Consider the following 140,615-nt stretch of genomic DNA (forward strand, 5'->3'; position numbering starts at 1 on the left):
GAACACAATTTTTTAGGTACGGACTAACTAGTTCAGCTTTATAAACTACCATGCATGGATTAGCTAGCCAAAACTTTGATATTAATTTATTTATCTATGTTAGATGTTTAAAAGAATGAGACAAGGGTAAAAAAAAAAATCGACACCAAGCGTGAATACTTCTCCTAATACTCATATTTCGTCAACTCCTACGGCATCTGCCTCTCTGGCGTGGACTTCTCCGACATTGAGTCCTTATTTGACTCCTCCAGCTTCAATACATTTACACCTATCAGTCCTATTGAGATGATGTATATCAGTAGATTTTGTAAATGTTAATGTTTAAATTATTTTATTTATTCATTATATTGAATGTAAATTTTTAAATATTGCAAGAGTCTCCTCCTTCAAAGAAGAAAGTACGTATGACAACACGTGGAGTAGCACCGAAAATATTGTCAAGTCTCTGGAAAAATTGGGATTGTGATGACTCCTAAAACTAGGAGACCCCAGTGAATATCTTCAAAGCGACTATCAAGTGAATGTGGGTTTTGGTAAGAACCGTGGCTCCACATCAGGCTAAAAGTGGATGAAGATTGACTTGATGATATAATATATATATATATATATATTGTAGTCAAAGTTTGATATTGATTTGAATGATCCTTTAGTCCTTGAGTACCTTAATAGTCTTATGGGTAGGGCTTATCGCGATAATCGTTATGATCTTGCCAAGTATTTTCGAGGTTTTGAGGATGCTGAAGAAGTGCGCGCACCTTATAGAGATGTCGACCGAAATTGGGATTGGTATGCACACATTTTGCTAGTGAAGCTTATCAGATAATATTTTTAATATTTATGATTTTTACTAGTAATGTTACATGGATGATTTATACTCAGTTCCTTAGTTTATTATTTATGCTATTTATAATATTCATTATGCATCATTATTCAATTTTCAGAAAACTTTCGAAAGTAAACAAGCCAATGGTGCTAAGTTGCCTTACAATCATTATGGTGGGTCAAAACCCTTTGTTTTTCACCGAACAAAAATTCAGAGGTTTGAAATATTTATTTTTGAGTAATTTTATATTTAAAATGTTATTGTAATTGTTATTATTTTTTTATTTTTTTAATATTAATTGTCTTTATTTGTTTATTTTTGAATATTAGGATCTTCCTAAAGGCCAGCTCCAAGGGGAGGTGCATTTATCTATGACACTCATTTTAGTAGAAAAAGAATACTGGATAAATGAGAGCCAAGGTTCGATATGTAAGTATTATGTAGTGTATTTTTTTTTTTTTTTTTTTGCATAAAAGTTTATTATATTTTTATTTTAAATTATATTGTTTTTTTATATATTGTGCGTATATACATATATATATTTTTTGTAGGAACAAATAGAGAACATTCTCAATAGGAGCCTAAAGAAGGTTTCAGCCACCTACTCAATTAGAGATCACTCAACAGGTTTTAGGAAAAAACCTGGTTATTATCGTGGATTAGGTTATGGTCCAAACCACCTACATCTTCGAGGACTACAGGCGAGCCAATCAAGAGTTTTAGAGGAACTCACCACTTGCGTGAGGAGGTGCAAGAACTACGAGGCATAGGGAAGAATTCACCAATATAGGGAAACGACAGAAAAGATGCAACAGTTCATCTCAATTAACATGGGTTCTCGATCTAATGGCCCACAAATATTTTTAGGCCAATTTCCATCGGATCCTCCACACCTGCAACAATTTGATTTTTTTATTTTCACTTTTTTTGAACATTAAAATTTAATCAAGTTTATATATTTTTAACTTTTTATTTAAAAACAAACATATATAGTTCTATAATATTTTGGTTCGATATATTTGTCTGATTTGAATTAATTACATTTACAAATTGATATTTACGTTTTAGAATTAAATTTTAAAATGTCTAAGATAAATTAAATGTTATATATATATATATATATAAGCGACCACAATTATATTTCGACGTTGTAGACTTTTAGCTATGAAATACATTCAACGTTGAAAAGTTTTGTCGATGACTTTTACGTTTCATCGCTAATAGTTTCAAATGACAAAATATAAAGTACCGTCGTGTTATACTTTAAATGACACATACAGAGAATACGTTGCTATTAACTTTAGGCAACAACAACACATTTTTATCGCACTACATGTTCGGCGACAAAATATCACATTTCGTCACTGTATACGTTAAGCTACGCATACAATTATAATGTTGCTATTAACTTTATGCAACAAAAATGCACATTTCGTCGCGGTATATTGTAGGCGAGCAAAATTCACATTTCGTCGTGGTATACGTTAAGTGACACAAACACACATCTCGTCGCGGGATATGTTAAGCTACAAAAACACACATCTCGTCGCGGTATATGTTAAGCTACAAAAACACACATCGCGTCGCTATATATGTTAAGCTACAAAAACACACATCTCGTCGCAGTATAGAGTAGGCGACACAATAGAGAGTACGCCGATATTAACTTTAGGCGACGACATTTAATATTTCACCGGTAATTAGTTTTAGCGACTAAACGTATACCGCAACAATTTCTACGTTTTTAGCAACAAAAAAATTTGTAGCTAAAAGCCCTTTTTGTTGTAGAAACTAATATACTAAACCAATATTTGATATTTGATGCTTCTCCTTCACCGTTCAATTTTTCGAGGCTGGCAATATTAGTTTGCTGATGCGAATAGCCCACTTTTTCTTCCAGGAGAACAATCAGTGATTTGATTTCGATCTCACTAAAAAGCCAGCCAAAAAATATACATTTTTTTAATTATATTATATTTAGATGTAGATGGTAGTGGGTTGATGAGATATGGTGTTAGTGGGGTAGATTCCTTCTCTCTTTATGAGGATAAGTTTAGCAGCCTTACATTCGACATTCTCTCCATTTCTATGGCTTTAGGAGTTTCACATACACCTTTTTTTTTTTCACCTTACGATAAATAAAAGCACTAATCTTGCCTTGTATAATATGGTCTTTGTTATCAGGATTTAAACTTGGCCAATACTCACCATCGTCAGCTTCGGTTTGGATTGGATTGGATCATGGTTGATCATGCATGTACACTCTGTTATCGTACATAAATCCCCTCCAAACAATAACAACGACGAGTTAATTTTTCTTCTCTTCTTGATAATCTTTTTGGAAAAATAAAACAGAAGAAGGCAGGGCAAAATAGTTTACACGCACTCCACTCAACAACTTGATCAACTTCTTTAACCATGAATGCACATATTAATTAATTATCAATATTTGGGTGAGACAGAGACAGAGTGAGTGTGGGTGGCAAATGAATTTGGAGTTTAGCCCGTGCACCGACCGTCACTATAGCTTTCCAAGGGCACGTAGTCTACATTCTATACAGTGTCGATTCTTCATAGACGTCCTTGTTTTTTATTATGATTATAATAGCCGCAACGCGTGCAGAAGAGATTGAAAGCCTTGTCCCTCCACCCCAATATTAAAGTTATTCCGCAATTCCATAATATATCTTCTTGAATTGACAAATTACTCTTCAGATCACTCAAATTATTTCTAATATTGTCGTCTTCTTCTTCTCATACTCTCATTTTGCACTCTCTTTACCTAAAATTAATGTCCTATACACAAACTAACATAACTCTAGAAAAGTCGGAATATTCTACTTTGTATATTAAAAGTATATATCTTGAATTGCTCATCATTTCGCCACGTCTATCACACTTATCATACTGTCATATACATGTAGTTTAATTTGTTAATGTAGCCAGAATGTCAGTGCATATATAATATAGGATTTCCCTCAATAATTAATAGATGATGATTAACCATCCAACAAATGTTATCAGTTCGTACGATAAACTATTTCTGTGTGGTAAGAAAAGCCAAGCTTTGACATGTCAGTATGATAAACAAGCTTCTGAAATTGCAACTTCGTGTCACCATTATTGTTAACTCGATGGATGCCTATGACTAATATCGAGAGTGATGATTGATTACTTGCTTGTACGTAACTGCAGGTTCAACAACTGAATTGATCATAACGAATTAAGGATGATGTCTAGCATTGATAAACATCCACTCTCATTATCTCACACAGAGATGGCAATGGAAACTGGACCATGTCATTGCTTTAGACCGCAGCAGGGTTTATAAATTATCAAGTATCAATTAAACTGGATACCTATGCTAGTACACATTCTTTAACTTTGTTGCATCAGAAATAGAAAGGAAGGACCAGAAAAATACCTCCAGACTAGCTAGCTAGCAAGGTGGCGTCAAAAAAGGGTTGCTCGCTTAAGAGTCAACTTTCAATCTAGTTGCAGAAAAATTAAACAAGTAGATAATATGGAGTAGAAAAGGCCAGGTGTCCCCTATGGAAAATAGCCACATATTTAGTTATCAATTTTACATTATTGCTTAGTCAAAAGTCGAAGCCTATATATATATATATATGACAAACATGCAAGCTTTATATAGGGAGAAGATAAAAATACACATCACTCCGCAATCATTATTTGCAAAGTAAGAAAACTTAAACTACCATCACAATTAATTGTTTACATTTATATTGGAACTATGGTTTTTACATTATATATATATATATATATATATATATGAATCAGCAATGTTCTATGTCACTGTCATAGAGAGATCGAGGGATTCCTTCCATCAAGCAGGAGACTGGAGGAATGGTTAATGTTTGTAAATTTCCATAAGCATTCCAACAAAACGGGTCTTTCATTAAATATCCTTGAGACGGAAGAAGCTCAACGACGGAGAGTGTCAAATTAGTGCATGGGACGGAGTCACTGCAAGCGAAATGCATTGGTGGGCTACGAATATCGTAGGTTCCCTTGATGTTTGAATATAGAATATCGGATACATGGACTGCCGAAGTTTGGTTGGTGCAACCCTTGTTGAGGCAGTAGAATTGGTCGATTATAATTGGGTTCCTAACATTGTTCATGTGAATATTACTGAATGTTATTCCTGATACAGCTCCAGATCCGCCTTGCCATGTCTTGATTCTAACACCATTAGCTGAAACTTTAATCACAGAGTCTCTAACTGTGATATTGGAAACACAGGCTCTGGAATTGTGGTTGCCTAGACTCCCAATACTGAGTGGATGCCAAAGTGAAAATTAAACTTTCAAGTTAAAAAGAACAACAATAAAAAATTTAGAAACGAACCAATAGGTTACCTGATTCCGTGACCAGGTCCACATGTGATGTTTTTTATATCTACGTCGTAGCAACCTGATCCTATGGATACACAGTCGTCACCTTAAAAAAAGACATGAACAAATAGCTTAATGAGATTGTGATCAAGGCTGTGGTAAATTAAGAAATACAGAAGATTTAAAAAGTTTGCGGTTAAACCATTAGAGATGACTGAATTATATATTTAAACGGCATTAGTGTTCTCTATGTGGATCCCATCAGTGTTGGGACTCAGGGCAGGAGCTGTTATGTGAATGGATTCTACATGGACATTCTTGCAGTTGTCGAATCTGAAGTTGAACTGAGGGCTATCCTTGATTCTTAGTCCTTGAACAGTCAAGTTAGAGCTCATGAAGAACCTTATGGCCTGCATCGTTAAATTTACGAGATCGAAACAATGCTTTCTAAGTTGACCGAAAACCAAAGATAACAAACAAATTACTCTGTACTACTTACAGTGGGGCTATCACATGATCCAGGCGTTGTCGTTCCATTTACTCCCTACGAAATTGATGTAGAATATTAGTAATAGTTTAATTAATTAATACTAGAACTGGAAGAGATTAATTTCATGATTACATTCAAAAATACCTTGTGGGGTTTGCAAGGCAGATCCCACCATTTCTGTCCTCTGCCATCAATAACACCACCTCCTTGTAGCGACATTGCATTGATTCTGTAGAAGACCAGCCACTGGCGCTTGCTGTTTTTTTGTAGCCAGGAATCTGGTCCATCAGGAGGCGAAAGAGTACCATCAACCTTCCCAGACACAATAACGTACTCGTTTCAGTCCTTTCGGTCCTTAAAAAGAGAAATTATATATATTTATTCAACAGGCAAGGCAAACATACCTGAAACACTAAGCGACCTTGACAAGGACCTGTGAAAATAGTAGATTGAATCATGAAGGTGAAACCATACGGAACAAGGATGACGGCGGAACCATTTTGGCAGGCAGTGTCCCATGCCATCTTGAATGCTACAGTGTCATCTGTTATGCCATCACCAATTGCACCAAATTTACGTACATCAAAAACACCAGTTTTGGAATCATCATTTGGTGAGCTAGCGGGTGCTGGTGAAGGAGATGGAGCTCGAGTAGGATTATAGGCACTCCCATAATTAGGTGGCCTAGAAATGTTAGGTAAAGGAGAAGGAGGAGGAGCAGCAGTAGAATTATGGGCATTCCCATAGTTAGGTGGGGTAGTAGTCTCAGGTGAAGGAGAAGGAGAATGAGGATCATTAGCATCTTCTTCTGGTGGGGGAGAAGGAGAAACAGTAAAATTATTGGCATTCCCGTCATTAGATGGATCATTAGGCTGAGGTTTAGAAGGAGAAGGAGAAGGAGAAGGAGAAGGTGGTTCCTGAATTTCATCGATTTTGTGGTGATGATGTTTATGCTTGTGCTTTACATGGTTATACCTTCTAGCTTGGACGGATAGGAAGAAGCAAATGCAGAATATAAGCACTGACACCCGGAAGTACGCCATGGTGAAAAACAGATGGAGCTAACAAGGTTAACTTGGTAATGCAATTTGTCACTATCGGGAACTAATAAAATTAAAGACTGAGAATGGATTCGCCTGAAAATGGAAGTACCCTAAATTTTTGTAAGTTGACAGAAGTTAGTGAACACTTGGATTCCTTTGTACGAATGAGCTCGATGAGCACTTGAGCACTTGTGGAATACTATGACCAGGTTTGGCTTTGGAATGCATGCAGAATCTGAAAGGCTGAATTCCTATATATATTATAAGAAGAAGTATAGTGGATTTGNTGCCAAAGTGAAAATTAAACTTTCAAGTTAAAAAGAACAACAATAAAAAATTTAGAAACGAACCAATAGGTTACCTGATTCCGTGACCAGGTCCACATGTGATGTTTTTTATATCTACGTCGTAGCAACCTGATCCTATGGATACACAGTCGTCACCTTAAAAAAAGACATGAACAAATAGCTTAATGAGATTGTGATCAAGGCTGTGGTAAATTAAGAAATACAGAAGATTTAAAAAGTTTGCGGTTAAACCATTAGAGATGACTGAATTATATATTTAAACGGCATTAGTGTTCTCTATGTGGATCCCATCAGTGTTGGGACTCAGGGCAGGAGCTGTTATGTGAATGGATTCTACATGGACATTCTTGCAGTTGTCGAATCTGAAGTTGAACTGAGGGCTATCCTTGATTCTTAGTCCTTGAACAGTCAAGTTAGAGCTCATGAAGAACCTTATGGCCTGCATCGTTAAATTTACGAGATCGAAACAATGCTTTCTAAGTTGACAGAAAACCAAAGATAACAAACAAATTACTCTGTACTACTTACAGTGGGGCTATCACATGATCCAGGCGTTGTCGTTCCATTTACTCCCTACGAAATTGATGTAGAATATTAGTAATAGTTTAATTAATTAATACTAGAACTGGAAGAGATTAATTTCATGATTACATTCAAAAATACCTTGTGGGGTTTGCAAGGCAGATCCCACCATTTCTGTCCTCTGCCATCAATAACACCACCTCCTTGTAGTGACATTGCATTGATTCTGTAGAAGACCAGCCACTGGCGCTTGCTGTTTTTTTGTAGCCAGGAGTCTGGTCCATCAGGAGGCGAAAGAGTACCATCAACCTTCCCAGACACAATAACGTACTCGTTTCAGTCCTTTCGGTCCTTAAAAAGAGAAATTATATATATTTATTCAACAGGCAAGGCAAACATACCTGAAACACTAAGCGACCTTGACAAGGACCTGTGAAAATGGTAGATTGAATCATGAAGGTGAAACCATACGGAACAAGGATGACGGCGGAACCATTTTGGCAGGCAGTGTCCCATGCCATCTTGAATGCTACAGTGTCATCTGTTATGCCATCACCAATCGCACCAAATTGACGTACATCAAAAACGCCAGTTTTGGAATCATCATTTGGTGAGCTAGCGGGTGCTGGTGAAGGAGATGGAGCTCGAGTAGGATTATAGGCACTCCCATAATTAGGTGGCCTAGAAATGTTAGGTAAAGGAGAAGGAGGAGGAGCAGCAGTAGAATTATGGGCATTCCCATAGTAAGGTGGGGTAGTAGTCTCAGGTGAAGGAGAAGGAGAATGAGGATCATTAGCATCTTCTTCTGGTGGGGGAGAAGGAGAAACAGTAAAATTATAGGCATTCCCGTCATTAGATGGATCATTAGGCTGAGGTTTAGAAGGAGAAGGAGAAGGAGAAGGAGAAGGTGGTTCCTGAATTTCATCGATTTTGTGGTGATGATGTTTATGCTTGTGCTTTACATGGTTATACCTTCTAGCTTGGACGGATAGGAAGAAGCAAATGCAGAATATAAGCACTGACACCCGGAAGTACGCCATGGTGAAAAACAGATGGAGCTAACAAGGTTAACTTGGTAATGCAATTTGTCACTATCGGGAACTAATAAAATTAAAGACTGAGAATGGATTCGCCTGAAAATGGAAGTACCCTAAATTTTTGTAAGTTGACAGAAGTTAGTGAACACTTGGATTCCTTTGTACGAATGAGCTCGATGAGCACTTGGGCAACTTGTGGAATACTATGACCAGGTTTGGCTTTGGAATGCATGCAGAATCTGAAAGGCTGAATTCCTATATATATAATAAGTAGTAGTATAGTGGATTTGGAAGGAGCCACTCAGAAACTTATTCACCTTAAATTTATTAATATAATAATGGTTTTGGTGGCGGGAACTATTCAATTCCATATAGGTATTGGCTCTTTTGAGAATGTGGAGTCTGCATATGACCGTTCTGGAAAAAGGTAAACGGAATAACTAGAAACCAAATGCGTGGACTGTTGATAACCCTCCCATGTTCTTCCCATAACTTTCACTTTGATCGGTCCCCTATCTATTTTTTTTTCAACATTCTATTCATTTTTATTATAATAACCATACTTCAACACCATACCCATTTCAAAAGATATATATATATATATATATACATTTTGATAATTAATCCTGAAATTAATAAAACGCATTTGCAGATTTCAGCAGTGTTTTAAATCAAGCATCGTTTCTGCAACAACATCCATGTGCGTGCATCTCATAATTTCTTATTGGTTTCCAATCACCATGCACAGAAAACAAGTTTATTGGAGATCAGTCGCAAACGATTTATGCATAATTTGCACCACATAGCTATTATACGTACTCTTTTGGAATATTATATCTAGAAGTGCCAACAATATCAACATCCTATATGATCTTAATATAATTGCTGAAACTTATTGGTTGTTTTTTTTTTTTAATATTCTCAATCCATCTTAATAATGAATGGCAGAAGTGGCTTCCTTTTCAGGATAGAAAACCACATAACAAAGTGGGGAAAAAGGAACTTTTCATATTGCACTAAGTAAATGGTGAAGGAAAGACTGCAATTTCATGATTATTCATTGTTTTGGAATTCACCAAACTCCTACCTGAATTGCTTAATGCGTTAAATTCAGCAACGCAATTTAGCGCATTGGTCAATGTAGATGAATATGATATCAGTAATCTGACTAAATTATGGTAGTGCAAAAAATATAAGAGAAAATAAAACATTATCTTAAACCAGCCAACCACTTCCTGTTTAGCTTTCAAATTATGATATATTATGAGACAAGTTATGGCGTGGCCTAAAAGGTCTCTGTTCACTTTCGGTTTACCGTTTACGTGGGCAGTCCACTTAGAGATAGAGCTCTTCCATATACTGCACAAGTTTTTCTTTATTTATTTTTTTCACCGACCAATAACTTAATGGTTTGTATATGTTGATAGCTTCTTCCAATGGTGACTGTGAGCGTGGTACTGATTGGTTCCACTAGGAACTGAAATTGCTTTTGAGCCACATACATGAATATTAATTCTTCACAGTAAGTGTTATAAGTGTCCTGGTAGAAATGAAACATGATTGGAGGGAAGGGGAACGAGGAGAAATGGCATATTCTCATTTGATTAGATAATTCTTTCCAGCATAGTGAAATGAAAGGGTTAAAATAGAGAGATGGTTTCAAATTTCAATATCCATGGACCATGAAGAGGGCAAGTCAACTATACAAGTGTTTGAGTGGGGGAGTGACGATATTCATGCAAGGCATGCTCCAGCTCCAGTTTTCAACCCTCCAAATTCCCGTCCTTTACGCAGTGGATGGGACTGTGGAGTTGAAGTCGGCTGCATCATACGCGTGACTAAAACGCATTTGCCTACCAAAAAGACAAGCCTAGGTGTAGCCCATACGCAACTTCTTAACATTCTAATGTCGTGCTTTTAACACTTGGTCAATGTAATAATATTCCTCAATCAATGAAAAGTACAAAAAAGAGAATTTAATTATATAAATTTAGAGTTTACTACAATCTTGCCGCCCACACCCTGGCTTTCCTTGACGAGCAGCCGCAGGACATCTAGAATCATGAAATAGGCTAAGATAGTGGATGTCATCATTGATTTCTTCTAAGTTCTAATTTCAATTATTACAATGAAATAACATCTTTAAATGCAATTACCTTGCAAGATTTTACAATGTCAACCTGGCATGAAACATGCGACTGAGGGAAATGCAAGACTTGTAATACCATCTAATAATTGTTCAACTCAAGGAAAAATAACTCTGCTTCCAACAAGTCATTACAATCCGTCTGTCAACTGAAAATATGGGTCAGCTTACCCGTTGTCTTATCTCAAATCTTAAGCAGAACCTTCTCTATCTGCTTTCTACAAACAAAGATACCAATAAATGCTAAAAAGAAAAAATCAATAAAGGGAACAAATGAACATAGGAGATACAAAACAAATAACACAGCTTCCATGTATCATTTCATTTAAAACAGGCCACTAGCTACATCTCTACACCGGACCATATTTTCTTTCTGCAAGGAGCAGGCATAAACTACAGACAACCTTTTCACAATCCAAGGAAGGCACACTGCTTTCTTGCATGCTCAGGGATTAGCTTCAACAGCATCTCTGCGGGCACCGACTTCAGTTCTACTCAACAGAAGGGCACCAACAATCATCATCCGGTAAGCAATAAACATGACAGAAACAGGTTAATAAAATAATATCATTTCAATAATAGTTTATTACCATGAGGCTTAAAGTTAAATAATGGAGGAAGAAAGCGTCCATTAGGAAGGCGGGCGTTAGGATCACGTAGCTCATCAAAGAAGGGATGAATCAGAGCTTCCAGCTGCATTTTTAACCAAAAAAAATCATCATTTATCACCAAGTTTAAAGAAAAGGGGAAACCTAAATATGAACCACAAATGGGAATGATATTTAAGATTGAACAGAGGCGAATATAGTACAAAATTTTGCTACACATGACAGACAAGGCATGTGTCCTCATTGAATCAGAACTGCAATTATAATTTTAAAACTTCTGTAACACAAAATCCAGGACCACAAACAGTGCCAGGTAAATGAAAACTTGTGTCTGAATCTCTTCGCATGATAAATAAATGATGCTACTGACAAAGCAGGTATTATATTGACCCCAAAAACTCCACACAGACTAAATCAAAATGAGCCTTTCATAGGATGACAAGCACATTGCATTTACCATAAATTGACTGAACAGAAAGACAGCCTCCAAAGGAAAATTAATTATTAAGCACTTCATAAAATGAAAATTTGTACTCACCGCTGTGCTTCGGAGGTTGGGAGAATATTGCAGTAGTCTAGAGACAAGATCCACAGCTTCTGGGGGCATGCGCTTGTGGAATATCTGAAAAACAATATACAGATTAATCTACTCTTATATGGTAAATTTTTAAAAATTAGCGAAACACAAAGTGGCATCCAGGATACCTTGTGCCATGGGTGAGCTTTGATTTGGGGAAATTTAAACTCTGTGTAGTTAGGATTCATGCACTTTATCTCTTCCCTAGTTGGGGTCCCTAATACCTGCAAGAAAATAACGAAATTATCAAAGAGGAACATATAAAACAATAAGAGGGAGAAGAAACATGACATGTATCCAGCTAGATCAAACCAAAATTCTCTTGGAGTCACTAACAAGTAAAGAAAATCTTAGCTGAATAACAGCCTAATTGGATGAATATAACCATGCAAAACATTTTATTGACAATCATTCCAGTGACACTTTCATTGAGAAGCCCTAGGGTTAAAGAATAATCCAAATGTCCAAATTCCAACCCACTATAAAATTGAGATATTAGATCAATTAGTTGAGATCAATGTGTAGCTTTTAATGAGCAAGTAATTTCAATTTACAAGTACCTTGATAATTTCAACAAGCTGGTCTACGCCACTCTCACCAGGGAAAAGGGGCTGGCACCAAAAGAACCATATTGTAAGTTACATACAAAAAAGGATGTCTGATATATGAACCAATCATATAGAAAGAAGCTATCTACCTGTCCAAGGAGTAGTTCGGCCAAAACACAGCCAGCAGACCATATATCAATTGCTGTGGTGTACTCGGTTGCACCAAATATAAGTTCAGGTGCTCGATAGTATCGAGAACATATGTAAGAAATGTTTGGTTCCCCTTTAACCTGTTAAAATTAGAGAACAATCAATACATTCAGATATCCACTGAAAAAGCATATTGATAAGTTATGATGCTTAAAGTACAAACCAAGACTTTTGCACTTCCAAAGTCACATAATTTCAGCTGGTGGGTATGTGGATTGACCTGTTACAAAGAGAGCAAATTTGTATCAAGTGTTAACAAAATAAAACACCAACTTAACTAAGGGGCCTCGCTAATATACCAGCAAATTTTGTGGCTTTATGTCCCTGTGGCACACTCCAATTGTGTTATGAATGTAAGCTAGTGCTCTACAGATCTGCAGACACATCAGAAAGAATACTTCATGTCAGAACCAAAAGTTAAAAGTAATAAGCATACTATAAAGCAGAATCAAACAGTTTATAACCATACAGGCAAAACATTATAACACATAATTAAAAATAAATAAACTAACAAAAGACAAGGTAGTACAAACTTTACCCTATATTCTGAATGTGATATAAATGAATAAAAAACTTTATAGCATATATTGAATTGAGAGTTCTCACTTGGTAAAAGTAAAGTTTCACATATATCAGGGGCATCCTTTGATTCATCTTATAATGGTGTTTGATCACCCGATGTACAGTCTCTGGCACATACTCAAGAACTAGGTTTAGATATAGTTCATCCTTTTCAGTTGTCGAAAAGAAACAGTGCTTCAGGCAAACAACATTTGGGTGGTCCAGAAGACGCATTGTTTGTAGCTCCCGGTTCTTGTACCTCTTGTCTTGAAGAACCTTCTTTATAGCAACAGTTTCACCAGTCTCTAAGCACTTGGCCTACATAACCACAACAAGGCAGCAAAATAAGCACTGAACTAGCATAAGAACATGAAATCAGATAAAACCAATCAATTTTTCTTTAAGTATTCAACTACAAGCATGCAATCAATTTCTAGCTTACCTGGAAAACTACTCCAAAAGATCCATGCCCAACAACACGCTCAGCCATGTAGCTTATAGTCTACAATGGGGCAAAATATAAACAGTATAAGACAAACGAAATACATAACTTAATCATCCAGAGAGCACCACAGCAGTTCAGTCAAAAAAAAATAAACCTGCTTTGGCTGGCCATTTTTACCCCCGATAGTGGTGACAATTATATGACCTGTTTCTGTCCCATTACCGTCAACAATAGTTGCTTCCATTTCCTGTATACATTCAACAGCTTTCTCGTAACCTCACCCAGCAAATGGTCAAGAAAAGAAGATCGTAAAGAGGTAAGAAGCTAGAAACAAAAAGTGTCATTTACCTTGTCATCCCTAATTTTCATGTCATTCATCTCCTCCGGCAGCCTATCAACACCAACTGTATGTCCACTAGGGTCTCTTAATCCAGAAGCAGGTACTACGCTTACAGACGCCATCAGCTAAAAACGGAAATGAAAAAAATCCCTTTTGAACTCACCTTCTCCACTTGATGGAAGAAATTAATAGCTCATCTGCAAAACACAATGCAGCATTAGAACTCTGATGCAAAAAGCAAATAAAAAAACACACATAAACAATAAATGTGTAAACAAATAAATCCATCCACACATCTAGCATCCGTTCATAAGAAAAATAAAGATCTCAATGCTCATTCTAGTTTAAAAATTACAAAGAAAATTAATAACAGTGAACAAAATCACTATAACAATGTATCCTTTAAAAAAATAAAAAAATAAAATCTCGATTTGATCATCCCACGAATAGAAATGCAATAGACTCAGTAAATCACATCAACGAAATAACAAATATGTGTTATTCAATGTATTTCTAACTGTACCAGAATAGTGCATACTCAGAGATAGTAAAAAATGTTATTCTTTAACTAGGCAGTATATTAAAGAGCTTCACAAAAAATTAACGAACAAAAGAAAAAATTATGCTCTAGATCAGAAAACACGCCATTTTTCTTGTTTGTGTCACTAACTATTCAAAATCCAAGAAAAGATTAGTGTTAGGTTTCCTCATTCACTTGTTCTTGGCTATTTAAATTAAATATGCGCTTAAAAACATAAAATCAGAAAAAAAAGAGCAAATTTCCATTAAAAACCTCAAAAAGAGAAAGAAAGATCTAGATGCACAGATCAGCCAAAGAAAAAACATAACAAGAAAAAAAACCTGATCCAGAGACAAACAATCAAAAATAAAATCACAAAAACAATTTATAAAAAAACAAAAGGAAAAGAAGGAAAGAAGAAATACCGATCGGGTAAAGAAATTGTAGAAATGAAAGAGTAGTTGTGGGGGATCCATGAGCGAAGTTGAAATGGATCTGTAGCAATAGTAGTATATGAGGTTGGAGAAATGGTTGTTATGTGAATTTGATTTGTTGAGAGAGAGATTTGAGTTGTTTGTTTGATGGTGGTGGTGGTGGTGGTGATGGTGGTGACAGTCAACACAGAGCCCAAACATTTATGTCTTTCTTTAATCTCTTTTTCTCACTTTTCATAGTTCCTTCTTTTTGACCGTTCAAACCCCCTGACCCACTCCTCCGCTTTCTTTCTTTCTTTTACTTTGTTTTTTTTGGCCAATAAAGATTATAAAACTAAGTTACAAATATAATTATGTGGCCTATTCAGTTTTGTCGTAACTCATAATTGAGAATAAGTTACATATTATCTGTATGTCTTTCTTTCAAAATCAAATGTTTTTAATGTTAGATTCATACAGACTCAATTTTATATTTGAATATCAATCATATAATATATATATATATATATATATATATATATATATATATATATAATTAAAAGAAACAGTTTGTGGAATTGGAAGTATAAACATGCCTCCTACCTCGTCAGAAACTAATATTTATATGGAAAATCGAGGTTTTATTGTTGTTGAACCTCGATTCAAAATAAGAATTGAAATTTGACTCAACTACCGTCCTTGATTGGTTTTTAGCTGCTCCAAACTGTCACCTGACTTTTCAAGCTTCGATGGCGATGATTAATTGGACTTACCCGTTGCCGCTCTGGACACTCAACTTTCTGATGTTTGTTTAACCCTTGTCACAAGTAAATACTATATACATATCAAGGATCAAGATACGATGAATGTATTAGCATGTTATTTTATAAATCAAATTTATAATTGTAATTAAAATATTCTAATAGATTGAGTAAAAAGATTAAAATGAGTCCCGGGTCACATGTCCCCAGTTCAAAGACAACTAATAAAGTAGAGATTAGATTCCCATACCCCGGCCACGTCGATATGGATAAACATATCAAGTTTAGTATTTATCTCTTCAACCCTTACATTAACATGCACACTGATCTAAATCTATTACTGTTGATCTAAATCTATTACTGTGAATCTTGATGCCATGATGATGAGTGAGAGACCCCAATCTCAAATGTATCATTTTCAATGTAATTTGGGCAATAACTATGGTTGCGCGGCCATAATCGGGTAGGAATAAGTATGGTAGATAGCACACTTCGTTGAATTGAATTTTGATTACTATTATTATCATCTTATCGCATCAAAATCAACGATATCACTATCAATACCACTCCAATAATGCTTCTACAGTAAGCCCTCATTGAATTTCGGACCCAAACCTTTAATTGGACCCACGTAATTTAATTCGCTTGTTCTCATGCAATGACTGGCCTGGGTTGGGACCAAAAATCCACCCCGACGCTCCAAATTATGCCGTGCCTTTGCTGAAATTAACCGTCCATTTGTCAGAAATCAAAATTACGACTATAAACCTTGACTTGTTCAGTTTTGTTCCCTTCAAAGTTCAAACAAGCTTTCTTCTCAATTTATAAAACTAGATCCACCAAACTGCGGGCTTAGTCAAATTTGTATTTTAGCATGGCTCCGATAAATTATATTTTTTATTTGCAAAAATACATAATATAAATAATAAAAAATGTTATTAGATTCATTATTTACAAATAATTTTATTTGTTATTTAAAACCAAGATTCTTATAATAGTACAATATATGAATGTCAGATTCGTCTTTGAATTCTAAATAGAGTGTTAATGATATGCACGACAGGCCTTCAGCCGGCATGCACACATTTATAAAATCTGGAAAGTTGGGCGTAGATAGAAAACAATATTGCTGAAGAAAAATCCCACAGAAGTAGCCACCATGCATGTCCAAACTAAGGTAATTAAGATAGAAAATTAAATTAACAAGCGATTGTTAGATCATTTCACAGCACCATCTTATAGAGCTTTAAGAATATATCTATGAGGGGCTATCCTTAACATTTAGAAATCCATGATTGTGTGTTTCATTGTTGTCACTAATAGAATTGTCGGTGTCTTCTATTGCAAAACTTACGGGTTTTTGTTGATCAATTTCCGCAGGTTAGAGGGAAAGGTTGCTATCATCACAAGAGCGGCCAGTGGGATTGGAGAGGCCGCTGCTAAGCTTTTTGCTGAACACGGGGCTTTTGTTATCATCGCAGACATCCAACATGAACTGGCAAACCAAGTTGTTGATTCAATAGGTGGTGATAAAGCTTTTTATCGTCGTTGTGACGTGAAAGACGAGAAGCAGATTGAAGAAACAGTGGCATACGCAATAGAGAAATTAATATGGCACCCCTTATATCATGTATAGCAATGCCAGGATCATTGGTTCTATGCATTGTTTTAAAAACCGGACCAGAGAGCAACCCGCTCTACTGGTCAGGTCACGGTTCAACCGGTCCAATCGGTTGGGCCGATGACATCATCACACTTAACTGAATTGTCATTTGAAGAGTACATGTATTTTCTTTTGTGTCAATTAATTCACAAGGATTTCAATTTTAAGCCAAGCCCTTAGAGTTCGAATCATATTGGCTGTAAATACAGAATATTAATCAAAAATAAAATTAGACAATTTTGAACTTAACTGAATTGTCATTCAGGCAAAAATATTTGTCAACTCATCAATTTCCAAGAAGTTGATTTTCTTTTCATTTATAATAGCAATTAGATATAATATTTCAACAAAACTTAACTGGACAGTGGACATATAAGTTACTAATCAAAATCAGATAAGAGAATTCAACTTTTATTGTAATTTCATTTGAATAAAACATTAAAACTATCTGTCAACCCATCAATTTAGAGTAGGAAATTGATTCTCTTTTGGTTTATAGAGCTGAACTATGTGTCAACCCATCAATTTAGAGAATAGCAACTCAGTAACAATTTCTTGAATCATCGGAATCAAGTCAAGTTGTATTCTTGCTATGTCATCATGCAACATACTGTCCTCATAACTCATAAGTCCTTATTCGGTTATTCCATCCACAAACATACAATAGAAGTAAAACATAAACATTCAGATTCAAGTAAGACGTGTTTATAACCTGGAAATACAAATACATAATCTGAAAGTACATGCACATACGATAAGTAATTAGCAACAAACATACTATAAAATTAGTTGATAGTTGTACATAAAATAACTCAGTAAAGTTTGCAACGAAATCATTATTGAAGCTGGATCGAGGAATGGCGTGTTTATAACCTGGATCAAGGAAAGGAGTTGTCGTCAATGAATGGAGCTGTCGCCGTCGATTTCCAGTGAGGAATTGAGCTTTCGTCGTCAATTTCTGGCGAGGGAGGAAGACGTCATCAATTTCCGGTGAGGGAGGAAGACGTCGTCGTCGATTTCATACTTTGGTGAGTGGAGTTGATTGATATTTGAGTGGGATTTCAGTTCAGAGAGAAATTTTCATAGAGAACAGAGAAGAAACTGAGAAATTTTCGCAGAGAAGAGAAGAAGCTCAGAAATTTTTTGAGAGAATTAGAGAAACCAAGACTGAGAAGAAGATGAGAAACAGAGAGGGCTGCGATGCGATTGCGTATTAGGGATTTTAAAATTTCAACCGGTTTTTCCGCCGGTCCGGTTGGACCGACGGTTTGCTCTGGACCGGCGGTTTGCTGATTTTATCCGGTTTTCAAGCGATTTAATGCATTATAGCGGTTTTGGGGTTGACTCGAACCGGACACGTGGCCGGTTCCCTGGTTGGACCGGCCAATCCGGTCCGACTTTTAAAACAATGGTTCTATAGGGAGTATCCTAGACATGGAAATTGATGAATTCGACAATACCATAGCTGTTAATCTGCAGGGTTCGACATTAGCTGTGAAACATGCAACCCGAGCCATGGTGGCTAATAAGATACAGGGTTCAATAATTTCCACAAGAAGTGTTGCATCAAGTCTATTAGAGTTGTCGACTATTTCAGCATTAATGAGTTACGTAGATGCATTCGGGGGCCTTGTTGTCCGGTCAGCAGGGGAAGATCGTAGGGGCAGCGCCCTTGGGCCAGTAGGCATTTTCGGTCTTTTCCATGTATAACCGTTGTAGGATTTCTTTAAGTCATTAATTCCTTATTAGGTTTGAGCTTAGAAATAAGAATCCTTATAAAATTAGATTTTGTCACTTTAAACCTCGTATATATACATATTTTTCTCTTGTTATGAGTGTCATAGTAATCATAGGGCAATTTAATTCATTATAATAATATTGACTCAGTTAGACGTAACTCATATTAAGTGAATCAAGGTAAATCGCGCGTGTTATTTTCTCTTTATTTACTGTCTATGATTTGTTTTATTATTATATTGATTTCGTTGTTGTCTCTATTTCGTTCAAAGTCTACGTGAAAGTAGACCTCATGCGTATACTATGTCCAGGGGCGGACCCAGCCCCTTGGAGGCCTACCCTCACATTTTAAAAAAAAATTATTTATATAGGCTTATAAAAAATTCTATTAATATATATATACATATAGGCTTTATCTTCAGATTTAAAAAAAATAAGAAATATTATACATATATCGAGACTCATAAAAAACTTATTATTAATATACATATTTCACGCCTATAGATTATATCATGTTAAAAGTTTAAAACTATTTTCACTCTTTTTTACGTGCATCTGTTTTTTATGATTTTATTCCTAAAATTCTTTATTCTCTCATCACGGTGCCACAATTAGCTTTGTTTTCTGTTTTCTCAATTTTAGGTATGTGTATTGCTCATTTCATTTTAGTTTATTTTAGGGTTGAATCATGTTTATTTTTTGGAGGATTTTTATTCTTTTGATGGAAAAAGGCATGAATCTTGTGAGTCTGTTTTGTGTTTTATGTTTAAAAATGTTCCCGCATTCTCAAATTAAAGCTTAACTATATTTTACTAAATGTTATTTTTTACCCTTCACCTACCACTTTCCTACATTTCAAACGTTACCATTTAGCTGTTCAAAATTATTAAAGAAGTTTGAGTTATTATCTATATTTATACTAAAAAAATTTCCCTTTTTTTTATTAATTCATGTTAAAAGTCAAGATAATATTGATTTAATTTAAGTTTTGGTTGACTTTAGCTTAGGCTAGGCCTGATTAAAGTCATGAAAATTTATATTATAATTTTTGAAAGAAAGAAAAGAAAAAAAAGAAATAAGAAATTTGTGTAGAACATTTTCGGTGGATTGTGATTGTTGTAAACTCTTTTAATTATATTAGATTTAAATGGATCGTTAGATTCTCATGGTCTTTTGCTCTCTTTAATTGAAGAGGTTTTTCCATGTAAAAATTTTCCTATATTTTCTCGTAAATTGAATGTTATTTTCAACATAATTTGCTCAAGGTTTTACTTCTCATAGATTTATTCAAATGGTAAAGTATTGTATTGTTACATTATTTTCTTTCAGATTATTGATATTATATGATTTCTTTTGCTTAAGGTTTTGTATTTTTTAAAATTTTTCAGTAACTGTTTGATAAACAATGGTAGAGCCATGGAGGCCTCCCCTGGGTAAAAATCCTGGGTCCACCACTGACTATGTCTAAGCATGGTCTAATAGGTCTTGTTCGAACAGCTTCAGGTGAACTTGGGAAGTATGGGATTAGGGTGAACTGTATTTCTCCTTTTGGAGTTTCCACACCTATGGCGTCTAAGATGAGCAATTTGGATATAAGCACCCTTGAGGCTAAGGGTAATCCACTATCCAACTTAAAAGGAATTGTGTTGAAGGCTAAACATGTTTCTGCACTTTTTCTTGCTTCCAATGAATCGTATTACATAAGTAGGCACAACCTAGCTGTTGATGGGGGGTTCTCTGTTGTTAGCAACGTCATGTCGATGGTCAAATCTTGATCTATTCACGTTTATCGTGGCACCCAACCCCGTCTAAATTATCAAATTTTCCACCATGCCTTTGTTAAGCACCAAAGTGCATGTTCTTAAAATTCTTCATCTTATACATTGTCTGGTATTAAACACATATAGTAAATATAGCAGTGCTATTAGAATATTTGATGAGGAGAAAGCTATAAATTTAATTGTCTGGTATTAAACAAATATAGTAAATCATCTTATACATGATTTTTTAGAGTACATCAAAATCAACTACGCTACTAAACACTTGATGAATTCACTATTCAGGACCTGATTTAGACCCACTAAATTTAATTCGCTTCATACCATGGATTGACTGGCCTAGGTTGGACTGAAAATCCAGTCCCTGCGGCCTGCACATTGGTCAGAAATCAAAGTTACGACTACAAACCTTGACTAATTCAAGGTCGGCCTATTTCAGCCCAGGTTCGGACAGTCAATTTGTATTTTAGCGTAGCTGGAATAATTTTTTTCATCTTCATCTACCATTCTTAGAATACTTAAATGTCATGGTTCAAAAATCCTGATTTGAAAAGCATAATTCATGATATAAAATTTTACTTTAAACTCGTAATCAGATTTAAATAGTTGAAACAATCTAGACTTATACGAAATCAAATAACTAAACACACAAATATCAAACTAGTAAAGAGAAAAAATAATATGTACTATTTATCCTGATTCTCCCAATCTACAGACTACATCTAACAGAGTTAATATTATTGAAATACTGTTTTATCTTTCTCATTATCATAAATGTATTTGTCATATGATTTGTTATCACACTCATACAAGAGAAAAAATAAGTTTATATAGTAGGTTTAAAGAGGAAAACATAATATTACAAGGATCATTTTTTTCTAAACCCAAACTCAATTAGAAATTAATTGCTTAAAGAAATCCTACATCGGAATCCCCGAATCCGTCTACATAGCCCTTATTGTTGAAGAGATTGACAACTCCAGCAATAGTTTTATGGATTATTTAGAAAAAAAATTAGAAAATGTTTAATTTGTAATTGGGTGAAAATATAAATGCTATAAACATTTTTATCATTGATATTTCATATAAATTTTTTTTTTTTTAATATGACGATTACCTTGCTGTTCCAAAGAATCTGACCTAATTGGATTGTTGTAATTTAACAGCTTCAAACTGTCACCCGAGTTCAAGCATTTTTATCTTTGCATCACAACTCTTCACCGACGTATGGGTCCAGACTTGGTATGTGTTAAGAGTTAGGAGCTGTGCTATTTTTTTCTTTTTTGTTTTGGTAATGGAGTTGTCAAACTAGTTTACACACATTTTAACTAATCTTTAAAATATATTGAATACCCTACGAGTTCAAAGGATTAGATAAATCACAATATTATTGTCATAAGTAATCCCAGATTTAAATCTAATAACTTAAGGAAGAGAACAAACTTCTTTCACAATTAGGCGAACTTTAAGGGAGGGAGCAAACTTCCTTAAGAATTAGGCCGACCTTTGGGGGAAACACGGTGTGCTATTCTGCTTTACAGTGTATATTATGGGATTTGCGTATATCATATTTAGAAATGGATCGGCCCAAGTGGATTCGAGAGAAAAAGAAAATCTAAATTTGTTTATTTATTTATTAATATATAAAAATAGTTTACTTATATCATCGTCCTTATTTTTTATAATTCAAAGCTGTATGAAAATTTTGTTTTTATAGGCAACTTAAATAATTGGCATAAGGGTTCTTAATGTAATTAAATAGAGTGTTTCCCAAATTTGGCCTTCAGCCGGCCATGCACACAGTTTATATAATGGAGGCAGAGCGTTTAAGCAAGAGGACATACACACAAAAGTTGAAGTTAGTTTTTGTTTAAGAAAACTATCTCCCAGGAGGCGTCCATGTCTAAATTAAGGTTACACTGAAATCAATTAAGCTAATAAGCTATCATTTCATCGGTCATTCATGGAAGCTAAGGGTTGTGTACAACATCTTAGTATAGGGCAAATTAGGAATACATATGTATGGAGCCATCATCAAGCATGTAGTGGAAGATCATTTTAATTTGAAGTTTCCCTAATTGTGTGTTTCACAGTTGCCGCTAATAGTTCTTCATTCTGGTGTCTTTCATTCCGATGTTTATCTTAAACTAAAAAGGACTTTTTTTGATCAATTGCCGCAGGTTAGAGGGAAAGGTTGCTATCATCACAGGAGCGGCCAGTGGGATTGGAGAGGCCGCTGCAAAGCTATTTGCTGAACACGGGGCTTTTGTTATCATCGCAGACGTCCAAGATGTATTGGCAAACGAAGTTGTTGCTTCAATAGGCCCTGATAAAGCTTGTTATCGTCATTGTGATGTGACAGACGAGAAGCAGATTGAAGAAACAGTGGCTTACGCAATAGAGAAATATGGCACCCTTGATATCATGTATAGCAATGCTGGAATCCTCGGCCCTTTGGGGAGTATCCTAGACTTGGAAATGGATCAATTCGACAATACCATAGCTGTAAATCTGCGGGGTTCAGTATTAGCCGTGAAGCATGCAGCCCGAGCCATGGTGGCTAATAAAATACGAGGTTCGATAATTTGCACAGGAAGTCTTGCTTCAAGTTTAGGTGGAAGTGGGCCTCATGCGTATACCATGTCGAAGCATGGTCTATTAGGTCTCGTTCGAGCAGCTTCAGGTGAGCTTGGGAGGCATGGGATTAGAGTGAATTGTGTTTCTCCTAACGGAGTTTCCACACCTATGGCATGTAAGGTGGCCAATTCGGATCCGAGCACGGTAGATGCCAGGAGTGCTCAATTAGCCAACTTGAAAGGAATTGTGTTGAAGGCTGAACATGTTGCGCAGTCTGCACTTTTTCTTGCTTCCGATGAATCGGTTTACATAAGTGGACACAACCTCGCTGTTGATGGGGGATTCTCTGCTATCAGCAGTATTATGTCGTTGACCAAACATTAATTCATTAACGTTTATTGTGTCGCGTTATGTTTATGTACCCAAATCTATCTAAATTACCAACTATCCATCATGTTATTTTTCTTTGACATTAATGCAATCTTCAAACAAGCAGTGCTCTTAAAATTTGTACCTTATACATTTTCGGGTATTGACAAAGATGAAATATTATCTTGGCATATTCAATACAGAATTACACATGACTAGTGTTTATTTAGAATATTTTACGAAGAGCAAGATTGAGATGAGAAAAAACATTATTGATTTTAGAATTAACACTATTGGTTTTAAGCGTGAATTTTTTTAGTGTTCCAATTTCACTGAGTATGCATACTGGTCTTGCAGTGCGTGAGAAGTGAGAACACCAAATTAATCCATCATTAATACCGAGGTCAGTGAAACAATTGATTCCTTCAACCGGATCCGGATTTAATAATCTGGGATTGATATCAGTATAAAAGGAATTATACTGATTGAATTTAATTAGTAATTAACTAAGCAAGAAGCAAACTTACATGCATGAGACTGGCTAAGCTTGGTCCAGGATCAGTTTAAAATTTCTGGTAATTAAGTTCATCTAATTCAGTTTATACCAATTCAAACAAAACTTACGCTTTGAAATTAGTATATAAAAAGCCACATGTCAATATCAAGTGAGTCGACCAAGCAAATTGTAATTTACGATGAGTTAATCACTTGGAAGAGAATTGGAGAGAAGGATATATATATTTCAGCCGGCATGATGAATTTGTCTGCTAGGAGGTAGACTTATGAAAAAATGGAAATTAATAGGTTAATTCCAATGACATACTATGATTTCCTCCGTCAGCCGTTCGGCTTATTCTCTCCAAGGTATGCCGTCACAATATTGCTTAGATGCAGACAATGCCAATATCACGTTCAATTGTTTTCACCAAGAAAAGAGATCAAGCCAGGTTGCGTGGAGTGGAGATCAAAGGTTACTTGTCCAATCCAATTAAAATTTAAAGCGGTCCTCTTCAAGAAACACTTGTTAAAGAGTTGCATAGCTGATTGCATGTCTACGAAAAGGTGAGATGAGGCCTTTTAAACGGCTTTCTTTCAGTAAAAGTGTTTGGCCATTCAAGAAACCAAAAGAAAAATTCACACATCATCGTATTTCTTCTTAACAAATTAATTAATACCACCGTGCGTTGAATGTTTTCCTCCTCTAGCTGGTTCTCTGGTCACTATAATTAATTTCTGTGATGACCTTTAAAATGACAAGGCATATGCATTTGTTTCAAACATGTAGAGTTGCAGTCAAATGAATTTCTTAACAGTATCTTAGTTTCCAGATAGTGTTTCCATTTTTATAAATTTATCTTAAACTATTTCGGGTTAGAGGAGAAGGTTGCTATAAGCACAGGGGTAGCAAGTGGCATTGTAGAAGCCAGTACAAAGCTTTTTGCAGAACATGGTGCGTTCATTGTTATCGCAGACACTCTTGATGACTTGGGCAACCAAGTTGTCGCCACAATTGGCCCTAATAAAGCTAGTTATCGGCATTGTGATGTTAGAGATGAAAAGCAAGTTGAGGAAACAATGGCCTATGCGATTGAGAAATATGGCAGCCTTGACATCATTTACAACAATGCTGGAGTCCTTGGACGTCCTATGGATAGCATCCTGGACATGAACATTGAAGACTTGGACAACACAATGGCTGTAAATTTGCGCGCTTCAGCACAAATCATCAAGCACGGTGCTCGAGCAATGATGGCTAGAAATATAGCTGGTTCAATCATATGCAGTGGCAGTGTTGCATCATCTAAAGGAGGTAGTGGACCTCCTGCATACACCATATCTAAACATGGTTTGTTAGGTCTTGTTCGATCAGCCTCGAGTGAGCTTGGGAGATAAGGGATCAGATTCAATTGCATTTCTCCATTTGGAGTTGCCAAATCCTTGGCATTAAACGTGCACAATTTGGACCCTAACCGACTGCAATCCGTGAGTTCCTCTGTGTCCAGCTTAAAAGGAATAAAATTGCAGCCTAAACATGTTGCAGAGGCACTTTTTCTTGCTTCCGATGAATCAGCTTACATAAGTGGACATAATTTAGTCGTTGATGGAGGAACAAGTGTTGTTAGTAATATCATGTCAATCACCACAAATTGATATTAGTAATTTTTATAAGTATGCTAATTTCTTGTTATTTCGGCCACAAGTCGTATATATTTCACAATCACGAGCGAGGCTCTTCTTAATTAGATGGTACAGCAATTTATTATTCACTAATTTCAGGATATTTAAGGACTAATTCCTTGGGTTAACATCAACTTGAGGCACACTAAAATTGGCCCAAATCTCAAACGAAATAGGTCTAAACTATTCCCTAATCAATAAAGATTTGCTTAAAACCTAGTCTTATTAATTTTCTCTCACAATCCTGACGTGGTAGTTCGTAGTTAGACAAGCGAGTCTCATTGCGAGTTGCCACATCGAGGTTCTGAGAAAAACTTTGTTAGATTGAGTTATAAGTGTAATATTGTCCTTCCCTAATAGTTATAAGAGTGCTGAATGATGATGTGGAAGCTTAGCATGCCAGGTCGAAATGTTAGTCCCCATATTGATAGACTCTGAATTTAGGAATTTAGAGGTGGTGCATGAATCTTGAATCATAATGCATTTTATCCAAACCAAACAGAGAAAGAAACATTTAAAAAAAGGTCTACATCAATTTTTTAGTTCATTATTTGTAGAATGTAAAGAAGACATATCCACTCATTTCAATTAAAAGCATGGTTTTTGAGCCTTGGTTTTGCCATCTGTTTGTTTCAAGTTCACACGGCTTCACCTATCTTTCTACTTTGCGTAGAAAAATCATCCACTGCTTCCACGTTGCAATCAACGTCGGTTGGCCACAATGCATACTGCATATATGTTAGTAGAACGATTAAGAGGGAATTATAGTTTGATGAAAAGGTCGAAATCAATGTGCTTACATGTGTCAAACTCCACACCATAAAACTTTGACCTAAACTCTCCACACCAACACGTTTTTCTCCGTTTTCATCAGTATAGTGTGGTAGGCACAAGGCTCAATAGAATAGTTTCTATTATTAAATTAAAAGAATCTCACTGAAAATAGTTAATTCCCCAAACGCATTACACAATCAGCGGCTTTAAAGAAAGCCGGCTACGATGACCTGTGTTGTTTTTGTCAATCAAAGGGGAAACTGGAAAAAAATAAAAACAAAAACATATAATTCCTTACTGTATCACAATATGATTGAGGTGTTAGCTAAACCAAAATATAATATAATTAAAAGCAAAAAATTATAGTCCGCAAGACCTTCCAGCGAGGCTCCTTGGGAACTGAAAACCAATTAGATGGACCAATCATGAGTGGGTTGGCTAGTTGGACCACCAAACCCACTGTTGATAACTTATTCTATAATTTCCATTGCTACTTGTTATGATTAAAGCTGCGTAGAGGCTGTTTCCTAAATAGACTCACCCTACTCTACTTTAAACGCATTTATAATATTATTTTAATAGAGCCTGAAAATTATTGGATAGCGAACCAAAGGATAAGAATACCTCTGGAGTTTCAGGCCACGCCAATCACGGATTTCCAAGACATTTATTGCCATGATATATCAAGCTCTAACTCTAGCCCCACTTATATAATGTACAGGGTCAATGACGAGGGATTAGCTAACTCTAAGCAACTCTTTCATAATTGCCTACATGCTGACATCAATTAAAAGATTTAGATTTATTTTTATCTTGTTTCTCCTCCGGTATTCTTTAGTCCAAGTCCAACCATAAAATACAATTGTATTATGGTTTTGGATTACCCAGTAAAACATTCGTCAAATCCAGATTAAAAAATGAAAACGTCTTAGTCGCGAGTGGGTTTGTATTGTGTAACGCGCAATTTCCCAAGTTTCAACGGTGGCTATATGTTACATGTGGGCAAGTGGAATTGCTGTTTATGGAGATACTTTTGTCATTCCAACTCCAACGGTGGGTCGATTGATTCAAGTTAGATTTATTTGGTCCTGATATTGTTTATTCATTCTTTCTCAATTCAATAAAATCTTGTTTATTTTTTTAATCAAAATTAAAGAAATAAATAATGTTTTAGTTTTTATTTTATAAAATTGATGTTGGGTAAAACAATCTCATTTTGCACATGCTACACGGTTCAATAATAACACGCTTTCAACGTGGCTCCCCTACAAAACTACGGCTGAATTAAGCCAACAATTCTTGATTAAAACCATGACCATCTTCTAACAAACACCAGAGTAGTCTAGATTTAACAGGACCGTCCAAATTGGTGGGGTTCGATACCTTCAGTTATCTGCGGTCCTGATGCTACTGTCACCGCATCCACACTATAATACCACTAACATGTCATTTTTGGAGAATTTAGGGGTACTTTTGTCCATGTAATAAAACGTTTCTGCGTGTCCATCACCAACGTAACAAACAAGTAAACGCAAGTGTGAACACTTCAAAAAAATCAGTTAAAACACCAGTCGTTGGCGAAAATATATTACACCCATAATTGCCCCCGAGCGACTCTGGAATCTCATCTATATCCCCCATTTTGTTCCTAAAAGTCAACGTGACAACTCATCTGTGGAAGGTACAAGAAGGGACGATCACGTCATTTTCCATGAAACAACCCTCGCAAAAGTTCAAAGGTCACGCGTCAACCCAAAAATGTTCACGTGTCCATCAATATAAGCTCTCGTTTTATTCTCGGTTGTGTGATCAACACGCTCTGAAAATCAGATGGATCAAGAACTTACACGTGTCCTATTCCAGAACTACTCTCACCTGTAGCCACCGGTTACCGGTGTCCCATACCACACCCAATATAAACAAGTTCAAGCCCACCCGCCTCAAAGTTTGATCATTTGCGCTAAAATTAGTAACACTTTGACACGAGAAAACAGAAAATAAAAGTTTGAAATTTCATTTAGTTTGGCAGGTTTAGATCTTGAGAGATTTGAAGAAAATTTGGTTGTTGGTAAATGCTTGTTGAAGATGGTAGCTGAGTCAGAGGTTGTGTGCTTGCAACAGAGCGTGGCTGTGTTGGATGTTAATAATTATTTTGGTAAAGGAAGCAAAATTGAAGAGATTGAAGATATTGTTACAATTAAATCGCCGGTTTCTCCGCGAGCTGTGAATCAAGTTCGTATATCGGAGTCTGTTTCAACCGACTTGTCCATCTCTCAAGTGGTTAGTTTTCTAGTTAGATCAGATTTTATGATTTTATTGTCAAATTGATTATTTACTATGTATAGACTGATTTAAGATATAAATTACTCAAAGATTAGTTAGCCTCTAAGGAAGTTCAAGTATGTTGTGAGTTGCAGTTAATTGCTTGATTATGTTTCTGTGCTGTTAGTTCAATTTTTTTGCAGTTAACCTACTTAGGTTAGATTTAGCCAAGTCTTAACATTGGGTTTGGGAAGATTTCATAATAAGATCTTATATTCGTAATACCGTTTGACTTGATTGAACTTTTTTGTCGTGCTTTGATGAACTATAAACAGAATTCCATTTCGTGTAATTTTTTTTTAGTATAGTTGCTATGTGAAACATTAGTTGCACAAGATCTCGATTCTAATCCATAGTAGTTTGTAAGCTTGAATTGTTGGTTTGTTATAGTTAAGTTATTTGCAAAATTGAGAACTGTTTCCTTGTTCCAGCAACAAGCCTCTTAATTTCCTCAGTGATCTTTTTAGTCAGAGATCATAAATTTGTTTCTTTGTAACTCTCAAATGGTATACTTATGTCAGACCACTTTTTTATATTTTAGGACATAAAATCTGCTGAAAAGATTCCAGATGCCAGTCTTGAATCTGCTGCCCTGCAATTTGTTCCCAGCATTCGTTCTGGTAGTTTTGCGGACATTGGTCCACGTAGATACATGGAAGATGAGCATATAAGAATTGATGATCTGTCATCTCACTTGGGATCCCTGTTTAAATTTCCGAAGCCAAGTGCATTTTATGGGGTAATTAACCTTTCATTCTTTTATTGTTACCGTATTTTAATGATATTGTTTGAATGTTAGATTAAAGTTGTTCTGACTATCAGGTGTTTGATGGTCATGGAGGACCTGAAGCAGCGGCGTATATCAGGAAAAATGTAATTAGATTTTTTTTTGAAGATGTGAACTTCCCCCAGTCATCTGAAGATGATGATGTTTTCTTGGAAGCGGTTGAGAACTCCCTTCGGAAAACATATCTGCTTGCAGACCTGGCTTTGGCCGATGACTCCAGTGTGAGCAGCTCCTCTGGGACAACAGCACTTACTGCTTTGATATTTGGAAGGTAAATTTATTTCTGCACCTTGAATCACTTTGTGCACTTCACTTTAATTCCCCTGCTCTTTTTGTTTTTTGTTTTTTCTTCTCTCCTTGTTGATTGATCTTGTTCTTTTCCTTTCCAGGCTTCTGATGGTGGCCAATGCTGGTGATTGCCGTGCAGTTCTCTGCCGGAAGGGAGAGGCTATTGACATGTCTCAAGACCACAGACCAATATATCCATCTGAAAGGAGGCGAGTTGAAGAGTTGGGTGGTTATGTTGATGATGGCTATCTAAATGGTGTTTTATCAGTTTCCCGAGCATTGGGTGATTGGGATATGAAGTTCCCTCGAGGTTCTCCTTCACCTCTCATAGCAGAGCCTGAATTCCGGCAGATGGTTTTAACAGAAGATGATGAGTTTCTCATCATTGGATGTGATGGAATCTGGGATGTGATGTCAAGTCAGCATGCAGTAAGCCTTGTACATCGAGGACTGCGACGTCATGATGACCCTGAGCAGTGTGCCAGGGACCTTGTCATGGAGGCTTTGCGCCTCAACACATTTGACAATCTCACTGTAATAATAATATGCTTCACTTCCCTTGATCACCGAGAGCCATCAACACCTCGTCAACGGAGAATGAGGTGTTGCAGCCTTTCTGCAGAGGCCTTGTGCAGCTTGAAGAGTTTATTGGATGGCAGTGCCGGCCGATGAATGTAAATATTATTTCTAAATAAAATCTCTTGATTAGGAGGGAATTCTTACTGTTTCTGGCTGCTTCAGTCAGATGCTAGAAAAAGCAGCTGCCAGTTTTGTAGGTGTCGATTTTCCAGTTGTAATGGGTGAGTTCCTGGTTGATGTACATAGGGTGACGGATGGCGGTGGTGTAGAAATGAGTCCTAATATATTATTCTTGTGTAAAGTCATTTGGATTATTTTTAGTAAATAATCCAATTTCCGGGTGGCTGCCCGTTTGATGTAGTCCATTTTTATTTGTGACGTGGTATGTATCATAGATGCATCATCTAAATTTAATTGAAAGTTCTTTATATTTGTATTCTTTCTTCTTTTTCTCCCTTCAAAAGCTTACACTGCTCGTTGCACCTGCTGGTATTTAGATTATTTAGTTTCATATTTTAGCATATTGGGCATCGAGTTAATTGATTTTTGTCACATGTAATTGGATTTATAGCTTTTCAAAGACATCTTATTATATACTTTATTTTAAAGGTTTTAGACATATTTAGTATTGACCAATTGGGCGCCGACATATGATTACTAACTTGACTGTTGAATGTTTAAGACTTTGGTAAAGCTTAGGAAGGCCCCAGGGAGGTTTAAACAATTTCCATAACCTCCGTGTCTCATGGCTTCTGGTCTGCAAACCCCGTGTAGATTGATTTCGTAAGATTGCTCGAGTTCGGTTAGAGTTAGCCGAATAAGGACTCTTGTACAAGAACAAGCTCCTTTTTTTTTCCCCTTTTCAATTCTTAATTTGATCAAGTAGAAGATGGGAGACAAGACACAATAATATTACCCAAAAATTTAACATTTTGATTTCTCTGGTTCAATGGGGAACTGATTCGAGAGTGGACGAACGCCCTCTCACAAAAAAACACTTCACCTGGAAAACATCTGTCAAAAGTGGCGAGGTCTTATATGGTGAGATCGAAAAAGTTGCAGCACAAACCTTGGACCAGACGAATCCAAAATCGTTACGTCGTAGGTCTTTACATACACTTGTTGTTTCAACAGGAACTGAAAAAGTACTACTATCAGAACCATCTTTGTAGTTATACCAGAAATTATCGACTGTAGCTTTCATTTTGGGCTCACTAGCTTCCTTAAATAACAGGTCAATGTTATTTCTATAAATGATCTTAATGTAGAATTTACTAAGAGATTTGTATTGTTATTCAAGAACAAATCTTTTCCATCATGCTGCTGATGGACGCAGACTAACTTCTGCCCTGTGATATAAATATCCAATGTTTTATTTTCAGAACTCTGCATCTGTTTTAATAGCACGTAGAACCAACTAGGTATATGTATGATAGAGATCGGAGACCAAGAATAATTGGAGAGTAATCATGCTATTTAATTTATTAAAGGGCTTATCTAAAATTCTGTTGATTATCGCAAAAGCCCAGTAGAAAAGGTAAACAAGAAGAAAATGTCAATCTAAAAAGCTACCATTGGTCCAAAAATCTGACGGTAACTCCAAAGCTGAAAGATAAAACAGATTATATGAAGCCTTTGTAACTATACATTTATAGTCGTTACAAATGTAAGTAAGAGAATCATAATTAACCGTGGGAAAAGTATCCACATCAAAAGAATTGGATACAATATCAAACCTGAAAGTTTATAATTACCGAATTGAGACCATCATAAATTGAGTTTGCCTAATAGCTTCTTACAAATGTTGCAAAACGATCCAAACCCCTTCTGAGTAAGCTTTCTAAAAAAGGTTGAAGGGCCTGAAAATGTTTAAAAGAGAGACACATGATGCATGCCACATCAAACTGTGTAGGAACATTCTTAACTGGAGAATCATGAACTACTCATCTGCTTTGCAACCAAATACAAATACAAAGCCAAAAAGAAAAAGAATTGAAATTTTTTCCAAGATAATAAATTCGGTGTGTTCCTCTATCAACAACAACAATAGGTTCTAAATCAAAGGTGAGAAAACTTACAGATGCAACTGGAGCTAGAAGTTGAGGAACCTCATATGAAACAGTTAGCTGTAAAACAAAAAGATGATTTGTAATTGCCCAGCTTAATGTAGAAAAGAGATAAAGAATTTCTTGGCTTTCCTATAAGTCTCAGCACTCTGCCCTTTTTTTTTTTTTTTTTTTCCCCTTTTCTTTTCTCTCCTAGGCATAGCACAAAGCCAAGGGAAAATGTCCATCACACTAAATTGAATGACTTTAAGCTCCCAAATGTAGCATCGGCTTAATATAGCGCACATGTCCATAAGTGCAGTTAACTGTGGAAAGCGGTCATTGATGTGTAAAAGGAAATTCAAGCTCCTATGAGAACAACATGGCGTACAAACTGAATACTTTTACAAACAGGCCTCACCTCTACTATGCATGATGAAGGACCTTTTGGAAAAAACCGAACAGCACCTCTGCCATGAGACAAATCAATTTATAAAGATTCTGATTTTAATTTATGCCAACCGAAATAACAATACTCAAACACGAGGTATTAATATACAGATATCATATAACATCCAATTGATCAAATTTATAGGATGATAAAACTTGGAGAACTTGGACATGTAGCAATGCTTGATTCATGCTATGTTCAGCTAATAATGTTCCAGATGCAAATGCCAGACCACAAGCAATCTGAAGATATAAAAGGTGATACTGTCTTCATAAAGGTTCTAAGAAGTAGCATTTTTATTCATAGTTCTTTTTTGCATTCAAAATAGAACACCACTCCACTGATATGAAAATTAAAAAATAGGATTACATGACTCTACAAGTCTGGTGAGGAGTATACCAATTTGATAATACAAAAAAGAGCCTTCAATTGCTATGAAGACAATAATAGTAAATGGTTACGTATAGTCCAGCTGCTAGCCTTTGATATGATCTCCGGATACCTGAGGAATTCCATACTGATTTATGAAGTTGTAAGTTCTCAACCGATATGGGGAAAAAAAAAAAAGGTTGCGCTCATTAATCTTCTCTGATGCAAATAATATTCAACATGATATACTCCAGTTAGATGAATAAACTCCTGTCTATATTCCCCATAGTTTTGCTCCATCAGAGTGTAAATTTCTTTAACCTTAAAGTGGTTATTTTACTATCAGTAAACACTTTGCCAGCACCTAGCCAAGAAGATTTTGAGATACAAATGCATTATTCAGCAGCTTTCAAATAATGATGGTCTATTAATGCCTCCCATATCAACATCAGTTTCCAAATTCTCTTCAGCACTCACTGAATTTAATCTAAGATCTATTACTACATATCTCTATAATTTGTAGTTTGTTATAAGCTACTTAAATTACACAAACACATCTACAAATTTATGAATCATAGCCAGCAATTGAAGAATGCAAGAGAATATCCAACATAACCTTTTGCGTGCCAGCAGAATTTGCTCTGCTAAACATTGGACAATATAGTCACAAATTTGGACAAGAAAATGTAACTCATGGATTCTAAAATATAGTCACAAATCTGAAATCATGCTTGCAAATCGTATGTTTTTGCACAGGGATTTATTCCAGTTACCTATTAGGAAGACCTTCAAGAGATCTCCAGTGAATTTTCTGATTTGGGATGGGCTGCAAATAATAAATCAAAGCATAATTAATTGGAAAGATGAAAAAAATAAAAATAAAAAATCAAATAAAAGAATTAAGAATAAATGGGTTTAATATCCGGTGATACTCACCTGCAAATTTCTAGCAAGCCAAGAGTATTCAATATCACGACCAAAAGCCTTATATTTCAAAGACCATTGTGATAAGTCGGGCTTGTCTTCCGATACCTATTATAGCATAACCACAGAATCGATCATCATTTTCTTCTGGCGTGATAAACTAAATCTGAATAAATATATATCATTTTACATGAACTCTATATGGTACACACAACTCATGAAACACATAAGTTTGATCAAAAGTTGCAATTTTGAATCATTTTATGCAGTCAATAATTGTCTGATTAATCTGGCATTCACATAAGGAAAATATAAAAAGATAAACTAAAGCAAATAAGTGAAGTGAGGAGGCACCTTTACAGAAGAAATAAATGGCATCCAACGAGGAATGGCTTCACGGTCAGCGTAACAATTATAAGCTACCGAAACAGGCACATCAATTTCAGTCCTTACCCTGCATTCAATTTGGCCATAACTTGTTAAAACTAGTCAAATACATTAAACTGAAAAAAGAAAAAGAAAAAGTAAAATAAATGAGAAAGTATTACGTGCAATCCTGCCACTCCATGACAGGAGAAGAAAAGGGTTTAGAGGAAGTGAAGAAGGAATGGCGCTTGAAGTTGAAGGATCCATATGGAACTCTTAAAAATAATACTTGATTAAGAGAAGCTGACTTCGATAAACAAGAGTTTCTATAAGTGGGTACTGATAATGAGTTAAAGAAAATCAGGCTTGTGTTTGGAGGCAACAGGTGGGTGAGACTGAGACTCACTGAGTTGGGAGTTGAAATAAAGCCAAATGCTGCTGCAGACATGCTCAACAAATAGAAATACGATAGAAATACTACTTCACTGATGGTCTCACCACAAAACTGCTACAAAATCCACTATCAAATAATAATTTTGCTTCGGGTATAATGGCGTTTTCAATTTCACCATCATAAAGTAACAGACTGTGATGATATAAAAGGACGGACCAGTAAAACGTCCACCAGATGTTTGGACGACATTTGCCCTGCGTTTTCAGATGAAACGACAAGTCGTATATATTTTTGACAACGTGACCTGATGTCGGAAAGGATATCGAAAAGATCGTATTCATGGCCGATACCGTATCGCTTTGTTGAACGTTACAACAGCTCAGTTACTTGATTTAATCCAAATGAGGAATATTTGCCTATTTAGCGAGGAAGAAACCAAAGTATTATCAATGGTTTAAATCTCTAATTTATCTGACCATTCAATTACTTTGAATAAATTATCTAAATTTTATATTAAAAAATATTTTTGTACAAAAAGAAATTGTACATATGCTATTATGTACAAGTCGTTGTAACCAGTGGCTGACCTTGGTCCAAATAAAAATTTATTCAGGCAGAAAAAGAATCGCGGTTCTCAACCATCTGCTGCCTGCCTTCCAACTGTATGATGGTAGTTAACCACAATATGTTGTAGCAAAACTACGAACTTACGACCAAAATTTGGCAAAATTGTTGATCCTACAACCTCAAAAACAAACGGATATAAAAAAGAAAAAAAAAAAATACACCGTTGCTCAGTCAAGTGAATCTGGCAATCAGCAAATGGTTTTCAGGAGAGATGGCTGCTGGGACATACTTCACAAACTCTGTTTCTAACCCACGTTCCTTTATCCACATCAACCTCCCCATATCAATTATTTGCTTGCACTTAAATCCCAACACTGCCCTTTCAACTGCTTTCATATTCCTCACAATTTCTTCAACTCCTCCTGTCACCTCACCACCTACTTCTTTCCCACTGCACAGCATCAAAACAGATAAGTACCCAAATAGAGGAGAACAATCCATCTGGTTAAACGAAGTAAATTAATGATATTCCAAACAAACAATTAATACACAAGTTTAAAAAAATTACATAGATTCCAAATTCAATTTGCTATCAGTAACATCAAAATCATCTGAACCATGATCAGCATCTACTGCCCAGCTGGTAAACCATGTAATTGCATGGAATTCTTCCTTGGCAATCCCCAAACTGGATACATACTTTTTATCTGCAGGGAGCCCAAAGATATATGGTCAGCCAATAATGAAAGCTGATTAGCAGTTCTAACATGTACATGCACACCAGAAAAATATATTACTTATGTGGTGTTTCCAATATAATTTAAGGAAGAAAATGTTAATTACTTATGTAGTGTTTCCATTGGCAAAGATGGTGACAGCATGTTGCTATTGAAAGACCCCTCATGTGGTGTTTACCACTGCTCTGTTCAACATTTTCTTGACTCACTTCTCTGGCCAGGCAACATCTTAGAGTCAAATCTGCAGCAAGCACATTCCATACAGAAAATAGGAAATTGATATAAATAAAGTCAGTGAAAAATCTCCTATGGCTGACAGTTACATGTAATTCATGATTACAAGCTTTATAATCAGATCAATGATGTATTAATTACCTGTTGCAGGACCACAGAGATGTTTACCAATAGCCACATAAGGAATTCCCCTTAAAGACTCCACAGCATTCAAGTTCAGATCCTCAACTGCATAAGTGGGATTTCATAATGTAACAAGTGAAAAGAAAGAATTTGTGAAGAGACCCATGCCATGTACCTTTAAAAAAGCAAACATGCAAACAAACTGCATCCTAGATGGATGCATAAAAAGTAACAATATTTGGTCTACACAAAGTAAATTGCAAATATGAAGATTATTGATTATAAAAAGAATTCCTTAGTTCATCATATCACAGCAGCACCAATAGCACTTCAACTAAAACTCATGTTCAGTAAAGCTAATGTGAAATTTGAAAGGCCTTCAGACCTCACAGAGAAATCATAAATCACTCATGGAATAGGATTCTAAAAAACCTTACTGTCAATTCTCAAACGCTCAATTGTCAAGCTCTCTTTCTGTCGCAAGGATCGATCAGCCTGGGAGTAGCATCAGCATAACATGAAAAAATAAATAACTTACTCCGAATATAGTTTCAATGAGCTCAGGAAGTCACAATCACTATACCCTAAGTGAATGATACAAATGTCAACTGACCTTCAGCTTGTATGACTTTCTTTCAATCAGGAAGACCCTCTCGGTGCCATAACAATCTGCAAGCATTTGTGTCAAGTACCCTCTCCCAGCTCCAAATTCAACCACTGCAGGTCTTTCTTCATCATCTTGATCCATTCCAACAGAGTTCTTCAATACGCGAAATTCTTCCAAGTTCCCTAGAATTGATGCCTGTTGCACAACGTGTTTCTCCTGAAATGGTAATTTCCTGCCAACAATCAATTTATCTCACAAATTCAAACAACCCCAGCATAAAACAAAAGGCCTAACTCAACTTCATTACCTGTCTACTTCTCTCTTAATCCACAAATTGCAAGCTTCTGGTATCTTAAATGATTCCCTTATATCATTACATATTAAATCATGAATTGACTCAATCTTTTTAATCAAATTACGGAATTCAGGAACAGTAAGGCTATAAACAGTATTCCGCTTCATTTCAGAGGTTACATTATCTTCAACTGTGTTGGTATCCATTTGTTCACCTTCATCTTCTTTTCCGGCATTGATGCCCTTTTGGTAAAATGGTTGGAGAGTCAAAGATTGAACTTGTTTCAATAAAGGGCATCTCTTCACATGGCCTTCAAGGTTTTCTTTGAGAACAGAACTGTCAAGTTAAAGAAAATAAATAAATAAATAAAAATAAAATGTTTAGACATTATAGAAGAATGTTATAGAATAAAAAACAAAAAACAAATCAATAGAAATAAGCTAAGCAGTGTGAAAGAAATTTACTGAGAAGGATCGATTGGGCATGGAATCCACTGATTATCGGACCTCGGGTTGTGATTGCCACAGAAACTTTGACGATAAAATAACAGGATTAGTAAGAATTAAGAGATTTAACAAAACGAGAGAGGAAAAAAAAGAGAGAGAGCTTACATAGAATCGTTGAGAGGGAGGTTAGCACAGAACCGGTTCTTCTTTGGAAGCCAGAATTTGCAGCGTTTCTCCATTCTTGCTCTGTTTCTAAATTCTAACACTCACTCACTTCAATTAACCCTAATTTGAATCACTTCAGTTCAACCCTAACTTGTTTACAGATGGGCTTAATTGGGAGAAAATTTAGCTGGCAGGCCCTCCTCTAAGTTTCGATTTAAGAAAATAGCCTTGAAACTGTTTTTAATTTAGAGTAGCTGATGTAGCACAGTTAGGATCCATTAAACATGTAAAATAGGTTAAAATAAAAAGATTAAAACATATAAGGATAAAATCATAATTAATAAAAGTTTTTAAAATTTGAAATTTGAAAAAGAGCCCCACCCATTCAAATCGCTTAATCGAAACTGATTAAGGCAAAAATCGATATCTTCAATCCCCAAACACATTCTGTGCAATTTCCGACAATAACAATCCACATTCCTGCAAATTTTCACACCCAAATTCAATCATAAAGCTTCTTTCTTTCTTAAAACCATGGCTGACATTCACAATGAGGAGGAAAACCCAACACCTCTTCGAATGGTAGAGTCCAGCGGCGCAAGCAGTTCAATGGCTGCTCCGATGGATCCTCCGATTAGTGAAGGTGTTCCAACAGCGGAGACGACGACGGCACAACAAGAGAGAGAACAAGAGCAAAATGGCTCTGAAAAGGAAGAGGAGGTCGGGTAAAATTCAGGCTAGGAAGAAGAGTCCAGCGAGAGTTTAGGCGAGGAGGAGGAGGCCACCAAAGAGGAGGAGGCCGCTGAAGAAAAGGTATTTGTACTTGCCGAGACCTAAGATCGCTTAAGCGATCCTTTGTATCGCTTAAGCGATTGATGACTTTTACTGTTGGTCGCTTAAGCTATTTAGGATTGCTTAAGAGTAAAAGCGATGAATCGCTTAAGCGATATAAACGATCGCTTAAGCGATCTTAGATCTAGCAGATGTTGATTCTGCTTCGTACAAGATCTCTTAAATGATCTGTAATCGCTCAAGCGATCTCTTCCGAGGCAGAATCAAATCTGCCCATATCTATAATCGTTTAAGCGATCCTTTGTATCGCTTAAGCAATTTCAGATCGCTTAAGAGTAAAAGCTTAGAATCGCTTAAGCGATATAGATCTTAGATTTGGGCAGATGTTGATTCTGCCTCGGAAGAGATTGTTTAACCGACGAAGAGTAAAATCGACGAATCACTTAAGCGATTTGTCACTTTTACTCTTAAGCGATCTTGTATGAGGCAGAATCATCTGCCCATCGCTTAAGCGATTCTTCTGGAGCGTATTTTGTTTATATTTGATTTGGTTTAATTTTTTTGCTGATATTTTGTTTATATCGATTGTGAAGATTTTACAGAGCATAAACTATAGAGAGTACGGATTGGAGAATGTAAGCGATACGGTACCGTACTTCCCTGTGAGGGTGACAGTGAGGTCAAGTTGGGATGTTTTAACGAGAATAACAGGGATTTTAGGGACAGCGAGAAATGGTGAAAGGAGATTCAAAGAGACTTGTTTAAGTCATTTTTGGGATATGGACACAAAATGGAAAAAGACATTATAAGGATCGGGAGTGCATTATATGTTGTTGCACTCAATAAAAAGCAACAAAAAACACGAAATGTGGTTCGTAGTGGATGGAAAGCCACTACATTTCAGGATGATGGAATATGCGTTGGTGACTGGCTTAAGATGTGGGGAATTGCCAAGTGAGGTTGAGGAAAAAAGAATAAAGGACAGTACGGGAGCCAAAAGGTTGTCTAACAAGGTTTTGGAGGGCAACACGTCTATTAAGGCATAGGAATTAGAAGACAGGCTAAAAGATGGTGAGTTTAACGATTCATAAACGTTCAAACTATGCTTAGTATTGTTCTTACATTCGATCCTAATAGCTGGTGATTCAACAAAAGTTGTTGATATTGATTAGGTGAAGTTTGTAAGCAACTTGAACTTCTTTAATGCTTATCCGTGGGGACGAGTATCATTTAAACGAACCATAGAGTCTCTGCAAGCAAAAGACCTGGCGTTAAAGCACTCCCAATGGGCTGAGAAGAATAGAGCGGCCACGTATAATTTGTTTGGCTTCCTATGGGCAATACAGGTAAATATTAATATATTTTTGTTATATATTTTTTAATATATGTGTTTGAATTATGATATGAACTATTTTTTTACAATGTAGGCTTGGATGTATGAGGCCATCCCTATCTTGGCTAAGGTAGGGGGGAGGATTAGGGCTTTGGTTGTGCAACAGACATTTCCTAGGATGTTGCGGTGGCATGCCTAAAAGTGTACCCATTGGGATTATGAGCAAATAGAGATTGAAATTCAATCAGCTCAGGTAAGATTAAAGGATTAAGCTTTTGAATATGCACTTGCTTTAAAATGTCGCTTAAATCTGATTGATTTTGTTTCTTATTGCAGGGGGTTGTCCGTCCCTTCCTCACCGCTACTAGGGGTGAAGCGCAACAACACTATGTCACATCTTTCCGAGCACTAAAGGATCAAAGGGATGAAGGGATAGACCGTCTAACACGGGAGCTACAAGGGGTCACACATGTGAGGGCAGTTGCAGGGCCATTGCTTGAGAATGTGGTTGACACCGAGGAAGATGAAGCTGCAATCGGTGGGAGGGAGAAGGAGGGGAGGGAGGAAGAGATTCATATGCCTCAGCAAACCGGTACAACAAGTACCGCTTTGCCAAGGCGTCGGGGTCGAGAGAGTGAGGTGGTTGATCTCATAAACAGTTTGTTTGATAGTTTTACAACAGTTGTTTATGGCAGGTTTGATAAGATGGAAGAGCAGTTGAAAAGGGTGGAGGAGAAAGTGGATAAGGTGGCAGAGAAAGTTGTTAGGGTGGAGAAAGAAGTTGGTAGGGTGCAGGAGGAAGTTGGTGGAGTATTAAAGGCGGTTGAAGTGCAACCTGGGCTGAAAAGAGAGAGTCGAAAGAGTAGGTTTGTGAAATCGCCTTACACCGTACTAACACGTGTAATTAAGAGAAAAACAAAGAAACAAATTGAGGAAGAAGCCAAAATTGAGGAGGTTAAAGAGGTTGCTGGAGGAAGTGGGGCAGTTATAATGGAGGAGGTTGAGGCGGGAGGTGAAGGAAGCGGGGACGTACAAATGGAGGAAGCGGGCAAGCAAAAATGGAGTCTACTGTCGATTTGTATAGGCCAATAGAGGAGGAAAAGAAAAAACTCTTTTATGCCTATTAAAATGAATCCAGATGTGATGCCCTTGTAAAGTGTAAGACCGGGGATTATTCTCGAGATTGGTTTAAAAAGATTTTGATGATGGGCAGCTGGCTTCACGATTCCGTGAGTTATTTTTGCTTAATTTTCCTTATTTTTGCTTATGTTTTCCATGAGGTATTGTATACTTATCATGTTATTTTTATTTGATGCAGCACATCGATGAGGTATTGGCACTGATGAGGCTGCGACAAACTAGCAATGATGATCTATTGTATCCCAATTGTGTCATCACCGATGTGGCCTTTGACCAAACGTTGGTATCGACATATCGCAATTTATTGAAAAAGGCCATTGGTACATCTGTAGCAAAAGGAGCCAAGCGAAAACGATCGGGCACAGAAGACTTGGACTGCGTCCCTAATGATTTTAAGTTTGATGACAAAATGATGCAGTATGTTATGGGGGACAGGCCCAAATATGGCCACAGTTGGGCAAAGGTTAAAAGTGTCTACTGCATCATCCTGGTCAAGGAAATGCATTGGATAGCAGTCATCGCGCTCTTAGATGAGAGGTTGCTGAAAATCCTTGACTGCAACCCAACAATTTGTCAAGACATGCAGTTGGAGGCTGAGTTGGAGCCACTGTTTGTGTTGTTCCTACGGCTGTTATGTGACAGCGGGATGTTTAAGCACCTTGGTGATGAAGCATTGACAGGAAAGTGGCTACTCAAGCGCATTCCCGTCCCAACAAATGAGTCAAGGTAAATTTTGTATAAAACTTACATAATACAATTGTTCTATAAGCTAATTCTAATGCTAATGTTATCTTCCTATTGCAATCCTGATTGTTGGGCATATGCCCTGAAATTTATTCAGTTCGACATGACCAACAGCCCGATGGATGGATTGAATGATGAAACAATGACCATCTTTAGGGAGCGCTAGGCTGTTGAGTGCTTCTATGGGGAAATGGATCCGTTTTGAGTGACCACAATCCAATCAAAAGGTTTGGAACTTGTACTTTGAATTTTGTAGTTTATGTGATGTTGATGTTGATACTTGGGTTGTGGTGCTGATGCTGTAGGTGTAATGCTTATACAGAGCTTTACCGAAATAAACGGACTTAGTGAACTTTTCAATCTTGCACTCCATAACTTAGGTTCGTGAAGAGAGAAAATTTTACTCCCGGGACATTCCAACTTTCCATTTAACAAATTGGCCCTAAAAAACTTTTTGTTTTTTTATGTTTTATTTAGAAAAGCTGATGTGGCTGTAGGTGTGCCGGATAATTTTGCAGGTTGCTGGCAAACAATGAGAGGGAACTTCTCAAATTGGCTTGGGCTGTCAGAGTAGGCTGTCGGGAAGGCATCTGCAATCAAGGCTGGTGGCCAAGAGGATGCATCTGCAATCAAGGCTACTGGCAAGGCATGGTACCAAACAATGATCTCAGACTGTGATTATACCGAATTTGAAAACTTCTCAAAGTGGCGACATCTGCAATGAAGGCTGCTGGCAAGGCATGGTACCAAAGAATGATCTCAGACAGTGATTATACCGATTTCCAAAACTTGTCAAAGTGGCTTAGGATTTATTCTGTTTTGGCACTATGATGAATGATTTTAAGTTTAAACTTTTAATTACATTGATATCTCTTATATTTTAATGTGTGATGGATTCGATTGGTATAAATGACTTCATCTTACTGCTTATTCTTTTCGGATTTGGGAGGAAAATGAGTGAGGTCTAAATGATCACAATCACAGTTATTTCGAAATTAGCTCTATAAAGACAAATTATTACATAATTCAGGAGAAATGTAGGATTCTTCTCTTTTTTGTCATGATCGCTTAAGCGATATATGAGCGACCACATATATCTCTTAAGCGACCAAGATTTTTCCTCAAATGATCGCTTAAGCGATCTGAAATCACTTAAGCGACCAAGAGTAAAAGCGAAGAATCGCTTAAGCGATACTAGAGGATCGCTTAAGCAATCTAAAATCTAGGCAGATTTTATTCTGCCTCGGAAGAGATCGCTTAAGCGATCTAACATCGCTTAAGAGATCAAGAGTAAAAGCGAAGAATCGCTTAAACAATACCATAGGATCGTTTAAGCGATCATTAAGGCAAAAGAACTGCATGTTTCTTTCTTCTACTCTCTATTCTTACTAGCTCAAAACCTCTCATTCTATCTCATTCTTTCTTAAGCTTTCTCAAGCTTTCTCATTCTTTAATTCTCTCTATTATCTCATTCCCATTTCTCATAATTCATTTCTACTAACTCTCTTTAGTAGTCACGGCCTCATCTTACCGGAGGCACTACCGGGACTCACTCCCGCTCTACGTGACTTCTCCTCATTCCAGCCGATCAAACTTAGTTATGCACGGATTCGGAAAAATGTAACACCTCCTCTTTACTACTATTCTTATAATACATACTATGTAAATTATAGATATACATAGCGTATGGAAAATAGTGGGCTCAAATTTTTCTTTACTCATAAAATATAATTCTTTATAAATACAAAAGACTATGTATTTAAAAACTTTCTAAGCTTAAAACGAGACCAAAACCGTAGCAATCCGAGGTGTATAACGCAAGTTTGCCCTTTTTAGTGTGACCTGTGTAGAATGACCGTTTTGATGCAATCTTGTATTTAGCATTTCATAAGTGCAGTAGTGAGCATGAGTTATTCATACGCATTTTTATGCACTTAAGAAGTAGCTTGAGACATGGTAGAGAATTTGAGTATAAGCTACTTTAAGAGTAAAGAGAAAGAGAGAATGAGCACTAGAGATTAAAGAGAAAAGAGCATAGAGTAGGTTGTGCGATGGGGAACCCGTGAGTAATGGGTAGAGTATTCCCGCATGTACGCCGCATTGAGAGAGCGGCATGAGTATGAGAAAGAGAAGTGGTGCAGTCCGTGAGAGTGCATGCGGATGAGGGTTATACCCAAGTACCAGAGAGAGAGACTATACACTCACATGGCCAAGGGTTCCGAATCCATGCATAACCGAGTCCGATCAGCTGAGGATGAGTAGAAGTCACGTAGAGCGGGAGTGCCCCCGGTAAGATGGGGCCGTGACTTACTAAAGAGAGTTCATAGAAAAGAGTTCTAAGAAAGAGAAATAGAGAGAGAAGTACCAAAGAGAATTTGAATGAGAAGTTGTAAGGAAAGAATGAGAGAGAGAGTTACAGGGTTAAACTAGTAGAGGATTTACTTACTGAGTATTATTTTAGTGCTCACCCCGTTGTTTTCCTATGTTTTGCAGGATCTAGGTAAGGACACGGTCGGATGGACGTCGGCACTCCAGGGGAAGCGGTTACACTGTCCACCATGTTTTTTGATGACTTTTGTACATATTATAATTTTGTGTAAAAATGTATATGTTTGTAAAGAATATATATATTATATATAATATTTTTAATAAAATAAATTTGGGCCCAAACTCTTTACACTATTTTATTGTTTTCATTATGAGTATTTGAGTAGAAAGTGGCTATTACATTTTTGATACCAAAATGTAACACCTCTTTACTACTATTCTTATAATACATACTATGTAAATATAGATATACATAGCGTATGGAAAATAGTGGGCTCAAATTTTTCTTTACTCATAAATATAATTTTTTATAAATACAAAAGACTATGTATTAAAAACTTCCTAATTAATACAAAATATCATAACTGATGGACATGGTGCACTACTCTTCGCTCCTTGACGTCCATCCGACCGCTGTTCCTATTCTCTGCAAAACAGAGAAGAACCGGGTGAGCACAACAATGCTCAGTAAGTAAATCCTCTACTACCTATCCCCGCAACTCACTCTTTGGTTTTTTCCTTACTCTAACTTATTCTATTTCTATTTTTCACTGTTTTTCTCTTTCTTTCTCTCTCTGTTCCATTCTCTTTTCTCTTTTCTTATGCTTACTCACCATGAGGAAATCATGGTTCTCTCTATGCTCATCATACTCTCTACTAACCATGGAAGAAATCATGGTGCATGCATGTATGAGATGTATATGCAATTAAGGCAAAAGAACTGCATGTTTCTTTCTTCTACTCTCTATTCTTACTAGCTCAAAACCTCTCATTCTATCTCATTCTTTCTTAAGCTTTCTCAAGCTTTCTCATTCTTTAATTCTCTCTATTATCTCATTCCCATTTCTCATAATTCATTTCTACTAACTCTCTTTAGTAGTCACGGCCTCATCTTACCGGACGCACGGCCGGGACTCACTCCCGCTCTACGTTACTTCTCCTCATTCCAGCCGATCAAACTTAGTTATGCATGGATTCGAAACCTTTGGCCATGTGAGTGTACAATCTCTCTCTCGGGTACTCGGGTATAGCCCTCATCCGCATGTACTCTCACAGGCTACACCACTTCTCTTTCTCATACTCATGCCGCTCTCTCAATGCGGCGTACATGCGAGAATACTCTACCCATTATTCACGGGTTCCCCATCGCATAACCTACTCTATGCTCTTATCTCTCTCTTATTCTTTCTCATGTTTGCTCATCTCTTTCTCAAGCTAGTACTCATAATATAGCTTAACTCTTAGCCTTTCTCATCTCTGTTCTTTCTATTTCTGTTCTTTCTCATTCTTACTCATTGGAATGTCACGACCTCATCTGACCGGAGGCACGGCTGGGCGCTACCACTAGATCTGGGCATATTTTATTGCCTTGGAAGAGATCGCTTAAGCGATCTGAAATCTCTTAAGCGACCAAGAGTCGCCGGGATGTGTCACCAACGCCTGGACTTGATCATGGCCAGATCTATTCATTGCAACCAAGAGTTTGTTGTGGCCAAATTTCTATGCAACCAACAGTTCATTGCCACCAACTGTTCGTTGCCACCAGAGTTTGTTGCGATGAGGGTCAAAGCGGCCGTAAAAGGCTAGAACATGGCCACATATGGCTGTTGCCGGACGGAAAAGTCCTCATCAGGCCGTCTAGGATGGCCAAATACGTGGCCGTCATTGTCTATCAATGATGCCTGTCGTTAACCGTCAAAGTCAGCCATTTCTTTCAAAGTCGGTAATTCACAGATGTGGCCTTTTCCGGCCAGATCCGTAGTGGATTTGGCTGGAAAAGGTCACAACTATTAATTACCGGCCATTTTCGGTCGTTTGTAGTTGTCGGTGGTAGCCTGAATCTGGGAAGTTGGGTGGTGGGGGTGTTTTTGTTAATTTTTAAACTTTTTAGGGGGTATTAATGAAATTAATTCACTTAATGGGTCTAAAATTAATTAAAAAAAGTACTAAAATTTCCTAAATAATTAAACGAAGAAAAATTTTGGGAATAGGATTTGTAATATTTATAGAAATGTTCAACCAAACGCACCCTTTATGTTATAAACAAAGAAGAACAACATATGTTTAGCATTGACGTAATGGTTACTACACCTGATATGTTTCATACTAACGTCAAAGAACTATATGTTTAATATTAATATAATGACGATCACGATCCACTGAACGAATTGTAAACCCTATATGCTTAGTATTGACGTAATGGTTACTACACCTTATATGTTTTATACTGACGTCAAAGAACTATATATTTAATATTAATATAATGACGATCACGGTCCACTGAACAAATCGTAAACCCTATTGTTTAACATTGACGTAATGGTTACTACACCTCATATGCTTCATACTGACGTCAAAGAACTATATGTTTAATATTAATATAATGACAATCACGGTCTACTGAACGAATCGTAAACCCTATATGTTTAGCATTTACGTGATGGTTACTACACCTTATATGTTTCATACTGACGTCAAAAAACTATATGTTTAAGAGTTCGAGCAATAAAATTTAGTTTAATAGTCAAAAGAACTTTATTTACACAGGGTCGCTTAAGCGATCTTAGATATCGCTTAAGCGATGCTTTTCTTTTTCACATGGTCGATTAAGTGACCGTTGATATCGCTTAAGCGATATCTGTGAATGGCATAACCAAATGTGAAAAGACAAGAATCGCTTAAGCGATTCTTGTCTTTTTCACATGGTCGATTAAACAATCGTAGATATCACTTAAGCGATATCTGTGAATGCAGATCCAAATCTGCCCAGGTGCATGATCGCTTAAGCGATTCTGGGCTTTTTCACATGGTCGATTAATCGATCTTTGATATCGCTTAAGCGATATCTGTGAATGACAGAATCAGATCTAGCCGTCTTTCTGGCCTTTTTCGGCCACATCCGTCGTCGATTTGGCCAGAAAAGGCCATAACGACACCCTATCCACCAGATCTAACCACTATGCATCGTAACACCCCTTCCCGGTAAGATTTCGGTGGTGGTGGTTGGAATCTGGCACTGTGGGTAGGTGGGGGTGTATTTGTTAAATTTTAAAACCATTTGCACAAGCTTCGCTTAAGCATATCGCTTAAGGGATTCTTGTCTTTTTCACTTAGTCGATTAAGCGATTGTAGATATCGCTTAAGCGATCATGTGATTGGCAGAAGCAAATCTGCCCAGGTACATAATCGCGATTCTTGTCTTTTGTATCGCTTAAGCGATTCTTGTCTTTTTCACTTGGTCGATTAAGCGATCGTAGATATCGCTTAAGCGATCATGTGATTGGCAGAAGCAAATCTGCCCAGGTGCATAATCGCTTAAATGATCCGTGATATCGCTTAAGCAATTCTTTTCTTTTTCACTTGGTCGATTAAGCGATCATGTGATTGGCAGAAGCAAATCTGCCCAGGTGCATAATCGATTAAGCGATCTGTGGTATCGCTTAAGCGATTCTTGTCTTTTTCACTTGGTCGATTAAGCGATCGTAGATATCGCTTAAGCGATAATGTGATTGGCAGAAGCAAATCTGCCCAGGTGCATAATAGCTTAAATGATCCGTGATATCGCTTAAGCAATTCTTTTCTTTTTCACTTGGTCGATTAAGCGATCATTTGATGGGCAGAATCAATATCTGCCCAGGTGCACGATCGCTTAAGCAATCCGTGATATCGCTTAAGCGATCCGGTTTGAAAAACCCTTTGTCGCTTAAGTGATACACTTAGTCGCTTAAGTGATACACTTAGTCACTTAAGCGATCATGGGCAATATATACTTTTCCAGCGTTTCTCCTGAATTTTGACAAACTAAAATTACCAACACGTATTAATTCCATACTTTCTCCTCAATCTGACAACATAATTCCAAACTAAAATCACCAATAAATATTTAGGCCATGTAACAAGAATACTAAATATAAAGAATGATTTATTAAAGGTAACAATAAAATTTAAAACATCAATAATTGAAAACAATAACTCATCAACGGATGGCCTTGGCAACTCCCTGCATTTCATCCTTCTTCGAATCTAAATTTATGGATTTGCATGTGATTACTTTTGGCAACTGCTTCTCTTGTGGCTAGGTTGCTTGCAAATTGAGCATTTATTCATCTTCCGGGGAACCTCACAGGTTGATGGAATACGCCTAACTCTTTTTCTCTTCTTTTATGTCTTCTTGAATGGCGGATGGATGATAATGTCAGCCAACTCTGGCGGCACTAGCCACTGCTCTTCTGAAGGCATTGGATATATCGTTTCTGAATAAGCTAGCATGTAGTGATTTGCCATATAGAGAGGGGAGCACAGTTCCATGTAAATTCTTGAACCAAAATCCGGCTTCCGTTGGTGTTTCAGTGCTGCTAGTGCATGAAGACAAGGTAAACATTGAATGTCGAGCACTTTACAGCTGCAAGTTTTACTAACAAGGTTAACTAGGGTATCCAGACCATAGCCACGCACAGTGAACTCTTGAGCATTAAGAGAATAAGCAAACAGTGCATTTGACAGTTCCATATATTCTCGCAATAATTTTTCAGCTGACGGAACAAGGGTTGTAGTAAAATTATCTGACTCCGTACGACGCTAATGGAACCACCATGACAATGTCCTCTGGATTGCATCAAAAGGTGCAACTATTGGAAACTCTCTTTCTATTAACAACTTCGAATTTATGGACTCGGCTATGTTTGTGGTCATGACATCAAACCTTCTTCTAAGAAAGTAAGCTCTACTCCATCGGTCGAAACCAACATCATGCTGAAGATACTTAGCAACTCTATCATCCTTGATTCGGATTTGCTGGAAGTGCTCCTCGAACTCATCAACCCAATAAACTTTTACTGCCATGTAGTATGTCTGAAAGAGACCAGCACACTTAAACTTTTTTTTTAGGTTCTCCCCAAGGTGCCTTATACAGAATCCGTGATGTGCTTGACGGTAAATAGTGGCAATCCCCTTCTTTATAGAGTTGTGCCTATCGGATATTATGCACAACTCGTCACTGTCAGGCACTATCGTACGTAATTGCTGAAAAAAACAAGTCCACGACTTGTCATTCTCAGAGTCAACCACACACCATGCAACAGGATATGTGTGATTCTCGCTGTCTTGTGCAGTAGCTACCAACAATATACCTTTATACTTTCCTGTCAGAAATCAACCATCAACATCCAACACCTTTCTAATGTTTACAAAACCCCTTATAGCAGAACCGTAACCAACAAAAAAATATTTAAACGTCATATTCTTGTCCCACTTCAAAGCCGTCTTGCTACCTTGGTTTGTCAAGTCAACCATATAACGGTACGCTTCTAATACTGCGTACCCGTGCTCTGGCGTGCCCCTCACAAAATCTTGTGCATGTTGTCTCCCTTTCCAACATTTCCAGTAACTAACAGCATATCCCAACTCTGTGCGCACAAGTCTCTGAATGTCTTTAGGAGATGGACATTTTCCTTCAACGAACTGACTTTTGACAAATTGTCCAATAACATCAGCTGAGGCTTGTCAATGCTCACCTGAAATATTTCCCAAACCACATGTGTGCTCACGGGTATATGTGCTAAGAATAAATTTTTCCGACTCCGCCAACCTTCTACAATAAACCCGTCACTTGCACTTTCGATCACAACATGCAACCATCACAACCAATGAATTTGACTTTTTGGTGATGAACTCAAAATTACCTCTCACGGCAACAAGTTTTAGCTTCCTCACCACTTCCTCTTTGTTGTCAAATAAATACCCTATTTATAACTCCTATCCATCCGTAAAAACATGAGCTGATTTACTACTACCTGTAATTGCCCCCTTTGAACCTGCATAAACTGCCATAGTGTTCTCCTCCTCACAAACTACACCTTCTGTATAAACGGTCATAGTGTCCTCTTCACCACCCAATTCACCGTCTACTCTTGATTTTTCAACTAACAAATCATTGCCCTCGTAGTTCAAATTAAAACCAGGCAAATCTCCGCCAACTTCCTCGTTATCCCCTTCCTTTGAAGTAACTTCCAATGGTTTTTCTACCAAAGAAACCCTCAAAATCGGCCTTGAACCATTATTGACCACATCAATCATATATAACTTTACACTTTCATCCGACTTTAATATAGCAGGAGGTACCTTATAATGTTGAGGAACTCTACTTAAAACATACTTCACAACTATATCACTACATGAGCAACTCAATTCACTTCTTATAATTATTTCATCAATCAACTCATCAAAACTAACCTCTCGGCTCACAGCAATTGGTATAACTTCTTTGCTCTTCCCAATCCACTTCCAGCTACTTTCTTCCTCTACTCACTCACCAAAATATTCAACACCCAAAACAACTTGTCCCATGTCTAATAATTGCCAAGTACCTATAATGCAAGAAAAAAAATATTCTTAACAGATGTACTAAGTCAAATCAATATTTTAAAAAGCATCTGCACAGTCGCTTAAGTGATCTGGTATATCATTTACTGGATCGCTTAACCGATATAATGGATCGCTTAAGCGATCCAGTATAAATAAGCATGATCGCTTAAGCGATCTTATGCCACATACCTGATCGCTTAAGCGATCTATCTACTGTATTACCAGCGTACCAGATCGCTTAAGCGATACACCAGATCGCTTATGCGATCCATCATACCCAGAACACATTTTCAGTCTCTCCACCTACAATCGGTGCTACCACCCCCAGCTACCCATAATGCAAGTAATTTTTCAACAAATTTCACTCTTTTCAAGTTCCATTACATCAAACACAACCCAACAACCTAAAAAACTAAATCAAAATCATAACACAAACCCAATTCATCATTAAATCTTTGTAAATCGAAAGGGGAAATACACTTACCTGGACGAAATGTCAGGAGGAGGAGGAGGAGGACGATGACGACGACGACGATCTGTCTTGGAGAAGATGTCAATGGTGGAGGAATGCATTAATGTCGTGAGAGGAAGAAGAAGGTACTGTTTGGGTTTGTTTGCAAGATTTTTGACTCTTTGGAGACTTATTATAATTTTTAAAAGATTACACAATTATTCATTAATTTCAATTAACCCCTTAATCATGTTTAATTAAGCTTAATAAAAAACAAGGCCATTTAGTTAAAATTTACAAATTCTATAGCCTTTTAATTAAATTGTAAGTTCAAATGGTCTTTTAATAAACTTCGCCGCTTAATTGGTGTATTTTCATTTTTTTTCTTTGAAAAATCAAAAATATAAAATAGTTATTTGAATATGCTTTTTTATTTTCACGAAGAAAATAAAATAAAATAAAAAGAATACTTTTTTAAAAGATAAATATAGGTATTACTTTTTGTATATACATGATTCTTTTATTCGATTTACATTATATTTTTATTACATCTTTTATTATCAAAGTTCATTTTTGTCTTTAAATGTAATCTTAATTTTTAAAATATCATTTTCAGTCAAGTATTTTATTTTCTTTTTTCTAAAATATTATTGGTAGATAAATCTATTTTTTTAATATTTTCACTATTTCCAATAAAAACACTAACTAAATCTAATTAACCAGCCGTTTTAGACAGAGGGTTGTTGGTCAGTAAACGACACGTCAATTACCGTTTGACTGTGTAAACAGTGGATTACAAATTATAAGTATACAGGGAAAATGACAAGTCGTTTTGTTTGTTTGGCTACGTGAAAGACAAGTCATCTTTTGTTGACTTGGTAAACCTCCCTTAGAACATTTATTCAGAATCATGTTATCTGCTGCTCAACTTTCCTCCCTAACTAATGAACAAAAGGTACCAATTTATTGTTTTAATTTATAAATTTCTACAAAATCAAATTGAATTAAATCACCTTCTTGTACAATTTACATATATAGAGGCAGGCAGCTGCATGTTTGTACATTAAACATGAGATTGATGTCATAACAAAACCTTGGAAAATACTAATGAATATAGTATGGTTTTGAATTATTCATGCTACGTCCACCCAATCAATGTTTCATTTATAATTAAAAGTTAAAACCAAGCTTTTACAATCTTAATTATGAAGATTGAGTCAAAGTAGAGTTGAGATTGAGAAAGGTATACCATTACTACCACAATCGTCCATTGCACTTGTCGTTTTTCAAATATAAAACAAATTAATGTGCTTTCCATGAAATTCATGATTAGCTGGGTTCTACTTCTACTCCACTGCTGCTTAATGAATTAAGTAACTTCCCTTGCATCTTGATTGTATTTTTGGTCAATGACAATGTTAGTGGTTACAACTCACTGCCATTTTTAACTTTAGTTATAGATTTGGCAACGTTTCACTTTTTTATATTTTATAAACATGGTTTCGTGGCCTAGTTATAATACTCTTCTTAAAATTAACAAGTTGCTATGTGGGGTTCCAAGTGGCATTTTAAAGGGATGATCGATTGATACATTTCTTCCTGTCATTTACCACATTATAAGTTATATAAGAGTTTAATTGAATAATGAAACTCATGATGTCTCATTGGTCATGGCCGTCTTCAGGTAAAACACAAGTTGAATGTGGCGTGCTCTACTCTAGATACTGGTTTATTGTAGATTTTAATTCCAAAATTAAAAGAGGACAAGCATATCTTTATAGTGTTACCAAAAATGGTACAAATGATTGAACACACGAAAGCGTGGAAATAGTGATTATAATAATCCAGAGCTGTTATAGGTTAGAAAACTTCAACTCATTGCTAAGATTACAGCTACACACGGTTTTGGAGCTTCAAGTAATACCAACTTCACCTTCCAACCTATAAATACTATCAGAAGATCACCTAGTCTCGTCACCTCCATCTCCATTTACAACTCACATCTCAACCCTCTCATTTCAAACTTTAAGCATTTGCTTGTAATTAAGCTAGCTATTTTGCTATATATTTTCAGTTTCATAACAGTGATAACTGGTAGCTGCTATAAAATGCAGAGCCTTGCAGCGCTATCTTGCATCATATGTATCCTATTTGTTTCCACTCTGACTTTGGCATCATCAGCCAAACTCAAAGTAGGCTTCTATAAATCAACATGTCCATCAGCTGAAACAATTGTGAGAAAAGCTGTGAACAAAGCTGTGTCCCGCAACCCTGGGATAGCTGCTGGTCTAATTAGAATGCACTTCCATGACTGTTTTGTTCGGGTATGCTCATAATTTTCATCTTTTTGATAACTTGATATCATTGTTTATAAACGAGATTGTTCATGGCTAATGTAACATTTTATTTATTTTTTCAGGGTTGTGAAGCTTCCGTGCTGCTGAAATCCACACCAGCAAACACAGCAGTCGAGAGAGACCATCCTGCCAACAATCCAAGCTTACGTGGCTTCGAGGTGATTGATGAGGCCAAAGCACAAATAGAGGCTACATGTCCACAAACTGTGTCATGTGCCGACATTCTTGCTTTCGCAGCTCGCGACAGTTCATACAAAGTTGGTGGCATAAACTACGCCGTTCCAGCTGGACGCCGAGATGGCCGGGTCTCTGTGAGCGATGAAGCAACGCAAAATCTCCCTCCTCCTTCTTTCAGTGCGGAGCAAATAGCTGTAGCGTTTGCCCGAAAAGGGCTGTCGGTTGATGAGATGGTGACACTTTCTGGAGCACATACTCTTGGTGTCTCACATTGCTCTTCATTCTCAAACCGTCTCTACTCTTTCAATGAAACTCATGCCCAAGATCCAGCTATGGATCCCAGTTTTGCATCTTTCTTGAGAACCAAGTGTCCGCCACCAAAAAATGGGGCGAGAGACCCAATAGTGGCACTCGAATCTGTAACGCCTAGTGTTTTGGACAATAAGTACTACAAGGAGTTGACAAAACATCGTGGGTTATTGAGTTCGGATCAGGCATTGATGGACAGCCCCTTAACCTCAAAGATTGTATTGAAGAATGCATGGAATGGGGCATCGTGGGGTGCCAAGTATGCCAAAGCAATGGTGCACATGGGTTCCCTTGATGTGCTTACAGGCACACAGGGTGAGATCAGGAGATGTTGCAGTGTTGTCAATCAAGTCTATTGATTAATTTTCTACTGAGAATGTTCGTTTTCGGTGCACGAAATCGTTTGCATCATTCTTTAATAATTTTTTTCTGACCTGTATTCTGTATGAGATTTCCAAATGTAAGTGTTAAATGTTGTGTACTAATTATAATATATCATTATGTTTTTAACCAATGGAAGTGTACGTGTAATGGGTAAATTAAGATTCCAAGTGTTTAATATTATTTGCAACTGCAACTAAAAATCTTATATCAAAATAAGAGAAGGGGGAAAGATAATTAATTCAGTGCTACACAGAGTGTTCCATCTTGATGTATTAATTTTATCTGGTATGGATGGATGCTTTCATGTTTACTCAGTGTTATGCTGGTATGGTATCATGTAGGCAAAGATTACTCTCAAATAATCAAAGCTGATACAAACTTTGGACAGACAGTAGAAATAACAATGGCAAAGCTTGCTATGTATAATGTCATGGCTTTAATTTTTTTATTTCTTGGATAAATTCCTAAGTATTGACGTTGACTCTTGGTAATTTTTTGTTGATGATTCTATTACATGAAGATAGATTAAATTCCCGCCGTCCACAGAAAACTGATGAATAACATGAAAACAAAGGCGTAGCGATACTCAACACCAAAAATTATTGGGCCAAAAGAAGGCCTTGTTTTTCTTTAGTTCTTGTCCCACTCGTTGGCAATTCTGAACTCAAGGAAGTTGGACGCATTTGTGATTAAGGCCTTAATGGGAATGGGCAAGCCTCTTCACCCCTTCTTACATCAAATTAAAGAGCATATTTTTTTTTTCTTTTTTTCTTTTTGGTTATATAAATATAGATTTTGTGCTTCCGGGCTATTTTCTATTTGTTTTCAGGAAATTTCCTAGGACTAGATAAGAATAAGAATGTTTGTCAAAATTAATTATAAATACATCTTTTTAAAAAAAAAAAAAATTTTAATCTCTTATGTAATTCCCCGGTAGAATTATTTAGAATCATTTATATTTTTTTCAATAGCAGAATTAAAACAAAAAAACATTATTTTGTATATTGAGCACCCATACCAATTTGCCACATCATACTTCTAAACACGGCCAATAATTTGCCATTTCTGAAAAATGGCAAGGATATATATGTAAATATACACACATTCACTCCCAATCCCACAAAAACCCTAACCCTCCTCTCTATCTTCTTTAATTACCCTTACCTTGGCCGTAGCCCTCTTTCTCATTAGCAGCAAAACAAGATGCAGATCTTCGTGAAGACCCTAACGGCAAGACAATACGTTGGAGGTGAGTCTTCGGACACAATCGACAACGTGAGGCCAAGATCCAAGACAAGGAAGGAATCCCTCCACCAACAAAGGCTAATCTTCGCGGGCAAGCAGCTCGAGGATGGACACCTTGGCGGACTACAATATCCAGAAGGAGTCACATCCCACCTGGTGCTTCGCCTTCGTGGTGGGGCAAGAAGAGAAGAAGAAGACCTACACTAAGCCCAAGAAAATCAAGCACGAAAAGAAGGTGAAGTTGGCCGTGTTGCAGTTTTACAAGGTGGATGATTCTGGAAAAGTGCAGAGGTTAAGGAAGGAGTGCCCAAATGCTGAGTGTGGTGCAGGGACTTTTATGGCCAATCATTTCGATAGGCACTACTGTGGTAAGTGGTCTCACCTATGTTTACCAGAAGGCTGGTGGTGATTAATCGTCCTCGTCTACTTCTTTTGTGATTTTTTTGGTTATTGAGTAATTGTTGGACTTAAGTTTTGTTTCGTTAATCCTAATTTGGATTTGTTATGGATTAGTTACATTGTTGGGCTTTATAGAAATTTTGTTTTATCATTTGATTGATTTTTGTGACGGCTTTTTTTTTTTTTTTTTTTTAAGATTTCGTGATGATGGAAATTTATAAGAATTTAGAAGAATATTTAATTCATATTTAGCGATCCTCGGTCCAGTTAGAAGCGTGATGGAGTGGTCTCCATCTTCTGTGAGTGGCAAGTCCTTTCAAGTTTTTTTGTGCGTTTGTTTTTTTATATCATTCTGCTATAAATCTAAATGAGCACATATGCTTATAGCTTTTGAATTTATGTTGTGTTTTTCTTACATCTCGTATAAGCCGTTTCTAGATTTTTTCTACGTTGGAAATGCTTTGGTTCTCATTTAATGAGTGATATTTTCACTTTTAGGTTTTTGAGACAATCAAAACTGTTACTTGACCAACATTTTTATCTGTCATGTTGTCATTTAGGAGTTTATTAGTCGTTATCTTGAAGAAATTAATATACAAAGTTTTTTTTTTTTTTTTTGGGGGGGGGGGGGGGCCTTGATTACATTCGCATGATATGATAAGCCCTTGAGATTGATTTGAATCATTTTAAATTGGCTTTTGGTCAAATGTGTATACATGATCGGACATAATTGCTTTGAATCATTAAAATATTAAGACAGATTGTGCACTGAATTGAAATCGCAACGGAATGTAATGATGAATGAATTGTTAGGCTTTAGGCCAATAGAATGTTATCTTGAAAGTGGTGAACAAACGATGTTTAGCTGACAATTAGCTGCATAATTCTTGATGTCAGCAAGTCTTGGAGTTTATTTTGCAAATTACTGTGTGTTATTGGTTTATGTAGGACTTCTAATGAAGGATATTCTTCTAGTCCTCTAATCATGTAGGGCAAATTCAACAGTTATGAGCGTTTCTAATCAGACAGTTTGTTTCCTCGTATACTTTTTTTTGGGAAAAAGATTCACATAAGAAAATTATTAACTTAGCTTCAAAACTCCAAAATTTAATGAAGCTTTACAGGTTCTAACTGTTAAAAGATTTTTAGATTGTCCCGAGTATGGGTAAGACAGCCACTAATCCGGTAATCCTAAAGCATAGGAGAGTAGGAGACTCGTCAAATGAACCACTTAAGCTATACTTTCATAGCTGATTTCTTTTCTGATATTATATAGTGTTTAGTTGCCGTGAAAATCTTAACTATTAATTGTAGCACTTACGTGGCCAAAAAAACTACCACAGTAACTATAGGTCTTCTGAGTATTTTGGATTGTGTTATCCGAAGGAATTTCTGTACGTACCAAACACATATCTGATGATATTTCATATACGTTAAAAATGTATATTATATAAATAAATAAATATGTATTTATGCAACAAACCACTCGGACACTATTCAATGACAGACAGCAATAATTTTCCAGAGGGGACAGGCTTCAATATTCCCAGCTTTACATTCTTCATTCTTCACAATCAGAGTGAAGAATGAAAGACATTTATCACAAGAAACTAGTATGACCTCAAGAAAGCATGAGGAAACCACCTGGGAAGAATTGTATATTTGGCCTTCATAATCAGTGCAAATATGCCATAACAGGGTATGTGAATCACGGCCATAGAGAAATACCTGTAGGGCAGAAATATTCTATTAATTTTATATCAATTCTATTGAAGGGCTAAAAACGGGATTATCAAACCCATGTTAGAATTGAAATTGAGATAACAATAGTATACCATAAAGGAGCCCAAGGTGTGTTCAGCTCGAGGAAAGGATACGGCCACCTGCAAGAGGTTCGAAATATGTCAACAAATCTTGAGCCGAAATGGAAAATATGTAGAAGCCAGTTTAACTATCATTTTAAAATATAGGACAGAGTAAATCTAATAATTAGGGTTACCATGAAAAACCACAGGCGTGAATGACCCATTGGAAAACAACGTAGAGACAGCTCCACTGGACAAAGTATGCAAGCCGAAACCAAGGAAATGGCTGGAAAACAAGATGGAAATAGGCATCACCCAACCTGTGAAAGCATAGTATACTAAAGGAATTCCAGAGATGTTAAATATCAAAAATTAATCTTTTCCTCGCTTGGAAACTATACTTCTGGTTCATTAAACAAAACAGCTGTTAACTACGCTGTGTTCTTATTTTATGAATGGTAGTAAAGGCCGCTTATAATGGATTATGCTCTACTCACAAGGTTATTGAGCGCCGAGTCTAGCAGAAGAAAAGCAGCATTCAATGTGTGCATGCAACCCATCAACTGCCAAGTTCAGATAAATATTATAACACAGATTAGACTAGAGGACAATTGCGAGATGAAGCCAAAGAATTGTAAATATAGATATATGGAAGCCAACTTTGTAATGGAATTTTGGATTTTTTTTCGGTTAATGCAACTGAAATTTTGACAATAAAGAAGTGGACTCTCACCATGTTCAGGGCCAGATGAGCATTTGATAAAAATGGTACAATAACACACCAAAATATGATATCTGTTAGGATAACAGCGCCCGCACAAGCCTATACAAAAATTAAAATAAACACAATAAAAACCAGTAAGTAAAAGCATATATTAAGATTTGGCTATGGAATAGAGGCACTAGGATGAAAAAGAATAAATTAAAACAAAATAACCAAGTAAGTTAAGATTTGGGGGCTGAAAGACGTGGGGCACTTTTGGATTGATATAAGCGTTTTGAAGGATTAACCTGATAGATAGTTTGCATAAGATATCCCCAAAATCCGGCTCGGTGTTGAATGACCTCCTCAGCATAGTGGCTTTGCAATTTGATGTTACCTTTTATTTCTTTTTCCCCATAAGTAAAACTGTTTGTAGTTATACTTTCTTCAACATCCCTTCTCAGAAACTCTTCCCTTACCCCATTTACCCCATTTGCAGAAGGGGGTTCCTTTCGATAAACCCAACATCCATATGCAGATACAATTGTCCCCACCTACACAGTATAATTCATCAGTGGCTTTAAAATGAGTTTGGTGTTAGTTAATTTTACTAGTATACACGATCATTTTTAATGAAGGCAAAAAGAGACCAAAGCAAACAAAAATAAAAAAGGGGATTAAGTGCTTGACGTACCCCAAAATAGATCATAACTAATGTAAATGTCCACCTGCAGATCAATTATACCACCAAAAAAGGGAATTTATCAGTAACAATAACTCCAACAGAAAGGTTGGTTGCACATGGGGAAAACAAATACCCCAATGCTAAATCACAAAAGTATTTCACTTACACTTAGAATCTCCACACTATGACAAGCCCTCAAATAGTATGAAAACATTGTTTTCTCAGTTAGTTAAGAAAAGATTCATTTCAAGGAACATGAAAAAGAACTTGCAACAAGCCAAAATTTTATTTGCCTCTCTTAATTGATATTGAGTTGGATAGGAAAATGAGTAAAATTATAAGGGAAATCGGATATGAACTTACTGAGTAACAATCTCATCTATAAGAGCTAAACAATGAAAAGCAAAAGTTCTATAGTTGAGAAGCTAGAGAGGATTGAGCTTTCTCCAACATGATTTCCAAAGATCATCAAAATTCAAAGGCTTTGCTATTACGTTCTCGATAACACAAGAAGCAATAAGAGCTGGGACTAAGATCAGCAAGGCACAAATTGGCACTTGCTATCTAAGTTTAGACTATTAAATATAGCAAACTAAGAACAATGGGAGAATCGGGCAATAAAGATGGCAGGTTTAAAGGAGGTTTTGAAACAAGTCCTCTGCTTTCCTATTGACAAAGCTGTTACAGATTGAAGATACAATATACCAACATGAGATAACAATGAATACATGATCTAGGGACTGATTTGGAAACTACAGAAGCAATCTTTCGAAGTGCTCCTTTAGTCATTGGCTTCCACTGGTTAAATAAAATTAAAAAAATTAATAAGCAATCATTACTTTAGCAAATTAGTTTCAGCAGTCAGATACTAGAAGAAGATTATATAACATAATAGTTAAAGATTATAGAGTGTAACGTTAAAAATATAGCTATGGTGGTACAACACTACTATTGACCAGGTAATTTCTTAAACTAGCCTGTAATTTTGTTTTATTTTTTCATCATTTATGAAAGACAAATTTCTGACTATTACTGATAATATATTAAATTGTTGAATGTGCCTTGTCTCATGCTAAGATCGGTCGGTAGATCATAAAATATTGTCTTAGTCAAATTAAGGTTTTTAAAATGTTGTATGGACTATTAGTTCGCCACCAGATAGTCCAAGATTCTTTTTCTCGTTCTTCAATACCCTATACAGTATTACATTAGCGTTAATCAGAAGTTTTCTAAAATTTTGATTAATTAGCCTAATTCCAAGCAAAGATGTACTCATTACGAAGATATAAATTCAAAATATACTGATAGATTGTAAAAACCGCAATATCAAATTAATTAATACTGATTAAAGTGAACTGATGTTAGAACTTACTCAGTATAGTAGACAAAGATGGTTGCACCCCAATCTGCAATATCCCATGACAAGAATCCGGCCATGGCTACTAAGGACACGAAACGAGTCAGCAGGAGCCATCCAGGGTGCACCCCCTTCCAGCAACTGGTCCAAAGCTGGGAGGAACCAACATGAGCCTTAGGGGTGGCACGTACGAACGCATCACTGTCTGTTCGAGCCGCTATCAGGCTTTCATAAATGGTATTATCATCGCATCTGGAGGAACGTTCCTTCCTCCATATCACCCACAAGGAGCCAATAAAAGAAGCAGCCACAATGCCAAAACAAACGAAATCATACCAACACACCACCAGTGCCATGGTGACCGCCGCCTCTTTGGCTCTGATCAATACTATATATGTGTGTGTTGTCCTGGAGGATGTGATAAAATTTATCTCAAAGAGAGGAAATGCAGTTGTTCATTTTAGGTGTATGCTTTACAAGTTGCTTAGCTGATGAAGATTTTAGATAGTGGCTTGAATTTAATATGGGACTGGTAGTTTTGACTGTCTGGCTAAAGATATAGTAACAATAAACAAATAAAAGTGACAAGTAGGGAACACTAGTCATTCTGACGTTGATAAATTATGTGAAAGATAATCACTTAGGGGTGGATATAAGCAACTATCTAGACACTCAAGCTTAGCTCGTGATGAATAGTATTGAGTTTGAGTTTGAGTTTGAGTTCGAGTTTAAATACTTGGGCTCGAGCTCAAGCTAACGAGTATGAGTAGGTATTTGAGCTCGAGCTTCGAGTTTATTGTGAGAAGAGGATTGTTTGTCATTTTAAAAACTTGAAAAAAAAAGTTACAAAACTTGTAATTTGGCCCTTCGAACGCGATGAGCCTATCGAGCCAAGCTTCACCTGGATCGAACTCGGCTCGACCCCTTAAACAAGCTACTCGAGCTTGAGCTTCATTCGATTGACTTTGAATTGAGTCTGAGTTTTTCACAAGCCAAACTTGAGTAACTCACGAACTACTCAACTCGCTTCTCATTCTTAAATTCACGATAAAGAGTAAAGATGGAACAATTGTTAGGGTGAAGGTGAACCCAAGTGTTAATTAATAGTACCCTGAGGAGATTATTCTCAGTTTAAAGCAAATTTTGATGGAGAAGATTGATGATATGTCTTCTTCAATGGTTACAATACTGTGTGATTAGTTCCACTCAATTCCAGGACGTGCTTTTCCAACTTACAGTTTCACTAGGCTTTCCAGTACCTATTTGTTTTCAGTAAATTAATTAAGCGAGGCATATATGTTACTAGGAATGAATTTTGAGATTCATTCACAATATCAGCGGGTCAATTTTTTTTTTAACAATCAATTTGTATGCTTTGTTTTCTGTGTGTATAATCTCCTATTCAGTACGTCAGTTGATTGAAAGATAAAATGAATTTCCTTGCAATTTTGACACGGTGTTTGTTAGTTTTTAAAAAATTAACCTTATAATATTATTGGACAGTCTATTTGCGCTCTGGGCCACACAATTTGGGTAGACGTGGGCTGTAGGTTGAAGAAATTGGCAAAAATCATGTCGCCAGAACCCAGAACATGGAACTGAATGGTTGGTGCTTTACTTAGGCTGTAAGCAACAAAAGAAGAATTTCCAAGTTAAACTCGTAAGTCTTTATCATTTCAATGTGTTCATATATTCTCACGAAAACACAGAATATGTAATTACCATGTTGATTTGACTTATTGATACTTGATTTTGATATCAACGATTGATTTGATTTATTAATGCTTGATTTTGATAACAATTCATATGTGTAAAGTATTAAACTGATTTAGAAATTACATGTGAATGGAAAGATGCAAGAAAGTAAATAGAATATGAGTTTTAAAATAGTTCGGATGCTTAAAGCGAATCCTATGTCTACTATTTATATATATATATATATATATATATATATGAGTTACAGGAGGTCGCGTATAGCGAATAGCGAGCAGAAGTACAAAAGAATAATTATTCAAAGAGAATATCAAGTCAGTTTCTTTCTCGCAGGTTAACTATGTTATGGGAATCAAATGTTACAATCAGAATGCGAGTTTTTTTATCCGAATCCCGAAAATGAGAGGAGGAGCTCTCTATTTATAGTAGAATGTTTCAGGGTAATGATTACAAATCTATAAGTGGGCAGGTGTAATACAATTCTTACCGCGCTTCCCACTGGTTGATTATATAGAATATATCCTCAAATCGCGTAGGGTTTAGACAGGTGAACGACTCTCATCCACTTATAGATAAAGCTTGAGTTTGCCAAGTTGATGACAGCTATACTCTTTCTGTCTTTGGATGATGTGACAGCTCTTAAACAGCACAAAGTCTTCCTAAACTCAGATTGATACTGATTGACATAAGCTCGCGTTAGTCCTGATTTTTTATGCATAACAGACTCATTAACACTTTTTTACATTGGTTGATCTATTATTTTTTTTATGAGGAGAAATAATAATTAATTACAAAATTCGAACAACAAGACATTCACAATCACATAACATGTATAACACATGTAGAATAAATGGTAACCAAGAAGAAGCATAACTTGTTTTTATAAGTGAAGACAAATTGTTTAATTAAATGCCCCAACCCCGAAACCAAGTAATTAAAGCGATGCCTTCAAGTGAGTAGTTTTAACACAAAAAACTAGAAATCACATGACAGTTGTCCCCTGATTCGGTGTAAAGGCCACATACTACTTAATTCCTACGCCGTAATACATGCTAACCACATTACACTTGCTTCCACAGCCCTCTAAAACAAATATATATAAATTTCGCACAAGAAAGAAACCATCGTGGCTTCCTTCAGCAAGTCCGAGTCCAAGAACGTAAGTTGCGGGAGCCTTCACATCATCATATATATATATATATAAACAGCCAAAATTATAGGTTGACAAAATTATGCCTCCGTAATTTGGGACTACAACTGAAAAGACGAGCTTTCTTATTTTTGGGTTGGCATGTGCGATTTGTTTATAAGAAATTTGTATTGAAACGGCTCTTCAGATAAATAAGACAATTAGTATCTCTCTTTTTTTCAGGGTTTATTTGTCCTTTAATGAAAACAGAGCTGAAAGAGAAGCAGAGGAGGGGGAGTGGGGTGTCTGTGGATGCATGAAACTACAAGATTGATGAATCTATGATTTGGGTAATTTTTTTTATTTTTTTTTCAGAAAAATTATAATAATAACATTGCAGATTACAAGGAAAATGCACATGCGAAGTGCAGGTAACAAGGTTTGACTTGATAATAAAAATACTTTAGTTTTACATGGAAGCAATAAATTAATGCCAACCAGACATAAAATATTGGCTGATTGGCTCCTTCATTCTGAAAAGCCATCGCACTTAGGTTGAATAGCTGTGATTAACCACTGTGAAGCCTCCATCAACAGCTAAATTGTGGCCACTTATGTAAGCAGATTCATCGGAAGCCAGAAATAATGCAGCCTCCGCAATGTGCCCAGCCTTTAAGACAATGCCCTTCAAGTTGGCAATAGAACAAGTATTAGCTTCAACTACATCAGGTTTCAAATGATAAGCTGTACATGCAAGAGGTGTGGCAACTCCAAATGGGGAGATGGAATTAACTCTGATACCATAAGCGCCTAGCTCGCTGCAGGCTGCTCTCACTAAACCAACTAGAGCATGTTTTGATATGGTATAAGCATGTGGACCTGTTCCTCCAAGTGAAGATGCAACACTTGTTGTGCATATGATTGATCCTCGAATATTTCTATCCACCATAGCACGAGCTGCATATTTGATTGTGGCTGCTACTCCCCGAACATTTGTGGCCATGGTGTTGTCAAATCCACTAATGTCAAAATCCAGGATGCCACCAAATGGGCCTATGATTCCAGCATTGCTGAATAAAACATCTAACCTTCCATATTTCTCCAAGGTGTAACTCACTGTTTCCTCAACTTGCTTTTCATCTCTCACATCGCAATGGTGATAACAAACTTTGTCTGTGCCGATGGATGCAACAACTTGGTGGCCAAGTTCATCTTGGACATCGGCAGCTACAATAAAAGCTCCATTCTCAGCAAATAATCTCACTGCCTCCTCACCGATCCCACTAGCTGAACCAGTGATAAGCGCCACCTTACCCTCCAACCTGAAAAATCATACGACTACTTCAGATTGAGATTTAAGTGGACATACAAGATAAAGATTGTTAATGAACAGGCAGATCTGAGAGGAGTTAAAGTAAGAGATGTTTACCTTGGCTTAGACATTGATGAAGTTCTAGTTCTATTGATATCGACTCTTGCTCAAAATTCTAAACGGCTCTTGGATCTGCTGTTTGTATTACCTTCTGGTCCCTCAAATTTATAAGGGCCGCAGAGCAACATAATGTTGACTATATATGAAGACATTTTATAATTTAGCCATCTTAGAATTTAGAAAAATTAATCAGGCATCCGTTCAATCAGCAATTCATGGAAGTAACTTGTTTAAATTAATTGAAATATTTCTATTCTCTGCATAACTACTACTAGCAATGCATTCAATGTCCTATTCATAAAATTTCATAATATTTTAAGGTTTAACTTTAGTTTATTGCAACTGGGTCAATAGTTTATTCAATTCATGTAGCCATTATCACATGATCACATTGTTATAACAGTCGATAACAGCAACGGGAACAGTTAGAAATCTATGTATTTGGCTCCACCTTCACACTTTTTCTGTATCTTTAATCGGGATAATAGAATAGTTGAATAGAAAAAGTGAAGTTGTCAATTATTGCTTTTACCATTTCAACAGCCATGAAAGTTGGCTACACTCTGATGACCCTACCATCGTTAAATAGGCTGTGGTGCTCGAGTTATTGCTAATACTATTAACACTATACGCTGTAACATTATTGTTGGCTCCTGATTTTAAGTAATCACCATTGATGAAAGGGAAGATCAATTCAAAATCATTTCTTTTCCCTCCAGAATTGCTCCTGCCCTCTTTTCTCCATTGTCGTCTCTGCTTTATTTGTTTATAGTGGTGAGTAATTGTTATTTATTTTGGGTTTGAGATATTATACTGATCATTGTGTAGGCCTTCTTCGCGTGGGCTTAAAATACTTTCGGCCTGCATCAAGACTGGGTGACGCAAACTGGAGTAATATTAATTTTTCTTTCTGACGCCATTTAAATTAACAGTGTCTCCTCATCAAATTTCTCTCCTTCTTAATGAAAAAGTTTCTTCAAGTACTCTTCTGCATAAATATAAATTTAGAATACAAAAATCCAACTTATAGAGAGTATCTGAATCCAAAATGACAACTAAGAAAAGAGGAGATGAAAACCTTCAGCTGTAAGCCTGTAACTGTTAAAATAGACATACATTCATCAAAACCATCAAAGATACCATAGTCTTCCAAATTAATACTAGTTTTATGTTTCAGTAATATGCTTCAATCCTTTCACCATTACTTTATAACACAAACTGATTTATCCAAAGAAATACCAAAAACAACATCATCACTAGGACAGTACATATGTAGATTGTGGCAAGTTGAAGTCTGTAAAGCTTACTGTTGAAAGCTAGAACAGATCCTCGAAACAACTGCTACCAAAGAAAAAAAAAAAAAAAAGTGTAAAATACAGAAGTTTGACACCAAAGAAGATAAAAGCAATGAAAGTATAATAAACACTTGAAATTAGAACCTAAATTACTAATATTATAATGTTAAAAAAATTGGAGGGAATAGTATAATTATTTCAAGACTGAAATAATAACTGACATAATTGACTTTAATTGCTATTTGCTATTAGCCATAATTGAAAGATTTAATCACTTGTAGTGTTTTGGGTGTTATATTGTTGGAGTGATGTTTTGCTTAGTGTACGAGACAGACCCCTGAAAAAATTTATTTCTTCAGTGTTTCATGCATGTAACATGTTTATTAGTACAAATTTGGATAATTCATTTCGGGATTTGTCCTGACTCATCCCTACCTTTAATCACTTAAGCTTATGAATATCGCTTCAAAGTTATAGACGATTGTCAGAACTTGAAGTGACTTCACAAAAGCTTTTCAATCTGAAGGCAAATCTGGAACTTTATTCTAAATTTAGTGGATTTGATATGCAACATTAACAATGCTTGCCTTTTCGACAATAACAAGGGATTTAATATGGGTAAAAAAAACAAAAAGTGTTTGCCATAAATTCTGCTGCCTAAATTATTATTTCCACGAGAAGTAAACAAAATGTAGTCATCACATAAGATTGCTGTAGAGTGTAGACACATTACAACCCTACTATTTACAAAGTATTGTCTTATAGTACAACAACCGTTGATTTCTTCGAGGACTTTAAAAGAACATTAATAATAATCAATTTCCTGTTTAAAATGTGTCATTGACATTAAAGTTGCTAACAATTGAAATTAAATCAACTCGCGCGCATTATTCATTTTATATAAATTCATCAAAGTCTCTTCTTTATCCATTTTGTTATGATTAAATGCATGCAGGTCCAAGTTGTGTACAAACTACAAAACATATAATAACCATGGAGATGCGGGGGATCGAACACCGTGCCTCTCGCATGCAAAGCGAGCGCTCTACCATTTGAGCTACATCCCCGATGTTCCCAGAGGATTAACAAGTATTTAATATAACTTTATTTAACAAGCTTTATTTTGACAATTTGACCAAATGACCCAGGTAAAATATGGGAGGCTAGCTCCTACGCACCATCAGGTCCACAGCCAAAAGAAATATGCTACGTCAGTTCCTACGCAACACCACATCCAAACAGATATCCTTGGACTTATACATATCCATTAATTGTGGCCGCTTCTTCAAAAGCTCCACCACAACCATCACCAGTACGATCTCCAACACTCCCACTTTACTACTTCCAATGGATCCCAAAGGCACCATCCTCTTCACTACTCTGGGCAGACCTTCCTACGGTTTCGATATCTTCTCTATCAAATTACCATTTAATTCTCAACACATCATTGAACACCGCCTCACCGATGCTACTTCCATCAATTTCAATGCCCAATTTGTCAACTCCAAGGACCAAACCATCATTTTTATCTCCGAGCGTTCAGGTGCGCCCCGTATTTACTTGACTGGACCTGCCTCAACCAAAACGGAGCAGCTACCATCTATACCCAGCAGCCTCTTCCACGACCGCCCCATCATCAAAAACGACAAGCTTTACTTCATTTCAGCTCACAAACAGCCCGATCAACCCTTCAAGAGCTGGTCCGCTCTTTACTCATCTGATCTTAAGGGAAGCAAATTCATCAGATTGACCCCACATGGAGAAGTTGATTACAGTCCTAGTGTTTCTCATACTGGCAAATTTATAGCAGTTGCCTCATATGGGTCTCGTCCTTGGGGTGGTGAATTCCATGAGATTAATACGGATATAGTTGTCTTTCAAGAATCCGATCCGAATAAGCGTATAATTGTTTGTGAACGAGGTGGGTGGCCCACCTGGTCTGGTGACTCCACCATTTACTTTCATCGCCAAGCTGATGATGGGTGGTGGAGCATTTTCCGCGTCGATTTCTCTGAAAATCTTGAATTTTCTGGTTTCCCGAAAGCTCCTATCCGTGTGACTCCACCTGGGGTCCACTGCTTTACTCCAGCGGCTTTTCACGATGGTAAAGGACTCGCCGTTGCAACTCGGAGAAAAAGCAAGAATTACAGGCACATTGAGATTTTTGATCTCGAGTCCAGGCTGTTTCACTCCGTGACTGAGTCACTCAACCCGAATTACCACCACTATAACCCGTTTGTCTCCATTGATTCTGATTTTCTGGGTTACCACCGGTTCCGAGGTGAGTCAGCTCAAGGTGAATTAATTGCTCCGCATCTCGATCCGGTAATATCTCCGATCAAAGAACTCCGGATGCTTAGAGTCAATGGGTCATTTCCTTCTTTCTCTCCAAATGGTGATTTGATCGCATTGAATCCCGATTTTGAATCGCATAATGGTGGTGTGAAGATTATAAAATCCGACGGTTCAAAGCGATGGACTCTCGTTAAAGATCGTATATGTTTCTACAACTCTTGGAGTCCCACGGAGAAACACATCATATATACCTCAGTGGGTCCAATCTTTGAGTCCGTGAAGACGACGGTTCAGATTGCTCGTATCTCATTCAGTCCCGCAAACCTAATCGATGGTCATGAAGAAATCCATTGTGATGTAAAAATCCTTACGAAAGAAGAAACGGGTAATAACGCCTTTCCTTCGTGCTCGCCAGATGGCAAGTTCCTCGTGTTTCGCTCTGGCCGGTCCGGTCACAAGAACTTATACATACTAGACGCTGTTAACGGTGAGCTTAATGGCGGTATTCGTCAGTTAACAGAGGGGCCGTGGATAGACACAATGCCAAGCTGGTCACCTAACGGTGACCTCATAGCTTTTTCTTCCAACAGACACAATCCGGATAACGTCGATGCGTTTAGTATATATGTCATCAAACCCGACGGCTCTGATCTTAAGAGAATTAACGTGGCAGGATCAGACGCAGACAGGGAGAGGATTAATCACGTGTGCTTCAGTGGCGATGGAGAGTGGTTGTTGTTTACTGCTAACTTGGGCGGTGTGACAGCTGAGCCAGTGTCGTGGCCTAATCACTTTCAGCCGTATGGAGATCTGTATTTGATGAGATTGGATGGGAGTGGGTTAAGGAGGCTGACATGGAACGGATATGAAAATGGGACGCCAGCATGGAACTCTGGGATTGAGTTGGATTTGGGGAAATTGTCATTGTCCGTTGGGGTTGGGGATAGACTGACGGGCCAATTTGATGAGCCGCTTTGGATCTCTTGTGATATTGAATGAATAATGCAGTGCTTTCAATTGAATTGTAAACCCCTGTTGTTATTTGATATAATAAGAGTATGAATCTCTTCTTATTTTTGCTACGTTTGGTACTAAACTTTGTTGTTATTTGATTAATAAGAGTATGAATCTCTTCTTAGTTTTTGCTACATTTGGTACTAAACTTTGTTAGGCTCCATCAAAATGTAGCAGATTTGTTGATTAGGGACAATTAAAAGGATTTTAGATCATTTTGCGTAAACCCGGTCAAAAAAGGGTTTTGTCGTTTGTGAATTCCGAATGCAACAAGGAAATGGAAAGTTTATGTGCTTCAAATCACTTGACTACTCGAGATATACTATTTCTGTGCCTTATGTCATAGGTTGGAAATTATACACCCAAAATGCTAACCTATTAGGTGGAGGAACACCCCCCATTTATAAGCCCAAGACTTTCCCAATACGCTTTTGATGTGAAATTCGTTACATTCTCCCCCACCTAATCCTATAACGCCTTCGTCACAGGTGGGCCCCCCTACCTACCCGTCCGCCTCACTCTTGTGTGGATTCACAATCACACGTGATCGCCCCTACGTAGGCGCTTGGCGAGATATCAAAAGACGAATCGGGTATGCTTTGATACCACTTGTCACGGGTTGGGAGTTTCACACCCAAAAGGCTAACCTATTAGATGGAGGGACACTCCCCATTTATAAGCCCAATGTCAACCCGACTGTTTCCCTTCGAACTCGTGCAGCCTTAGGTGTCAATCTCCCGACAATTGCCCTAAGTCAGCCTTGCTCGCTCAAGCTTCTAGCCCTGCAAATAAGAGAATACCCACACAAACTCACAAGAGATGCTAGAAGAGAATTTTTTTACTAATGAGAGAAAGTTTTACAATTATTGGATGGTTTGGTTAAATGAAGGTCTCCCCCTTTTATAGTAGATGGAGCTTACAATGGACGGTCTAGATCTTCCACAATCAACGATGGAGATTGTAACGCCCACATGGAGGTACGTAATTTAATTGATGCTCTTATACCTTTAGTTGATTTTTACTAAAGTTATTTTAAGAAAATGTGAAAAAAATGCATTAAACTTGCATTAAGGGTAAAATGGTCTTTTCACTCAAAATTAGTTGAAAAAGTGAGGAGCGAAAATAGATAGAATTTCATGGAGAATGCAATAAAAATGAGGGCATTATGGTAATTGACTAAGGGACATAGATAAAATTTTAAAGAAATGCAAGGACAAAATGAGAAACTATATATAATTTTATGTTATATCAAGGATTGAAGAGTAAAACCCTAGCCACTGTTCAACCCATTTTCACGCCACTTCTCCTCCAAATCCTCTCAATTTCTTCACTTATTTTTCAAAAGAAATTCATAGATTTTGAGTATTTTTTAGTGGATTTTCAATCCCAAACATCTTTAGGTAAGATCCTTGTACTAAGAAGTGATTTTTAATTTTTTTAAAGTATTGATTTTGATGGTTTATGCTCATAGGATTTAAGAGGAAGAGAGTTTGAGCAAAGAAGATTCTTAAAGGGTTGAATTTGCTCATATCAAAGATAAGTAAATCCTACCCTAAGTATGATTTAAGTTATGTTGTGTAGAGAATTTTCTTTATGCATATATATGTGTTATATGTAGAATTGTTGATGGATTTAGTGTTGAATAATAATTAGAACCTATCCATGAGAAGTTGGGTTGGTGTATGTGATACTTGATGAATGTTTGGTTGAGATTTGGAAGAGTTGAAGTGAAAATTTTGAAGTGTGTATTTTGGGCAGATTTGGCGTTAATTATGGGGGAGTTTATTCCAAATTTTTGGTGGCCTAAAATAGAGATAGAAGTGTAGCCAAATTAGTGTTGATTTGTGCACATGAGTTGTTTGATGAAATGCCAAAGAGAAGTGCATGTATGAGTATGATTATGTATTACTTTGGGATGAGTTTGTAGATGGTAGAGAATGACATGTTTGCATTCCATAATGCATAATTGTATTTAAACATGTGAATTTAGAAAGAAATATAAGCATGAAACCATTTACATGCATACATATTCATAAGAGCATGAAAAAGCATTAAAATATGTTAAAGAGAAAATAGAAAAAAAATGAGAATATTCAAATATTCAAATCTGAAATTTTAGTTAAAGAAGTGTAAAAAGATAAAAAGAAGAGAAGGTTGTTGCGATGGGGAGCCCGTGAGTGACAAAGTCCCACATGCACGCCGTCTTTAGTGAGCAGCCTCAGAATTCAGAAAAAAGAATCGTACAGTCCGTTAGAAGTGCGTGTGGATGAGGACTGGACTCAGAATTAGAGAATTCACTCACACGGCCAGGGCTCCAAATCCATGCCTCAACCGAGTCCGATCGGCAAGAAAAGAAAGAATAGAAAGACTAGAAAAGAAAGAAAGAAATAAAGAATAAGAAACAGAAAACAGAATAAGAAAAATAGAAAAAAAAATGCATCATTTATGCATTTGTGCATTTGCATCATGTATATGCACAATACCATGCTCATTATCATGAGTAGTGAAAAATTAGAAAATTAAGAGAAAAGCAGCAAGCAAAACAGAGAAGGAATGAGAAATAATAGAGAAAGAACAGAGAGAAGAATAGAGAGTAATCGGGAGATGAGATGTAAGGAAAGAAAATTCAAAGTTAAGCAATGGAGAGAGAAGGGTAGCATAGCAGGTTTACTTACTGAGCAATTAGTGCTCACTCCGTTGTTTTCAATGTTTTTGCAGGTAATAAGTGAGTTGCGGTCGCTCGGAACGTCACGCAGCGGAAGAGTTGGGCTACACTGTCAAGTTGCTATTCTGAGTATATTTTATAAATATTTGTATATAAAGAAAAATTTAATATGGGCCCATACTTTATTACTCGTTTATATGTGTATTTTCATATATATATTTTTAATGAGTTTTATTGATTATTTTACGAGTATACTAGCTAAAAAGAAAGTATTACAGAGATTAGCTAACTCCAAACTATCACCTACCAACTACCATCTACAAACTACCGTATTAATTACAATATTCTAGCAAATACAAGAGTATTCTAGAAGGTTCTAAAGTGTCAGGGTGATGCACACCAAGAGTTTGATGAAATGCATGAGAGGAGTCACATTCTCACCCACCTAATCCTGAAAAGTCCTCGTCGACTCTTCGTGGAATTCTTGGGCCTTGTCTTTGAATTGCCACAATGCATCTTCGGGTTCCCTGTCTACCCGTCCACCTCACTCTCGTATGGACCCACAGTCACATGTGGATGCCCTTGCGTGGGCGCTTGGCGGGACATCGAAAGACGAATCGGATCTGCTCTGATAGCACTTATTACGGGCTAGGAGTTTCACACCCAAAAGGCTAACCTATTAGGTGAAGGGACTCCCCCCATTTATAAGCCCAGGACCTCCTAAATACGCTTCCGATGTGGGATTTATTACACTTAGCAATGCTTGATTGAGTGATTGTTTAATCAGTATATTGATATAATAATATGAATTATACAGTATAACTTTTTTATAGTTATATTCTATATAGGAATAATCTCTATGTAGTTATAAAAAAATTTAGTCCCAACTTGAGTCAATTATAAATAAGAATAAATTTCATATTGTAATAAGTTATAATTTTTCTATGTCTTATCTTAAGGAATTTGCCTTTACATAGTTTTGTATATTGAAAAAAATATATGTTATGTTACATTAAAGATTTGAGATGAAATAAAATATTTATATAAAGTTGTTTAGGACAATGATTTATGCTTTAAAGTTGTTACCACATATTTTATCTTGTGTATATGTAATAATATGCACAATAAGTCGCAAACATGGATACCTTTTGTTGAAGCCAAAATATTTTTAGCTTCTCAAACATGTTTAGATATTCTTGGCACAAAACTTTGGGTATTTCTGTATTACCATCCTCATAATCCAGTTAAAATATACATGATTTGTTGCTCATTTGGATGATTAAGAAAGACATTAATATCTATTTGATTAGTGTAGTAGAGTTGTCGAAGATCACTCAATTTTGGAATGACTATTTGATTTCATTTCTATACCAGGTAAATGCTATTAAAACAATAAATTGAAATCATGATACTAATAAAACATGAATTGAAATTCTAATACTGCTAAAACACGAATTATAAAATAAGAAATCAAGTAATATTTTACATCATGAAAGTAAATAAGAAATCCTGATACCACTAAAACAATGAATTGAAACCCTAATACTACTAAAAATGAATTGTAACCCCAATACTATTAAAACATGAATTATAAAATAAGAATTCAAAACAATAATTCTTGTAATTACACATCTGTTAAGTTATAATTTCCTCATAATAATAATTTTAGTTGGTCCCATAGCTATAGAGAAGGTCTACTGTATATAGTATTTTGTGTATTGATAATAACATGAATTATATGTATTATTTTGTTTCTTAAGTTTTGTGATTGTATTTTTAAAGTTTGCCACCCCAAGAACAGATATAGACTACAACAACTAAGCACAATCTTCAAATGATCAATTTTATTAGGAATTAATGAAAAGAAAAAATCAATTTGGCAATAACATAAAACTAAGTGCTAAAATTATACAATTTATTGAAAGCAGCCCACCCAATTATAACTTTTAAATTAAAAAAATTAAAAGTAAGAGTAATGCTACGGACACCGAATTTTTATACCGAAGGACATGGCAATCAGTTAGACGCGACTATGCTAGAGTTTTTGGTGAATGAATGGTCGTCGAACATTTATGGACTCTCTCGTCCATATTTAATGGACTCCTGTTCATATTATATGGATGCTGGTTCAAAAAATTTTAAAAGAAAAATCATGGACGCCCGTCCATCTTATATGGATGGGTGTCTATTTACTATGCTTGTCCAAAAAAATTTAAAAGCAAAATAATGGGCGTCCGTGATTATTGGACGACTGTTCACTTATAATGGACGCTCGTCCATGGGAAAATAACAATTGACTCCCGTTCATATATTATGGATGGAAGTCTATTTATTATGGACGGGCGTTCACCTAGAATGGACGCCCGGCCATTATTTAAAATAAAAAAAATTTAATTCAATGGACAGGCATCCATGTTCCATTGTTTGATTTAAAAAAATTTACAACGTTTGAGTCTCAATCCAAGAAGTAAATATGGCCATCTTTATTAAATTTTTGTCCATATTCAAAGTAGTTGGACAAATGTCATAAGAATAAGACATTAATCTTTTATCTATATTCAAAGTAATTAGACAAATATCATAAGAATAAGACACTAACTTAATTAGGATTCATTAAATAAATTTAAAATTTAAAAATTTTTAATATTAAAAGATGGACGCTATGGACGGTCGTCCTCATAAGAGGACGGGTGTCCATAAATAATTTAGGCTAAATTTTTTTAGTTTAAACTATGAACAGACGTATATTTTAAGTGGACAATCGTTTAAATAATATATATGAGAATCTATTTCAAATGAACGATAGTCCTATAATAATGGATAATCGTTTATATTTGATAAACAATTATTTATTCGTAAAATATTTATTAACATAATAGGTAGCTCGTCTCATTTAATAGACATGTCGTTCGTGTAAAAATTCGAAAGCGCCGGTGGCCATAGAATTTTTCTAAAAAGTAATGAATAGCATTTTTCTGAAAGTAATGAACATATTATGCTATTGCTTGGTGGACAAGTTTTACTTTTGCTTTATAATTAGCCTATCAAGGGTAGGACTCAGTTTGACCGACTGTAATAATATTTATTGTTCCCAAAAAAAAGTTATATCAAGGTTATTTGGGAGAAGTTATTCTGGAGCAGCAAGCAATACAGAGGCAGAGCCGGGCTTTGTAGATGGTAGAGAATGACATGTTTGCATTCCATAATGCATAATTGCATTTAAACATGTGAATTTAGAAAGAAATATAAGCATTAAACCATTTACATGCATACATATTCATAAGAGCATGAAAAAACATTAAATATGTTAAAGAGAAAATAGAAAAAAAAAAAAGAGAATATTAAGATATTCAAATATGAAATTTTAGTTAAAGAAGTGTAAAAAGATAAAAAGAATAGACGGTTGTTGCGATGGGGAGCCCGTGAGTGACAGAGTCCCACATGCACGCCGTCTTTAGTGAGTGGCCTCAGAATTCAGAAAAAATAATTGTACAGTCCGTTATAAGTGCGTGTGGATGAGGACTGTACTCAGAATTAGAGAATTTACTCACACGGCCAGGGCTCCAAATCCATGCCTCAACCGAGTCCAATCGGCAAGAAAAGAAAGAATATAAAGAAAGAAAAGAAATAATAGAAAGAAAGAAAGAAATAATAGAAAGAAAGAAAAGAAAGAAAAGAAAGACTAGAAAAGAAAGAAATAAATAAAGAATAGGAAACAGAAAACAGAATAAGAAAAATAGAAAAGAAAATGCATAATTTATGTATTTGTGCGTTTGCATCATGTATATGCACAATACCATGCACATTATCACGAGTAGTGAAAAATTAGAAAATTAAGAGAAAAGCAGCGAGCAAAACAGAGAAGGAATGAGAAATAATAGAGAGAAGAATAGAGAGTAATCAGAAGATGAGATGTAAGGAAAGAAAATTCAAAGTTAAGCAATGGAGAGAGAAGGGTAGCATAACAGGTTTACTTACTGCGCAATTAGTGCTCACTCCGTTGTTTTCAATGTTTTTGCAGGTAATAAGTGAGTTGTGGTCGCTCGGAACGTCACGTAGCGGAAGGGTTGGGCTACACTGTCAAGTTACTATTTTGAGTATATTTTGTAAATATTTGTATATAAAGAAAAATTTAATATGGGCCCATACTTGATTACTCGTTTATATGTGTATTTTCATATATATATTTTTAATGAGTTTTATTGATTATTTTACGAGTATACTAGCTAGAAAGAAAGTATTACAGAGATTAGCTAACTTCAAACTATCACTTACCAACTACCATCTACAAACTACTGTATTAATTATAATATTCTAGCAAATACAGGAGTATTCTAGAAGGTTCTAAAGTGTCAGGGTGATGCACACCAAAAGTTTGATGAAATGTTTGAGAGGAGTCACATTCTCCCCCACCTAATCTGGAAACGTCCTCGTCGACTCTTCGTGGAATTCTTGGACCTTGTCTTTAAATTGCCACAATGCATCTTTGGGTTCCCTGGCTACCTGTCCACCTCACTCTCGTTTAGACCCACAATCACATGTGGATGCCCCTGCATGGGCGCTTGGCGGGACATCGAAAGACGAATCGGATCTGCTCTGATAGCACTTGTTACGGGCTGGGAGTTTCACACCCAAAAAGCTAACCTATTAGGTGAAGGGACTCCCTCCATTTATAAGCTCAGGACCTCCTCAATACGGTTCTGATGTGGGATTTGTTACACTTAGCAATGCTTGATTGAGTCATTTTTTAATCAGTATGTTGATATAATATTATGGATTATACAGTATAACTTTTTTATAGTTATATTATATATAGGAATAATCTCTATGTAGTCATAAAAAAATTTGGTCCCAACTTGAGTCAATTATAAATAAGAATAAATTTCATATTGTAATAAGTTATAATTTTTCTATGTCTTATCTTAAGGAACTTGCCTCTACATAGTAATAATTATATGTATATTAAAAAAAAAAAAATGTTATGTTACATTAAAGATTTGAGATGAAATAAATTATTTATCTAAAGTTGTTTAAGACAATGATTTATGCTTTAAAGTTGTTACCACATATTTTATCTTGTGTATATGTAATAATATGCACAATAAGTCGCCAACATGGACACCTTTTGTTGAAGCCAAAATATTTTTAGCTTCTCAAACATGTTTAGATATTCTTGGCACAAAACTTTGGGTATTTTTGTATTACCATCCTCATAATTCAGTTAAAACATACATGATTTGTTGTTCATTTGAATGATTAAGAAAGACATTAATATCTATTTGATTAGTGTAGTGGAGTTGTCGAAGATCACTCAATTTTGGAATGACTATTTGATTTCATTTCTATATCAACTAAATGCTATTAAAACAATAAATTGAAATCATGATACTACTAAAACATGAATTGAAATTCTAATACTACCAAAACACGAATTATAAAATAAGAAATCAAGTAATATTTTACATCATGAAAGTAAATAAGAAATCATGATACCATTAAAACAATGAATTGAAACCCCAATACTGCTAAAAATGAATTGTAACCCCAATACTATTAAAACATGAATTATAAAATAAGAATTCAAAACAATAATTCTTGTAACTACATATCTATTAAGTTGTAACCTCCTCATAATAATAAATTTAGTTGGTCTTATAACTATAGAGAAGGTCTACTGTATATAGTATTTTGTGCATTGATAATAACATGAATTATATGTATTATTTTGTTTCTTAAGTTTTGTGATTGTATTTTTAATGTTTGCTACCCCAAGAACAAATATAGACTACAACAACTAAGCACAATCTTCAAATGATCAATTTTATTAGGAATTAATGAAAAGAAAAAATCCATTTGGCAATAACATAAAACTAGGTGCTAAAATTATACAATTTATTGAAAGCAGCCCACCCAGTTATAACTTTTAAATTAAAAAAATTAAAAGTAAGAGTATTGCTACGGACACCGAATTTTTGTTCCGAAGGACATGGCAACCAGTTGGACGCGACCACACTGGAGTCTTTCGTCAATAAATGGTCGTCGAACATCTATGGATGCCTGCCCATATTTAATGGACTCCCGTTCATATCATATGGACGGATATGGACGCTGGTCCAAAAAATTTTAAAAGAAAAATCATAGACGCCCGTCCATCTCATATGGAAGGGTGTCTATTTACTATGCTGGTCCAAAAAATTTTAAAAGCAAAATAATGGGCGTCCGTGATTATTGGACGACCGTTCACTTATAATGGACGCCCATCCATGAGAAAATAATAATTGACTCCCGTTCATATATTATGGATGAAAGTCCACTTACTATGGATGGTCGTTCACCTAGAATGGACGCCCGTCCATTATTTAAAATAAAAAAATTTTAATTCAATGGACAGGCGTCCATCTTCCATTGTTTCATTTAAAAAATTTTGCAACATTTGAGTCTAAATCCAAGAAGTAAATGTCGCCATCTTTATTAAATTTTTGTCCATATTCAAAGTAATATGACAAGTGTCATAAGAAATAAGACATTAAATTTTTGTCTATATTCACAGTAATTGGACAAATGTCATAAGAATAAGCCACTAATTCAATTAGGATTCATTAAATAAATTAATGCATTAAATAAATTTAAAATTTAAAAAATTTTAATATTAAAAGATGGATGCTATAGATGGTCATCCTCATAAGAGGACGGGCATCCATAAATAATTTAGGCTAAATTTTTTTAGTTTAAATTATGAATGGACGTCCATTCTAGATGAATAACCATTTATATAATATGTACGGAAGTCTATTTCAAATGAATGATTATCTTATAATAATAACTGATTGTTCATATTTAATGAATAACCGTTCATTCGTCAAATATTTATTAACGTGATATGTAACTCATCTGATTCAATAGACAAATCGTTCAGAATAAATATTCGATACAAAAGCATCAGTGCCCATTTTTCTAAAAGTAATGAATAGCATTTTCTAAAAGTAATAACATATTATGCTATTGCTTGGTGGACAAGTTTTACTTTTGCTTTATAATTAGCCTATCAAGGGTAGGACTCAGTTTGACCGACTGTAATAATATTTATTGTTCCCAAAAAAAAGTTATATCAAGGTTATTTGGGAGAAGTTATTCTGGAGCAGCAAGCAATACAGAGGCAGAGCCCGGCCAAAAAAAAAAAAAAAACCGACCCTTCTCCACATCACTTCTCTCGAAACATCAACAATCGCTAATCTGCATACGAAAATTCGGATTACGTTGCTGTAGATATTTATCTCGATCATTAGCTTGTGTTTTAGTGGTGAAATTAGGGTTTAATTGAGAGAGATGGACGATAGTTGTGCGGTGTGTGCAGATACTTTGGAATGGGTGGCGTATGGACCGTGCGGTCATCGGGATGTGTGCTCAACCTGCGTGGCCAGGCTCCGTTTTATTTGTCATGACCGCCGTTGCTGCATCTGCAAAACAGAGTGCAACGTTGTTTTTGTCACCAAGGTCACTTAGGGTTTTTCATTAATTGTTATTTCAATCAGATTATTTATTTCCCAATTCGTATTTCACGATTGATCTTTTAATTGAAATTAATCGCTACCTGTTTGCCATAGTGAGTTAAAGTTATCGTTTGAGTTCAATTTTACAGATTTATTCATGTTGTTTCAGATCATAATCTCACCTATTGCGTCAAAGTAAACCCTATAAAGACATAATTTTATTGAACAGTTTTTGTGATGTTATTTGGTTCTTAGTCAAGGATTATATAGTTTACATATTCAGCGGGATTTTCTTGACATAATGATTAAAGTATACATGATGCCTTTTAGCATTGAGTTAAAACTGGGAATTGCTATACTATGATTATGATATAGTAAAATATTTGCATGAAAAAGTCTCCTATAATGTTTAAGTTCTTATTTTATGTAATTCAACGCGACTGACGAATGGTTAGTAGTTTGAAAATGATACTGAGACTAGTACTTGTGCTCTTTGGCACTTAGTTGGATGATTATTTCAATGATATTGAGGTCTTTATGACTGTTACTGCGAGTAAAAACTAGAGTTGAATTCAGATAGCTGTTCCTGGTTTAACTTCGTTGATGTAATTGAATCGATGTTACCTTATTATCAGTCACATTATTAATTTCTTTGCTGATTTCTTTATATCAGGCTATGGGTGATTATACGAAGATGATAAGTGACTTTTCAGTCCTGCCCTCTGAATTAAGGGAGGGCCGAGTAGGGCCATACTGGTACCATGAGGACACACAAACATTTTTTGATGATGTGGATCACTACAAAATGATCAAGGCAATGTGCCGGCTTTCATGCAATGTTTGCGATAACATGGAGGAACAAGCAATTGATGGGGCAAAGCGGCGGGCAAAGTTTCGGAACATTGAACAGCTTAAGGGTCATTTATTTCATAAACATAAATTGCTTATGTGTAGTTTGTGTTTGGAAGGACGAAAGGTTAGATTTTTATATTTTGCATTTTATAATATACTTTTCCCCTTAGAAAGGGCTGGCAAACACAATTCTGGTCACACATTTGCTAGTTTCTGTTTTGCTCGCAATAATATACTTGGGGCCCCTCTTAATGCTCCTTAAGAAATGATAATTGTCATGTTATATCTATTAAACCTTAAAGCTACCCTCTTTATATTTTCTTGGTTTTTTATGGTCTTAATGTTAGTTTTTTTCAAGGTTAGAGCCAAGAATTTCTTAGGGAGGGCAACTTTGAATAATAATAAGACAAAAAAAAAAGAAAAAAAAGAAAAAAAAGAAAAGTGAACTCTTTGAGGTAGGGGTGCAGTCGAACCGAGTAGCTAGCGAGCTACTTGGCTTCGACTCGTCACAAGCCCAGGCTCGACTCGTTAAATACTGAGTCGAGACCGAGTTCGAGTTTTGAGTACAGCTCATTTACTATTTTGAGCCCGAGTTCGAGTATGATGGTGTTCGACTCGTTGGGCTCGCGAGTTTGGGAAGCTCGTGTAAAATAGGAAGTTTTGAGAAGACATGCCATGGTTGCTGTAAGAGAAAGAGAAAGGCGTTTGAGAGAGGGAGAAAGTGAAGCTCGCAAAGGAGGTAAGGTGGCTGGTGCTAGTAACGTACTTTCGGGTTTTGTTTGTTTGCTCAAGTCAGGATGAAGTGATTAATTGTATGTGAGAAAGAGAAAGGTGAGTGAGTTGAGTTGTGGTGGGACATAGAAAAATTGTAGAGAGGATGAAGAAAAAGAGAAGAAGAAGAAAGAGGAAAAAAACTTAAAAAAAAAGGATTTAGTTTGAGAGAGAGAAGAAGAAGACGAAGATGAACTGGAGAGAGGGAGAAGAAGATGATTAAGAGGAAAGAGAAAAGGGAATGCTTGTTTCAATTACCGGAAAGAGAAAAGAGATTGATTCAAGCCTGGACTCGGCTTGAGCTTGGCTACTGTTCAAGCCAAACTCGAGCCAAGCTCGAGCTATTTGTGAGTGCTTCGAGCTCAAATGCCCCAAGCTTGCCGAGCTTGAGCCACCCATATCCAAAATCGAGCCGAGCTCTAGCCACCCACTACTCGGCTCGGCTCGGCTCTAGTACACCCCTACTTTGAGGTTTGACCAAATATGGGTTCTAACTTTTCATACTACATGGGATTTCAATTTTGACCGGAACACTGTTAGCATTTCTTCAACTAAATTTTTATGCAACATCTATGTAATACCCAGCTGAAAATACCTTTGTATTCAAGTCTTTATTTTTTTGGATTCATGATTAACTGAACAACTTGATTTGAATTATACAGGTATTTATTTGTGAACAAAAGCTATATACTCGAGCACAACTGAATCAGCATATAAAAACAGGTGATTCAGATGTGGATGGAAGTGAGAGTGAGAGAGGGGGCTTCATGGGGCATCCTATATGTGAATTTTGCAAAACCCCGTTCTATGGGGATAATGAGCTGTATTCACATATGTCTACAGAACACTACACCTGTCATATATGCCAAAGGTAATGCATGCTCTTTTGATGAGAACTTTAATGATTTATGATATGTTTTCAAGATATCTAAAAGCTCAAGTGATTTTTTGGCTGTTCTTTGTGTGATGCAGGCAGCATCCTGGGCAGTATGAATATTATAAGAATTATGATGACCTGGAGGTATGATAAATTCTCTCTTTTCTGGTTGTGGATGGGAAATGATGATGTGCTTCTTCATCACTGTTTTTGAATTGAGGATATTTGTTAACTGAAGTCTGTTTTTTGTTGCAGATTCATTTCCGCAGGGATCATTTCCTGTGTGAGGATGAAGCTTGCCTTGCCAAAAAATTTGTTGTCTTTCAATCTGAAGCAGAAATGAAGGTGAATTCTTAGACCTTATGAATATTATGCTGTGTGATTTATTTGTTGTTTGGGTAGACTTATCACCATCTTTTTAGTACATTCAACTTCAAAAAACTTAAATGAACTCCTTTCATTTTCAGAGGCATAATGCTATTGAACATGGTGGGCGTATGTCTCGTGCAAAACGTAATGCTGTTCTTCAGGTACACATATGATCTTTTATGTTAGTGTGGAGGGTCTGATTCTTCATTAGTATCTTTTGATCTCATGCTGCTTTTATTTTTCTAGTATATAAGTTGCGTTCAATTCCCTTTTTTTTAATAATTTAATTTTTGTGTATCAGATACCAACAAGCTTTCGTTACCATCGAATTAATGAACAAGATCATCGTCGTGGAAGGAGTCGGACATTTCATCGTGAATCTTCTGATGATCAACTTTCCCTGGCAATACAGGCAAGTTTGGAGACTGTTGGTGCCAATGGCTCATCTTATGATCCATCTTCATCCAGTGGTCAGCTAGTCTCAGATCTCAGAGATACAGACAATATTGACCCGCTCATCCAGCCTTTTGAATTATTAGCTACTACGGATTCAGAACCTTCAAGATACCTTCAAGCCTTGGGGCAAAACCCAAGGACAGCACCGCTAGAAGAATCTTCCTTTCCTCCCCTCCCCATGGCTTCCAGCGGCAGTCAACAAAAGCCAAGAAATACAGGTTTACCCAACAATACCATGGCAGCACATCTCCGACGCAAAAATAACAGGAAAGTGACTGTTCTCCACTCAGGTCAAGCATGGCCATCGACTAGTCGTGGCCAAGTGCAGCAATTAAATAACTCAATCCAACTTAGGCCTACAGCCAATGTTGCACCTGTAACAACATCATGGAGTTCTGGTAGTGGGCCTACACTATCAAGTTATGCAGCTTCTACTGAAACCAAGGCTCAGGCTCGACCGATAACAGTTCATGGACTTGTGTCATCTAGTTCACAGACAACTTCTGGCAATAGCAGTAGGATAAGCCACTCTGCTTCAGCCCCCAATCTTGCTGATAATGGATCACTAGAACCTTCTGTATCTGATTTCCCACCAGTTTCTGCAATGCAAATGCGAAAATTGCCCTTAAGTAATCAGCCTCCACCAAAGGTGGAGAATGTTAAAGTTGCAAACAGATCTTTGGTAGAAAAGATGCGTGCTGCCCTTCAATATGATGAAGAAAAATATTCTGCTTTTAAAGACATATCTGGACAATATCGACAAGGTTTGATTGACACAAAAAGATACCTGGAAAATGTGCACGAATATGGCCTGTCACATTTAGTTCTTGAGTTGGCTAGTCTCCTTCCTGATGCTCAGAAGCAGAAAGAGCTAGTTGAGACCTACAATGCTAGTTTGCGAGGCAGTGATGGGCAAGAGAATGGTTGGGCCCATGGCAGTTCACAGTGGAGAGAGACTAATGGCCGTAAAAAAGGTAAAGGTAAGTCTTTGGGTACTGAACAGAGTAATTCCAAAGATACGTTAGCAGATAAAGGGAAGTCTCTTGCTAATGAACTGAGTAATTCGAGGGATACTTTAGCAAATAGTGTCATAAGCAGTGTTCGAGAACTGCAATCAAGTTACAAGCCTTCAGAAGAAGAGGTGGAGGTGCTATCCAAGGATGGCTACCGTGCAACTAAAGGCAAATCAAAGGTACTTGTCAACGAGAGGGATCAGAATGATCTGTCATCTGCTGGTGGTCGATTAAATCAAATTTTGGTAGATGGGGGTGGTGGTAATAAGCAAAGAAAGAAAACCTCGAAGTTCCACAGAGTGCGGCTTGGTGATGGCTCTATGGCAACTCTTTTGGATCTTAAAAATTCAGATCCCAATCCTGATTCTGACCCATTGGATAACAGGTTAGATGGCAACCAGAACCTTGCTGAAGGATTGCCGGTACGTGGTGTTTGGCGGAAGGGTGGAGGCCAGAAACTCTTCTCTTGAGCAATGGTTGAAGAAATCTTGAAAGCAATGGGGATTTCACTAGTGTGCTTCTTGTTTTCATGATTTCATCCCAAATTCATGTAGTTCATCTAATGTGAGTATCAAGTTGGGTTGGCATGTCTGGTTTAGCCGTTTCAGGTTTTGGATATTATGCAAGTTGGTGACTTGAACAACATGCCTGAATGGGTCATCTTCTTACGCATTATTTTTGACGTAATTGCAAGTGTTCATATAGACTACAGAAACAAGAATATGGTACAAAATTTGAAATTTTTGGTTTGTGCTTGACAGATCTATCTTGAGTTGTAGCATCATGATAGGGCTGCTTGTAACGTGTTACATATTTTTGTTTTCTGTGAAATATCACTAAGAATAATTTTGTGCCCGTGTTGAAGTGTGGACTCTGGAATTTCTTACGTTGTCTGGAGTCTAGACTCTGGATGTCTCCTGATGATTGTTGCTCTAACGGTAGCCGTTGATGCGGCAAGTATATTATTCTTTATTCATTTTGGATTTTGTTAAATGAAATGAAATCAATTGAGATATTTTTTATCTTTCTAGTCTCTTGAGTCCTAACAGCATAAATTATCGGTTAGTTTGAAAAAAAAAAAGGTTTGGTTTACAAGCGGAATTCCCGCATAACCACTTTACGGACAGGCACAAGAAAACGCAGGTTGGTGGTTATGATGTTATATGAGCACAGTAACACATTCCTCGGGTTCATACAATCTGCTGAATGAATGATGTCACACGGCATATATAATAGAGCACATCCATACACAATTGTACAGACTACAGAGAATAATACAAGGAATGCATCACTTTACAAAGTTTAATGATGTTCACAAGAATGACTTCCAGCATAACCAAAGGTCTTTTCACTGCTGTAGCACATATACAGAAATCCATCCTCATCCTTGAAGGTTTCATAGACCGAGTCCAGTAGAGTAGCTACAGATAACAGTCATAAATTAACATTTCAAGAGATTATCTGAAACAGAAAGTCATGCAATATAATATACAAAAGACAAAAAACACAAGATTTTGTTCAAACTTCACCTGTTCGAGGTAACGTATTCTTCACAAATACAAAGAGAGCTTTTCCGGGGGTCAGATGAAGCCTGCTGCTTAAGATGTGAATGAATTGTCCAATAGACATGTCTCGGGGAACCAGAAATCTATTATCAAATAACAATAGGAAACTAAGTTAAGTTGGTCAAGAAATTTTTTGGAAGAAGTTTTAGTTCCATAAAAGCTTCTATCCTTTCTCCTCTCCACATTAAAGAGCACAGCTACAATATTCAGAGAAAATTTGGCTAATCTAGACCCAACAGACAAGAAATTCAGAAAATACTTTAGGTCTCAGAAGTTTCTTTAACCAAAAATTGTTCTTCAATAACTTATTGAAGTACTAGATTTATCGTATTATGTAAATTTGGGCACCATTACCAATTACCATAAGTAAATTGCCACAATTCCAATTCTTTGAGAAATTAAAACAAAATAATTTTCCCTCTGTCGAATATGGAAGGATTAGATAACTGCAGCACTGCCTAATATCCGTAATTAGATTTGTTAATGCAATCCACTAATCATAGTATACACTAAAAACGATCCAAGAACTAGATCAGTGATTGAACAGTGAATTATCTATCTAATAAAAAACCACTCTACAGGATTATCTTTCTAATAAACAAGGCTATCAAAACTATGAAAGAACCTTTACTTCTCAAATAGCTCAACAATAATGTTCAGAACTCAGATGATACTGTACATATCAACACTTCCACCCCTATCTAGTTTATTTAAAAAATAAAAAAAAAAAACTCTTTTCTTTATCATTTTTAAATTTACAAATTTAAACCAAACCACTTTATGCCCTGATGAGTAGTATCCGATCACAAGACTTTTCATACAACACTAGAATATCCAATCAAGCAAAACTAACCAGTACCCAATATAAACACTTCAGAAAGAACCTCTTACATAGCAGGTTTGTTCGCAAATATAATCTATTCCATCAACTCGCCTATTAATCCTAGTCAAGCTGCTAATGACACAGCTGAGCAACCCATCAGAATACACTATCTTTCAACGACAAAACTTCTTAAAAGAGACATGCGGTGAACACAAAAATTTGACAATGTCGCTAGATACCAGAAAGACAGATTCACCCAGAGAATAAAATTCCAATTAACAAGTCCTATTGGACTAATCCTATAGTCAATATTTGTTTTGGGAATTTAAGCTGAAGCTGAAAACTTACTTTTTCTTTTCCATTTCAGGGAGGTCAGTTTTTGAATATCTCTCAGCAATTACCTACAAAACCATTACAAAAAGGTAAAATTAAAAATAAAAATAAAAGTCATATATTGATGCAATAACAAATGCCTAGCAATGAGTTATTATATTATTTTTATGCGAGAAGTTTGGAATGAATAATTGAATTTCCATTCGTCCGCGACAATACTGCTTGTTCTAAGTTAATCACCAAACAATCAGAGAAAAGTAACAGCTGGGGCTCTTCAATTGTGGACTTACGGGGACTCGATCGGCATATTTTGCAATAACATCGCGTGATTCTTCGTATCTTTGCCCTGAAATTTTTGCATATGGAAACGGAGGTCATAATTTATTTATTTTTTAAAAACAAACAAACAAACAAACAAACAGGTATATAGAAGACATAAGAGGAAGATTGTCTGTAAGCCTTAAAAAAAAGAAGAGAACGAACCAAACGTGAACTCATCTTTGAAAGATTTTGTCTTTCCCATGTCTCACCGTATGCAAAGAGAAAGATAGCAAAACGGATAGACCACCGGAATGGAATTATTACTTAACAGAAAAAGATGGAAGTATTTTGAGTAGTCAAGTAAGTTACGGGATCGGATAGGATTCTAATTAATGAATTTTAAATTTATTTGACTGACCATATGTAGGTCACGTGTTAGATCAATGTTCACCGCTTAAGTATAATTATGGGCTCCACTATGGCCCATTTATGTTATTAGCCCATTAGTATTCAGTCAGTTGTACTTATTTTGACCCATGTCTTTTGTTGGCCCATTTGAACTTAGCTCTAGCCGATTCTACTCTGTCGTTTTGGACACCAACCCATTACTACAAGTGGACCCATTTTGAACATAGCCCATTATAATGTCTCTCTTAAATACAGCCCATATCTACATAGAGCCCATGGTATTCTCTTGTTCAACACTGGTGCATTTCTAAAGGTCAGCTCAATAGTCAATACAGCCCACAGGCAACTAAAATTTTGTAACGCTGAGGTTTTAGAGTCGGTGCAGACATTGTTCCTATTAGCATTTGGAAAACTCAAAACGCAGCAAGACGAGTTTCAAGAATTGAGCGGCAGTAGCCATGGCCGATGATCATAGTAAATGGCGGCTACACACAAGCCAATACCTTGGAGAAATCTCTGCACTCTGTTTTCTTCACCTTCCTTCTCACCTCTCTTCTCTTCCTTATCTCCTCGCTGGTACTCTTTCATTTTTCTTCTTTTATCACTACTTCCCTAAGTATCTTCTTTTTATTTAATTTATTTTTATTTTGTTGCTTCTTTATTTGGAAAAAAAAAAAAAAAAAGGTTCCGGTTCGCAAGTGCTGCTTTTTGACTTAGAAGCGGGACAATTGGTGAGGTCTTTCCAAGTTTTTGAAGGAATTCGTGTGCATGGAATTACTTGTAATTTCGTTAATTGCGCTGAAGGATCATCGTCTGCTACCGTTGCTTTCAGAGTTGCACTTTTTGGTGAAAAGAAAGTCAAATTATTTAACTTCAACTTTGAATTTAAATTTCAAAATCAATCAGATTTTATTGTGGATTTGAGTTTAGCTCAAGCGTTGCCGAGGTTGAGTCATTGGGTTTTGGACGTTTCTTTCTTGAAGGTAATAATAAATTAACATGCTTATTGCTTTACTAAATTTGAAAAAACTGCAAGCTGTGATGGTTCTTTTTTTGGTACCAGGGCCCTGAGGGTGGCCATTGTCTTGCCATAGGATGTAGCGACAACTCAGTACGTGTCTGGCACATTTCTAACTCAAGTGTCATTCTTGAAGTTCATTCTCCGGGTTCGTTCCAATTATTTCTATTTTCATAGACGATTTTTATCTGTAGTGAGATTTTTTATTATATTTTATATTTGTTCGTTTGTCTTTGCTGAAATGTAGAGATATGTCTTCTGTATTCTATGAGATTATGCGGTGATACCCTTGATACTCTCCGCATTGCATCTGGTACTATTTATAATGAGGTGACTTATTCTTCTCTAATTTATGCTTACTTTTCCCACCTTTAAAAGTTTCCATTATTTCTTAAACAATTTCTCTGTTATAGTCCTAGAGGTTAGCATTTGAACTCTTTTATTGCTACTTTATTTCTATGCAATTTGAAGATTTGTATTCGCACCAAAAATTTCAAAATATTTCTAATCAAAGAGGTTAATTGTTTTGGTATTATACTTCAAACTGGACTTGTAGCTTCCAGTGGAATCATTGAGTTTCATTAGTTCTTATGAATAATCGGTATTCACGCAGATTATTGTTTGGAAAGTGGAATCTCTATATGTTGCTTCTCTTTTAACAAATCTGGAGGAAGACCGCTCAAATGTGAGTTCACTCTCCAAATATGTAAAGCTTCATCATCAGCAATATAAAGCAGTTAACATATTTAGACTCATAGGACATGAAGGTTCCATCTTTCGCATAGAATGGTCTTCCGATGGTTCAAAACTGGTTTCTGTCTCTGATGATCGGAGGTGAATAACTTTTCTCAGTCCTAACATTCTTGTTCTTACTTTTTACTTGGAATTATTAAATTCAACAATATGCTTCTTTGTTTCAGTGCTCGCATCTGGGCAGTTCATGCTAAACAGAAAGATTCTGATAGCATAGAAGAGGAGGTTGTCAGCTCTGTATTATATGGTCATAATGCTCGAGTTTGGGACTGCAGTATTACTGATTCTGTAAACTTTACAAAATCCCTGTTTAGTTCCTAGTTCTTTAGTTTTCATTCTGGTATACATAAAAATGCATTGGAAAAGAAAAATTGGTAGAATCATGTAAAAATTAATTAATGTCTTGTCTTCTCGTCTTTCCAAAAACATCAAATGTGATTCTGAAACTATTATATGATGTTGATATTTATAGCTGATTCTCTCTTGTATGTCTTTTTAGTTCATTATCACTGCTGGCGAGGATTGTACATGTCGTGTGTGGGGATCAGATGGTAAACAGCTTAAGATGATTAAGGAGCATATGTAAGTTGCAAATGTGGTCTTCTGTCGTTGAGAATTAAAGGTTGTTTATTGCTTTATTTTACTGTTATGTGACCTCAAAACAGTTGTATAAGTTACTTAATTTCCTGCATAACTCTGAAGAGTGCAACATGTAGAAAAACAGGTGTAAAACTAGCAATTATGTCTGTCTCCTGAACCTCTTATGATACTAGTTTGTGTTTCACTTACAACTAGCATCAAAGTTAACTTAGAATCTGTGCTTTCTTTGTTCTGTATGGATTGAGTTCGTAGTACGTAATATTATTAACCATTCCAGATCTTCTTGTTGATGGTCATCAACAATTTGGTGGTCTAAGTGACTCATGATTACCAGTTTAACTACCAATTATGAAGGAAATTAGTCTTCATCTGACTAATATTTTAGTATTCATGACATAATTGTATATTTGGAAAGCATTTAGAGTTTTATCCTTGTGCAGAGGAAGAGGCATATGGCGTTGTTTATATGATCCAATCTCTTCTCTTCTTGTCACTGCTGGATTTGATTCTGCAATCAAAATGCATCAGCTACATGCTTCATTGCCTGGAAGCTTGGAGGCATATCCTGAGGCAAAAGAGTTTGATGACAGATCTGATATATTCAGTTTGCGGATCCCAAATTTATCAGAGCATATTCAGCTTATGGACAGGTAAATATTTTCAATAATGAAATCCCACAAGGTACCTCCCAAGATCCAGAATCCCCCATTTTTTATGTTCCTCTAGGTGAAAATGATTAGATGCTAATGAATGTTCAATTGGTTGTGCTGTTGTGACACCTGCAATGCAATGGAAGTTCACAAATCTTTCGTGTGTCTTTACGCTAGCCGATTCTACTCTGTCGTTTTGGACACCAACCCATTACTACAAGTGGACCCATTTTGAACATAGCCCATTATAATGTCTCTCTTAAATACAGCCCATATCTACATAGAGCCCATGGTATTCTCTTGTTCAACACTGGTGCATTTCTAAAGGTCAGCTCAATAGTCAATACAGCCCACAGGCAACTAAAATTTTGTAACGCTGAGGTTTTAGAGTCGGTGCAGACATTGTTCCTATTAGCATTTGGAAAACTCAAAACGCAGCAAGACGAGTTTCAAGAATTGAGCGGCAGTAGCCATGGCCGATGATCATAGTAAATGGCGGCTACACACAAGCCAATACCTTGGAGAAATCTCTGCACTCTGTTTTCTTCACCTTCCTTCTCACCTCTCTTCTCTTCCTTATCTCCTCGCTGGTACTCTTTCATTTTTCTTCTTTTATCACTACTTCCCTAAGTATCTTCTTTTTATTTAATTTATTTTTATTTTGTTGCTTCTTTATTTGGAAAAAAAAAAAAAAAAAGGTTCCGGTTCGCAAGTGCTGCTTTTTGACTTAGAAGCGGGACAATTGGTGAGGTCTTTCCAAGTTTTTGAAGGAATTCGTGTGCATGGAATTACTTGTAATTTCGTTAATTGCGCTGAAGGATCATCGTCTGCTACCGTTGCTTTCAGAGTTGCACTTTTTGGTGAAAAGAAAGTCAAATTATTTAACTTCAACTTTGAATTTAAATTTCAAAATCAATCAGATTTTATTGTGGATTTGAGTTTAGCTCAAGCGTTGCCGAGGTTGAGTCATTGGGTTTTGGACGTTTCTTTCTTGAAGGTAATAATAAATTAACATGCTTATTGCTTTACTAAATTTGAAAAAACTGCAAGCTGTGACGGTTCTTTTTTTGGTACCAGGGCCCTGAGGGTGGCCATTGTCTTGCCATAGGATGTAGCGACAACTCAGTACGTGTCTGGCACATTTCTAACTCAAGTTTCATTCTTGAAGTTCATTCTCCGGGTTCGTTCCAATTATTTCTATTTTCATAGACGATTTTTATCTGTAGTGAGATTTTTTATTATATTTTATATTTGTTCGTTTGTCTTTGCTGAAATGTAGAGATATGTCTTCTGTATTCTATGAGATTATGCGGTGATACCCTTGATACTCTCCGCATTGCATCTGGTACTATTTATAATGAGGTGACTTATTCTTCTCTAATTTATGCTTACTTTTCCCACCTTTAAAAGTTTCCATTATTTCTTAAACAATTTCTCTGTTATAGTCCTAGAGGTTAGCATTTGAACTCTTTTATTGCTACTTTATTTCTATGCAATTTGAAGATTTGTATTCGCACCAAAAATTTCAAAATATTTCTAATCAAAGAGGTTAATTGTTTTGGTATTATACTTCAAACTGGACTTGTAGCTTCCAGTGGAATCATTGAGTTTCATTAGTTCTTATGAATAATCGGTATTCACGCAGATTATTGTTTGGAAAGTGGAATCTCTATATGTTGCTTCTCTTTTAACAAATCTGGAGGAAGACCGCTCAAATGTGAGTTCACTCTCCAAATATGTAAAGCTTCATCATCAGCAATATAAAGCAGTTAACATATTTAGACTCATAGGACATGAAGGTTCCATCTTTCGCATAGAATGGTCTTCCGATGGTTCAAAACTGGTTTCTGTCTCTGATGATCGGAGGTGAATAACTTTTCTCAGTCCTAACATTCTTGTTCTTACTTTTTACTTGGAATTATTAAATTCAACAATATGCTTCTTTGTTTCAGTGCTCGCATCTGGGCAGTTCATGCTAAACAGAAAGATTCTGATAGCATAGAAGAGGAGGTTGTCAGCTCTGTATTATATGGTCATAATGCTCGAGTTTGGGACTGCAGTATTACTGATTCTGTAAACTTTACAAAATCCCTGTTTAGTTCCTAGTTCTTTAGTTTTCATTCTGGTATACATAAAAATGCATTGGAAAAGAAAAATTGGTAGAATCATGTAAAAATTAATTAATGTCTTGTCTTCTCGTCTTTCCAAAAACATCAAATGTGATTCTGAAACTATTATATGATGTTGATATTTATAGCTGATTCTCTCTTGTATGTCTTTTTAGTTCATTATCACTGCTGGCGAGGATTGTACATGTCGTGTGTGGGGATCAGATGGTAAACAGCTTAAGATGATTAAGGAGCATATGTAAGTTGCAAATGTGGTCTTCTGTCGTTGAGAATTAAAGGTTGTTTATTGCTTTATTTTACTGTTTTGTGACCTCAAAACAGTTGTATAAGTTACTTAATTTCCTGCATAACTCTGAAGAGTGCAACATGTAGAAAAACAGGTGTAAAACTAGCAATTATGTCTGTCTCCTGAACCTCTTATGATACTAGTTTGTGTTTCACTTACAACTAGCATCAAAGTTAACTTAGAATCTGTGCTTTCTTTGTTCTGTATGGATTGAGTTCGTAGTACGTAATATTATTAACCATTCCAGATCTTCTTGTTGATGGTCATCAACAATTTGGTGGTCTAAGTGACTCATGATTACCAGTTTAACTACCAATTATGAAGGAAATTAGTCTTCATCTGACTAATATTTTAGTATTCATGACATAATTGTATATTTGGAAAGCATTTAGAGTTTTATCCTTGTGCAGAGGAAGAGGCATATGGCGTTGTTTATATGATCCAATCTCTTCTCTTCTTGTCACTGCTGGATTTGATTCTGCAATCAAAATGCATCAGCTACATGCTTCATTGCCTGGAAGCTTGGAGGCATATCCTGAGGCAAAAGAGTTTGATGACAGATCTGATATATTAAGTTTGCGGATCCCAAATTTATCAGAGCATATTCAGCTTATGGACAGGTAAATATTTTCAATAATGAAATCCCACAAGGTACCTCCCAAGATCCAGAATCCCCCATTTTTTATGTTCCTCTAGGTGAAAATGATTAGATGCTAATGAATGTTCAATTGGTTGTGCTGTTGTGACACCTGCAATGCAATGGAAGTTCACAAATCTTTCGTGTGTCTAATTGCTTTGGTTTTCGCTTTGGCCTACTATTTCTTTATATTGTTCTTAACCTTTTATATAATTTCTTTTCTATTTTTTTTCTGTATCCATTTGTTGCAGCAAAAGTGAATATGTACGTTGCTTGCGTTTCGCTCGTGATGACACCCTTTATGTTGCCACAAATCATGGTTATTTGTACCATGCCAAATTATCTGATCAGGGGAATGTGAACTGGACTAATCTTGTCCAAGTCAGTGAAGGGGTGCCGATTATTTGTATGGATTTGTTGTCAAAAAATATGCCAGGGGATGCCTGTGCCATTGATGATTGGGTTTCTGTTGGAGATGGGAAAGGGAAAATGACAGTTGTTAAAGTTGTAGGTGACTTCTGTACTCCTCGATTAGATGTCACCTTTACATGGTCAGCTGGAATGGAGAGACAGCTCTTGGGAACCTACTGGTGTAAGTCATTGGGATATAGGTAACAGTTTTTCTCAATATTGTCATGATAAGAGAGACCAAAATATTATTTAGTGTTTTCCTAGCTTGTGCTGTGCATAGGTTCGTAAATGTCAGTGGCCTAGAACCCATTGCTCTGTATATACCACCTTTCCATTTTCAGATGACAGAGATCTTAATCTTCTTGCTTTATTTCTAAAATGTCAAAGTTATTAACAAGTTAAATATCCGGTGTCTAGGTTTGTTTTCACTGCTGATCCTAGAGGAATATTGAAGCTTTGGCAGTTAAGTGATCTGTTGTCATCTGCTTGTCAAAAATCTTCCACAACTTACAATATCTCTCTTATTGCGGAATTTTCCTCATGTTTTGGATTACGGATAATGTGTTTGGATGCATTGTTTGAGGATGAGGTACCCATTTATAGCATTTCTTTCTTTTAATTTCATTTGAATGAGGCATAAGATAAGTGATTGGTTTTTATAAAGCCCAATGAGATAGTGACAAATGTTTGTAAGATTAACTGATAGTTGAAAATCTTTTCCTTATAAAAGTTATTTTTTAATTGATTAAAAAGACAACTTACCTAATAACCAAAGATTAAGGTTTTTTAATGAGGTAAACATGGATGTAATTTGATGTACCTCTTTTGCTGGAGGTGAATTCTTTTCATTGATAATTGTAGTTGAATATCTGCAGGTGCTGGTATGTGGGGATCTACGTGGTAATCTGGTTTTATTCCCTTTGTCAAGGGACCTGTTGCTTGGCACATCTGCTGCATCAGAAGTGAAGATATCTCCTCTAAGTTATTTTAAAGGAGCTCATGGGATATCAACTGTGTCAAACATTTCAGTTGCTAGACTAAGTTCAAATCAAATTGAAATTCGCTCGGTATGACCAGACCTCAGGCTTTTAGAGATGCTAAGAAATAAGTCATAAATCTTGCTGTTAAGCATTTTCTTAAAAAGGGGTTTTGTTAACATATTTTACAGTTTTTGTGTACTTTGGCAGTCGTTTTTTGTTTCCACAAGAAAAAAGGGGAAAAATAATTTTTTTTGAAGAACTAATATGAACATCAGCGTAGCAAAGAGAGGTTATAAGAACTAACAGAATGAAAACTCTTGGCTTGGAACATCATAAAGTTTTTGGCAATCCACTAGCTGAGAAGTGTATGCATATGCACATGTATGTCTGCATATGAACATGTATTTGTTCTATTTATGCAAACATGTAGTTGAGGTTTGAAAGTGTGTTTGCTCTTTAGCTGTTTTTCTTTTTCTTGTTCAGACTGGAGGAGATGGCTGCATATGCTATTTGCAATATGACAGGGATCGTGAAAATTTGGAATTTATAGGGATGAAGCAAGTGAAAGAGCTAAGTTTGATTCAATCCGTCTCTGCGGGTAACAACTCTGTTGATGATCTGGCGAGCTGCAACTATGCAGCTGGTTTTGCATCAGCAGATTTCATAATATGGAACTTAATAACTGAGGCGAAGGTTAATCTCCCCACCTCCTCCCCCCTGCTGAATAAATTGATAAGGCAAGTATTTCCATTGTCCCATTGATTGTCCCTTTTGATGCCTAAAGGTGCATGTTGGCACAGGTTCTGCAAATTCCATGTGGTGGATGGCGGCGTCCTCATTCTTATCTTCTTGGTGATGTACCAGAGATAAGGAACTGCTTTGCCTATGTCAAGGTAAGTTGAATTACCACTTTTAATATCCTTCTATCTGAAATCTGGACATTGAGTATATTGTGGATTTACTCTGCATGACATATTAGGGGCTGTGACTATTGCATGGTTAGGTTATGTTTGAAATTAGTTGATACTATGTGATTTATACAATGACAAATTTTGGAAACAGTTATATGATTAGGATGGTCTGAAGGCAGTTGTACTCAGCTCTAATGGGGCCCAGATATAGGGATGTCATTGGAGTCCTTATTGGTGTCCAACAGTGTAAATCTTGAACCATGATACCACTGTGATTTCCCACCAATTTTATGATACCAAAGCTACAAATCTGTCAAAAGTGTCCTTGAAATGACCATTGGGCTTTTTAAAGTTGTGTATTGAGTCAAATTCTTGTACTATTATTATTGGTAATTCATATCTATTATGTTCTTCAAGTTCATCTTTATCCCCGCATCTTATAGAATTTTCTTTTCAAGGATGAAGTTATCCATATTCGTAGACGCTGGACGCTGGAAAGTGATAGGAAGATGTTTCCTCAGAATTTGCATATGCAATTTCATGGGAGAGAAATGCATACGTTGTGCTTTGTCTCTGAAAATTCTCAAGTTGGAGCCAATGTGGAGGAGAATCCTTTTGACAGATCTAGTTGGATTGCCACTGGCTGCGAAGATGGAACTGTAAGGCTGACTAGGTATGCTGATTGTCACAGATTATATGTTACTATATTGAATTTATATCCACTCGTTGCTCATCTATGTCCACTTGAGTGTAAACCCTCCGTACCCTTCCTGGCTCTGATTTTTCTAAAATAATTTATCACATTGCTTGAATTGATATTGAATCTTTATGCAGCCATCTAACTGCATGATTTTGACTTAGGTATTCTTCTGGAGTTGATAATTGGTCTGCATCTAAATTGCTTGGGGAGCATGTTGGTGGATCGGCTGTCAGATCCATATGCTCTGTGTCAGAAATACATCTAATTTCTTCTGATGTGAAGAACGCATCTGATGATATAAATGGACAAAAAAGTGCAGCAGAGGATGAAGAAAAGCTTTTCTTACTGATATCAGTTGGTGCTAAGCGGGTTTTAACTTCTTGGCTGCTAAGAAATAGGAGGATGGACAATGTGGAAGAAACACCTGTTGGACAAAAACATGATAGAAGTAGAAATGACTACAAACCTTCACTAGGAGCATCCTCAACTTTGTCATTCCAGTGGCTTTCCACTGACATGCCAACCAAGAATTCCAGTACTCATGGAAAATCAAAAGACGTTCAGAAACTGGTTGGCATTACCAAAAATGTTACTAATATGAATACTGATGCAAATACTGGATCAAGTTTTCCAGAAGGTGGGGAGACAGAATCAAAAACGTATCTTGGGGATAAATATGAAGATGACTGGAGATACCTGGCCGTCACTGCGTTTCTGGTTAAATGTCCTGGGTCCAGGTGAGATGAATTATGATTTATTCTACTATTTTGTATTACTTTTTTTTTTTTTTTTTTTTTTTTTTTAACCTGAAACCAAGTATGATAAAAAACCTTCTCTCTTATTTGTCTTCTCTCAGGTCAACTGTCTGTTTTGTTGTTGTCGCCTGTTCAGATGCCACACTTTCATTACGGGCCCTCATTTTACCACACCGATTATGGTAGACACATTCAGCATTTGGTTTACTTACTGATTTTCTATGAACTTCAATTAAGTCACATGTATACCAAGTCATACTTAAGATTTACTTTTTCTTCTTAACTCATAACAGGTTTGATGTTGCATTGTTGGTTCCTCTGTCATCACCGGTATTGACATTACGGCATGTAATCATACCTATACATCATGCTTCTAAGGGTTAGTCTATTATTGGATCTCTAATTATGTTAGAACTTAGAATAACTATTGTGGAAATCATTGACTTTGCCATTACTACCTTTCTGGCAGAAATTATCCTTTTTGTAATAAAATCTGTTATGTGTATTAACATATAACGTAACTCAGAAATCTTGCAATTTTGTTTGTGTACCATTGCTTTCTCTGAGTTGGTTGGAGCTAGTAACACAGTCTTTAACCTCCAAGTTGACAATACTGTGTAGATTTATCTCCAAGTTCTAGGTCCCATCTTCTCGACTCTATGCAGCTACAGCCCTTCTTCTTTAAATTTTGAAAAAATTTAAATACTGATTTTTAGGGGAAATTATTTGTACAACTCACTATAAAGTCACTTCATGCTCGAATCTTTTAGTTTGCTGTTTAAAAAAATAGCATGTTAAGAGAAAGTATTTAAATGATTGAATATCAATTTCCAGCTTTGTAATTATTTGTATTTTTGGCTTTCTTATGTGTTTCATTTTTCTGCTTGGTCTCATTAACTCTTATAAACTTGATTACAGAGGATTTTCAAATTGGATCTGTATATTATGTGATTAGTGGGGCCACTGATGGAAGCACTGCCTTCTGGGATCTGACTGAGAGTGTTGAAGCTTTTGTGCGGCGAGTTTCAACTCTTCAGATTGATAAGTTCATTGATTGTCAGAAACGACCAAGGACTGGAAGGGGAAGTCAGGGTGGACGATGGTGGAGAACTTTAAGCAGTACCAAGCCTAAGAAAAAGCCAGGCTGTAATTCAAATACTGTGCAATCTGGAGAGGGAGATTATTGTGATACACTAAATCATGCCACATGCAGTGTGTCAACAAAATCAAACGAGACGGAAAAGGGCACTGTCAAAGCTTTGCATAATGCTATCTCTGAGCGAGAGTTGAACCCTGTTGATCCTGCTTCTGAAATATGTGAAATTCGGCCTATACATGTTATGAGTAATATTCACCAATCCGGTGTCAATTGTCTCCATGTTTCAGAGATGAAAAACTGTCGAACAAGTGATTGTGATTTTCAGTTCTGTGTAGTAAGTGGAGGTGATGATCAAGCTATTCATTGTCTTAAATTTGATTTGTCTCTGCTATCTACTGGTTTGGATTCCAAGATTATTGCACCAGAAGTTGTAAATTCGATCACTGAATCCGAAAATGTAAACATAATTTATTATGGTCAAAAGCTGAACAAGAGTTATAGGATCAGATTTTTTAATAATTACAGAGTTCCCTCTGCGCATGGCTCCGCTATAAAAGGTAAAATATTCCTCATAAATCCTTTCAAACTTAGCATTTGAATGTTATAGTGTCTCTGTGTTCCAGAATGAGTAAACTCATGAAGTTCTTGTCTTTTTGTTTTTTGCCTATTGCTTTCCTTATAGTTTGCTTACTTGGAATTTTTCTGGTATTTATATTTTTTATCATAGAAATTTCTCTCTAAATACTTAGACTTCCTCCCACGCTAAGAGACACCTGAGTGACTTGAATATTTTGAATATTCCTATCAACTTTTAACTATCAAAAAGCTTTCACATGATGATTTTATAAATAAATTTTCCACATAATATACAAATTTATGATATATATGCTTTTTAAAGACTTGCTGTTGCCCTGCAAAAACAAGAACAGACATATATTGTCTGAACAAGGTATTTCATGCGAGCTTCTTTCATTGCTGATGGATTTTAAATGGATTAAAGTTTGGTTTTCTTTCATGAAGGAATTTGGACAGATGGGGCCTGGGTGTTCTCTACCGGTCTTGATCAACGAGTCAGGTTCTGGCTTCTCGAGGAGCAAGATAAACTGATCGAGCATGGTCATTTAATTGTTTGTGTGCCAGAGCCAGAAGCACTGGATGCTAGAGCTTGTGGCAGGTGAGTGAACTATCTTACATACAACTTTCAATACATGGCAGTTGCTTGTGAAGGGATGATTAGGCTGTGCACAGTCATATGATTAAAACACTTTCTTTTGTGTATCTTTTCATGGGAGCTTTGGTTTCTTTTTCCCCTCTTCAGAAACCGATATCAGATTGCTGTAGCTGGAAGAGGAATGCAAATAGTTGAGTTCTCTGCATCTCATGCTGTGAATGTGTGACAATAAAGTGGCTTCTGGTGATTGTGATTTCAATCCATACTCAAGGTGATGAGGGAGCCAATTATTTCAGCATAGCCAGGTTTTCTTTATTTCTTCTTCTGACTCTCACAAATTTTTAACGAGTGTGTCATAATCATAATTGACAATTTGACACTTGAAAATTGGAGGTACAAGAGTCTTTCCATGTGGGGAACTAAATACTGATCAACCTATTTTTGAGTTTCGAGTTGACTAGCAAATCCATGTTGATTTTTTTTCTTTTCTTTTTTCTTTCCCGTTACAACATACACAAATTCCTTATAAAAAGATTAATTCCCACACAAAGGTTGAAAATCTGCTGGGGTTCTAAATGCATCTTTTAGAGAAGTCTGTAATTTAAACTACACCAGCTTCTATTATCACTTTCTAGTAATAATTGGTATTATTTATTGGAAGTTCCAATTGAATTACTATGTTGAATGATTGATCCAATATATTCCCTGCATATGTGTACAATCTATAATATAATATTTAGACAGTAGAAATTTTGGCTACACAGAATTTCTAGTATTACTTTCCTGGGACGAAGTTGGTAGCATAAGCGCAAGCATTGTTGTTCACAGGGTCGGCAAGATGATCAGCAAGGTTCTCCAGAGATTCCTTTCCAGTTACAATAGCCTGCACAAAGAACCCAAACATAGAGAAGATGGCAAGCCGCCCATTCTTAATTTCCTTAACCTTGAGCTCAGCAAATGCCTTGTGATCTTCAGCTAGTCCCGAGGGGTCAAAGCTGCCACCTGGGTAGATGGGGTCAGTTACCTCCCCAAGCGGTCCACCAGCAACACGGTATCCTTCAACAGCACCCATGAGGATAACCTGGGTGGCCCAGATTGCTAAAATGCTCTGAGCATGGATCAGACTTGGTTTTCAAGATAGTCAAGACTCAAGACGATCTTCACTGAAGATTTGAGCACCGGCCTTGAACCATACTGCCGCTTCAAATTTGACTCCATTTCTGGAGAGGAGTTCTGGAAAGACACATCCCAAAGCCCCAGTCATTGCCCACCTGGAATGGATGACTTCAAGTTCTCGGTTTTTGGCAAAGGTTCCAGGATCTGCTGACAGCCTGGCTGTGTCCCACTTGTAATCACCTGGGAATTGACCAGTTAGGTAAGATGGGGCCTCTCCACAGAATGGTCCAAGGTACTTGACACGGTCAGGACCATACCAGGGGCTTCCGGAGGAGCAGCAGGTTTTCCTGCTGACTTCCTCATTGAGACTCTACCATTGCTGCTTTGGACGGTTGTTGAAAACTGTGTGCATTTAAAGGAATTGTCTTCCCTGTGAATGGTGGGTGCTACAGTGGTAGTGCTACCGCTTCTGATGAGTTGACAGGAAATTTAAGATTGGTCTTATATAGGGTGTGGTGAGGTCCACGATTCTATCAGTGTGGATCTTCACCTGCTTCCTGATTGGTTCATGAGATGATACAAAGATTCAAGAATCTAACTCATCCTCCCAACCAATTGATGAAGGGTACATTGGATTTTGTTCAAATTATTTGGGCATCTCCCATAACTGAAGATATCCTATGGCATTTAACCCACAATTCTAAGAAATCTTTTCTCAGCACTAAATGAACTGACGGTATAATTTGAATTTTCAGTCGATTTGGATTTGACTATCGGAAGTTTATCATAGCTCTGCATGATCTGGGTTTAATTTGATCAGATCTAACGTTCCAAGTCATTAACAAAATGTTTAATACCAAGATTATTACCACCTTTCAAATATATTGATTGAAAGATATCTTCGTTGGTGGCTCAACCATGTGAAGTTGCAAGTTCATCATCATGAGCCGAGCCAAGTTAATAATAAAGACGAACTAGAAAAAATCCGATGTATGGGCTGAACATTGGTGAATATTTTAAGACAGCAAGGGTGTGTTCTTCGTGCTTTTGACTGTTGAAGTTGAACCATTAGTTTCCGAGTAAAATATGAGTATTCTTGAATAATTCATTACAAGTACAGAAGGCATATTTGAAACGTAGTAGATCACATATATAAGAAGATTTCGAACACAGAAAATTCAGAACTTTCAATTAGCCATGTTCATTACCTCCCATGTGAGTTGCACTTGGACAAACAAAGCAGTCAAGCTTTATTAATTTATTGTTCTTAATGTTGGAGTCTGAGGTAATCATGAAAATATATTTCAGTGCTGTAATAATAGAAGCAATAACCAAATGGAAGCCCAGTATCTGTCGTCGCGGCATGCTGCTGGCAACGTGCTTCCGCATTGGAAAATTAGATAAATTAAAATTTTGTGCACACAAATTAGATTTAAAGCAGCGGAAATTATACTTACAGAAGCATGCATTGAAGATTTTGGTACTTTTGTAATTGCAGGATGAAGGTACCTCATACCATTTTTTAGATGGGGACAAGAAATAATTGTTGGTCATTCATACATTTATTTATTTTTGTTTTTTAGACACTTGTGCTCAGAGGTGTCGGTGTTGATCATTTATGCGTGCGGCATGCTGTCTTAAACAGTTACTATACGGATCATATTCATATATATAAATGAAGATGGTGTTTTAATATTTAGTGAAATAATGAATGTCTTTGAGATCTTTCCATGGCATGGGCGGGCCCATTAATTAAGCCTTAAAGGTTAATGATGTAAGATGAGCCCTACAAGTTTAGAACGGTGAAATAAAATAAATACAGATCCTCATCCTCTCATATGCATTTGGATCCAATGGATTTTTATTTTTAAATAAGGGTCCACTTTGACAAGGCCATCCCATCTTATCTGACCAACCAGAAAGAACCGCCACGTGCCCAATGTCCAAGCTTTTGGGAATTCATTGTAATGCTTGGGCGTAGGATCGCACCTAGCTTAGCTCCTATTGAATCCCAACTGCTCCCACTCACACTCATAGTTGTTGCCAAGTCATTTTATTTTAAAAATATATTTAGTTTTGGGACCTTCACATTCACATTGGCTTTGGCTTAGCTTTCTTTTGGTTTAATTTGCTTTTTTAAGTGGCTATATTGGGTTGGTGGCCAGAAACAGGCGACACTATGACTTAATTACCTTATTTTCAACAACTTCATTATTTTGGACTTTTACATTCTATCATTCCATCCATATTATAGAGACTGGAGTTGTTCAACACTCACCAACAAACATTTTCTTTTAAAGTAATTAATAGTATTATTCATCTACCTATGTTGTTCTTTTGAACTCTCCATTCAATAGTAAAATATATCTTACCTTTCTTCTGTTGAACATATTTGTTTTCTTGTTCAATTGTAAAAATAATATTATCATAATCTTTGTCAAATAAGTAATATATGGAATATAATTATAATATTTACTATATTCTCAAAATTATCATTGATGGTTGGATGTGGTAGTTTGGATTTCATTGAATTGTCCAAAACGGTATCTACTTAAATTATAAAATAGTCTTCCTTTGTGACCAATATTCTATTCCCATTAACCACAACTATCAACATTTCTCTTCTTTTTAAATGATCAAATTTCTACATAAATCCACAGATGATATTTTTATAATATTTTATAAAGATAAGAATAATTTTATCACTTGAAATAAAGAGATATATATGGGTAAATTTTGTTCTTTCATTCTTCCGAAAATATCATACATTAATGGTGAATCTTTTATCTCTTTTTGTTAAAAAACAAAAAACAAAAAGAAACGACATCGCTTTCAACTTTTAGGTTTCCAGCTCAATATGCCATTGCCACTGTATTGTCGGCGGCTTTGCATTTAGAAGACGAAAACACCCTCCGAAATCCATGCTTTATAGTATACTAGTTTTAAAGCGTTGGTTTGCGGGGACAATATCTTTTTAATTACATTAATATCCCATGCATATATACAAACTATTTTAAATTACCATTTAAATATAGAGATTAAATGCATTAATGATTCTACGGTGGTCCCAGTACGCAAGTACCCTGGCTACCGGATACACAGGTAAGCGAGCCATGTCGAAACCAATTACTCGACTAAACTCAAGTTTCAAGGCTGTGCACAGTCATGATTAAAACACTTTCTTTTGTGTATCTTTTCATGGGAGCTTTGGTTTCTTTTTCCCCTCTTCAGAAACCGATATCAGATTGCTGTAGCTGGAAGAGGAATGCAAATAGTTGAGTTCTCTGCATCTCATGCTGTGAATGTGTGACAATAAAGTGGTTTCTGGTGATTGTGATTTCAATCCATACTCAAGGTGATGAGGGAGCCAATTATTTCAGCATAGCCAGGTTTTTTTTATTTCTTCTTCTGACTCTCACAAATTTTTAACGAGTGTGTCATAATCATAATTGACAATTTGACACTTGAAAATTGGAGGTACAAGAGTCTTTCCATGTGGGGAACTAAATACTGATCAACCTATTTTTGAGTTTCGAGTTGACTAGCAAATCCATGTTGATTTTTTTTCTTTTCTTTTTTCTTTCCCGTTACAACATACAGAAATTCCTTATAAAAAGATTAATTCCCACACAAAGGTTGAAAATCTGCTGGGGGTTCTAAATGCATCTTTTAGAGAAGTCTGTAATTTAAACTACACCAGCTTCTATTATCACTTTCTAGTAATAATTGGTATTATTTATTGGAAGTTCCAATTGAATTACTATGTTGAATGATTGATCCAATATATTCCCTGCATATGTGTACAATCTATAATATAATATTTAGACAGTAGAAATTTTGGCTACACAGAATTTCTAGTATTACTTTCCTGGGACGAAGTTGGTAGCATAAGCCCAAGCATTGTTGTTCACAGGGTCGGCAAGATGATCAGCAAGGTTCTCCAGAGATTCCTTTCCAGTTACAATAGCCTGCACAAAGAACCCAAACATAGAGAAGATGGCAAGCCGCCCATTCTTAATTTCCTTAACCTTGAGCTCAGCAAATGCCTTGTGATCTTCAGCTAGTCCCGAGGGGTCAAAGCTGCCACCTGGGTAGATGGGGTCAGTTACCTCCCCAAGCGGTCCACCAGCAACACGGTATCCTTCAACAGCACCCATGAGGATAACCTGGGTGGCCCAGATTGCTAAAATGCTCTGAGCATGGATCAGACTTGGTTTTCAAGATAGTCAAGACTCAAGACGACCTTCACTGAAGATTTGAGCACCGGCCTTGAACCATACTGCCTCTCCAAATTTGACTCCATTTCTGGAGAGGAGTTCTGGGAAGACACATCCCAAAGCCCCAAGCATTGCCCACCTGGCATGAATGACTTCAAGTTCTCGGTTTTTGGCAAAGGTTCCAGGATCTGCTTACAGCCTGGCTGTGTCCCACTTGTAATCACCTGGGAATTGACCAGTTAGGTAAGATGGGGCCTCTCCACAGAATGGTCCAAGGTACTTGACACGGTCAGGACCATACCAGGGGCTTCCGGAGGGGGCAGCAGGTTTTCCTGCTGACTTCCTCATTGAGAGTCTACCATTGCTGCTTTGGACGGTTGTTGAAAACTGTGTGCATTCAAAGGAATTGTCTTCCCTGTGAATGGTGGGTGCTACAGTGGTAGTGCTACCGCTTCTGATGAGCTGACAGGAAATTTAAGATTGGTCTTATATAGGGTGTGGTGAGGTCCACGATTCTATCAGTGTGGATCTTCACCTGCTTCCTGATTGGTTCATGAGATGATACAAAGATTCAAGAATATAACTCATCCTCCCAACCAATTGATGAAGGGTACATTGGATTTTGTTCAAATTATTTGGGCATCTCCCATAACTGAAGATATCCTATGGCATTTAACCCACAATTCTAAGAAATCTTTTCTCAGCACTAAATGAACTGACGGTATAATTTGAATTTTCAGTCGATTTGGATTTGACTATCGGAAGGTTATCATAGCTCTGCATGATCTGGGTTTAATTTGATCAGATCTAACGTTCCAAGTCATTAACAAAATGTTTAATACCAAGATTATTACCACCTTTCAAATATATTGATTGAAAGATATCTTCGTTGGTGGCTCAACCATGTGAAGTTGCAAGTTCATCATCATGAGCCGAGCCAAGTTAATAATAAAGACGAACTAGAAAAAATCCGATGTATGGGCTGAACATTGGTGAATATTTTAAGACAGCAAGGGTGTGTTCTTCGTGCTTTTGACTGTTGAAGTTGAACCATTAGTTTCCGAGTAAAATATGAGTATTCTTGAATAATTCATTACAAGTACAGAAGGCATATTTGAAACGTAGTAGATCACATATATAAGAAGATTTCGAACACAGAAAATTCAGAACTTTCAATTAGCCATGTTCATTACCTCCCATGTGAGTTGCACTTGGACAAACAAAGCAGTCAAGCTTTATTAATTTATTGTTCTTAATGTTGGAGTCTGAGGTAATCATGAAAATATATTTCAGTGCTGTAATAATAGAAGCAATAACCAAATGGAAGCCCAGTATCTGTCGTCGCGGCATGCTGCTGGCAACGTGCTTCCGCATTGGAAAATTAGATAAATTAAAATTTTGTGCACACAAATTAGATTTAAAGCAGCGGAAATTATACTTACAGAAGCATGCATTGAAGATTTTGGTACTTTTGTAATTGCAGGATGAAGGTACCTCATACCATTTTTTAGATGGGGACAAGAAATAATTGTTGGTCATTCATACATTTATTTATTTTTGTTTTTTAGACACTTGTGCTCAGAGGTGTCGGTGTTGATCATTTATGCGTGCGGCATGCTGTCTTAAACAGTTACTATACGGATCATATTCATATATATAAATGAAGATGGTGTTTTAATATTTAGTGAAATAATGAATGTCTTTGAGATCTTTCCATGGCATGGGCGGGCCCATTAATTAAGCCTTAAAGGTTAATGATGTAAGATGAGCCCTACAAGTTTAGAACGGTGAAATAAAATAAATACAGATCCTCATCCTCTCATATGCATTTGGATCCAATGGATTTTTATTTTTAAATAAGGGTCCACTTTGACAAGGCCATCCCATCTTATCTGACCAACCAGAAAGAACCGCCACGTGCCCAATGTCCAAGCTTTTGGGAATTCATTGTAATGCTTGGGCGTAGGATCGCACCTAGCTTAGCTCCTATTGAATCCCAACTGCTCCCACTCACACTCATAGTTGTTGCCAAGTCATTTTATTTTAAAAATATATTTAGTTTTGGGACCTTCACATTCACATTGGCTTTGGCTTAGCTTTCTTTTGGTTTAATTTGCTTTTTTAAGTGGCTATATTGGGTTGGTGGCCAGAAACAGGCGACACTATGACTTAATTACCTTATTTTCAACAACTTCATTATTTTGGACTTTTACATTCTACCATTCCATCCATATTATAGAGACTGGAGTTGTTCAACACTCACCAACAAACATTTTCCTTTAAAGTAATTAATAGTATTATTCATCTACCTATGTTGTTCTTTTGAACTCTCCATTCAATAGTAAAATATATCTTACCTTTCTTCTGTTGAACATATTTGATTTCTTGTTCAATTGTAAAAATAATATTATCATAATTTTTGTCAAATAAGTAATATATGGAATATAATTATAATATTTAATATATTCCCAAAATTATGATTGATGGTTGGATGTGGTAGTTTGGATTTCATTGAATTGTCCAAAACGGTATCTACTTAAATTATAAAATAGTCTTCCTTTGTGACCAATATTCTATTCCCATTAACCACAACTATCAACATTTCTCTTCTTTTTAAATGATCAAATTTCTACATAAATCCACAGATGATATTTTTATAATATTTTATAAAGATAAGAATAATTTTATCACTTGAAATAAAGAGATATATATGGGTAAATTTTGTTCTTTCATTCTTCCGAAAATATCATACATTAATGGTGAATCTTTTATCTCTTTTTGTTAAAAAACAAAAAACAAAAAGAAACGACATCGCTTTCAACTTTTAGGTTTCCAGCTCAATATGCCATTGCCACTGTATTGTCGGCGGCTTTGCATTTAGAAGACGAAAACACCCTCCGAAATCCATGCTTTATAGTATACTAGTTTTAAAGCGTTGGTTTGCGGGGACAATATCTTTTTAATTACATTAATATCCCATGCATATATACAAACTATTTTAAATTACCATTTAAATATAGAGATTAAATGCATTAATGATTCTACGGTGGTCCCAGTACGCAAGTACCCTGGCTACCGGATACACAGGTAAGCGAGCCATGTCGAAACCAATTACTCGACTAAACTCAAGCCATCAAGCTGGTGACCGATCAGGGTTGGTGAGAAACCGGCTATTCTCGGTCAATCTAACAATAAAAAATATATGAACAATGAGCCAAATGTCTTTCTCGCCCACCAACCCCAACCAGTGTCATCCTTATTGGATCTTGGATCCAACGGCTAGAATTTGTGAGTAAACACATGGAGTAAGTTTAGTAATGAACCGATATAGATTCCAGCAAGAATCATAACCGTTGTGTCCGGTAACCGGGTAGTAGGGCCATTTATCTATAAATAGAGGCTTTTGAAGAGCAGAAGAGGCGTCCTAAGTCGTTGAGTTCCGCTTCAACTGGAGGTCTGGTCTAGAGTGCACAAAACCAACAATCTAGATCTGAACCGAAACACTTGCCTCAGGTATCTTTCATTTCATGCTACGTTCATTTCTCTTCTCTTTTTTCTTTAGCATCACTTCTTATATTAGTTTACTCGTTTTTATGCTTTAACTAAGAGTTTGAGGTTCTGGTTTTGATTTACGTAGGCACAGATCTGAAGTCTGAAGGTTTTTAGTTTTGGTATTTAAGGATCCAAGATTTCATGTTTAACATTTTCTGGTCAGTAAATTTGCGGTTGTTAATTTTCTTGTAAGTAGTAGATCTGATGTTATCTTTAATATTTTGTTTAACATGTTGGAGTTGTGATTTATGGATCTGTAAATGTGTTTTATGTTTTGCATGTGGATAGTAAAATGCTGTCGTCTTTCCTGTCGGTTATGTCCTTGGTTAGATCTTTCATGTTGGGGTCCTTTTTCGTTGTGTAAACAAGAGGTTTCTGTGGTCCAACTGTATTTACTAAGCATCCCTTCAAGTTTTCCAAAGGTCAAATGATTTAACCGAGAAAAAGTTCTCAAAGATAATGTCCTTTTGAATCTTGAATGAGCAGCAAGGGTAAATAGGGTTGTGTAGGCTTCTCCATTTGTTAAATCTCAATAATCAACCCTTCTAACGCCAATAAAATATTCCTCCATTAGAGCAACTGTGCAATATGCTCCTCGGAGCTGTTCTTGTTGAGGAATTTTTTGCAACTTTATTCCACAGGAGTGGTTGAAGAATCTTCAAATTCTTTATTTCACTGGAATATGACCTTTGATAAAGCACATGATATTGTTTTTAAGTGTGAGGAATTATTAGTAAAGAAGATGCTTATTTTTTATTCTATATTCTTCTTAAATATCTATGGACTTTCCATCAATCGCTCATCCATGTATGCTTTTGTATTGTGCAGTTTGATAAGATGGAGACCTTCCTATTCACCTCTGAATCTGTGAACGAGGGTCACCCCGACAAGTTGTGTGACCAGATCTCTGATGCGGTACTTGACGCTTGCCTTGAGCAGGATCCTGACAGCAAGGTTGCCTGTGAGACATGCACCAAGACCAACATGGTCATGGTCTTTGGGGAGATTACCACCAAGGCCAACGTAGACTATGAGAAGATCGTTCGTGATACATGCCGCTCCATCGGATTTGTTTCTGATGATGTGGGTCTCGATGCCGACAACTGCAAAGTCCTGGTCAACATTGAGCAACAGAGCCCTGATATTGCCCAGGGTGTTCACGGTCACTTCACCAAGCGCCCAGAGGAGATCGGTGCTGGTGACCAGGGGCATATGTTTGGTTATGCCACTGATGAAACCCCTGAATTCATGCCTCTAAGCCATGTCCTTGCAACCAAGCTTGGTGCTCGCCTCACAGAGGTTAGGAAAAATAGTACCTGCCCTTGGCTAAGGCCAGATGGTAAGACCCAGGTCACTGTGGAGTACTACAACGAGAACGGTGCCATGGTTCCAGTCCGTGTTCACACTGTTCTCATCTCCACGCAACATGATGAGACTGTCACAAATGATGAAATTGCTGCTGATCTTAAGGAACATGTCATAAAGCCTGTCATCCCCGAGAAGTACCTTGACGAGAAGACCATCTTCCACCTTAACCCATCAGGCCGTTTTGTCATTGGTGGCCCTCACGGTGATGCTGGTCTCACAGGACGTAAGATCATCATTGACACCTATGGTGGCTGGGGAGCCCATGGTGGTGGCGCCTTCTCCGGAAAAGACCCTACTAAGGTGGATAGGAGTGGTGCATACATTGTTAGGCAGGCTGCCAAGAGTATTGTAGCCAATGGTCTCGCTCGTAGGTGCATTGTTCAAGTCTCATATGCCATTGGTGTGCCTGACCCGTTGTCAGTTTTTGTTGATACATATGGAACTGGCAAGATTCCTGACAAGGAGATCCTGAATATTGTGAAGGAAAACTTTGACTTTAGGCCTGGAATGATCACCATCAACTTGGATCTCAAGAGGGGTGGTAATCGCAGGTTCTTGAAGACAGCAGCATATGGACACTTCGGAAGGGACGACACAGACTTCACCTGGGAGGTTGTGAAACCTCTCAAGTGGGAAAAGCCTCAAGCTTGAGATTGAGTTGGATTCCACTATCCCCCTACTGTTTCAAACTTTGCTTTATTTGGTAGTGGATGAATAACTTGAATGCTTTCTTGCTGCTGTTCTCATACATGTGCCCTATTCAATTCCTTTTTTTTTTTTTTTTTTTTGCTTTTTTTTTTTTGGTTTTGATTTAATGTATCATGTTACCAGTGTTGTGATATGAGAATTTTGCCGAAATTGGTGACACTGGTAGTAGTAAAAGTTGCGGCAAGATGTGCTAATCTGTTGGCTAAAGCGAATCATTGTTTTGATTAAAGTAATATTGCATTTAGCCATCTATATATTCGTTTGGCGCATTAAAGCAAGCCTTGCCTTAATGGATTTGTGTTCTTTTGTATGCATATTCAATTTGCACAATGGATGGGCTGGAACCTTTCTTAATTTAGTAACCTCACTAAAAATCTTTCCAAGTCATTAATAATTAAATTTATTAATAAGTAATTTTATAAATATATTATATATGCTCTATTCCAGAATCAGTCATCATGTATATTCAAATCTTGTGTTGCTGAAAGCTATTGCAGTCACTATAATAAACCGGATAAACTCACTCTCAAGTTGTCCAATCTTGGACGACAAGTCATCCAATCTGGGGAGACCTGTAGATCAAGTCGTCAAGTTCCAGAGAATGGGTCGTTGAAGCTTGGATAAACTAGATGGATAGACGTTAAAATATTGAACGACAATGCAGTGCAGTATCTATTGATAGATGATATTGATCCATCTTTAAAAATGTAACCAGAAAAAAAACACCACGAAAGAAAGAAGTCAGAAACTCTTTAGCCCCCAGTACGATCGGCTGAAACGACAGACATACATAAGCTCTCAGACTTTCTAATATTTATTAATTTAAAACTGGTAACTACAATCAGACATGTTTTTTACTTTTTTCTACTTGTGAACTTTTTGTTGCCCTCATGTCATGTCTCTGGTCATGCAGGATAGTGACAGATGATCATTGCTGCCAAACAAATAATAGAAGGAAAGGTTCAGTGAAAATACTACCGACAACCTCCACATGGGTTGCTGAAACAGTTGAGTTTTTTTTTTTTTTTTTAATCACAATCATTTAAATATCCTACAAATATTTACATTACACTGACTCGACCTTATACCAAATAAAAATACGAATACCGGCCCAATTTGCTAAAGCCGCACCTGAGAACAAAGCTTCCAGTGGAAAATAAATATATAGGGAGAACGGCATTTTCCCACCCAAGGTTTGGCGAAACGATATTTTTCTATCCATTAAGTTTTAAAATGATACTTTCTCACCTTTTGTCAGGTTCTATTAGTGTTTTTTATTAATATTTTACTAAAAGACAAAAATATCCTTAAATAGTTTATTATAAATTAAAATTTAGTTAAGTGAAAGTCTTTACTCAAGTGTAAAGATATATTTTTTTCTTTTGTTTATTTAATTAATTAGGAATATTAACTATTAAGATTTTTTATGTTAATTAGTAAAAATAAAAAACATTATATTAGTATATTATTGAATAATAGTGATGAGATATTTATGATATTATAAATAAATAAATATTAAGTTTAACTTTAAACAATTTTATAGCATTACTCTTAACTTCTTAATTGGGGTTAACTATTTTTTCTTTTTTGACTTTTTAATATCTTACTTTTTGGCTAATTTAAAAATAAAAAAAATTTATAAAGTCAAATATTTAAGGGTATTTTCGTCTTTTCAATCAAATATTAACAGAAAACATAACAGATTTTGACGAAGGGTAAAAAAGTGTCATTTTAAAACTTAACGGGTGAGAAAGTGTCATTTTGTCAAACCTTGGGTGAGAAAATGTCGTTCTCCCTAAATATATAACACAAACAAAAAGGAAACCAAAATAAAAGTCTAACCCAAGTCCAAGTATTCAACAAATATCAATTACAAAGCAAAACCGATCACATGCAATACCACAATCAAATCTGTGTCTTGATTGGCTGCGATTCGGCCTCTCCCAAGCCAGAATGCGGCTGGCCAGCTATGTTTTTATTTGATTCAATGTTTTCTTTTATGTTGGAGAATAGGGTGATTTAGGAATTATATGGATCTAAACAAAGGGTTTTTTAGAAGGATGAAAAATTAATAAAAATAAAGAAATAAATGCCAAGGACTATCTTACCCCTTTGCCGTTTGTTTTAGCAGTTCATTGTTTTATTTTGGGTAGGTTACGGTTAATTTCTTAAACATTTAGAAATAGAAGCCGAGATCTTTTCACCAAACAAAAGGCTCATGTAATTATCCCCAAAATAAAAGACAGAATCAGTTGCAAAATTAGAAATGATCAAGTGCAGTTCCTTTAAGAGGAATCAGAGACACTAACATGGATTGTCGAAAATGATGATACCAATGACAGTCCCAAAAATTCTTGCCAGCTGACTTGTAGAAGAGATTCATGGCGAAAGAAGCATGTGATATGAAGGTGTTGGGTTGGAAGCAGCTACCACCTGGTTGAATTGGCTTACAGTCCACTCCCATTTGCCCGCAGCTGAAATTTATATTGTTATTATAAGCTTCTCATTGTCTGTCGATGGTTTTGCAATGCACCAGCTTGCCTCCCCATCGTTTCTCTACAAAAACACATTAGGAGAGGGAGAAGTATAATCTGGAGGTTGATTCTTCATTACTCCTATTTTTTGAGAAAAAAAAAAATGCCACACCAATTTTGGAGGACTTACCCTATGTTCCTGGTCTCTTTCGTTAGAAGAGGTACTTGACTCTGCATGTCATTGACACATATTTTCCCATACGAATCTTCTTACCACAAAAAAAAAAAAAGGGTTGAATATGCTAACAGTAGTTAAAATGATTGAAACTTGAACATAGATGCTTGAGTAATAAACTTAGCATAAAAACTATGTTTAATTAATTAAGTAAAAAGTAATTAATGATGTCTGTAAAGTGGTGGAACCAAACGCACCTGTAAGAGCAGAAAAACAAAGAAGCAGAGCGAAGACTAAGGGTAGATGAAGGAATGACAAAGACTGTTTTGATCCCTCCATTTTTGCTTGTCACAAAATAATAGAGCAAATATAGAAGGTTTGAAGAGCCAAGAGGTAAGGAACATAAAAGATACGTGTCTGCTTGGTGAAAAACAATGAAGTGCCCAGAGATGCGTACATACATTGAAACTAAATTATCAATAATGCCCCTTTGAACAGTACTTTAGGTTTTGGATAGAAAAAAGATTGGGAAAATTTGGTGTGATAATGAGATAAATTAATAGATTAGTGCAGATAAAGCAAAATCTGTGGATTGGGTGGTTGATCGATTCAATCAGTAACGGAGGTGTTTCATGCTACGTTGTCATTCATGCAGCTTCTGAGTTACTCCTGCTTTCTGAACCGTTTAATTGACAGCTATCAATAAAACTTTTTGTTATTCCATGCGTTTCATTAACTCAATTACATAATATCTTTTCGTTAACTGATTTTTTAAATCTTTGGTGCATTTCTAGGTATTGTGACGTGGAGATCCTTGATTTGATTTGTGATGGAGCCTAAGGACTCTGTAGGGATGACTGATCATCAGTGCAGTCGATGGTGCTTAGTTTAACTAGTGATCAATTCGGATGGGCTTTTCCTGCGGCACAATTTGTTCTTAAGCTGGGTCTGCGAGTGGTGTTATTTAAGTCTCAAAATTAATAAAATTTTAATTTATTCCAAAATTACCCTTTTCCTAGTTTGTTTAACTTCTCTAATTTCTTTTTTGTTTTTAACTAATTTTCTTTCTTAAAAACCTCATGATTTAGAAGCAAATATGGAAAATCCATAAAAACAAATGAAAACAAAATTGGAAAGAAGGAGAAACAAAAAAAAAAAATGTTAATTTTAAAATAAAATACTATATATTTAAATTTAATTGATTTTGTGGCTGAAAAAGAGTTTAGGTAACCAGTTATCTAAACCAGATCAAGAAGTCCGTACTCCGTACACCTAAGCCCGCCCCGTTTTCAGAATGCAACTAGAGTTGTCGAATTTACAATTTTAGCCAGACTATTGTTTACAATTACAACTGGTAATTTTAGGAAGTGTAGGCCAATCAAATGACAATAACATCAATTATTTCTCTAAAATTTTACATTAAAAATATTGTGGTAATTCTTTTTCAAAAAATGACTATTTAGTTTAATCCAATTTTAACGTTTATTTTGAGAAGCAAGTGGAAGTTATCTCTCAACTGTGATTATAAATTAATTTGTGAAAAAAAAAATTAAATAAAATACTTCAATAATAAAACAGTCACCAAATTAAATGATTTAGTAATTAAACAGTAACCCAAAACATTAGCAAACTAGTAACGTAAATTGAGTTGCAACATAAAGAGTCCTTTCCCTGATTAATTTTTAGTGAGTTTTAATTAACAAAGTACTTAAGCTAAACAAATAAACAATTGCTTGTTAAAAATTCATTCACTGACCAACTACAAACATAGAAAAAATGGAAATGACAAGGATCACATATAAAGCACAACCAATCAAAAGCTGCACTTCTCTAGAAGAGTAATATACCCAGAAATCTAGTCTACTTGGAAAACTCCATGACCACAAAAAGCAAAGTTGTTTGGTTGCCGGGGCCTTTCGGAAGTTGAATTAACATTATTATTATCCATAAAAAAAAAGAGTAATGTTACAGTCACCGACGGTAGTGCACCGAATGATGTGACAAAATCTTGACCGTTGATTAATATTAAGTTAAAATTAATCAACGGTCAGGATTTTGTCACATCATTTGGTGCGCAAATTCGGTGCACTACCGTCGGTGGCTGTATTATTTTCCTAAAAAAAAAATGCATCATTTGCACTACTTGTCCCGACCATTTCTGGGACGACTCCATCAATAACAATTACCTTTCCATCTTCTCGTAACAATTCTTCAACAACTTCACACATTCATCATCCTCCCAATTATGAAGTATTCACTATTATTGTGCAAATTGCACATGTTGGTTAATTAAAAAATATTGTTGGATTAGACCCATTATCAAAACCCAAATATGACAAGAAAAAAAAAAAAAAAGTGAGTTGACTCAAGCTCTTTAAAGGAGTGGTGAAGATTTAGCCAAACAAATAAGTGGTCACTTTATGGTCAAGTGAAATAAATGGTGGAGATTTAGCCAAATAAATAAATGGTTGTGGTTTGATAAAACAGCCACTTTATGGTCAAGTGAAATAAGTGGTGAAGATTTAGCTAAGTGGTTAAATGGTAGCTAAGTGGCTAAATGAATGGTCATGGTTTAGCCAAGTGGTCGCTTTATGGCCAAGTGAAATATGTGGTTATGGTTCGCTCTTGAAGGCTATAAATAGGGAGTATTGATTATGGTTTTAAACATCCAAAGGAGAAAGAGAAGAGTATCTATTCGAGAAGAAAATTAGAAAGCTTTGAGTTATAGACTTTGTGTGGGAAATTCTCTTAGGTGTAATTATCATTTTTTGGGTGCAAGAAATTTATTGAGAATGTGAGTGATTGTAATCTTCTTCACATCGTGAATTGTGAATTTTCTCGTGTTGTTTTTTACAACGACAGTGGTTTTTTCACCAATTTTGGAGTTTTCACTTAATTCTTGTGTGCGATTGTGTTCTTAATTCTCCAATCTCTATATATTATGTAACATTTATTCCTAACAGTGGTATCAAAGTCAGGTTTGTGAAGTAAAATGTTGAGCACAAAATTCGACGTAGAGAAATTCAATGGGAGAATCAACTTTGGTTTGTGGCAAGTACAAGTCAACGATGGGATGATTCAATATGGGTTACACAAGGCGTTGAAAGGACAACAAACTTCGGATAATAGCAAAGAAGGTTCGAAATCTGGTATGAGCAATGAAAATTGGGAAGATCTCGATTTGAAAGCAAATCGCACTTTCAACTTTCAAATCTAGGTCTTTGCAATCTTCATCGTTCATACTGGATTTCGAACCTTTTTTACCAGTATCTAGGGTTTATCGCCCCTTCAATGCCTTGTGTAACCCAGATTGAATCATCATATCCTTACCTTGTACTTGTCATAAGCCAAAGTTGATTCTCCCATTGAATTTCTCTACATTGAATCTTATGTTTGATATTTTGCTTCAAAAACCTGACTCTGATACCACTTGTTAAGAATAAATGTCATCAAATATAGATAAATAAAAATTGGAGAATTAAGAACACAATCTCTCAACACAAGACTAAAGTGGAAACTCCAAAACTGGAGAAAAAACTATTGTCGTTGCCAAAGACAACCTGAGAAAATTCACTATGTGAAGAACATTACAATCACTTACACTCTTAGTAAACTTTCTCACATCCAAAAAATGATAATTACACCTAAGAGAATTTCTCATACAAATTCTCTTACTCAAAGCTTAACACAAAGCTTTCTAATTTTCTTTTAGATACTCTTCTCTTTCTCTTTGGGATGCTTAAAACCATAACCAATGCCCCTTATGCTTCAAGAGCGAACCATAGTCATGCATTTCACTTGACAATAAAATGACCACTTAGCCAAACTATGACCACTCATTTAGCCACTTCACTAAATCCCCACCATTTATTTCACTTGACCATAAAGTGACTGTTTGGTCAAACCATGACCACTTATTTGCTTGGCTAAATCTCGCTTATTTCACTTGGCCAAATAATTATTTCGCTTATTTGCTTGGCTACCATTTAGTCAATTGGCTAAATTCCCACCACCCCTTTAAAGGGCCAACTCAATTCTTGGGCTATATTTGAGCTTTTTGATAACAGTAAACAACATGTTCCCATCCAAAGATTACTGAAATGGCAAGTTTTCACCTCTGGTTGCATTTATTCTAGATTCCCACCCTTAAATTAATAATCAATTGTTTAATATGATAATAAAAGGGTAAAATGGTCATTGAACCCAACAGCCGTCCCACCCCACCCCACTCTTCTTCTTCTATTTTCCTCCTCTCTTTCTTCTTCCTTCTTCCTCCTACCACTGTCGCCTCTTCTTTTTCTTCTACCCATTCGTCTTTTTCTTCTCCTCTTTTCCTCCTTCCTTTATTCTTCTCTTCCTCCTACTTTCTTTCTTCTTCTCTCTTCTCCCTTCTCGGAATAGGCTTTGAGGCGACTTGATTTGGCTGCCGTAAGACCATCACGTTGAGACCACCACCCATCTACCCCAAATCACTAGCGTACCTCGCCCTCCTAGACCGTTGTCGCTCCCTAGAAACCCATCACAAGTCATCGTCATCGTCCCCTAGAAACCCACAGTAGACCACAATCGTTGTTACCCCTAGCTTATGGTTGCAATTTCACGTCACTTAGCTTTTTCATTTTTCTTTGTTTAATCAATTAGGTGGTGTAATTAATAATCTGGGTTGTATGAATGAAATGAAAGTGGGGTTCTGACGATCAAGTGCAAGCAAATTAAAAAGCAAGAGGAATGTTCCAATGGGTTTGTGGTTGTTTTTGGATGAGTTTGTAGGCAAGTTTGTAGCTGAGTTTGTGGCAGTTTTTGGGTGGGTTTGCGGCTGAATTTGAGTGATTTGGTGGTGGTTGTTTGGTGGCAGTGGGTGACTTTGGGGTTTAAAAGGATAGCGATGGTGGTGGTGATGGTGACTTTGGGGTTTCGGTCATGGTGTTGAAAGGTGGTGGTGGTGGTGGTGGTGGTGGCTGGATAGTGGTGTAATCAAAAGTGAAGGGTAGTTTAGTAATAACATCTTCTATAGTTGTGTCAAAGTTAAGATTCATTAACAAAGTTAATTTAAGGGTGAGAATTTGGAATAAATGAAACCAAGGGTGAAAACTTGCCATTTCGCTAACCTTTGGGTGGGAACATGTCATTTACTCTTTTGATAATGAGACTAATCCAACACTATTTTTTAATTAGCCAACTTGTGTAATTTGCACAACAGTATCCACTACAAAAATTTTCATATTCATTCTTATTAATCAATGAATTCTTGTGAATACAAGAAATGACTTAATAAAACCGGAATTTTCATATGAAAATTAAACAATGCAGTAGAATTGAAATTTAGTTATTAGCTTAATTACCTTAATCAAAATGGCAACCTTTTTTGGGACTTTATCGATCATATCTCCACCCATATGCTCCACGCCTGTAATATGTTAAATCATTTATCTCATTTGTTACAATATTGTTGTCAAGGCTTTAATTTAAAAGTGTAACAAAAAAAATGTTATAATAAACAAGTGGAAAAAATTAGAGAAAAATTACCAGGATAAAATGGTGCATCTTGTAATTGTAGTAAGTCAAAATTGACACCCTTAATGGGAGGGTATTTGGAAGTAATTATATTAAGGGTAACGCCAAGGCCGCGACCAACATCAACAAGCTGCTTAAACTGCTCAAAGCCACTATAAGAATTCAAGATACTCTTAATAACTAAGGTGCAATGATTAAACATTGCCTTATTGAAAACTTCAAGGAACCTGGGTTCGCTGTAACTATATTCAAAGATGTTCCTTCCTTCGCCTTTATTGAATGCCATTCCTCCTTCAAGAATTGCATCTTTACCGTGAAACCTAAATTCCAAAGGGCACTCGGCTATTTAATATAGAAAAACGATAAATGAACTAAGGTTTTATCTCTAATAATAAGGTTGAAGACAAACCAGCTCTGCAAACAGACCTTGTCCAGAACCAAGGCCATTAAGGGATACAATGACACTCCATCTTGGTTAGCCATAAAGTATTTTCCAACGGGAGCAACATTGTGCAGCTTCTCTCCACCATGAAAGGAGCAACCAAGCACACGATAGCTGACTAGAAGACCAAGAATCCGGTCCAGCATCCGTAAAAGAAGCATAAAAAGTCTTTCTTTAGTATCTTATATGATTATGAAATCAGCATGCAAACAGAATTGCTGAAATCAAGGTCCAATATAATATTTCTGTTAATACTTTCACATTGTATCCAAGTATCAACAGGATTGTTACTTGCTGTTGCTAACATCCATCAAAAGTCTTTATGTTTTTTATGTCATTGAATTAAAGTTATTTCTTTACTTCTTCTCTATTATGTCCAAGTTGCAGCAAACCCCCATATTTTGAACTATTCTCCTCCGCCTTTCCACTCAACTATGAGTAATACTACACCAACAACTATTTCTCACAAACTTGACGTGGTAGCTTGCAATTGGTCAGCTCACAGTTAATTAGTGGGACTCATGCGAGACCTATATATGACCCATTGTGAACTAACTAATTGCGAACTATCATGTCAAGTTGTAAGAAAGAGTTATTAGTGTAGTATTATTCCTCAATCATTTTATCAAATCATTAGTTGGGCTGCTTGTTTATTTTATTCAATGCGTACCACATCTCATCTCCTCTGTACCCACTATTTATTAAATCCAAAACTAAATTCAACATAAGTATTTAATCATAACATGTATTAATTTTAAAACATCACCATTATGATTACTATTAGTTATTGAAATGGAAAGAGAAAACAATAATATAATGAATTAACGTGAGTTTTTCAAATATAGTAAGCTGCTTTAAATGATGGCCTGCATGATTATTTTGACATAGATTAACTTTATGATAAGTTGCTTGGAGACGATTCACACCAGATTGAAGCACAAGGAAGCTCATATGCCGGAATGGAAGGGAGGCCTTTTGGTAGAATTAAAATCTCTTACGTAAAATAAAACAAGCTGAGCTTACATCAACAACTAGATTTGAGATTGAACAAAGGATGATGGAACTGATTATATTAAATTGTCTTGTGATGAAAAAGAGACAGTTTGCACCGATAAGTAAACATTTTGCTTAAATTCATCTCAAATAAGTAACCTATCAAATGTCACTCGGTCTCATTTGCATTAAATTCCACAAGAATGGCTAGAATGAAAATTCTATATGTTTCTTCTAACAAATAACACACTTTTGACAGATAAGTTGATAGGAAGAGATCAATTAGAGTCCACAAGAAATCAGAATGGAATTGGCAGAGATTGGAAGAAGCAGCAGGTCCTCTTTTCATGAACATACATCATCGAGTTTCACGAATGCTTTAGATGCAGAGTACATAGAAGAGAATCATGATGAAGTTGAGTTACTGTGGGCTACAATCGAAAGATTACCAACAAACAGAAGGCTCAGAATATCGCTATTCGACCATAAGCTCTTAAAAGATGGCAAAGAAGAAGAGGGAAAGACTATGATTGACGTTTCTAAGCTTGGAGATTTAGAAAGACATGTTTTCATCGATAAACTACTGATGAAAATTGAAGAGGACAATCATTGGCTTTTGTAGAAACTTAAAGAAATGACAGAGAAGTATGTGAGGACTCTTTAATTTGTATATGTTACTTTGTAAATGTATGGCCATTTGGCATAATTAACCATTATATTGGTTGCAACTGAAACTAATATTTGCTACTCCTTTTATCTTTAGAGTTGGTCTGGAATTGCCAACTATGGAAGTCAGATATCGGAATTGGTCTGGAATTGCCAACTATGGAAGTCAGATATCAGAATTGGTCTGTAGAAGCAGAATGTGAAGTAGTTCATGGAAAGCCCCTTCCTACTCTTTGGAACACCGTCAAAAATATGTTCTTTGTGAGTGCTGTTCTCTTTCCATTTTTCTGCTTTAGATGCGTTGATATTTGTGCACAAACAGGCAAACATTTACCTTATCAAAACATTGTAAGTGAAGCTCTATTGCATTTGTTATTCAGAAATTTTAAATAAGTTGTATAATGCTACAATTACTTTAATATTTACCAAATTGATTTCTATAATTCATTCAACCTGTACAAATATTTCTTGCTCTTTTGTGACAACGAAAGCTAGCTGTTTGAAATATTTCCTTTCCTTGAATATATTTTGCAGTTTTGGACTGAATAAGATATCTTATGTTGGGCAGATTCCGATAAACACTATTTGGTGCATGTCTCAATCAAACAAGATAAAAAATACAAACCGATTTCAGTGGCATCATCAAGCCAACAACGTACACCTTCAATCTAATTATTATCAACTCCTGACAGACATCCACGAGTTTATGTTAGTTGAAATAGGAGCCATACGTATGAAAACAGATCCCTTCAAACACTTACATAAGTTCACTTTTATACAGGTAACTCTATTGCTTGGCCCTCCAGGCTGTGGGAAAACCACATTGTTACAGGCACTTACGGGGAAGCTTAACCAATCTCTTAAGGTTTTTTACCTATGCACCAATTCCTTTCAAAGAAACAACCAGAAGCATCTATAAATTTTGTTGTTAACAAAAGGATCCAGGGATGAGGGAACTCAATTACATGCTCTAAAGCTTCATATATTACATGCAACAAAAGATTCACAGTATGATTTCTCACTTGATTGAAAACAATAATAAGATAATAGCAAGCATACATAATTTGTTGCGTGTTAAATCAAGAGTGCACCCAGATCTCTCCAGAAGATCTCTCCAGATCAAGAATTTCATCAGGAAATATCTATTCAAGCAAAAGAGTAGATTAAGAATAGAATAAGCAAGATGCAGATGGCATCCATCACCCATGACCCGACCATATACTTCTTAATTCAAACCCCAAAGGAAGTACGGGTATAATGCTATAACATATAAACAAATTATCCCATTCCTACAAAAATCAATTGCACTACTTATTTCACAAAACTTCGTCCGAAATGGTGAACCTTACATAAATCACAATGTAGCCTAGGTCTACTGCCGAAGTTAATGCACCCACAGATAGATCCACTTTCCTTCTCATTAGTTGATTACTGTGAACAAAATTAATCAAACCCCAATCCCATGAAAGACAAATTTTTACTCTATGTAGCAAAGACTACATCTGAAATAAAAAACTCACTGATTAACAATATCCATAATAGTTTCTACACAGTATATTACAGGTACTTTAATTTCGTCCAATTCCATTAACTTAGTTCACATTCACTCCTATCATAACAATTCTGCACAAACTTTAAACTTTTTTCTTAGACACAAAATCACGTAAACATTAGTTAGGAAGCTTGCGATAAGTTCATCCACAGTTCTCTTTTCAAAATTTTCTTCTGGTGGAGAATTTAGAATCTATACCTAACCTTTCCACTCAAAAACTATTCAATAACTGCATTAATAATCTCTGATTAATTTAAATTTAATTCAATAAATATAAAATAGAAGCCAGACATATAATACTAAAGAGACTCAACTGCACTCTGTCTACAGGCTTGGATATGGCGGCTAATTTTTGCTGCAATATTGCGTGTAATACGTTAGGTTTAAACTATTGAAAAAAATAATAAAAACTGACTGTAAAAGAATAGTTCTGATTATAGCTACTTTCTCCATCTCCGTTGCTCATGCAAAGCACATCCTTTGTAATGGGTGCTCTAGGAATACACCCTTATTTGATGCATCAATACAAAAAACTATTTTATACTTGGATTATGCACGACCAATATTGTTTGCCTCAATACAAAATCTAACACTCACCTTCCAAAAAATAACCTGCCTACCCAAATGGTTACATCCATACCTTACAGGCTGTGATGTGGCTCCTTTATCTTGCTGGCAACCTCCTGCTGGTCGCGTTGGTAAAGGACGGCGGCAAAATGTGTTGGTGCCAGCGTGCGACTGTCCCTTCAATTGGATTGACTGCGGTCAATTGGATTGTGGTGGTTTTGTTGTGATGGGTTGGTAAACGATTGGAAGGGAGTTCAAACATGGTGGTGCGAAATATATAAAATTAAAGAGAGGCAATAGCGAGAAAGGTCGGCTTGGCTACACGGTGAAATTGGAGTGCGGTGGTGGTGCGGCATGGAGTGCGACTGAAACGTTTTCTGTGGTGGCTAGGATATCTGAAATTGGAATTGATTTGGGGAAAATTTTAGGGTTTGCACATTTGGGGGAAATGAAATTATGGAGGCAGATTTGAATTTGGTAGGCTCAAATCGGTAATTAATTTTTGGGGGGGATGGATTGATGTGGCAGATGAGGTGGCACATGCCACGTCAGTCTGGATAGAAAATCGGTAGGAGAAAGTCGGTAAGTCTAGTATTACTGTTAAATTTAATTGATTGTGGCTGAAAAAGGTTAGGTAACCAGTATCTAAACCAGATCAAGAAGTCCGTACTCCGTACACCTAAGCCGCCCCGTTTTCAGAATGCAACTAGAGTTGCGAATTTACAATTTTAGCCCGACTATTGTTTACAATTACAACTGGTAATTTTAGGAAGTGTAGGCCAATCAAATGAAAATAAATCAATTATTTCTCTAAATTTACATTAAAATATATGGTGATTCTTTTTCAAAAAAAGACTATTTAGTTTAATCCAATTTTAACGTTTATTTTGAGAGCAAGTGGAAGTTATCTTCTAACGTGATTATAAATTAATTTGTGAAAAAAAAAATTAAATAAAAACTTCAATAATAAACAGTCACCAAATTAAATGATTTAGTAATTAAACAGTAACCCAAAACATTAGCAAACTAGTAACGTAAATTGAGTTGCAACATAAAGACTCCTTTCCCTGATTAATTTAATGAGTTTTAATTAAAAGTACTTAAGCTAAACAAATAAACAGTTGCTTGTTAAAAATTCATTCACGACAACTACAAACATAGAAAAAATGGAATGACAAGGATCACATATAAAGCACAACACATCAAAGCTGCACTTCTCTAGAAGAGTAATATACCCGAAATCTAGTCTACTGGAAAACTCCATGACACCACAAAAAGCAAAGTTGTTTGGTTGCCAGGGCCTTTCGGAAGTTGAATTAACATTATTATATCCATTAAAAAAAAAAAAAAATGCATCCTTTGCACACTGTCCCGGCCATTTCGGGACGACTCCATCAATAACAATTACCTTTCCATCTTTCGTAACAATCTTTCAACAACTCACACATTCATCATCCTCCCAATTATGAATATTCCATATTATGTGCAAATTGCACATGTGGTTATTTAAAAAATATTGTTGGATTAGACCTATTATCAAAACCCAAATATGGAAAAAAAAAAAAATAATAATAAAAAGTGAGTTGACTCGAGCTCTTTAAGGAGTGGTGAAGATTTAGCCAAACTACTAATGATAGACAAGCAATAAGTGGTTATTATTGCAAAGTGATCACTTTATGGCCAAGTGAAATAAATGGTGAAGATTTAATCAAACGGTAAATGGTAGCCAAACAAGTTGTGGTTTGACCAAGCCACTTATAGTCAAGTGAAATAAGTGGTAGAGATTTAGCCAAGTGGTTAAATGGTAGCTAAGTGGCTAAATGAGTGGTCATAGTTTAACCAAATGGTCGTTTATGGCCAAGTAAAATCTGTGGTTATGGTTCACTCTTGAAGGCTATAAATCTGGGGTATTGATTATGGTTTTAAACATCTAAGAGAAAGAGAAGAGTATCCATCGAGAAGAAAATTAGAAAGCTTTGAGTTATAGACTTTGTGTGGGAAATTCTCTTGGTGTATTATCATTTTTTTGGGTGCAAGAAGTTTATTGAGAATGTGAGTGATTGTAATCTTCTCACATAGTAAATTTCTCATGTTGTCTTTGACAATGATAGTGGTTTTTTACCAGTTTTGGAGTTTTACTTAATTCTTGTGTGAGATTGTGTTCTTAATTCTCCAATTTCTAATATTGTGTAACATTTATTCCTAACAAGTGGTATTAGAGTCAGGTTCTTGAAGAAAAATGTTGAGCACAAAATTCGACGTAGAGAAATAATGGGAGAATCAACTTTGGTTTGTGGCAAGTACAAGTCAACGATGTGATGATTCAATATGAGTTTACAAGGCGTTGAAAAAACGACAAACTTTGATAATAGCAAAGAAGGTTCAAAATCGGTATGAGCGATGAAAAGTGGGAAGATCTCGATTTGAAAGCAAATCGCACTTTCAACTTTCAAATCTAGAATTTTGCCATCTTCATCGTTCATACTGGATTTCGAACCTTTTTACTAGTATCTAGGGTTGGGCCCCTTCAATGCCTTGTGTAACCAGATTGAATCATCAATCCTTAACTTGTACTGCCATAAGCCAAAGTTGATTCTCCCATTGAATTTTCTACATTGAATCTTATGCTGGACATTTGTTTCAAGAACTTGACTTTGATACCACTTGTTGGGAATAATGTCATCAAATAGAAAATAAAAAATTGGAGAATTAGAACACAATCTCACAACACAAGACTAAGTGGAAACTCCAAAACGGAGAAAGAACCATTGTCGTTGCCAAAGACAACCTGAGAAAATTCACTATGTGAAAAAGATTACAATCACTCACACTCTTAGTAAACTTTCTCACATCCAAAAAATGATAATTACACCAAGAGAATTTCCCCACAAATTCTCTTACTCAAAGCTTTCTAATTTTCTTCTCCTTTGGATACTCTCTCTTTCTCCTTGGGATGCTTAAAACCATAACCAATGCCTTTGCTTCAAGAGCGAACCATAGCCACATTTCACTTGGCAATAAAACGACCACTTAGCCAAAACATGACCACTATTAGCCAATTGACTAAATCTCCAACGTTTATTTCACTGACCATAAAGTGATTGTTTGGTCAAACATGACTATTTGCTTGGCTAAATCCCAACGCTTATTCACTTGGCCATAAGTGACCATGTGCCATAAAGTGACATGGCCAAATAATATTTCACTTATTTGCTGGCTACCGTAGTCATTTGGCTAATTCTCACCAGTCCTTTAAGGGCCACAATCACTTTTGGGCTATATTTGGCTTTGATAAGAGTAAACACAGTTCACCCAAAGATTAGTGAAATGGCAAGTTTTCACCTCGGTTCATTTATTCCAGATTTCTCCCCTAAATTAACAGACAATTGTTTAATATGACAATAAAATGGTAAAATGGTCATTGAACCAACAGCAGTCCCACCCCCACTCTTTTATTTTCTCTCTCTTTTCTTCCCTCTTCCTCCTACATTGTCACCTTTCTTTGTCTTCTACCATTCTTCTTCTTCTTCTCCTTTTTCCCCTTCTTTCTTCTTCTTCTCCTACTTTCTTTCTCCTTCCCTTCTCCCTTCTCAGAATAGGCGAGGTGACTTCATTTGGCACCGTAAGACCATCACGTTGAGGCCACCACCCACTACCCCAAATCATAGCGTACCTCGCCCCCAGACCGTTGTGCTCCTAGAAACCCACGTAAGCCATCGTCGTCGTCCCCTAGAAACCCACGCAGACCACAACTTGTTACCCCAGCCTATGGTTGCAATTTCACGTCACTTAGCTTTTCATTTTCTTTGTTTAATCAATTAGGTGGTGTAATTATAAACTGGGTTGTATGAAATGAAATGAAAGTGGGGTTTTGACGATCAAGTGCAAGCAAATTAAAAAGCAGGAGGAATGTTCCAATGGTTTTGTGGTTGTTTTGGATGGTTTGTAGGCAGGTTTGTAGCTAAGTTTGTGGGGTTTTGAGTGGGTTTGTGGCTGAATTTGAGTGATTTTGTCATGGTTTGTGCTGGTGGTTTTAGTGGCGGCGGGTGACTTTGGGGTTTAAAGGGATAGCGATGGTGGTGGTGACTTTGAGGTTTCGGCGTGGTGTTGAAAGGTGCTGGTGGTGGCTGGATGGTGATGTAATCAAAAGTGAAGGGTAGTATAGTAATACATCCTCTACAGTGTGTCAAAGTTAAAATTCGTTAACAAAGTTAATTTAAGGGTGGTAATTTGGAATAAATGAAAAGAAGGGTGGAAACTTGCCATTTCGCTAACCTTTGGGTGGGAAAATGTCGTTTACTCTTTAGATAATGAGACTAATCCAACACTATTTTTTAATTAGCCAACTTGTGTAATTTGCAAACAGTATCACTACAAAAAATTTCAATTCATTCTTATTAATCAATGAATTCTTGTGAATACAAGAAACGACTAATAAAAACGGAATTTTCATATGAAAATTAAACATATAGTAGAATTGAAATTTAGTTATTAGCTTAATTACCTTCATCAAAATGGCATCCTCTTTGGGACTTTATCAAACATATCTCCACTACATGCTCCACGCTTGTAATATTTAAATCATTTTCTCATCTGTTACAATATTGGTCAAGGCTTTAATTTAAAAGTGTAACAAAAAAATGTTATAATGAAAAGGGAAAAATTAGAGAAAAATTACCATGATAAATGGTGCATCTTGTAATTGTATGACATGAGGTAGTCAAAATGACACCCTTAATGGTAGGGTACTTGGAAGTAATTATATTAAGGGTAACGCTAAGGCCGCGACCAACATCAACAAGCTGCTTAAACTGCTCAAGCCACATAAGAATTCAAGATACTCTTAATAACTAAGGTGCAATGATTAAACATTGCCTTATTGAAAACTTCAAGGAACCTGGGTTCTGTGAACTATATTCAAAGATGTTCTTCCTACCCTTTATTGAATGCACTTCCTCCTTCAAGAATTGTATCTTACGTGAAACCTAAAATCCAAAAGGCACTCGGCTATTTAATAGAGAAAACGATAAATGAATTAAGGTTTTTCTCTAATAATAAGGTTGAAGACAAACCAGCTCTGCAAACATACCTTGTCCAGAACCAAGGCAATTAAGGGATACAATGACACATCCTGGTTAGCCATAAAGTATTTCCAAAGGGAGCAAACTTGTACGCTTCTCTCCACCATGAAAGGAGCAACCAAGCACAGATAGCTGACTAGAAGACAAAGAACCCAGTCCAGATCCTTAAAAGAAGCATAAAAAGTCTTTCTTTAGTATATTATATGATTATGAAATCAGCATGCAAATGAATTGCTGAAATCAAGGTCAATATAATATTTCTGTTAATACTTTCATATCGTATCCAAGTATCAACAAGATTGTTACTTGCTGTTGCTAACATCCATCAAAAGATAAGTTAAGTCTTATGTTTTTTATGTCATTGAATTAAAGTTCTTTCTTTACTTCTTCTCATTATTTCCAAGTGCAGCAACCCCATATTTTGAACTATTCTCTCCGCTGTTCCACTCAACCATAGTAATACTACACTAATAACTCTTTCTCACAACCTTGATGTGGTAGCTTGCAATTGGTTAGCTAGTAGTAATTAGTGGGACTCATGCGGGACTTATGTGGGACCGTTGTGAACTGACCAATTACGAACTGGACAGTCAGGGTTGTGAGAGGGAGTTATTAGGATAGTATTATTCCTCACCATTCATCAAATGTTAGTTGGGCTGCTTGTTTATTTTATTCAATGCGTAACACATCTCATCTCTTTGTACCCACTATTTATAAATCCACAACTAAATTCATTTAATCATAACATGTATTAATTTTAAACATCACCATATGACCAATTATTGAAATGGAAAGAGAAAACAATCATATATAAATTAAACGTGAGTTTTTCAAATATTGTAAGCTGCTTAAATGATGGCCTGCGTGATTATTTTGACATAGATTAACTTTATGATAAGTTGCTTTGAGACAATCCACACTAGATCGAAGCACCAGGAAGCTCAAATGACGGATGGAAGGGAGACCTTTTGGTAGAATTAGAGTCTTTACGCAAAATAAAACAAGCGAGCTTACATCAACAACTAGATTTGAGATTGAACAAGGATGGTGGAAATTATTATATAAAATCATCTTGTGATGAAAAAGAGACACAGTTTGCACCGATAATAAACATTTTGCTAAATTCATCCGATTAAGTAACCTATCAAATGTCACTCGGTCTCATTTGATTAAATTCACAAGAATGGCTAGAATGAAAATTCTATATGTTTTCTAACAAAAAATAACACACTTTTGACAGATAAGTTGATAGGAAGAGATCAATTAGAGTCCACAAGAAATCAGAATGGATATGGCAGAGATTGGAAGAAGCAGCAAGTCCTTTTTTCATGAACATACATCACGAGTTTCGGTGTTTAGATGCAGAGTACATAGAAGAGAATCATGATGAAGTTGAGTTACTGTGGGCTGCAATCGAAAGATTACCAACAAACAAAAGGTCAGAATATCGCTATGTTAGTGTATATTAGTGTTGCCCTAGAAAACCATTGTGTGTCGGTTCAGAGCATTTTGTCTTGTATCTATATATATACAAAAAATAATAGAAGAAAGAGTTCTTCAATTCATATATGTAAATTGCTTCCTTATTCAGTCATGCATTTAAAATAAAGTTGTATATGAATTGTCCAGATTCATTTAATCGGTAAAATAATTATCGAAAAGGGTTCCTTACGGAAGCAATATAATTTGGGCAACTATATTGCACAGTAGGCATACCGGATGCTTCCGAAAAATATCATGAGTTGATGTAAGTACGGATGACGATGATAGTCATGTCACGGGGCATTGGTATGGATTAACGGTTGGTGAACTGTTTTTTGAACATGACCGAATAATGACAAATCACTTGGAAAAGCATGCAGTCAATGATTTATCGTTTGGTTATATCAGTGCACGAGATGTAGTCCTTTGACCTAAGAATTGTAGTCGGATCGATATGGATGCGTATGGTTCATACGGTGTATAGTAAGAGACTAACTATGTTTCGTATAATAAAGCCTATTTGGTTATGCGTTGTTCATATGCGGAAACGAACGATGGTCAAGAGGGGATCCATTGACTCGAAAATATAGGATCGGAGAGTACCGCTGACTCCATCCGGATTCGAGTTCCTAGACGAACATCATAAATGTCAGAAAACTGAATCTCTGGCCAGAGTCTATTATTAGTCATACAAAAGTAATTTTTGTGATGACAAATTCCGGACATATTGATCAACGATTCGGTGTAGAAGATCGAGTTTAGGATTTGACGTTCCATGAATCCATACTCGATTAGGATATCTCAATGGAGGGACTTTACTGCATGGTACGTATGATCTGAAATGGGTTCGATGAAGTATTTCTTCATGTGTTTTAGAGACTATGGCACATGATGATGTTTACCATAGTCGTTGGGCCTCCGGACAGGTTTCCGGATTCATCCAAAACTGGCTCACGGCTAATCCACAGTGGACCTACATGGTCACACCAATAGCCTGAGAAGTTAGAGAAGGATGAGGAGAGAAATGATTACCGAAGAGGGCTAGCACCTCCGAGGGTAATAACGGGATTTCTATAGTAATAGTTACATAGAAATCATTTGTGAACATTTAAGGGTTAAAATGGTCAAGCAAATAATAATTATATTAAATTATATCTTAAAGTGTTAAGATTAACAAGATGAACAAAAATAACCTTTTAATAGTTAAAGGGTATAAAAGGGATAAATTTTTGGGTTGTTAATGTAAACTAGTTTGTTTAAAAGGGCCCTTGAAAATATTGATTATTCAAAGGGTAGACATATAAATTCGTGGGATCAATTTATAAAATAAGATTTATTGGGCTTGGAAGTAAAAATAAATAATTGCAATATTGCCCAAGATATAAGTGCAAAAGGTTGCATTTTGTTCATTTTCTGACTAATTCACAAAACCACAAACCAAAACTCCTCTCAAAACCAAGACCACTCTCTAATCTCTCAAGGTGGTGTTAAAGTGTGGAGGTTTCATCTTTGAACATAATCTTTATCAATCCAAAGCAAAAGAGTAGGTATAATCTCTTTTCCAAGCTTTGTTTGAAAACCGGTTTTAGAATCTGTGCTTTATCTCCATCTCCACCACTCTTATGCCTGCTGATTCTTACACGGCCTCTCTTTAATATTTATATGTTTCGCATCACCATATTTGAACTCCCTCCCAATCGTTTACCAACCCATCACAACAACAACCACCACAATCCAATTGAAGCCACAGTCGACGGCCGCACCACCACATTTCACCGCTGTCCTTTACCAATGCCACCAAAACGAGGTTGCCGGCAAGATAAAGGAACTAACATCATAGCCTGTAAGGTATGGATGTAACCATTTGGGTAGGCAGGTTATTGTTTTGAACTGTGATGTTAGAATTTGTATTGAGGCAAACAAGTAGTTCTTGGCTGCAGCTACAGACCGATCTTGCGTCATGATGGCTGTGAACCAGATTATTTCTAAATGGCCAACTTAAAGAATCCTATCTTTTGTTTGTGCTTGTTTAAGCACCTTTTTTCCTTGCCTATTTGCGTGTTTATGGGTTAAGAAAGGTTGATAAACCTTTCTTTCATTGAAAATAAATGTCTCCTTTATTTTGGCTGTTGGTTTTGAGAAATGGAAATATTTAATGGAAAAGTTTGTCTTCTACCTTTGTTCTCTTTACTTCTCTTACTATTGATGTAAAGTAATTTTTATGGAATGGTCTGCTCATCTCACATAACTTCCCTGTAAATACATAATCGTTCAAGTTGATAACATTTAAGCTACTAAATTTTAAGTTGACAACATTTAAGATGGTAAGCTTTAAGTATGAGTTTAAGTTGATAACATTTAAGCTGGTAAACTTTAAGTATAGCCTCAATGCTACAAATTAATGAGTACTGGTTTTGAATTCTCCTCAAGGTGGTTTAATTTTAATGAATCCTTTAATTCATAACGATGGTATCACTATATTTGGGTCACATATGTGTTACTAATTATGGAAAATTATTTTTTTATATTTTATTTAGGGTAATCTATTTACAGTATAGTACAATGGAAGAGTACAGTGATACAGTCAAAAGAAATAAGAGAACTCTTCTTCTCAATTAGAAGTCGTAGAGGTAATCTCTTTTTATTTAGTAATATGATTGTATTTTGTTTATGGTATTATTTTTACCTGTTTTTAAGTATTATTATATTCTAATTCTGGCTCTACTGTGATTTCAATAAATTAGGATAATAATAACCCAAAAATACAAGTTACAAGAAGTCAAGAAGAGGAATGGGAGCAAAGGACTTTGAAGTTGTAATTTGGGAGAGAGACTTATGTGTTTGTAATCTGGGCAGTGTGTTTGTAGTCTGGGCAATGTGTTTGGGCAGTTTGTGCAGTTTGTGTACTTTGCCCTGATCCATATTGATAATTGTAATATCATTAGTCTTTTGTTTATACTTTCAAGGTAAAATTTGTAACTTGAATTTCATTTCATAATCCAATTTTGAGATGTATAATGCGTTCAGACTGCCAAAGAGTTGCTGCAACATCCTTTTCTTTCTGTTGATGCTTGAGTTTAGGATATACATATTAGTTTAGCCTGATTCACTTTATTTGTTATTGATTCTTTTATCCATATTTGATGTATGGTGAATCAAAGATTCATCTGACAATTGGATTTTTATGTGAATGAAATACAATTAATTCTTTCATCATCCCATGGTTTAGTAAACCTTATGTCTCTATATGAATCTCTGAATCTGTAATGATGTTCTTTGTGTTATTTAGTCAAATTTCAAATGGAAGTTCTTTTCAGCTGTCACTTCTTTAGCACAATAATATTGACTAATGACTATGCACTCTTGGATTATTATTGATTGCTTTAGTTTCAAGTTGACCATACAATTCAATCCGAGAAATAAATATTGCAGTATTCAATGTTTATAATAAGAAAGATCAAAGACAAAACACAAAGAGAGTCAAGCACCCAAAATACTTTTCAGCTCCTAAGATATTTTCTATATATCAATGTGGCATTTCTCTGAAACTGAACCGTTTGTATAAATCTAACTCAACTCAAGACATAAACAGCAAAATATATACACTCTTTATCGATTAATGGAAGTACTTAACATTAACGGGCTTCCATAATTGTAACAGTTATATCATTGACAGAACAGTTCTCTAGCCTACTGGTAGATGAACTTTGGATGTAAGGCAAGAAAAGTTGTTGCAGGAGGTGGGGGGTAGCACTTGACCATTAGCTGCACAAAGAAAAACATTAACTTCCTACACAGACAGCAGGAGAATAAGAAACACTTTTCACAGACAAAGAAAAACATTAACTTCGAAGTCCATATAAGCAATGTATATGCTATAATTCTTAACTGGGTGAAAAAGTAGTTTTATTGTCTATACAGGAAAAATATATAATCGAAGGTTTGAAAATTCTGAATTATCAATAAAGAGCTTTCATACGAGTTATGTTGGATCATGCCTCCAAATATAGCTATAATGAATGTAAACTACTGTGTAATGCAGGTCTTACCAGGCGCTGCATGTTGATTAATTTGCTGATATCCATAGGAATGTCAACTGCAAAGAAAAGGGAAGACGGGACAACTTCAATATACATGCTCTAAAGCTTCATTATATTTACATGCAACAAAAGATTCACAGTATTGATTTCTCACTTGATTGAAAACAATAATAAGAATAATAGCAAGCATCACCTAATTTGTTGCGTGTTAAATCAAGAGTGCGCCCAGATCTCTCCAGAAGATTCTCCATATCAAGAATTTCATCGGGAAATATCTATTCAAGCAAAAGAGTAGATTAAGAATAGAATAAGCAAGATGCAGATGACATCCATCCACCCATGACCCGACCATCTACTTCTTAATTCAAACCCCAAAGGAAGCTACGGGTATAATGCTATAACATATAAACAAATTATCCCATTCCTACAAAAATCAATTGCACTACTTATTTCATGAAACTTCGTCCGCAAATGGTGAACCTTACATAAATCACAATGTAGCCTAGAGTCTACTTGCCGAAGTTAATGCACCCACAGATATGATCCACTTTCCTTTCCTCATTAGTTGATTACTGTGAACAAAATTAATCAAACCCCAATCCCATGAAAGACAAATTTTATCTCCATGTAGCAAAAGACTACATCTGAAATAAAAAAAACTCACTGATTAACAATATCCATAATAGTTTCTACACAGTATATTACAGGTACTTTAATTTCGTCCAATTCCATTAACTTAGTTCACATTCACTCCTATCACTAACAATTCTGCACAAACTTTAAACTTTTTTTCTTAGACACAAAATCACGTGAAACATCTAGTCTAGGAAGACTTGCGATAAGTTCATTCCACAGTTCTCTTTTCAAAATTTTCTTCTGGTGGAGAATTTAGAATCTATACCTAACCTTTCCACTCAAAAACATATTCAATAACTGCATTAATAATCTCTGATTAATTTAAATTTAATTTCAATAAATATAAAATAGAAGCCAGACATATAAATACTAAAGAGACTCAACTGCACTCTGTACTACAGGCTTGGATATGGCGGCTAATTTTTGCTGCAATATTGCGTGTAATACGTTAGGTTTAAACTATTGAAAAAAAATAATAAAAACTGACTGTAAAAGAATAGTTCTGATTATAGCTACTTTCTCCATCTCCGTTGCTCATGCAAAGCACATCCTTTGTAATGGGTGCTCTAGGAATACACCCTTTATTTATGATGCATCAATGCAAAAAACTATTTTATACTTGGATTATGCACGACCAATACTTGTTTGCCTCAATACAAAATCTAACATCACCTTCCAAAAAATAACCTGCCTACCCAAATGGTTACATCCATACCTTACAGGCTGTGATGTTGGCTCCTTTATCTTGCTGGCAACCTCCTGCTGGTCGCGTTGGTAAAGGACGGCGGCAAAATGTGTTGGTGCCAGCGTCGACTGTCCCTTCAATTGGATTGACTGCGGCTTCAATTGGATTGTGGTGGTTTTCGTTGTGATGGGTTGGTAAACGATTGGAAGGGAGTTCAAACATGGTGGTGCGAAATATATAAATATTAAAGAGAGGCAATAGCGAGAAAGGTCGGCTTGGCTACATCGGTGAAATTGGAGTGCGGTGGTGGTGCGTGCATGGAGTGCGACTGAAACCGTTTTCTGTGGTGGCTAGGATATCTGAAATTGGAATTGATTTGGGGAAAATTTTAGGGTTTGCACATTTGGGGGAAATGAAATTATGGAGGCAGATTTGAATTTGGTAGGCTCAAATCGGTAATTAATTTTTTTGGGGGGGATGGATTGATGTGGCAGATGAGGTGGCACATGCCACGTCAGTCTGGATAGAAAATCGGTAGGAGAAAGTCGGTAAGTCTAGTATTACTGTTAAATTTAATTGATTTTGTGGCTGAAAAAGAGTTTAGGTAACCAGTTATCTAAACCAGATCAAGAAGTCCGTACTCCGTACACCTAAGCCCGCCCCGTTTTCAGAATGCAACTAGAGTTGTCGAATTTACAATTTTAGCCAGACTATTGTTTACAATTACAACTGGTAATTTTAGGAAGTGTAGGCCAATCAAATGACAATAATATCAATTATTTCTCTAAAATTTTACATTAAAAATATTATGGTGATTCTTTTTCAAAAAATGACTATTTAGTTTAATCCAATTTTAACGTTTATTTTGAGAAGCAAGTGGAAGTTATCTCTCAACTGTGATTATAAATTAATTTGTGAAAAAAAAAATTAAATAAAATACTTCAATAATAAAACAGTCACCAAATTAAATGATTTAGTAATTAAACAGTAACCCAAAACATTAGCAAACTAGTAACGTAAATTGAGTTGCAACATAAAGACTCCTTTCCCTGATTAATTTTTAATGAGTTTTAATTAACAAAGTACTTAAGCTAAACAAATAAACAGTTGCTTGTTAAAAATTCATTCACTGACCAACTACAAACATAGAAAAAATGGAAATGACAAGGATCACATATAAAGCACAACCAATCAAAAGCTGCACTTCTCTAGAAGAGTAATATACCCAGAAATCTAGTCTACTTGGAAAACTCCATGACCACAAAAAGCAAAGTTGTTTGGTTGCCAGGGCCTTTCGGAAGTTGAATTAACATTATTATTATCCATTAAAAAAAAAAAAAAATGCATCCTTTGCACTACTTGTCCCGGCCATTTCTGGGACGACTCCATCAATAACAATTACCTTTCCATCTTCTCGTAACAATTCTTCAACAACTTCACACATTCATCATCCTCCCAATTATGAAATATCCACTATTATTGTGCAAATTGCACATGTTGGTTATTTAAAAAATATTGTTGGATTAGACCTATTATCAAAACCCAAATATGGCAAAAAAAAAAAAATAATAATAAAAAGTGAGTTGACTCGAGCTCTTTAAAGGAGTGGTGAAGATTTAGCCAAACTACTAAATGATAGCCAAGCAAATAAGTGGTTATTATTTAGCAAAGTGATCACTTTATGGCCAAGTGAAATAAATGGTGAAGATTTAATCAAACGGTTAAATGGTAGCCAAACAAGTTGTGGTTTGACCAAGCCACTTTATAGTCAAGTGAAATAAGTGGTAGAGATTTAGCCAAGTGGTTAAATGGTAGCTAAGTGGCTAAATGAGTGGTCATAGTTTAACCAAATGGTCGTTTTATGGCCAAGTAAAATCTGTGGTTATGGTTCACTCTTGAAGGCTATAAATCTGGGGTATTGATTATGGTTTTAAACATCTAAAGGAGAAAGAGAAGAGTATCCATTCGAGAAGAAAATTAGAAAGCTTTGAGTTATAGACTTTGTGTGGGAAATTCTCTTGGGTGTATTATCATTTTTTTGGGTGCAAGAAAGTTTATTGAGAATGTGAGTGATTGTAATCTTCTTCACATAGTAAATTTTCTCATGTTGTCTTTGACAATGATAGTGGTTTTTTTACCAGTTTTGGAGTTTTCACTTAATTCTTGTGTGAGATTGTGTTCTTAATTCTCCAATTTCTATATATTGTGTAACATTTATTCCTAACAAGTGGTATTAGAGTCAGGTTCTTGAAGAAAAATGTTGAGCACAAAATTCGACGTAGAGAAATTCAATGGGAGAATCAACTTTGGTTTGTGGCAAGTACAAGTCAACGATGTGATGATTCAATATGAGTTATACAAGGCGTTGAAAAAACGACAAACTTTGGATAATAGCAAAGAAGGTTCAAAATCTGGTATGAGCGATGAAAAGTGGGAAGATCTCGATTTGAAAGCAAATCGCACTTTCAACTTTCAAATCTAGAATTTTGCAATCTTCATCGTTCATACTGGATTTCGAACCTTTTTTACTAGTATCTAGGGTTGGTCACCCCTTCAATGCCTTGTGTAACCCAGATTGAATCATCACATCCTTAACTTGTACTTGCCATAAGCCAAAGTTGATTCTCCCATTGAATTTCTCTACATTGAATCTTATGCTGGACATTTTGTTTCAAGAACTTGACTTTGATACCACTTGTTGGGAATAAATGTCATCAAATATAGATAAATAAAAATTGGAGAATTAAGAACACAATCTCACAACACAAGACTTAAGTGGAAACTCCAAAACTGGAGAAAGAACCATTGTCGTTGCCAAAGACAACCTGAGAAAATTCACTATGTGAAAAAGATTACAATCACTCACACTCTTAGTAAACTTTCTCACATCCAAAAAATGATAATTACACCCAAGAGAATTTCCCACACAAATTCTCTTACTCAAAGCTTTCTAATTTTCTTCTCCTTTGGATACTCTTCTCTTTCTCCTTGGGATGCTTAAAACCATAACCAATGCCCCTTTTGCTTCAAGAGCGAACCATAGCCACACATTTCACTTGGCAATAAAACGACCACTTAGCCAAACCATGACCACTTATTTAGCCAATTGACTAAATCTCCACCGTTTATTTCACTTGACCATAAAGTGATTGTTTGGTCAAACCATGACCACTTATTTGCTTGGCTAAATCTCCACCGCTTATTTCACTTGGCCATAAAGTGACCACTTGGCCATAAAGTGACCACTTGGCCAAATAATTATTTCACTTATTTGCTTGGCTACCCTGTAGTCATTTGGCTAAATTCTCACCAGTCCTTTAAAGGGCCAACTCACTTTTTGGGCTATATTTAGGCTTTTTGATAAGAGTAAACGACATGTTCCCACCCAAAGATTAGTGAAATGGCAAGTTTTCACCTCTGGTTTCATTTATTCCAGATTTCTACCCTTAAATTAACAGACAATTGTTTAATATGACAATAAAATGGTAAAATGGTCATTGAACCCAACAGCAGTCCCACCCCACTCTTCTTCTATTTTCCTCCTCTCTTTCTTCTTCCCTCTTCCTCCTACCATTGTCACCTCTTCTTTGTCTTCTACCATTCTTCTTCTTCTTCTCCTCTTTTCCTCCTTTCTTTCTTCTTCTCTTCCTCCTACTTTCTTTCTCCTTCCCCTTCTCCCTTCTCAGAATAGGCTCCGAGGTGACTTCATTTGGCCACCGTAAGACCATCACGTTGAGGCCACCACCCATCTACCCCAAATCACTAGCGTACCTCGCCCCCAGACCGTTGCTGCTCCCTAGAAACCCACCGTAAGCCATCGTCGTCGTCCCCTAGAAACCCACCGCAGACCACAACCATTGTTACCCCCAGCCTATGGTTGCAATTTCACGTCACTTAGCTTTTTCATTTTTCTTTGTTTAATCAATTAGGTGGTGTAATTAATAATCTGGGTTGTATGAAATGAAATGAAAGTGGGGTTTTGACGATCAAGTGCAAGCAAATTAAAAAGCAGGAGGAATGTTCCAATGGTTTTGTGGTTGTTTTTGGATGAGTTTGTAGGCAGGTTTGTAGCTAAGTTTGTGGCGGTTTTTGAGTGGGTTTGTGGCTGAATTTGAGTGATTTGGTCATGGTTTGTGCTGGTTGTTTAGTGGCGGCGGGTGACTTTGGGGTTTAAAGGGATAGCGATGGTGGTGGTGACTTTGAGGTTTCGGTCGTGGTGTTGAAAGGTGCTGGTGGTGGCTGGATGGTGATGTAATCAAAAGTGAAGGGTAGTATAGTAATAACATCCTCTACAGTTGTGTCAAAGTTAAAATTCGTTAACAAAGTTAATTTAAGGGTGGTAATTTGGAATAAATGAAACGAAGGGTGGAAACTTGCCATTTCGCTAACCTTTGGGTGGGAACATGTCGTTTACTCTTTAGATAATGAGACTAATCCAACACTATTTTTTAATTAGCCAACTTGTGTAATTTGCACAACAGTATCCACTACAAAAAATTTCATATTCATTCTTATTAATCAATGAATTCTTGTGAATACAAGAAACGACTTAATAAAAACGGAATTTTCATATGAAAATTAAACAATATAGTAGAATTGAAATTTAGTTATTAGCTTAATTACCTTCATCAAAATGGCATCCTCTTTTGGGACTTTATCGATCATATCTCCACCCATATGCTCCACGCTTGTAATATATTAAATCATTTATCTCATCTGTTACAATATTGTTGTCAAGGCTTTAATTTAAAAGTGTAACAAAAAAATTGTTATAATGAAAAAGGGGAAAAATTAGAGAAAAATTACCATGATAAAATGGTGCATCTTGTAATTGTAGTAAGTCAAAATTGACACCCTTAATGGTAGGGTACTTGGAAGTAATTATATTAAGGGTAACGCTAAGGCCGCGACCAACATCAACAAGCTGCTTAAACTGCTCAAAGCCACTATAAGAATTCAAGATACTCTTAATAACTAAGGTGCAATGATTAAACATTGCCTTATTGAAAACTTCAAGGAACCTGGGTTCACTGTAACTATATTCAAAGATGTTCCTTCCTACGCCTTTATTGAATGCCATTCCTCCTTCAAGAATTGCATCTTTACCGTGAAACCTAAATTCCAAAGGGCACTCGGCTATTTAATATAGAAAAACGATAAATGAACTAAGGTTTTATCTCTAATAATAAGGTTGAAGACAAACCAGCTCT

At 36.1% G+C, this 140,615-nt stretch overlaps 16 protein-coding genes, 1 non-coding gene and 5 pseudogenes across 24 annotated transcripts; 9 read left to right on the plus strand and 13 right to left on the minus strand.

Moving 5' to 3' along the window:
- Nucleotides 1-4,544: 4,544 nt before the first annotated feature.
- On the minus strand, nt 4,545-6,925 carry LOC116138902 (polygalacturonase At1g48100-like). Its single transcript, XM_031424580.1, is given in 6 exon segments — nt 4,545-5,122; nt 5,206-5,287; nt 5,384-5,591; nt 5,681-5,725; nt 5,816-5,983; nt 6,076-6,925. Coding segments are annotated over 6 exon segments (1,644 nt in total). The 5' UTR covers nt 6,715-6,925; the 3' UTR covers nt 4,545-4,620.
- A 353-nt stretch (nt 6,926-7,278) lies between these two features.
- Nucleotides 7,279-8,584, minus strand: LOC116138348 (polygalacturonase At1g48100-like). Its single transcript, XM_031424066.1, has 4 exons — nt 7,946-8,584; nt 7,686-7,853; nt 7,551-7,595; nt 7,279-7,461 (listed from the first exon to the last, which is right to left on the minus strand). The coding sequence occupies exons 1-4, from the start codon at nt 8,582-8,584 to the stop codon at nt 7,279-7,281; spliced, it is 1,035 nt and encodes a 344-aa protein (XP_031279926.1).
- A 2,219-nt stretch (nt 8,585-10,803) lies between these two features.
- On the minus strand, nt 10,804-15,179 carry LOC116138221 (shaggy-related protein kinase alpha-like). The gene is made up of 13 exons (XM_031423943.1): nt 14,962-15,179; nt 14,025-14,213; nt 13,831-13,923; nt 13,674-13,733; nt 13,277-13,549; nt 12,970-13,044; nt 12,834-12,890; nt 12,610-12,750; nt 12,473-12,523; nt 12,041-12,136; nt 11,874-11,957; nt 11,318-11,420; nt 10,804-11,218 (listed from the first exon to the last, which is right to left on the minus strand). The coding sequence occupies exons 2-13, from the start codon at nt 14,136-14,138 to the stop codon at nt 11,136-11,138; spliced, it is 1,230 nt and encodes a 409-aa protein (XP_031279803.1). The 5' UTR covers nt 14,139-14,213; nt 14,962-15,179; the 3' UTR covers nt 10,804-11,135.
- A 1,580-nt stretch (nt 15,180-16,759) lies between these two features.
- On the plus strand, nt 16,760-23,958 carry LOC116139166 (short-chain dehydrogenase reductase 3b-like). Of its 3 annotated transcripts, none has more exons than XM_031424845.1 (2): nt 16,760-16,887; nt 23,069-23,958. In XM_031424845.1, the coding sequence occupies exons 1-2, from the start codon at nt 16,874-16,876 to the stop codon at nt 23,847-23,849; spliced, it is 795 nt and encodes a 264-aa protein (XP_031280705.1). In that variant the 5' UTR covers nt 16,760-16,873; the 3' UTR covers nt 23,850-23,958. The 3 variants fall into 3 exon arrangements, with proteins under 3 accessions (XP_031280705.1, XP_031280701.1, XP_031280700.1); XM_031424841.1 differs by lacking the exon at nt 16,760-16,887 and adding an exon at nt 22,691-22,801; XM_031424840.1 differs by lacking the exon at nt 16,760-16,887 and adding an exon at nt 22,765-22,889.
- A 666-nt stretch (nt 23,959-24,624) lies between these two features.
- Nucleotides 24,625-25,803, plus strand: LOC116138359 (short-chain dehydrogenase reductase 3b-like). The gene is made up of 2 exons (XM_031424072.1): nt 24,625-24,804; nt 25,167-25,803. The coding sequence occupies exons 1-2, from the start codon at nt 24,625-24,627 to the stop codon at nt 25,725-25,727; spliced, it is 741 nt and encodes a 246-aa protein (XP_031279932.1). The 3' UTR covers nt 25,728-25,803.
- Nucleotides 25,804-28,715: 2,912 nt separating this feature from the next.
- On the plus strand, nt 28,716-31,201 carry LOC116138071 (probable protein phosphatase 2C 49). The gene is made up of 4 exons (XM_031423793.1): nt 28,716-29,066; nt 29,650-29,847; nt 29,931-30,166; nt 30,285-31,201. The coding sequence occupies exons 1-4, from the start codon at nt 28,872-28,874 to the stop codon at nt 30,853-30,855; spliced, it is 1,200 nt and encodes a 399-aa protein (XP_031279653.1). The 5' UTR covers nt 28,716-28,871; the 3' UTR covers nt 30,856-31,201.
- A 1,039-nt stretch (nt 31,202-32,240) lies between these two features.
- LOC116138079 lies at nt 32,241-35,448 on the minus strand. 4 transcript variants are annotated; one of them, XM_031423807.1, is made up of 7 exons: nt 35,100-35,446; nt 34,906-35,005; nt 34,564-34,659; nt 34,401-34,453; nt 33,229-33,277; nt 32,841-32,888; nt 32,241-32,621 (listed from the first exon to the last, which is right to left on the minus strand). In XM_031423807.1, exons 1-7 carry the CDS (start codon nt 35,363-35,365, stop codon nt 32,547-32,549), a joined length of 687 nt encoding a protein of 228 aa, XP_031279667.1. In that variant the 5' UTR covers nt 35,366-35,446; the 3' UTR covers nt 32,241-32,546. The 4 variants fall into 4 exon arrangements, 2 of the variants coding, with proteins under 2 accessions (XP_031279667.1, XP_031279679.1); XR_004129261.1 differs by lacking the exon at nt 32,241-32,621 and adding an exon at nt 33,658-33,760 and having other exon boundaries at nt 35,100-35,448; XR_004129260.1 differs by lacking the exon at nt 32,241-32,621 and adding an exon at nt 33,658-33,775 and having other exon boundaries at nt 35,100-35,448.
- Nucleotides 35,449-35,845: 397 nt separating this feature from the next.
- On the minus strand, nt 35,846-38,703 carry LOC116138061 (tRNA:m(4)X modification enzyme TRM13 homolog). The gene is made up of 9 exons (XM_031423782.1): nt 38,486-38,703; nt 38,339-38,404; nt 37,887-38,210; nt 37,586-37,811; nt 37,410-37,467; nt 36,991-37,077; nt 36,722-36,856; nt 36,447-36,585; nt 35,846-36,329 (listed from the first exon to the last, which is right to left on the minus strand). The coding sequence occupies exons 1-9, from the start codon at nt 38,557-38,559 to the stop codon at nt 36,110-36,112; spliced, it is 1,329 nt and encodes a 442-aa protein (XP_031279642.1). The 5' UTR covers nt 38,560-38,703; the 3' UTR covers nt 35,846-36,109.
- Nucleotides 38,704-53,851: 15,148 nt separating this feature from the next.
- LOC116139230 (peroxidase 5-like) lies at nt 53,852-55,080 on the plus strand. Its single transcript, XM_031424907.1, has 2 exons — nt 53,852-54,179; nt 54,275-55,080. The coding sequence occupies exons 1-2, from the start codon at nt 53,964-53,966 to the stop codon at nt 55,055-55,057; spliced, it is 999 nt and encodes a 332-aa protein (XP_031280767.1). The 5' UTR covers nt 53,852-53,963; the 3' UTR covers nt 55,058-55,080.
- A 1,199-nt stretch (nt 55,081-56,279) lies between these two features.
- On the plus strand, nt 56,280-56,740 carry LOC116139157 (annotated as a pseudogene).
- A 1,415-nt stretch (nt 56,741-58,155) lies between these two features.
- On the minus strand, nt 58,156-61,769 carry LOC116138753. The gene is made up of 8 exons (XM_031424441.1): nt 61,292-61,769; nt 59,929-59,962; nt 59,543-59,788; nt 59,265-59,354; nt 59,029-59,094; nt 58,726-58,817; nt 58,562-58,609; nt 58,156-58,454 (listed from the first exon to the last, which is right to left on the minus strand). The coding sequence occupies exons 1-8, from the start codon at nt 61,630-61,632 to the stop codon at nt 58,337-58,339; spliced, it is 1,035 nt and encodes a 344-aa protein (XP_031280301.1). The 5' UTR covers nt 61,633-61,769; the 3' UTR covers nt 58,156-58,336.
- Nucleotides 61,770-64,519: 2,750 nt separating this feature from the next.
- Nucleotides 64,520-65,620, minus strand: LOC116139327 (short-chain dehydrogenase reductase 3b-like). Its single transcript, XM_031425011.1, has 2 exons — nt 65,548-65,620; nt 64,520-65,440 (listed from the first exon to the last, which is right to left on the minus strand). The coding sequence occupies exons 1-2, from the start codon at nt 65,559-65,561 to the stop codon at nt 64,669-64,671; spliced, it is 786 nt and encodes a 261-aa protein (XP_031280871.1). The 5' UTR covers nt 65,562-65,620; the 3' UTR covers nt 64,520-64,668.
- A 2,219-nt stretch (nt 65,621-67,839) lies between these two features.
- Nucleotides 67,840-67,912, minus strand: TRNAA-UGC. The gene has a single exon. It is a non-coding gene; the product is annotated as a tRNA-Ala (tRNA).
- A 142-nt stretch (nt 67,913-68,054) lies between these two features.
- LOC116138986 lies at nt 68,055-70,248 on the plus strand. Its single transcript, XM_031424665.1, has one exon. It carries the CDS (start codon nt 68,193-68,195, stop codon nt 70,137-70,139), a length of 1,947 nt encoding a protein of 648 aa, XP_031280525.1. The 5' UTR covers nt 68,055-68,192; the 3' UTR covers nt 70,140-70,248.
- A 9,787-nt stretch (nt 70,249-80,035) lies between these two features.
- LOC116138211 (E3 ubiquitin-protein ligase HEL2-like) lies at nt 80,036-85,502 on the plus strand. The gene is made up of 7 exons (XM_031423935.1): nt 80,036-80,313; nt 80,983-81,285; nt 82,595-82,803; nt 82,905-82,953; nt 83,065-83,154; nt 83,277-83,339; nt 83,480-85,502. The coding sequence occupies exons 1-7, from the start codon at nt 80,146-80,148 to the stop codon at nt 85,115-85,117; spliced, it is 2,520 nt and encodes an 839-aa protein (XP_031279795.1). The 5' UTR covers nt 80,036-80,145; the 3' UTR covers nt 85,118-85,502.
- A 276-nt stretch (nt 85,503-85,778) lies between these two features.
- Nucleotides 85,779-88,004, minus strand: LOC116138997 (autophagy-related protein 8i-like). The gene is made up of 5 exons (XM_031424676.1): nt 87,852-88,004; nt 87,659-87,714; nt 87,384-87,436; nt 86,177-86,295; nt 85,779-86,068 (listed from the first exon to the last, which is right to left on the minus strand). The coding sequence occupies exons 1-5, from the start codon at nt 87,889-87,891 to the stop codon at nt 85,950-85,952; spliced, it is 387 nt and encodes a 128-aa protein (XP_031280536.1). The 5' UTR covers nt 87,892-88,004; the 3' UTR covers nt 85,779-85,949.
- A 419-nt stretch (nt 88,005-88,423) lies between these two features.
- On the plus strand, nt 88,424-101,580 carry LOC116138627. 3 transcript variants are annotated; one of them, XR_004129318.1, is made up of 21 exons: nt 88,424-88,613; nt 88,722-89,020; nt 89,101-89,203; nt 89,303-89,385; nt 89,669-89,889; nt 89,976-90,096; nt 90,308-90,390; nt 90,849-91,058; nt 94,362-94,721; nt 94,939-95,110; nt 95,397-95,588; nt 95,985-96,194; nt 96,302-96,394; nt 96,871-97,085; nt 97,274-97,849; nt 97,969-98,049; nt 98,161-98,246; nt 98,786-99,523; nt 99,987-100,140; nt 100,285-100,442; nt 100,966-101,580. XR_004129318.1 is itself a non-coding variant. In XM_031424338.1 (21 exons), the coding sequence occupies exons 1-20, from the start codon at nt 88,496-88,498 to the stop codon at nt 100,361-100,363; spliced, it is 4,194 nt and encodes a 1,397-aa protein (XP_031280198.1). In that variant the 5' UTR covers nt 88,424-88,495; the 3' UTR covers nt 100,364-100,408; nt 100,966-101,580. The 3 variants fall into 3 exon arrangements, 2 of the variants coding, with proteins under 2 accessions (XP_031280198.1, XP_031280196.1); XM_031424338.1 differs by having other exon boundaries at nt 100,285-100,408; XM_031424336.1 differs by lacking the exon at nt 100,966-101,580 and having other exon boundaries at nt 100,285-100,645.
- LOC116138366 lies at nt 100,725-101,730 on the minus strand (annotated as a pseudogene).
- A 3,263-nt stretch (nt 101,731-104,993) lies between these two features.
- LOC116138648 lies at nt 104,994-106,075 on the minus strand (annotated as a pseudogene).
- A 2,750-nt stretch (nt 106,076-108,825) lies between these two features.
- On the plus strand, nt 108,826-111,376 carry LOC116138672 (S-adenosylmethionine synthase 1). The gene is made up of 2 exons (XM_031424363.1): nt 108,826-108,983; nt 109,851-111,376. The coding sequence occupies exon 2, from the start codon at nt 109,860-109,862 to the stop codon at nt 111,039-111,041; it is 1,182 nt and encodes a 393-aa protein (XP_031280223.1). The 5' UTR covers nt 108,826-108,983; nt 109,851-109,859; the 3' UTR covers nt 111,042-111,376.
- Nucleotides 111,377-115,861: 4,485 nt separating this feature from the next.
- LOC116138377 lies at nt 115,862-119,849 on the minus strand (annotated as a pseudogene).
- A 16,682-nt stretch (nt 119,850-136,531) lies between these two features.
- Nucleotides 136,532-140,615, minus strand: part of LOC116138386 — a 4,256-nt pseudogene continuing 172 nt past the window's right edge.

This window comes from Pistacia vera, unplaced genomic scaffold (genome assembly GCF_008641045.1).
Source record: "Pistacia vera cultivar Batoury unplaced genomic scaffold, PisVer_v2 Contig11, whole genome shotgun sequence".
Taxonomy (NCBI): domain Eukaryota; kingdom Viridiplantae; phylum Streptophyta; class Magnoliopsida; order Sapindales; family Anacardiaceae; genus Pistacia; species Pistacia vera.

Excerpts from the sequence above, each read along its gene's own strand:
- LOC116138061 (XM_031423782.1), bottom strand. The coding sequence starts at position 38,559 with ATGGAGAAACGCTGCAAATTCTGGCTTCCAAAGAAGAACCGGTTCTGT. Across the intron at positions 38,405-38,485 it reads CTCCCTCTCAACGATTCTAT|TTTCTGTGGCAATCACAACC; the intron begins GTAAGCTCTCTC and ends TTATCGTCAAAG. Across the intron at positions 36,586-36,721 it reads CCAATGGAAACACTACATAA|ATAAAAAGTATGTATCCAGT; the intron begins GTAATTAACATT and ends GGCTCCCTGCAG.
- LOC116139230 (XM_031424907.1), top strand. The coding sequence starts at position 53,964 with ATGCAGAGCCTTGCAGCGCTATCTTGCATCATATGTATCCTATTTGTT. Across the intron at positions 54,180-54,274 it reads TCCATGACTGTTTTGTTCGG|GGTTGTGAAGCTTCCGTGCT; the intron begins GTATGCTCATAA and ends TTATTTTTTCAG.
- LOC116138753 (XM_031424441.1), bottom strand. The coding sequence starts at position 61,632 with ATGGCACTGGTGGTGTGTTGGTATGATTTCGTTTGTTTTGGCATTGTG. Across the intron at positions 59,789-59,928 it reads TAGTTATGATCTATTTTGGG|GTGGGGACAATTGTATCTGC; the intron begins GTACGTCAAGCA and ends TATACTGTGTAG. Across the intron at positions 59,355-59,542 it reads TTATGCAAACTATCTATCAG|GCTTGTGCGGGCGCTGTTAT; the intron begins GTTAATCCTTCA and ends ATTTTTGTATAG.
- LOC116138359 (XM_031424072.1), top strand. The coding sequence starts at position 24,625 with ATGGAAATTAATAGGTTAATTCCAATGACATACTATGATTTCCTCCGT. Across the intron at positions 24,805-25,166 it reads GCGTGGAGTGGAGATCAAAG|TGTTTCCATTTTTATAAATT; the intron begins GTTACTTGTCCA and ends GTTTCCAGATAG.
- LOC116138997 (XM_031424676.1), bottom strand. The coding sequence starts at position 87,891 with ATGGGAAAGACAAAATCTTTCAAAGATGAGTTCACGTTTG. Across the intron at positions 87,437-87,658 it reads AATATGCCGATCGAGTCCCC|GTAATTGCTGAGAGATATTC; the intron begins GTAAGTCCACAA and ends ATGGTTTTGTAG. Across the intron at positions 86,069-86,176 it reads GAATACGTTACCTCGAACAG|CTACTCTACTGGACTCGGTC; the intron begins GTGAAGTTTGAA and ends TGTTATCTGTAG.
- LOC116138627 (XM_031424338.1), top strand. The coding sequence starts at position 88,496 with ATGGCCGATGATCATAGTAAATGGCGGCTACACACAAGCCAATACCTT. Across the intron at positions 96,195-96,301 it reads ACTTAATAACTGAGGCGAAG|GTTCTGCAAATTCCATGTGG; the intron begins GTTAATCTCCCC and ends ATGTTGGCACAG. Across the intron at positions 98,247-98,785 it reads TATACATCATGCTTCTAAGG|AGGATTTTCAAATTGGATCT; the intron begins GTTAGTCTATTA and ends ACTTGATTACAG.
- LOC116138079 (XM_031423807.1), bottom strand. The coding sequence starts at position 35,365 with ATGTCTGCAGCAGCATTTGGCTTTATTTCAACTCCCAACTCAGTGAGT. Across the intron at positions 34,454-34,563 it reads GGCTTGCTAGAAATTTGCAG|CCCATCCCAAATCAGAAAAT; the intron begins GTGAGTATCACC and ends TATTATTTGCAG. Across the intron at positions 32,622-32,840 it reads TTCTAGCTCCAGTTGCATCT|GCCCTTCAACCTTTTTTAGA; the intron begins GTAAGTTTTCTC and ends AAACATTTTCAG.
- LOC116139166 (XM_031424840.1), top strand. The coding sequence starts at position 22,852 with ATGGAAGCTAAGGGTTGTGTACAACATCTTAGTATAGG. Across the intron at positions 22,890-23,068 it reads GTACAACATCTTAGTATAGG|GTTAGAGGGAAAGGTTGCTA; the intron begins GCAAATTAGGAA and ends CAATTGCCGCAG.
- LOC116138672 (XM_031424363.1), top strand. The coding sequence starts at position 109,860 with ATGGAGACCTTCCTATTCACCTCTGAATCTGTGAACGAGGGTCACCCC.
- LOC116138071 (XM_031423793.1), top strand. The coding sequence starts at position 28,872 with ATGGTAGCTGAGTCAGAGGTTGTGTGCTTGCAACAGAGCGTGGCTGTG. Across the intron at positions 29,067-29,649 it reads ACTTGTCCATCTCTCAAGTG|GACATAAAATCTGCTGAAAA; the intron begins GTTAGTTTTCTA and ends TTTATATTTTAG. Across the intron at positions 29,848-29,930 it reads AGCCAAGTGCATTTTATGGG|GTGTTTGATGGTCATGGAGG; the intron begins GTAATTAACCTT and ends TCTGACTATCAG.
- LOC116138986 (XM_031424665.1), top strand. The coding sequence starts at position 68,193 with ATGGATCCCAAAGGCACCATCCTCTTCACTACTCTGGGCAGACCTTCC.
- LOC116138348 (XM_031424066.1), bottom strand. The coding sequence starts at position 8,584 with ATGGCGTACTTCCGGGTGTCAGTGCTTATATTCTGCATTTGCTTCTTC. Across the intron at positions 7,854-7,945 it reads AAGGTCGCTTAGTGTTTCAG|GTTGATGGTACTCTTTCGCC; the intron begins GTATGTTTGCCT and ends GTGTCTGGGAAG. Across the intron at positions 7,596-7,685 it reads TGCCTTGCAAACCCCACAAG|GGAGTAAATGGAACGACAAC; the intron begins GTATTTTTGAAT and ends TCAATTTCGTAG.
- LOC116138221 (XM_031423943.1), bottom strand. The coding sequence starts at position 14,138 with ATGGCGTCTGTAAGCGTAGTACCTGCTTCTGGATTAAGAGACCCTAGT. Across the intron at positions 11,958-12,040 it reads AAGCTCACCCATGGCACAAG|ATATTCCACAAGCGCATGCC; the intron begins GTATCCTGGATG and ends ATTGTTTTTCAG. Across the intron at positions 11,219-11,317 it reads ATTTAACTTTAAGCCTCATG|AACTGAAGTCGGTGCCCGCA; the intron begins GTAATAAACTAT and ends TCTGTTGAGTAG.
- LOC116138211 (XM_031423935.1), top strand. The coding sequence starts at position 80,146 with ATGGACGATAGTTGTGCGGTGTGTGCAGATACTTTGGAATGGGTGGCG. Across the intron at positions 82,804-82,904 it reads ACCTGTCATATATGCCAAAG|GCAGCATCCTGGGCAGTATG; the intron begins GTAATGCATGCT and ends TGTGTGATGCAG. Across the intron at positions 83,155-83,276 it reads AATCTGAAGCAGAAATGAAG|AGGCATAATGCTATTGAACA; the intron begins GTGAATTCTTAG and ends TTTCATTTTCAG.